The 129616-nt window shown below is 53.2% G+C and overlaps 8 protein-coding genes across 15 annotated transcripts; 2 read left to right on the top strand and 6 right to left on the bottom strand.

Annotated features, from left to right (window-relative positions):
- Window positions 1-11358: 11358 nt before the first annotated feature.
- LOC121442408 (growth factor receptor-bound protein 7-like) lies at window positions 11359-19751 on the bottom strand. 5 transcript variants are annotated; one of them, XM_041643951.1, is made up of 15 exons: window positions 19223-19287; window positions 15576-15732; window positions 15337-15487; window positions 15006-15162; window positions 14773-14894; window positions 14597-14674; window positions 14244-14393; window positions 13548-13658; window positions 13275-13373; window positions 12944-13024; window positions 12732-12848; window positions 12516-12576; window positions 12316-12403; window positions 12121-12214; window positions 11359-12026 (listed from the first exon to the last, which is right to left on the bottom strand). In XM_041643951.1, exons 2-15 carry the CDS (start codon window positions 15725-15727, stop codon window positions 11799-11801), a joined length of 1689 nt encoding a protein of 562 aa, XP_041499885.1. In that variant the 5' UTR covers window positions 15728-15732; window positions 19223-19287; the 3' UTR covers window positions 11359-11798. The 5 variants fall into 5 exon arrangements, with proteins under 5 accessions (XP_041499885.1, XP_041499887.1, XP_041499886.1 ...); XM_041643953.1 differs by lacking the exon at window positions 19223-19287 and adding an exon at window positions 18236-18272; XM_041643952.1 differs by lacking the exon at window positions 19223-19287 and adding an exon at window positions 16076-16152.
- An 8453-nt stretch (window positions 19752-28204) lies between these two features.
- Window positions 28205-29762, top strand: LOC121442380 (migration and invasion enhancer 1). The gene is made up of 4 exons (XM_041643898.1): window positions 28205-28352; window positions 28464-28561; window positions 28884-28960; window positions 29045-29762. The coding sequence occupies exons 1-4, from the start codon at window positions 28264-28266 to the stop codon at window positions 29126-29128; spliced, it is 348 nt and encodes a 115-aa protein (XP_041499832.1). The 5' UTR covers window positions 28205-28263; the 3' UTR covers window positions 29129-29762.
- Window positions 29763-29903: 141 nt separating this feature from the next.
- LOC121442379 (receptor tyrosine-protein kinase erbB-2) lies at window positions 29904-55710 on the bottom strand. Of its 2 annotated transcripts, none has more exons than XM_041643896.1 (27): window positions 55437-55710; window positions 48846-48997; window positions 47913-48126; window positions 46747-46881; window positions 44779-44847; window positions 44493-44608; window positions 44226-44367; window positions 42391-42510; window positions 42009-42135; window positions 40286-40359; window positions 40109-40199; window positions 39726-39925; window positions 39114-39246; window positions 38941-39031; window positions 38238-38398; window positions 35414-35461; window positions 33941-34079; window positions 33739-33861; window positions 33467-33565; window positions 33065-33250; window positions 32771-32926; window positions 32591-32666; window positions 32210-32356; window positions 31735-31832; window positions 31368-31556; window positions 30881-31133; window positions 29904-30754 (listed from the first exon to the last, which is right to left on the bottom strand). In XM_041643896.1, exons 1-27 carry the CDS (start codon window positions 55507-55509, stop codon window positions 30402-30404), a joined length of 3765 nt encoding a protein of 1254 aa, XP_041499830.1. In that variant the 5' UTR covers window positions 55510-55710; the 3' UTR covers window positions 29904-30401. The 2 variants fall into 2 exon arrangements, with proteins under 2 accessions (XP_041499830.1, XP_041499831.1); XM_041643897.1 differs by having other exon boundaries at window positions 39729-39925.
- Window positions 55711-67926: 12216 nt separating this feature from the next.
- Window positions 67927-79175, top strand: LOC121442428 (post-GPI attachment to proteins factor 3). Its single transcript, XM_041643981.1, has 8 exons — window positions 67927-68184; window positions 69459-69556; window positions 70432-70584; window positions 76086-76148; window positions 76679-76740; window positions 77021-77157; window positions 77339-77543; window positions 77707-79175. Exons 1-8 carry the CDS (start codon window positions 68004-68006, stop codon window positions 77768-77770), a joined length of 963 nt encoding a protein of 320 aa, XP_041499915.1. The 5' UTR covers window positions 67927-68003; the 3' UTR covers window positions 77771-79175.
- Window positions 79176-79895: 720 nt separating this feature from the next.
- On the bottom strand, window positions 79896-81441 carry LOC121442328 (phenylethanolamine N-methyltransferase). Its single transcript, XM_041643834.1, has 3 exons — window positions 81231-81441; window positions 80433-80640; window positions 79896-80340 (listed from the first exon to the last, which is right to left on the bottom strand). The coding sequence occupies exons 1-3, from the start codon at window positions 81433-81435 to the stop codon at window positions 79896-79898; spliced, it is 858 nt and encodes a 285-aa protein (XP_041499768.1). The 5' UTR covers window positions 81436-81441.
- A 1663-nt stretch (window positions 81442-83104) lies between these two features.
- On the bottom strand, window positions 83105-84275 carry LOC121442324 (telethonin). Its single transcript, XM_041643830.1, has 2 exons — window positions 84125-84275; window positions 83105-83928 (listed from the first exon to the last, which is right to left on the bottom strand). Exons 1-2 carry the CDS (start codon window positions 84232-84234, stop codon window positions 83535-83537), a joined length of 504 nt encoding a protein of 167 aa, XP_041499764.1. The 5' UTR covers window positions 84235-84275; the 3' UTR covers window positions 83105-83534.
- A 2254-nt stretch (window positions 84276-86529) lies between these two features.
- Window positions 86530-109600, bottom strand: LOC121442322 (stAR-related lipid transfer protein 3). Of its 2 annotated transcripts, none has more exons than XM_041643826.1 (15): window positions 109465-109600; window positions 95286-95558; window positions 92684-92761; window positions 92321-92398; window positions 92146-92199; window positions 91150-91267; window positions 90871-90969; window positions 90587-90642; window positions 90137-90229; window positions 89290-89352; window positions 89085-89180; window positions 88705-88784; window positions 88519-88623; window positions 87558-87651; window positions 86530-87151 (listed from the first exon to the last, which is right to left on the bottom strand). In XM_041643826.1, the coding sequence occupies exons 2-15, from the start codon at window positions 95505-95507 to the stop codon at window positions 87047-87049; spliced, it is 1341 nt and encodes a 446-aa protein (XP_041499760.1). In that variant the 5' UTR covers window positions 95508-95558; window positions 109465-109600; the 3' UTR covers window positions 86530-87046. The 2 variants fall into 2 exon arrangements, with proteins under 2 accessions (XP_041499760.1, XP_041499761.1); XM_041643827.1 differs by lacking the exon at window positions 109465-109600 and adding an exon at window positions 109430-109447.
- Window positions 109601-110173: 573 nt separating this feature from the next.
- Window positions 110174-119958, bottom strand: LOC121442323 (protein phosphatase 1 regulatory subunit 1B). Of its 2 annotated transcripts, none has more exons than XM_041643829.1 (7): window positions 119421-119958; window positions 117897-117957; window positions 117626-117648; window positions 117246-117321; window positions 112732-112920; window positions 111032-111154; window positions 110174-110951 (listed from the first exon to the last, which is right to left on the bottom strand). In XM_041643829.1, the coding sequence occupies exons 1-7, from the start codon at window positions 119499-119501 to the stop codon at window positions 110902-110904; spliced, it is 603 nt and encodes a 200-aa protein (XP_041499763.1). In that variant the 5' UTR covers window positions 119502-119958; the 3' UTR covers window positions 110174-110901. The 2 variants fall into 2 exon arrangements, with proteins under 2 accessions (XP_041499763.1, XP_041499762.1); XM_041643828.1 differs by having other exon boundaries at window positions 112717-112920; window positions 119421-119956.
- Between the last annotated feature and the right edge of the window lie 9658 nt (window positions 119959-129616).

The raw sequence follows: 129616 nt of genomic DNA, 5'->3' as shown, positions 1-129616 counted from the left end.
GTTCACAGCCTGTTGACTTTGAGGGAGGAGGCCGATGGGAGGGAGGCAGGGAGGGAGTTGGAGAGCGGGGACTTAGAAGGAAAAGATGCAGAGATGGGCATTTCCACCAGAGTGCTGTTGAAGTCTGCTGTAGACACACACACACACACGCACGCACACACACACACACACACACGTATGCATTTTGTCATCTCAAGATGGTGAACTACCACTCTACCAGCCCAGAAGCCTCCACAGTTCAGGACAGACTTGCTGGATGGCTTCCATCTCCTGAGGCCACCTTCACAGAGCCTTGACCTTCACAAAACCGTTCTGAGCCTGAGCAGGAGCCCTCAACTCCTGCTGGTTTGAAGAGTGCAGCAGTTGAGCCTGGTGGGGTGCCGTGGTTAGTGGGTGGTTAGCACCGCCGGTGCATGTGTTCCTTGTGCTACCTAAGGGCCCCCCTTGATAGAGGTGGGGCTGAAGTGAGAAGGGGTAGGGATTTGCATCCTCCATGGGTCTGTGAAGTCCTGGGGTAGCTTCAGCTTTCTCACACAGTCCCCCCCCCCCCCATCATGAGCTCTGTGGGTCTTTCCTTCCTTTCCCACCAGCCCTCTTAGACGCAGGCTCCAACCACACGCCCAAGGGGGCTGCAAACTGGGGACCAACCAAACCCACAAGAAGTTCCATTGCAGCCAAAGTGACAGAGTTGGGGTGAGGGTGAGGAGAAGGGTAGAGCTCGCTCTCCAAATGCTCTCGCCATGTTGAAGTGCTGCCCAGAACTCAGCAGAGGTATCCTCCCATCACCCCTCGGCATTACCACCAGAAGAGGGAAAACGCCACCGACCTTCATATGGCTTACATCACTCCCCCCAGAGAAACAGTTCGCCCTGGGCACTGACAAGCCAGCTAGCCTTGTCTCTCCTGCTCATTCTCAGCCCTTCCTGACTTTGCTTCTGTACTCATCCATGACAAAATCCCTCCCCCTTTATGGACTAGCCACTTTGGTTGGCCCATCCATATTCACAGCACCCTCCCTCCCTCCAAGAAAATGGCCCCAGGTGTCTTTTGCAAAGGGATATTTTAAAACACAAAATCTTACTTAATTGAAATATTATGTAACTAACAAATGTCACATCGGCATAGAAGTTTTCCAAGGAGATGTGTATCACTATTCTCCTCAGCTTCTTTGTCCTCCTTACTAAATAAAAGTGAAGACTTAGTAAGGGGACAAACCTTACTGCCAGGCTAGGGTGTAGCTCAGTGCAAGAATACTTCTTGCCTAGTGCAAGCATGCGAGCCCTGGTTTCTAAGCCCAGCTGGAAGAGAAAGAGATCGACAGAGAGACAGAGAGACAGACAGACAGATGGAAAATTATACTTTTGAAACATACCCCAGGGCAGGCAGGAAGACCACAGGGATAAAGGTGGTCCATGATCCTCACTGTAAAGTTCCCTCCACTGAAAATCATGCTGTCCTCTAGTGAGGCCTGGGAAACTGAGACAATTCAGACTTGTAAAAAAAAAAATGCTTGGACATCTTTGAGGTTTGAGCATGCAGGAGCCTTGAATTAAGACTTCTGCACTCAGAAAGGAAAAAGAGTGGAGAGAGGTTTTATTTTTTCTGTTGTTTTTTGTTTTTGTTTTTTCTTTGGCCTAAAAATCATCACCTCAGCAGAAAATGAACCGTATGTACTGTCATGTTTTAAAGGGTAAAGATGCTATTTTATACAGAAGGCTGTCCAGGAAACCTCAACAGTGTTCTGGGCAAAAAGATGGGGAAATCTACATTCTTTATATGAAACCTCAGGCTGAACCCTGGCTACTCTAGGACTTGTTTTCTAAGAAGGACCAGTCATGGGAATAATAAGTGTGTGCAGAGATGGGCCCACTGGTTCTAAAGACAGTGGACTTGGAAGGGCCTGGAAGACGGGTGTGGACTTTGACCTAGGGTGAGCTTAAGACCGCATCTGTCTTCCCCAAGCTGTAACCTCCATCACCCACCAAGCCATCGATAAGCTCAACAGGTCTTTGCCCTTTGAAGAAGCTGGAAGTGTTGTTCCCTCTAAACATTCCAACTGTGGACTGTCTTATCCACGGATACCATATGACCTGTTACCTGAAATTGGAACGTTAATGTTTTGATTAAATATGTAAAGTCATAATGATGTCTACCTTCCAAGGTGTAGTGAGGTTTGCTGTAGTCTTGCCTAGAGAGGAAAGCTGCTTTGGGGGAGGGGTGTTAAGCTGTCCAGTGAGAAATTTTCTGCTAAATCCTGTGTCTGGTAAGAAGGGCATGAATGGATAGGCCAAGATCATTGCGCGGGCCAGTGCCGCTGCAGAGGGAGGCCACTAAGGTCTAAGAGTTTCTTTGTCATTATGCTGCATAAGGTTAGAGAATGTGCTGGCCCCTGGGAGCACACAGAACACTCCATGGTCTTTCACCAGGACAGTTTTGTTCCCTCCCTGTCTAAGATCACAGCCATTGGCCCTCGGAGTCTTAGAATTTCCCATGCAGTCCTTACCCTCCGTCACTCCAGTGAGTGCATTCCTGGGAGCCCAGAGAGGAGCCAAACTGGACTCCCCAACTTGGTTTCTTTGCCTCCCCCAAAAGGCACACGCACGCTAACATGGTAGGGAAACGGAGCAGCCTTTTAAAATGATTGATGTGGCTGCCTGTGACTCATCGGTGAGGACTTTTCCAAGTCAGCAGGCCAGGCTCTTCCTGGTGGCCCTGCCTCTGTGGATTCACGGAAACCAAATTACTGTGGGTTGCAAAGAATTAGCAGGTCATTTTAAAAGCAGACATGCCTTCACCCAGACTGTGGTTTCGTGTGCTCGGGTTCTCAGTCTGTGAGCACCGGGGATGATCATTTTGGCTACTGGAAAAAACCATAGCTTATTTTTAATTTCTGGTTGTCAAAGCCACCACACGTGTGGTCTGTGGATGACCCTTGTCTGCAGAGTGAGAAAGGAGGAACAAAAGGTGCTTTGGGGCTCAGGGAACCCTCAGCCAGAAGTTACCACAAGGCCTGTGCTATGGGCCGTGCCCCCTTGCCTGTGTTTCTCAGAAACATCCCCTGCCAGTGGCGTCTCATTTCCCTCCTCTGGAGTTTCACCTGAATCCCACCATTGGGAATATTCATTGTACAGTAACTCGGCACTCTATAAACTCTGTCCAAAGTTCATTTTGAGTGAACCGCGCTAACCTCGCCAGAACGTAAGGAATGCCTCTCCTGTATGAAACAGCTTGCTGATACTGTCAAGTTTTCTATATTGTGTTTGATTTTTACCCTGATAAATAAATAAATAAAATCCTGGTGTGTTTAAAATTAGTGCCGTAGCGATTCTTATCACTTGTCAGGGCTGCCGTCAGAAAACGGAGGGATTTCATTCTGTCTCAGGGAATATTTCCATAACTTTGTCTCGGCTTTTTCTTAAAGCCAAAGTATCAAAATAAGTCAGGCGGTGATAGCGCACGCCTTTAATCCAAGCACTGGGAGGCAGAGGCAGATGGATCTCTGTGAATTCGAGGCCAGCCTGGTCTACAGAGCGAGTTCCAGGACAGGCACCAAAGCTACAGAGAAACCCTGTCCCGTCTCGAAAAACTAAACCAAAATAATAATAATAATCATCATCATCTGTGGAATTGCCACAGGAGTCAGGTACATTCTCTCCCCGTCACACTGCTGAGCCTACCTATGGCGCCCTGCTGGTCCCTGAGGCCACAGCAGAGTTCTGAGTGCACACATCCTATCCCTGGGGATTCCAGCAGACAGGAATCTGGACACAGCAGGATCCTAACTCTCAGAAGAGCCTCCTTCCTCCACATCACTTGATCATGCCATCCTCCCCTCCCGCAGCGGGTCTGGAGAGATAGGCGGGTAAGTAAGCCTTGGCTTTGTCCAATTGTGGGTCTCTGAAACAGTAAGGAATTCGGCAAAGTTACACACAGCCTGTAGGTACTTGGGGACTCAAGCCTAAGGTGAAGCAGGGCATGGGGGACTCCTAAAAGAGCGACATGTCCTTGCCTTCCTTGCCTGGCATTGCCCTCCAGACAGTTGGAGGAGTCTGAGGAGTCTGGCTTCTGTCACCCTCAAGTAAACTCACTCCAAGCCATGTCGAACCTGGACCCATGGATCACTCACGGACAGGGACAACCATGAATGCAGCCCAGCACACAAATCATGAACTTCAACAGTGAGATTTTGTTTAATTCGCTGTGCAGTTCTCGGCTGTGAATCATGTCATAATGTCAAAAGGCTGGACCACACATGTCTCCCTTGCCTGTCTTGATGAGGCTTCTGCAGTTTGGATCTAACAAGCTCAGTCCTTGTGCAGGTTGGTGGCCGGGTACCCCACCCCCAGCAACTCAATTGCCCTCCCTTTTGCTCTGAGGACTTGGCAGGCCAGTCTGCCCTTGTATTTTAGCATAAATCACTCAAAAGCAGCCTTCCCTCAGTTAATCATTAGGCATGTATGTGGCCTTCCCCAAAACCCACTCCCTCTCAAGTAAGAGTTGGGGGGAAAAGGGGAGACAGGAAGGCCTTGAACCCTTTGCAAGGAGGTGGGTGGGGAGCATTTCCCTCCAGCCTCAGGACACTTTACATTCCTAGCTCCAGTGATCAGCGTTGCTTAAGAGGAGTGGTGGCCCTGCCAGAGAGGCCACCTCACACCTGCAGCCTCCCCACACCCCAGCACTCCACACCCAGGCCACCTGCAAGGCTGGAAGACCCAAACCTCCACCTGCAGGCAACTGCCACCTGAGGGTAGCAAGGCAAAGGACCAAGTTCCCTTCCCTCTGAATCCATCCTTAAGATCCTGGGGCAATAGACACCAGAGTTCCAGACTATCAGGAATGGCCTGAGGGAGATAGTGAAGTGGGATGTCCTACCCAGACCATAAATTCTGCCCCTGGAGCATTCCCAGGCAGACGGTTGTTTGCATAAAAGCCAAAAGCCACTGCACCTGGGCTGGGGAGGCCCTCTAGGGAGGTAGTCCTTGGCTTGGGGGAAAGGAGGAAGGAAGGTGTCATGGAAAGTCCCTGAAGGACACGGGTGTTGAGTTTGCTGCGGTTTTGTTTTTAACTCTGTCTTGACCTGTGAAGTGTGCAGCTGCCTCCTTGTCCCCCAAATAACAGAGCCCCCCCCCCCCACATATATAGTAAGTACATACACAAGGAAAAAGATCAGCAGTGGAAAGAATGGAGGTTAGGGAGTGATGTAACCCGCTGCCCCCACCACCCCCTACCCAGGAGTGAGGGGGAGCAGGAAGCCCCAGAATTTTTCCCCCCATCAACTCCCCCTCCCCTCTGTCCCTTGGCCCAGAAGAGCAGCCTAGTCAAATAAACCACAGCCCAGGCGGAGGCTGGTGGATGGGAACCTGGGAACCAGGGGGGAAGGTACTACCTCCCCCACCCCAAGTTGGTCCCACCACCAACTCAAGTCCCCTCCCACCCCCACTGGAATTACACTCTCAGCCTTTCTGGCGGAGTTCCTGTGTGTGTTGGGGGAAAAGCTGAGCAAAACTCAGGACAACTTGGTGCTTGTACTCATCATGGTCTGGTCTCCGTCTCAGCCTTGCCACTGTCTGGGTGATCTCCAGCGAGTCCTTTCTGGATCTTAGTTTTCCCTGGAGTCTGAGCTCAACTTCAACCCCATTGCCTAGTAGACGCCAGGCCTGTCCTTTAACAGTAGCAAACCCAGGGCTGGGGAATCCCATTCCCTTCCCTCCTCTTCACCTTACGACTCCTAGGGGGGCGGAGGAAGGTGCAGGAGGTTAAGGGGTGTAGCCTGGGATTCTCCCAAAATGTCTGGGCCAAAGAAGTAAGGGACAGAGAGGTACCAGGCTCCTGCCTCTTCCCCTGTAGAACCGTGCAAACTCTGGATGTGGGTGCTAGAGTGCTCTAAAGCCCTTCTCAGGGTGGTCACAGGTTCCCGAGTCCGGGAATCTGGAAGAGACAACGCGGTAACACGGGAAGGAGAGGGGGGGGGGGGGAGGAGGGAGGCGCGAGGTGGGAGCCCAGGGGGTGAGGGAAGGGCCAGCTACATTTCTGAGAAACAGCCCGGCGTCCCAGCAGCCAGCAGCTTAACCCTGGGCCTGCGGCTTCACAGCTCTCCCCTCCTGCCGCCCACGCCGCCCGGCGCCTCTTGGGGGTCTTGCAGCCCCGAAGGGGCGGCGGTCGCTGCGGACACGCAACAGATCTAAGGACAGTGGAGTGGAGCCTAAGGGCGGAGGAGAGCGCAGGAAGGCGTGGGTTGCGTGACACCCCAGGGGTCCCAAGCGCCAGACCCCGCCCGCCGGCAGGTACCGCCCTTGCCGCCCCCACCCAGGTCTTCCACTCCCAACCCCAGCGGAACGGGATCCAGAAGTGAAACCACCGGGGTCACAGCCCAGCGCCGCTAGTGCGCCGCGCCCCGCCCTTCCGGGCACTGCGGAAAGGTAGGAGCACCTCGCGCCCCCGAGCGCAGCTAGGAAACGGGGGAGGGGCAGGGGAAGTGCGCGAGTCAATCGGGGAGCCTCGGAGGCGCCGCCCACAGTTTCCAGAATGGCCACTGGGTGGCACTGCAGTAGCGCCGCTGGAACAGCTCGGGAACTCGCAGAGACCCGCAGAGCGTCAACACCAGGTCGCTGCGCGCACCAGCCGGCCTTAGGGCTGCACAGGGTTGGAGTCGAGACTGTGATGTCACTCCAGATTCTAAGGAGGGTCGGGGACCGACCGGACGTGTTTGGGTCCTCGCCACGCAACGTTCAAAGAGCGTCAGGCTGTCAGCATTATCATCATCGTGAGGCCGTGTTGGCAGCAGGAGGGTAGCCAGGAGCACCGGATCAACTTGAACACACCTGTGTGGATGGGGCACCGCGCTTGCTCTCCAACCTCAACCTGGTCTCACCAGTCGGGGACCTCTTCTTACTCTCTAAACCCACTCCAGGTCCCTTCACCTCTCCTAGTCCCAGAAAAAAATCCCCGTAGATATGTTGGCTTGGGTGACTCCACGGTTTAGGAGTAGGGAAGCCAAAGCTGTGGAACCTGTATGCACTCTGATGGCAGTAGGAGAGCCAGGTAGGTCAGAGTTGGCGAGGGCTGAACGTGCTGGAATCCTGTGAAAAAAAAAGGGGGGGGGCAGGTACCGAGAAGGAATGAGGGGGTTCTACTATGTGCTGGAGAGTGTGACTCACGCCTTAGAGATGGGCAGGTTAAAGAGTGCAGAAGCCCTCCGTTATGACGCGTGCGTGCTGTGCATGCAACGCATCCCACTCCCACTCAGCTTTCCCTGCAGTCACAAGGCCTATTTCCACCACTGATGCCCTAGTGAAATATACATATGCTGGTCCCAAAGGGAGGCTCAAGAGGAAAGCAGGAAGACAGCAAGTTTAGTCTGGACTGTAAGACTGATATTATCTCTCATATATGTATGTGTACACTCACAAATGTATGCATACATATACATATCTCATATATATAAGCATATACACATAATCATTTATATGAGAGGATGGTTTAATTATATTCATTTATTATATTTTTTTTTTTTTTTTTGGTTTTTCGAGACAGGGTTTCTCTGTGGCTTTGGAGCCTACCCTGGAACTAGCTCTGTAGACCAGGCTGGTCTCGAACTCACAGAGATCTGCCTGCCTCTGCCTCCCGAGTGCTGGGATTAAAGGCGTGCGCCACCACCGCCCGGCTATAATTTTTATAAGTATATTAGTGTGCATGTATGTGGGCTGTGTGCTCATGACATTGTGTGTGTGTATGGTGTGTGGTGTGTGTGTGTGTGTGAGAGAGAGAGAGAGAGAGAGAGAGAGACAGAGAGACAGAGAGACAGAGACAGAGAGAGACGGTCAGAGAACAATTTGCCACAGTTTGTTCTTCCACCATGTGGGTCCTGGTGACTGGTCGGGATGTCAGGCTTAGCCACAAATGCCTTTACCTGCTGGGCCACTTTGAAAGCCCTCAGAACAATTTTTTTTTTAACATGTATTTACTTAGAGGGAAGGTCACATGTCATGGTGCTTGTGTAGCAATGGAGGTCAGAGGACAGCTTGCAGGAGTCAGCTCTCTCCTCCCACCAGGTAGTAGCCGCCACCCTCCAGCCCTTGGCCCATCCAGCTCCTCCTCCAGGGCTGGAAAGGATGGTGTCCATCACCTGCAGCCTGGGCTGGTTGTTCCCAACTTTCTCTGTGACCCCAGGTGGGTCACATGCTCTGAGACTCAGTTTTCTGTGTGTAAAATGGAAGGCATATCGGTCTCTGAGATTCCGATTGGCTGGTTGACATAGAAGGGGTATAATCCCCTTTCTAGTACCTCAGGTGCTGAGGAGACGCTGGGTTATCTTGGGGGCGGCCTAACTCCTCAGACTTGCTTAAAAGGTGACTCATCTTGGCCCCTTTCCTGGGATCTTGGCATGAATACCTCAGGAGTGGCACTGGGCATCCATGGGCAGTACACTCCCAGTTCCAAACTTGAGGAGCAGCCAGAAGACAGGCTAGTTCTGGGGACCATGGCAGGTGTCCAGCTGTGGAGGGCACTGATGTTGCCTCAAGACCTGCAGAACAGCAATGAGATCGGCAGTCCTTGTATCGAGGCCACGGTGAGCTCTGTGGGGGAGGTCCCAGCAGGCAACAGTCTGGAGTGTGCAAGGGGTCTCTTTGTCTCTCTTTGTCAGACCTGGCTCCAAGCTCCCTAGCCTGGCATCAGGCAAGCGTGAGTTGTCTTTGACCCAGTTGGCCACCGATGCTGATGAACTTGGCCCAAGTGCTCCTTGAAGTGGCTGGACCTTTGAGGTAACCTCAGGCCAAAGCTGACTGCAGAGACAGGCCCTACAGAGTGCCTTTAGAAAGGCCTGTTCTGAAGCTTAGGATTTCTACCCGAAGGCCAGCTGGTGGGGGGGACAGAATGTGCCCAGACCTGGCACCCAGGGCCAGTTAGACATCCCAGCTGCCCTAGAGCCTGCCCTCCCGGTTCCCGGGAGAGCTACGAGTTGAACAAGGACCGTAGTATAGCTGGCAAAGCAGCTGTTTCCTTACCTAGCGCTCAGCCGGTCTCAGTGCTTTAGAAAGGTTCTCTATTTTTAAAAAGTTGTGAGATTTTTCAAGCATATGCAGAAGTAGTGAGGGCATCAACAAATCCGGATCTTTTGAAAAATGAAGCCAGGCTAGACATGGTGACACATGCTTCTACTCTCAGCACTAGAGTTTGGGGACTGTGGTAGTTTAAATGTAATTTGGCCCCCATAGTCTCATGGGGAGTGGCACTATTAGGAGGTGTGGCTTTGTTGGAGTGGGTGTGGCCTTGTTGGAGGAAGTGTGTCCCTGTGGGGGTGGGCTTTCAGGTTTCCTCTACTCAGGATACCACCCAGTGTCTCAGTCAACTTCCTGTTGCCTGCAAGATGTAGGACTCTTGCATGCCTTTAATCCCAGCCCTTGAGAGGCAGAGGCAGACAGATCTCAGTGAGTTCTAGGCCAGTCTGGTCTACAGAGCTAGTTCCAGGACTGGTTTCAATAGCTACCGAGAAATCTGTCTCAAAAAAACAACAAAAACAAACAAACTATGTAGGACTCTCAGCTACTCCTCCACCATGTCTGCCAGCACATTGCCATGCTCCCCACCATGGTGATAATGGACCAAACCTCTGAAACTGTAAGCCACCACCTCAATTAAATCTTTTCTTTATAAGAGCTGCTATGGTCATGGTGTCTCTTTAAAGCAACAGAAACCCTAACTAAAACAAGGATGGGGGATGGGGGTCTGCCAGAGGCAGGTGAATCTCTGTGAGTTCCAGGCTAGCCAGCCTGGTCTACATAGCAAATTTCAGCCTAGCCAATATACAATGAGAGTACTGGGAAAACCAAGACATCACGTCATCTCACCTGAAATACTTCAAATGAAGACTGGAGAGGTGGCTCAGAGGTTAAGAGCACCTGCTGCTCTTCCAGAGGTTCCAGGTTCAATTCCCAGCAACCACATGGTGGCTCACAACCGTCTGTAATGAGATCTGGTGCCCTCTTCTGGCCTGCACGTATATACGCAGACAGAACATTGTATGCATAATATATATATATTTTTTAAAAATTTTAAAAAAGGATTTACTTCAAATGCATCTCCCTCCCACTGAGATGTTGGTGTATTTGTCTCATCATGTAGCTCAGGCTTGCCTGGAACTTGCCAGAACAGTGCTGGGACTTTGCCGTCTCACCCAGCTAGAATAAGTCTTTTCAAGGGGTGGGGTGGAATGAAGAACTACCATGCCATTACCATACCTTAAATTTTTTTCTAAAAATTAGGTATATTCCTTAATATCATGAGAGTTAAAATGACCCCCAAGTGCTCATGGACGGACTTTTACGGTGAGTTTGGATTTGAACCATTTGGTTACCACATCTAAATTTCTTACAGTCTGGACAGTCCCCATCTTTGCTGTTCTTGTCATCTCTGTTGTTGCTGAAGCAGAAACTGAGCCATCCCTTCTGTACTTTCCCAGTCCATCTGTCAATTCAGGCGTTCCTCTAGCCCTCATATTTCAGGTAAACTAGTTATTAAACCCACAGAATAAGAGTCAAGTTTGACTTTCGGCAAAATATCTTCTTGGGGTTCACATCCTAAAAGATGAGTCTCTGCGACCGGAGCAGGAGGTCCGGGTGTTGTTGTTGGATACATTTATCACAAAGTTCCTATTGGCTGGGTTAGAGGAAGGCATGAAACTCTTGGGGGGAAATGCAGCCTGGCTTCAGGTCTGCACTTTGGAAAGGACACTCTGGGCTGGATAGGGTGGACAGACTGGCAGGGGAGGGAGGCAGGGCGACTGTGTATGCACTCCCTGTCTGGCTTTCTGGGTGAGAGGCACTGTAAGGACAGAAAGCAGATCTGGGCCAGGAAAAGAGGGAGAAGCTGGTGAAATACAGGCCTGTGAGAAGTGAGACCATTTTCTCAGCTGTGATGTCTGTCAGTCTGTCAGGGGTCACTGTCCACCCACTGGTCCAAGACTTGCTGTAGACTCATCTTGTTTTTATTTATGGGGAGAGGGAAGGTGGGGAGATGGGGTCTCATGTAGCCCAGGCTGGCCCTAAAATATTATTCCTACTGCTACTACCCAGGTGCTGAGATTCCAGGCATGTACCACTGTATCTGGCTCGTCTCCAGTTCCCAGGCTCTGAGAGATCTGAGTTCCTTCAGAAAAGTCCAGGCCCTTGGGGCTGAGAGATAGCTCATTAGTTAAAGGCACACACTGCTCTTGCCGAAGACCTGAGTTTGGCTCCCAACATCCGCATCAGACAGCTTTTGGCTGCCAGAAGATACAGTTCCAAGGAATCCAGCGCACCCTTCTGGCTTCCTTGAGTACTTGCACTCACACATGCACATACTCAAATACACACAGACATAACATATAATTTTAAAATATTTTTTTAAAAAAGAATGAAAGAAAAGCAGTCTCTAGTTGCCCACTGTCCACTCATCCATTTAACCAGCACTGAGTGCCTGCCAGGTACTTGCTAGGATATGCAAGCTCCCAGGCAACTAACGCCATTTTTGTGCTCAGGGCGTATTCTGGTTCACCAACACCTTCACTCTGCTGGTCTTCTTGTTGTCAGCTCTTGCCAGACAGAACTCATGGGGTGTATCAAAAAATAATCTTTATTGTCACTAGTATAAAACAGAGCAGATCAACTGGCCTCTTAGTCTGTACAGAGTGTGGGGCATGAGGCCACCTGGGCTGCCCCTACTTCTCTCATAATGCCCCTGACTGGAATAGTGCCTCAGGAGCTCCTGGGGAGAGGACCACAGATGCCTCCCTTAGGGACAGAAGTCAGGGATGGACAGGGTCAGAGGGCCACACGAGCACAGCAGTGGCGCAGCACGCAGGGCAGGATGCCTCGGTTCAGCTGGTGGAACTCCACCAGCTGCAGCAGATCTGTGAACCGGGTCTGGCCGTCGTCCATGCTGAAGTAGAGACAGCCCTCATCTTCGCTCTGTGGTGTGGCCAGAGGGCAGGTCAGAGAGCGGTCCCGGGTGGAGGAGCAGCCCACGGGGCCAGCAATCGGCCCCCGGTTCTTGTACAGGGAAAAAGGAGGAGCATAATAGGGCTTCAAGTCACGGACCCCCTGGCTACAAGAACCCAAAGTAGGAGTGGGGGGCGTTACTCACTGGTAGAATGAGATAATGCTTGACTTTCTGCAGGTGGCACAAGGACAGGACAAAGCCTTGGGGGTTGCGCTGGCTCTCCCGGACCAGAAACACACTTCGGGGAGAGAAAACCAGATTACCAGAGAGTCCTGGTTGTCCCTGCCCTAGGTCTCGCTGGTCCCCAGGTCTATTACTCCACCCAGTCCAGCCCCTTACCCATCCACCAGGCCCTGCTGTCCAATTAGCCGCTGGCTTTCCTCCCGGGAAATGCGTCCATGGAACCAAGGCTGGGTGCGGTGGATGGCTGGGGTCAGGAGAAGAGATGCTGGTCATTCCAGGAAGGCATGCCCGACCCCAGCCAAGATGGCTCAGAACAGCACCGCAGCCCACCCTAGGAACCCTAGACCACCACCCACCTGTGCTGAGACTTGACCCAGAGCATGGGGTGGGCAGGCTGAGGCGGTGGTTTGTCTTCTTCTGCAGTGGGGGGCATGGGATCCCATTGGCATTGGGTGTCATTGGCATTCACCACCTCCCCAACCCTTCTTCTTCCCTCCCACTCCACAAAAGCTCCTTGAGCACTGGTGCAGCAGACACACACACACATGTGCACGCATACAAGATGTCCTTACCCTCCAAGCCTGAGCCTCCTCCATGGCGGCATTCAAAGCTTCTCGGGGGTTCTCAATGACACGCCCAGCATGGCCAGAGAAGTCCATGGCCACTAGGGTATTATCCGAAACGCTTCTCTGGGAAGAGAACAGAAGGAGGAGGAGGGAAGGGGTCAGAAGAGCTGCCCTGAGCCTGTATCCCTACCTTCCCTAATACCCCTGAGTATACTCACCAAAGGCGGAGACCCCAAAAAGGATAGGCGCAGGTGACGAGATTGAGTTTGCTGATAATTCTTATATAACTGCACCCCATACTGGAGGCAAGGGAAGGAAAAGGAGTTCTGAGGTCAAGAGAGCGGAGATGGACTGTGACACCCCTCAGGCCAGATTTCTCCAGAGCACAGGGCTGAACCCTTCCTGACAGGTATTCTCAGAAGGCCCCCCCGCCCCCCACATGGTGACCTTTTACTGGGAAGACTTCCTGAAGGCAGAGCTATGCCACCTCCCTCAGGCAAGGCTAGCTCCCCTGCCCCCCCCCCCCCCACCCCATCGTTCAGGTCTTACCTTGAAGAGACGGAAGGCAGTCAGCCAGCAGGTTCTGCTCTGCTCATCCTCACTGCAGAAGATATGGAGCCCCTTGTGGCCATTTCGAAGCTTGTTGGGCTGGGGGAGAGGAAATGAACTGTCCCCTGTCTGATCCTGTGCCCAGCTGCCACGGGGGCAGCGAAGGACCCAAGGACTGTCCCATCTTGAGGAACCCGGCCTATTCTGCCTGCGCATTTGGACAGTCCTTGGGTCCTTCCCCCAGACCGGACCAGGCCAGGCTAAAGCCCTCACCTTGACACAGAAGCCGAAGTCTGTAGGCATCCCATAGAGCTTGCGGCCCTGGGTCACCACATACGCATTAGACTCGTTCACATCGGCCACGTACTGCAGGTGCCTCGGGTCCTGGGCATCGTGAGAAAGTAGGACTTGGTACACGTAGGTCCTATCTCCGGGTTAGCGTCCCACCAGGTAAGGAGATTTTAGGACCAGGGAGAGGCAGGGAAATACCCATCATGCACAGAGGATGAAGGCAGAGGGCCAAGGAAATAGCTCAGCGGGTAAAGAGATGGCTGTACAAGCAGGAGGGCCTGAGTTTAATCCCAGCTCCCACTTAAAGGGCTCGATGTAATGCGACACCCTAATCCCAGTGTGGGGACAGGAAGTTCTTGGGGCTCTCCTGCCAGTCAGCCTAAACTAATCTGCAAGTCCTAGGTCCTAGTAAGGACCCTGTCTTCAAAAACAAGGTAGACAGCTCCCGAGGAAGTCCACCTGAGACTGACTGACATTCACACACACACAGCAGAGGCAAATTCAAGTTCCCTGTCTTTTCTACCTCCATTCCTACCTAGTGTAGGTGAGCCACACAGGGGTTGGGGTAGATAGATGCCAGGCATGGCCTGAAGACAGCCAGCCCAAGGGTGGAAGGGCCTCGGAGTACCAGTGAGGAAGCAGGACATGACAGGCTAGTGCTGACCCTCCAGAGCTCACCTTGGAGGTGCCCTTGGTGGAGTAATAGAGGCCAGAACGGCGCAGAAAGCAGAAAAATCGTTTCCAAAGCTTTCGGCCTGATCCCCGGCCTGAGCCCCGAAGCTGCAGGAAGCCCTGGATCTCGGGGAAGCTGCCGGCGTTCAGGAAGTTCTGGGGACAGATGTGAACAGGTGGTGAAAGGCTCGCCTCCTCTCAGGCCTCCTCTCAGGCCTCCGGAGGAGGTGCAGCACCAGCACTGACTGCCACCAGTTCACCGGCAAGGTCACCGCGGCGATCAGAACACATGGCAGCAGCGGATAGAAACACCGGATGACTCTAGGGGGGGGATCGTGGATCTATGGTGAAGACCTCACCTGGATGAGGTCTTCATGGGATATGCCTGTTTGTGCATCCAGACAGCTGGAGACCATCTTTTCTGGGAACAGGGTATGCTGGGAAAGAAAGGAGTCAGAAATCAAAGGTCAAGAATTCAGGCTGGGGATGCCGAGGGTGGGTGTAAGTGCGCACACACAGGTTCATTCTCACTCACTGGGGGGCTCTTGAACAGTTCATACTTGGCGAAGTTTTTGCGGAAGACAAAGCGACTATCTCCACCAACAGGCCAGGCCTCCTGCACTTCCACCACGAACTCATGGTCCTCCACACCCCTCTCTGAGACCAAGGGTGACAAGGCAGGGGTTGGTAGAGATTAACCAAGCCTCATAGATGAGCCACCCATCTTGCCCAAGACACTGCCCCACGGCCCCTTGTGCCCCAACTCACCCAGTGCTAAGTAGGGGTGGCACTCCACCAGGCCCCAGCTCTCATCGCTCAGGGCATGCGCTCGCTGGACCAGCATTTCACACACATGGCGAGCTGTGGCTTCTGCTGCCACCTCCACAGACCGGCAGGCCCCGTCTTCACTGTACACCTTCACCACCTACACCCCGGGAACCGCAGGTGACTTGGGGTAATGCCAGGTGGGGGTCTACTCTCTGACTTGTACTATTTTCAGGAACCAAAATACCCCACCGACACCAAAGAGACACCAGCACATCTGGCCAGGGCTGGGGCAACTCTGTCCCTGCTTCTCCCTTTTCCCCAAACGACTCACGTGGAGGCGACCGGAATCTCGAGGAAGCAACCCCCTTGCACCGGAGGAACCCCCAAGAATAGGTTTCTGTGAAGGCGGGCTGCAGAGCTCGGGGAAGGGGTTGGGGATGGAGGGTAAAGAGGTCGCCTGGAGCTCCTCTTCTCGAAGTTTCCTATGGCAGAGTTGAGGGATGGAAGCCCCTATGGGTTAGCCAGTGCTGGCTCAACTCCCTACCAGTGCAGCTCACTGCCCTATCCTACCTGCTGCTTGGGATGGGCAGAGGCTGGGACCGCTTCACATCCCCTGGTGGAGGGTTATCCGGGGGCGGAGGAGTCTCAGGAGGCGTCCCAGGAGCTGGGCACACATCTTCTGGGGAGCTGCTGAGATGAGGTGGGCTCAGGTCCAGTTCCATGGCACCTGTGAAGGCAAGGTAGACCTGCTGACGCCATGTGCTGTCACCGATCCCTTCAAACCGCAGCCTTCTCAGGGCCCTCAGAGCCCAACAGGACATGCCCACTTTAAAAGGGACACTGGGATCCTGGGAAGGAAGCATGCATATGCGCAGAAGAAGTCAGCCTGGTGCTTGGGATTCCGATGCCAGTGTCCCTCCTCCAGCGAAAGCAGCTCAGGAGAAAGATTAGGTAGGCTCCATGCCACATGACCCTAGCTGCAGCCACAGGGTCAGGGCAAAGGTTGCTCATTGCACTGGGCTCTGCCCCAGATTTTTCTAGCACTTTGTTGCTAGAAGCAGTTGCCAAACCTGTTGTGGTAACACCTGGCGGAGTGATGAGTGACACAGAGAGGCGGTGAGGAAGGACAGGAATCAGGAGGGCAGGACCTGTGTGCTCAGGTTGAGGGGGGGACAGAAGGCCTCCCCTGGAGGGCTTTTACCCCAGCAACTCCAAACTCTGTGGGCCTTCCCAGACCCTCTCATCCTGCCCAACTTTTCCCCGAAGCCTCGATGCTAAAGCTACCCCCTCTGTATGAGAAGACCTCTTGGTCTTGCCACACTCAGCCTGGTGCTGGGAACTCTGCCCCATTATTGTGCACCTGTCTTATCCCAGCTCTGGTCTAAAAGCACCTGGCACACACCAGAGTCTCACCTATGCCTTAGCGCCCACGGGTGCAAGGAAGCCAGGACAAGTAGCGACAGGCGAGACCAGGCAAAGACAAGGGGGAAGGGTCCCAGCCCTTCTCTGCAGCAACCAGAAGACCCCATGATGCTGAACCCGGCAGGATCCAAACAAAATACCAATCCTAGCACCCTGCCTGTTCTTCAGACCATGCATCAGAACTGTGAGACTGCCCAGAACAGTCACCGGGATAGGACAAAACACTTGACCCTTCAGCAAGGGCATGAAGGAATCTGGGGGACAGGTGAGTCAGGGCGGGGCGGGACAGCTATGCCCCAGGCTCTCCATTCAACTTTGACTCATCCATAGGACTTCCTGGCTGAGGAGGAACACAAACAACCTGCCTCTGCCCTCAGTCCCTGACTCCCCAACCTACAGGTATTCTGGGAGCAAGGGGTGCGAACTGGAGAAAGACGAAGATGTGGGGAGGAGCAGCCCGAGGCTCCTCTGACATCACCCTCCTCACCCTTGGCCAGTGTCCAGCCCAGGTGGGACTAATTGTCTTCTGCCCACCTTAGTACCAAAACATCACCCTACCTATAACCCAGAGAGGTGGGAGGAAATGCCCGGCCTGGATCCAGGAGCCTATCAGGATTGGAGCCCACCTCCCGGTGGTGTGCAAGTGGCATCCAGGTCTGCCCAGCCTGGGTCTGGAACCTACAACTCTCTTTGCTGTTAAGTACCCTGAGGATGTAGACGATGCATCTGGCCTTGGGGACTTCTATGTATTGCTCTGTGGAAGAAGGTCTCTGGGATGTACTGACTGAGGGGCCAGAGAGGAGTTAAAATACCCAAGAGGGCCAGACGGTGGTGGTGCATCCCTTAATCCCAGCACTCCACTCGGGAGGCAGAGGCAGGCCGATCTTTGTGAGTTCGAAGCCAGCTTGGTCTACAAGAGCTAGTTCCAGGACAGGCTCCAAAGCTACAGAGAAACCCTATCTCAAAAAACAAAACAAAACAAAACCAACCAAACAAACAAACAAACAACACCCAAGAGGACAGGCAGACAGACCAACAGAGCAAAACACTCCCAGAAGAGCCAAGCAGAACAAGCAAGGCACACCTGACACTTAGCATCCTCAAGACACCAAGCAAGGGGCATCAATACCGGGCACCCACTCCCACCCATTTGACCTTCATTTCAGGGAAAGATGGGGGGGGTGTCTCTGCCGGTGTGCCCCTCCCTCAAGGTGAGAAAACAACACTCAGCTGGACAGGTGTTTGAAAGGAGAGGTAGTAGATTCAAGTCAGATTACGGTCTAATGTCAGAAGCCCAGGTGCAGACTGTGCTAGGGTGAGCTTCCAGATCCCTCCACCCGACCCTTCAGCTGGAGAAGGCTAGAAGCAGTCAGGTATCCAAAAGATAAGATGGGGCAGCAGAGCCTGCTGCGGGCCCAGCAGCCCCTGCCCAAGAGAAGCTTTCAAACTAGGGCCTAAGCCAAGCTTCCGTTGGAGGAGTTGGTACCCCAACGAACTAGTCCTCCTAACCAGGCCACTCCAGCCTCGGTTCTCCAGCCCCAGCAGCTCCTGCCCCACCCTCCCTCCTACCCTCCCAGGTGCCTTGTTTACTTCCTGAATCTTGCCCCACCTAGCAAACCCCAAGGCAAGTGGCAAGGCCTAAACGTTTGGAGCCAACAGCAAACAAGGCCACCACCATCCACTCTTCCCAGGTTTAGGGGAGGGCTTGGTGAGCTAGTAGCCCGGGCAGCCTGAGGTCTGTCCGGTTCCGGTCCAGCACAACCAAGCCAACCTCCCTCAGGACTTAGAAAAGGAAGATGGGGCTTAACCTTTAGGGGTGCTGAGACCAGATGAGGAGGTAGGAAACCCTTAGTTGACCCGAAGTTGATGCTCCGCCCACTCCGCTCAAGAAAAAATATCCAATGGAATAAAGGGGGGCGGGACAACTCTTTTAATGTTTAATTTGGGAAGAATGCTCGAGTTCCCTGTAGAGTTAGTTAATCATTATTTTGCCTTTGGGGAGGTATACAACACACACACACACACACACACACACACACACACACACACACACACACGAGGGAGAGCAGAGTCCAAGCTAGCAACCAGGAGGCGTTGCATTCTTGGGGGGCAAAAGCAAAAAAGCTGAAAATACTACCATCTGGCCCTCAGGTGCACTCTGTCCCCTCCTGCCTAGGTCTCTCCCCAGCGTCAGCCTCAAGGCAGGCCCACACGCCACGCCACACACTCCTCCTGCCCCTGCCCTGCAGCCCCTTCGCACAGCACCGGCGCCTCCCGTCTTTGTCCACTAGCATCCGCAGCCAGGGCTCCTCAGCCCGCCGGGCTTCCACATCCGAGGTGGCGAAACGACGACGTGGAGAGGCGGAGTTCCACCCTTTGCGGGAGTCCCTCTCCTTTACTCCCTCCAAATGGGAACCCCAGATTGTAGGAAACTGAGCTCAGCAAGGTGGTGAAGGGCCACCTCCGGATTCCCCCACCCCATCCCCCAACTAGTTGATCCTGAGTAGAAAGAACTAGTTTTAGCCGGAAAGTTCAGCTTTCCGGAGGTGATTGAGACACTACGAATTCCCTGGGTGAAAAGGAGGGAGTGTGAGGGGCACAAAATGAAAACAAGGGAGATCTTGGCGGGTGGGGGGCAAGATGAGGAAGGTGAAGGATTCGAGTTGCTGAGCAACAAACAAACAAAACAGCACAGTGAAGACGCTAGCGAGCATCAGGAGAATGAATCTTTCCTTAGGGACCCAGCCCTAACCTGCAGCCCACCACAAAGATGAAGTTCCTGCTTCGTTTCTTACCCAGACCTTGAAAGTCCGCACACCTGCCTGAGGCCACCGGTTTAGGGAAAAGACTCCAGGCCTTAACCACCACCACCACCACCACCCCCCGCCGCGCTCGCGCGCCTGTAGCCTGACCTCACCAAGCGAGGACATGGGGGGTGGGGTGGGGGGGGCTGGCAGCCTCCGTGCCATCTACCTGGGCAGCGGGCCAGATCAGCCCGAGGCGGGCACAACCTGAGGCCCTGGTGAGGCTGGGGGTAGGAGTAAATTGTCTGAGACAGATCTCGGTCGCCTTACCTGGAGGAACTCCAGTAGAAGGAGCCGGACACCGGGCGCAAAAGTGAGGCTCTGTCTAGGGATCCCAAGCGCTTGGATTTGATTTCAAATCCACTCTCTCTTCTCTACTGGTGGTTGGAGGGTATCACGCCTTTGGATGGTGAGGCGGGAGAATATGGAGAGAACCTTGTGTATCCAGATTCCAGGCTCAGGGAAACTAAAATTATCTTGGGCAGGTGAGGGCGGGGCCTAAGAGGCGCCCTGGAGAAGGAAGCGCTAGAGGAGGGGTGGAGACTCCTCACAAATGCACCGCCTGGGATTGTTCTTGCCCTTCCTACTGGGCAGCAGGTGCCAGGAGAGAGCAGGTGCCTAGGGAGAGACAGGGAAGAGTCAAAAAGAACAGGCTGGAAAGAGAAAAATCTAGTCTGGTGGCTGTTGGTTAGATAAGAAATGGTCCCGCCCACTTCTACTTGTCCCTCGATGAGGGTCAGTTCATTGGTCAAGCTAAGGGGCCGTCTTCTGCTCACCCCCATCCCCCCACCCCCAGCCAGGACAAAGGGCACTCTGCTTAAGAGGGAAGCCTGAAGAGATGCTCTGCCCTTTGACCTCCAGCTATAGTCTAGCCACCCAGGCTGTTGCCCTGGCCCCTCTGAGAGACCCAAAGTACACCCTCCCTTCCGAGCCAAGGCTAGGGTCTCACTTGCCCAGTTTCAAATCTACGAGTGGCTAAGTGGCCTGGTGGGAGGGGCCACGGTGCTCTGGCGACTGTTGTGAGCCAGTGCAAGAGATTCCTGTTCGAACAGTAACTTCAGCTTTCTGGGTCAGCCCCTCAGCAAACATCCGGGGATCAGAAAGAGGGGCTGAGAGACCGGGATCAAAGACAGCGGGTCACATCCCAGCTTCCTGTGGGTGACAGTTAAGAAAAACAAACAAGGGCTGGAGAGATGGCTCAGCGGTTAAGAGCATTGCCTGTTCTTCCAAAGGTCCCTGAGTTCAATTCCCAGCAACCACATGGTGGCTCACAACCATCTGTAATGAGGCCTGGCGCCCTCTTCTGGCCTGCAAGCATACATGCAGACAGAAAGAATATTGTATACATAATAAATATTAAAAAAAAAAAAAAAGAACGAGAAGGCAGTGGCTGGACTGGATAGCACGTCTGGCTGAGCTGGACAACACATCTTAAAAAAAGAAAAAGAAAAACAAACAAGACACGAGTTGATAAGAGGTCTACCCAGAGGAAGTGCAGCCTCAACTTTTCACTTGAAAAGCCGGCAGTGGGGGTGCACGCCTTTAATCCCAGCTGGTGGATCTCTGAGCGTTCTATACCAACCTGATCTACATGGCAAGTCCCTGGACAGGGAGGATTATACAGAGAAACATTGTCTCAAAAAAAAGCAAAAGCAAAAACAAACAAACAAAAACGAAGAAAGAAAAAAGAAAAAGAGCCAGGCGATGGTGGCGCAGGCCTTTAATCCCAGCACTCGGGAGGCAGAGGCAGGAGGATCTCTGTGAGTTCGAGACCAGCCTGGTCTACAGAGCTAGTTCCAGGACGGGCTCCAAAGCCACAGAGAAACCCTGTCTCGAAAAACCAAAAAAAAGAAAAAAAAGAAAAAAGAAAGATTTAGATTTAGTATGAATGGTGAAAAGCAAAGAAATGGGGAAGGGGGCACGGTAGCATGGGCAGGGAAGCAGTTTAAACTACAAAAAAAAAAAAAAAAAAAAAAACGCACAGGAGACATCATATCCAACCATGGAAGCACCTAGCAGATCCTGGCTTGGGGAACAACAAAACCAGACCCGCCCTTAGTCTGCTGCAACCCAGTCAGGGAGACTGACCTTTTAGAGCCACACAAATAGGAAATGACAAGGGACAAGTATGCCAGGGTGAGTGACTCACAGGGCTGTGGAAGTGAGGGAAAGCCGAGGAGCTGCTGCCGGGGGATGGGAACAAGAAGGGTTAACCATCCATGGTGAAGGAACAAACACAGAAGACGCTGCTAGGCGGGAACACGGAACGCAGAGCTAAGGGGTGGGGGTGGACAGGAAAAGAGGCCACGCCGGTGAGCCTGGGCAGGTTGTGCAGGTTGAGAGGGTGGAGAAAAGCCTCGCCGTTCTTAAAAGGCGGGAACCCGGCCTCCATGTCTCACAAGCTGCTATGGAAAACACGGCTCCTTGGGCCCCTCCTCAGCCAGCCGCCGGAGTCTGCATCTCTGAGGCAGAGCCCCAGGAATGTGTGGTATTGACCAGCCCTCGGGTGGCTGTTTTGCAAACCAGTTTTGAGAGCCATCCATCCTGTTTGTCCAGACCCTACAGGCTGTATCTGGTCCCAAGGAGAGACACAGATCGCTGCACTTGGTAAGATCATTGTAGATCCCTCAGGATGTTGAAGGCTGGAAGGAAGCCAGACCGAGTGATGTAGAATTCCATTTCTTTCTTTAATAAAGAGTTTTGTTATTATTTATGTGCGCATGCCTGTGTGTGCGTTACACTGTGTGGGTTCCTGCAGATCTCGCACAGTTGGAGTTATAGGTAGTTTGATTCTCTGAAAGATCATCAAATGCTCTTAGCCCCTGAGCCACCTCTCTCCAGCCCCAGAATTCCATTCAGAGGAAGTAGGACTGTAAGGGAACAGGGCAGATCTGAGGCCTCAGGGAGGAGACAAGAGGTGCTACCAGTGGGGGGGACAGACGCTAGTAGTAGGAGCTTGGGTGACATTCTGTCTGGGACCTTACAAGGTAGACGCATAAGGCTATGTGTTTGTTGGATCCACTGAAAGTTCCTTACACAACTATTGCGTTTTATTTGTGTGGAGAAAATGGGGGCTGTGTGTCACACAGTGTGTGTGTGTGTGTGTGTGTGTGTGTGTGTATGTGTGTGTGTGTAGAGGTTAGTGAGAATTGGTCCTCTTCTTCCAGCAGATGAGTTCCGGGGATCAAAATTCATATCATCAGGCTTAGCATTAGGTACCTTTAACTGCCTAGCCATCTTGCCCATAGAAGATAAACTTATGTATAAGTTAATTTAGGATAAAAATTTACGTATAAGTTAATTTGAATTTAAGATAAAAGTCGCCACAAGGTGAATGTGTAATCCTAATACTCAGGAGGACTGAGAGTTCAAGGCCAGATTGAAGTACACCATAGTAAGAGTATCTCCAACTAGACAAAACTAAAAGACACACAAGAAGGAACCGATTTACTGCTGCCCCTTGTCTTAAGATGTTATCACATCTGGACAAAATCTAGTTTTTGTTGTTGCATTGCTTTGATTTTTTAAGAATTTTTTTTATTTATTTATGTGTATGTGTTTGCCTGCATGTATTTAAGCATACCACATTGTTGATTTGTGCCCAAGGAGGCCCAGAGGAGGGCGTCGGATCCCCTGGGACTGGAGTGAGGTGGTTATGAAGCACAATGTAGGTGCTGGGAACCGAACCCAGGTCCTTGGCTAGAGATGCACTGCTCACCACTTTTCCAGTCCATTTTTGGCTTTCCAAAATGACACCTTGGGGTCTTGCTATATATGTAATCTTTGCCAGCCTCAAACTCCTCCTTAACCGAAGCTAGTCCTAAACTTGTGACCACCCTCCTGCCCCTGCTGGGGTTAGAGACTTACGCCCTCATGAAATACCTTGATTTGAAGAAACCTGGGAGATAGCTCCACAGGTAACAATGCTTGCTGCAAGTCTGATGACCCAAGTTCAATTCTCAGGGACCACATGGTAAAGAGGGGACTCCCAAAAGTGGTCCTCTGACCTCCACGTGGGCACTGTGGTATTGATGTATCCACATCCACACATACATATACACTCGTGATGAATGCTTTCATCATTTTAAAAATATCTGGAGCCGGGTGATGATGGCGCATGCCTTTAATCCCAGCACTCGGGAGGCAGAGGCAGGCGGATCTCTGGGAGTTCGAGACCAGCCTGGTCTACAGAGCTAGTTCCAGGACAGGCTCCAAAACCACAGAGAAACCCTGTCTCGAAAAAAACAAAAAATAAATTAATTAATTAAAAAAAATCTGGATTGGAAAATGTACTTTATATCTAAACTACCAAATATCAAAGTCCAGTTTCTATTGAATCTATATCAAGTAATCAAGTATACAGCACTGTAAAGTTAAAAATTCGAGGAACCATCTGTACTGATCGAGGAAAAGCATTAAGAGTCCAAATATAAAACTTTATGTTTCTACATCAGTGTAGCTGTGGCTTTTTTTTTTTTTAAACAGGGTTTCTCTGTGTAACAACCCTAGCTGTCCTGGAACTTGATTTCTAGACGAGGCTGACCTCGAACTCACAGAGATCTACCTACCTCTGCCTCCTGAGTGCTGGAATTGAAGGTGTGTGCCACCATATCTGGAGACAGTAGCTTTTTTTTTGCATGCTTATTTTTTTATTTAAGATATATGTATTATGTGTATAATGTCCTTTCTGCATGTGTGCCTGCAGGACAGAGGAGGGCACCAGATCTCATTAAAGATGGTTATGAGCCATCATGTGGTTGCTGGGAATTAAACTCAGGTCCTCTGGAAGAGCAGACAGTGCTCTTAACCTCTGAGCCATCTCTCCAGCCAGACAGTAGCTTTTTTGATAAAGCTATTTAATAAACAGATAGGATCTTTTGAGTCAGCGTTTTGCTATATTGCCCAGAATGTTCTTGAATTCAACCAATCCTCTTGTGTCTCCCAAGTAGCTAAGGCTGCAGGCATGTGTCACAGTACCTGATAGAGAAGGGCACTGTGACAGTTTAATACTTGCATACCAAAAGTTTTTTTTAAAAACTTTTTTAAAGATTTATTTATTATGTATACAGTGCTCTGTCTGCATGTATGCCTGCACTCCAGAAGAGGGCACCAGATCTCATTACAGATGGTTGTGAACCATTATGTGGTTGCTGGGAATTGAACTCAGGACCTCTAGAGGAACAGCCAGTGCTCTTAACCTCTAAGCCATCTCTCCAGCTCCCCATACCAAAAGTTTTAATTTAGCTCTTTACTTCCCATGATGCACAAAAATAATTCTTTTTTTTTTTTTTTTTTTTTTTGGTTTTTCGAGACAGGGTTTCTCTGTGGCTTTGGAGCCTGTCCTGGAACTAGCTCTCTAGACCAGGCTGGTTTCGAACTCACAGAGATCCGCCTACCTCTGCCTCCCGAGTGCTGGGATTAAAGGCGTGCGCCACCATCGCCCGGCTCACAAAAATAATTCTAAACTGAGATTCCAAAGGGTGTAGAAATGGCTCAGTGGTTAAGAGCATTTGCTGCTCTTCAGAGAACCTGAGTTCAGTTCCCATCACTTACCGCCCAATGGGGCTCAAACCTGCCTGAAACTGCAGCTCCAGGGCATCTGATGCCCTCTTGTGGCCTCCACAGGCACTCGTATACACATGCACATTACCAGACATATCACACATGTAAGTAAAAACAACTATTAAAAATGAATCATAGCCAGGCATGGTGGCGTATGCCTTTAATCCCAGCACTCGGAAGGCAGAAAGACGCAAGTGGATGTTTCTGAGCTCAAGGTTAGCCTGGTCTACATGATAAGTTCCAGGGCAGTCAGGTTATATAGAAAGACCCTGTTTCAAAACAAAAGCAAGAAAAAAATAGATCATAAACCTAAACAACAGAATTGAACCTATAAAACAGTAAAGTCACAATAAAACATCAAAAACAAAAATTAAATAAATAACAATAAATGAAGGAAAAGTCTGTAGTAATGAGTTATGCAAAGGATTTTTTATGTTTATTTACTTATTTACTCATTTTGGTTTTTCAAGACAGAATTTCTCTGTGTAGCTCTGGCTATCCTAGAACTCACTCTGTAGACCAGGCTGGCCTTGAACTCAGAGATCCACCTGACTCAGCCTCCCAAGTGCTAGGATCAAAGTCATGTGTCACCACTAGGCTTGCAAAGGATTTTTTTTCTTTTTTAGTTTTTTGGGGCAGGGTTTCTCTGCATAACAGTCCTGGCTGTCCTGGAACTCACTTTTTAGAGCAGGTTGGCCTTGAACTCACAGAGATCTGCCTGCCTCTGCCTCCTGAGTGCTGGGATTAAGGGCATGTGCCACCACCACCCAGTACAATGAATTTTTTTAAAGGAAAAAAGTTTTTTTTAAATAATTGTGAATCCCCATGAGATGATGTGGGTTTTTTTGTTTTTTATGATTTATTTAACTTTATTTTATGTGAATTGGTGTGAAGGTGTCAGATCCCCTGGAACTGGATATTCAGACAGTGGTAAACTGCCATGTGGTTGCTGGGAATTGAACCAGGGTTCTCTGGAAGAACAGTCAGAGTTCTTACCCGCTGAGCCATCTCTCCAACCCCAAGAAAATAATTTTAATTGACTGTATTAATTTAGAATGTGTATGTTGCAAAAAACAAAAAAAATACTTGTAAATTATCCATTTCATTTATTTCATTATAGATATTTTATGTAGAATATATAAAAAGAAGCCAGGCGGTGGTGGCGCACGCCTTTAATCCCAGCACTTGGGAGGCAGAGGCAGGCGGATCTCTGTGAGTTCGAGGCCAAGCCTGGTCTACAAGAGCTAGTGCCAGGACAGGCTCCAAAGCTACAGAGAAACCCCGTCTCGAAAAACCAAATATTATATATATATATATTTTTTGTTTTTTCTCTGTGTAACAGACAGGGCTGTCTTGGAACTCACTTTGTAGGCCAGGCTGGCCTCAAATTCACAGAGATCCACCTGCCTCTGCCTCCTGAGTGCTGAGATTAAAGGCCTGTGCCACCATCCCCCAGCTATTAAATACCAATAATAAGGAGATAAGTAGCCCAATTAAAACTAGGCCATAAAACTGAGCATAGTGGTGTATGGTGCATGCCTTTAATCCTAATGCTCAAAAGGCAGAAGGAGTTGTATCTCTGTGAGTTCCAGGCCAGCCTGTCTACATAGGGAGTTCCAGGCCAGTTAGACCTACACAGTGAGACCCATTTCAAAAACAAAACAAAATTGTCCAGGTGGTGGAGACCCAGGCCTTTAATGCAGCATTCGGGAGGCAGAGGTCAGTGGATCTCTTGTGCTCGAGGGCAGCTTGGTCTATAGAGTGAATTCTGGGACAGGCCAGGGCCACACAGAGAAACCTTGTCTTGAAAAACAAAAAACTGAAAAAAAAGAAAGAAAAAGAAAAACCAAATGAATGTTTCTATTTCAAGTAATATGTATGAATGTCTACTGAGCACCTGAAAATACGGCCAATAGCCTTGCCTACCAGAGTAGGTATCATCAAAGAGACAGGAAACCAATCTGTGTGACGGCTATAAGGAAACAAATCCCTGTGTACTGTATTGCTATTGGTAGCACAAAATGAGACAGCTGCTTGGGAAAAACAAACAGGTAGGCAACCCCAAAAAGGGTTAAATACAGATTTCCCAGGTAGCCCAATAATTCTACTCCTAGGAGTCTACCAAAGAGAAACGGTGGCACACATCCACAAAAAGACATTACATTTACAGCAGCGTTATTCAAAACAGACAAAAACCAAAGAAAGCCAAATGAATGTCCATAGGTAGTAACTGTGCTCTATCTGCACAATGGAACGAAACACTGCTCATCAGTAAAAAGGAACTCTGGTCATCACTGGAGTGAAGGTGTTCAAAAAGACACCAGAGCAAAAGCTGCGTGTTGTATGAATCCATTTATGTGAAATATCCGGAAAAAAACACGCAAAGCGGATCGGTGATTGCTCAGAACTGGAGCTGGAAGCGAGATGGATGGCAAGCCAATATGAAGGGCCTTCTTAGACTGATGGAAGCGTTCTGTGTTCTAACTGGATGGGACGACGACAGAACCCAACAAACAAAAATTGAGCAAACAATGAACGGTTTAAAGAGACACCAGACTGGGAGCCTTGTTATGATACTGTGATGCTTCAGGGAAAGAAGAGGCAAGTCCTCAGAATTACACACTGGGTGTGCAAAAAGTGGGTGCCTGGAGGAAGCATTGCCTGAGGAGCATGTACTTCCTCTGTTTTAGTTGCAGGAAAGAGTTAAAGGTTTGGAAAGGGTACCACTTGGCATTTTAGAGTCCAGAGAACTAGAGTGTTGGGCTGACGTGTGGCTGAACCTGTAAAGATATTTGCGACAGAGCCTGACAGTCTGGATTCAATCCCTGGAACCCACAGGATGGAAGGAGACCGACGCCTGAGAACTGTGCTCTGACCTTCACAAGTATGCTGTGTGGCACGGCCCCCTCCTCCAATACACACTCATATGCAAATTAATAAATTAAGTAATAAAAGTTTTAAGAGACGCCATCACATGCACAAATCCACACTCACATATAAACATAGTTAAAAGTTACAAAAAGAACAAAGAACTCAAGCATGTAGTTGACGGCTGGTTTCAGATGTCATCATCATGCTAGCGAGAAACAGCAACAATCACAAAGCATCAGCTACTTCGGCCCCATCCTTAGATGCTTGCCCCATTTTCTCTGTCTTTTGTAAATGGAAAAGAGCTTTGCAATCAGAGGCAGTTCGTTATTTAAGCAAATCCATGACGTCCAGTGAGCAACGGACGCCGAAGAAATGTAGGGCTCTCAAAACCCAGACCAGGGAGGGTTTGGATAGGTTTGCCGAGCTGAGCCCGGGATACTCGCTCTCCTTACGCAGTACAGAAACTAGACGTAGCAATGGCTGGTGACTGCAGGGGGCGCCCAGACGCAAGGAGAGGTCTGTCACGCCCATGACCACGCCCCTCACGTGATTTGGCTGACGTCACACCCGGAAGCAGCCCTGCAGCGGAGCGGGCAGCAATGAGTGGGGAGCCAGGACAGGTGTCCGTAGTGCCCCCTCCCGGGGAGGTGGAAGCAGGCAGTGGAGTCCACATCGTGGTGGAGTACTGGTGAGCCACTGGGGCTGAAAAGGAGCCCTGTGTTCGCCGGCAAGATGGGGGTGGGTCCACGGGAGGCCCCACCCCCGGAGCCCCAGCTCACCCCACGTCTCTTCTCCCCAGTGAACCCTGCGGCTTTGAGGCGACCTACCTGGAGCTGGCGAGCGCCGTGAAGGAGGAGTATCCGGGCATCGAGATTGAGTCGCGACACGGGGGAACAGGTGAGATCCGCAGAGCACCTGCTGAGTCAGTCTGTATTATAAACCCCAGCTCTCCTGCCTTCTAGAGCTGACTGTGTATAAACCCCCTAGCAGGGTCTGGCACATTGAAAATGCCTAGTGTGGGTTTGGAGTGAAAGCCCTTAATGGCGTGATGGAGGGACACGCAGGTGAGTCTTCCCGAATGGCTTAAGGATCTAAAACCCGGGTCACTCATGGTGTCAGCGGAGACCACGAACCGTCATGCTTGTAGTCTCTGGAGTGCCAAGGCCCTCCCTGGATGTCTGCCTGTTTTTAGCTCACTCTTGCGTTTGTTTCATACCAGGGGCCTTTGAGATTGAGATCAATGGACAGCTGGTGTTCTCCAAGCTGGAGAACGGGGGGTTTCCTTATGAGAAAGATGTGAGTATCGGCAGCATTGGAGGCATGGCTGAGGCACACCCTCCTCTCTTATGCTTACCACTTGCCCCCGTCTCTGTCCCCTAGCTCATCGAAGCCATCAGAAGAGCAAGCAATGGAGAACCTTTAGAAAAAATCACCAATAGCCGGCCTCCCTGTGTGATCCTGTGACAACACGTGATTCTTGGAAGCTTGGTTCTGGGGCTCAAACCTGTTTCCTTGGGGCTTCACTAGGAACTTCCTCTGCCTTTTGCCCCTCACTTAGCTCCACTTAGCCCCTTTGGGCACAAGGAGGGGCTAGACATTTCTATGGTCTTGGAGGCAGAAAGGAGATGTTTTCTGTGGACATTTCCACGACCATCTCACACCCCTCTCCTGGGATCCGTGGTGCCCTCTGCAGCTCGGTCCTCTCCCAAGCTTAGCAGATTCTGTAACTTATTTTCCCCGAGTCCTGGGTAGTGTCAGCTATTGGCAATAAAGAGCTATTAGCGCTACAAACACTTGTGCAACTGGTGTGTGTTTATGTCCAGCCTGCAGGAGCACAGAGGTCAGTCCAGACCTGTTAACACCTACTGGGTTGGCCCTCTCTAGACAGAGGCAGCTTTCTTAGGCAAGGAAGATGAGTCACACAGACAGCCCCTTCCCCCAGGGGGAGAGGACCTCATTCCAGTGATGGCCTTGGAATGAGTATGTCCAATGGAGAACGACCCTGTTGCCAAAGGGTCCTCAGAAAGGAATCCTAACTCCCCAGTCCCCTAACCCCAAACCAAACCACCTCAAACTACCCACTCGCTGGGGGGAGAGCTGTGTGTCAGGTGAGCAGGACGGCTTGGCCCAGAGCCACTCCCAGACGTAGGCTGGCGTTCTATTTTACAAATCTCACTGCAAATGGACAAAGAGGCACACCACTCCCTAACTTCCATAAAACAGCCACTCTCCCATGGTGTCCTTATTTCAGCTTTAAAAAACAAAAGTAAAAACAGAACAAAATACACTCTGTACAAGGATGGTCTGGATGCTAGCGCAATCCCTTGCCTTGTGGGATGCACGCACGACTCAGTCCTAGTGGGTTGTCCTGTTGCCAAGATATTCGCTTGGGGCCTCTTCCCTTCTAGGCTGAGTTTCCCTCAGTCCTCAGAACCAAGAGAGCCAGGCCAAGCGAGAAGCCATGACTGTAATATCCACTGGACCCTACGGACTGTCAGGGCAGAGTCTGGACTCATCTGAGGCTGTCCAGTGTGCCGTCTCTTCCAGCCACATGGCCCCTCTCGACCACTCGGGATGATTCAAGCAGCAAGAAGGGCTCCATAGGGTGGGTTCCTGACACAGCAGGCTGCCCTGGATGTTATGTGGCCAGAGGACCTCTCCCTGCTTTGCGGTGAGGGAAAGCACAAGCCAGGTTTCCCTCCTTTGAAGGCAGAACAGGGTCTCTGCAGACGTAACCTCAGACGGGCACATCCAGGCCCAAGTATTCAGGGTTCTCTGCCGTAGGGGTTCCTTCAAAGGTACTTGGTGGAGACCCCTTCTCTGATGGATTCTGGTCCCAGTAATAGAGGTTGTCAAAGGCTGGGCAGAAGGCAGAAGGGTGAGGTTGAGAGGCAGTGCTTCCTCTGGGTGCTAAGTACTCAGGGTTTTCCACAGCACCCCCAAAGGAAAAAACGTCTTTGACAACCCCATTCTTCCCAGGAGAGAGAGTCTTGGGTCTTTCTAGAGTAGCAGCAGCAGGCCGGACAGGAGGCAGAGGACCCTCTGGGGTCAAGGGGGGCTGAGGCCGAACCTCTGGCTGGTTCACATATTCTGTAGGAGAGAAGAGGAGCTGTTAGAGAAAAGAAGATGTCCCTGCCCCAGCGCTGCCCCTCAGTGGGTGTGGCCTGAGGGTTCCCAACTCCCCTCTTCCCAATCTCTCAGGCCTGGATTCCATACCGGGCTGGGGGCTGCAGGCCAGGGGAGCAACGTAGCCATCATTCTCAACAGGTAGGGGTAATGTGGGATCCTCGCTGTACCGCTGTAGAGGGCTGAGGTCATGTGGAGAGATGCTCGGTAGCCCTTTGGTTGCCCCCATTCCCAGGTCACCATCAAACACATCAGAGCCAGCCCCTTCCGAGGGAGCCAGTGGAGACCTGGGGGGCTCTTCTTCTGAGGGCTCCAGGCCCAGTGTCAGCTCACCACCTCCACTCTGGGGTAAGAGAGGGTCATGAGAGAAGTTACTCAAAGGTCTGGGAGGGGGACCTTGGCGGGGAATGATAGGTTCCCGGGAGAAAAACACAGATCACCTTGGAGTCATTATGAAGGGAATGGAGCCCCAAGAGTTGGAAAGCAGTACTGATCATGGAATATTAAGGGAAGGTAAATGTCGGGAAGCACCAAGGGAAGGGACCCCGGTAGCCTCTGCTCTAAGATGGGCACTGACCCTGGTAGACGAGCTGCGGTGCCTACGGTGGGCTGTGCTCCCGGTGCCTGGAGCAGGGTCTGGGCAGAAGAATCCCTGCTGGGGGACCAGATACTCTTCGGCATCTACCAGGTCCCCCATGTCATCATCCTCGAGCAGTGAACGGTAGAAGGTACTGTCCAAGGGGCTGGATGGACCCAAGTCCTCGTTCTAGGGAAAGAGACACCAAGTGACAGCCCAGCGTTAAGCTCCCCAGAAAGGTTCACCAAGCTTGGACTAGAGGTGGGGGCTGGGCTTGGGGAAGTGGTATCCAAGTCCCTTCCCTCTCAGGTCTCTGCAGGAAGGAGGATGCTGTTAGGGCAGGGATGATTGTGGGAAGGCTCAGTACCTGGATGACCACAAAGCGCTGGGGGTCCCTCGCCATGCGGGAGAATTCTGACACCAATTCCCGGAATCTCGGGCGACATTCAGAATCTATCATCCAACCTAGCGCAGGAGAGAGCTCAGCATCCTTATCCCAGGACCAGCTGCCTGGCCCCTTCCTGCTCCCTCTGAGTCTGGCCTAGACGACCCTGGCTAAACCCAAAGTCCTCACATGGCAGAGAAGCACAAGTGGACTCTGGATCTTGAGCCAGAGTTCTGGAGCGTTTCTCCTAGGTGCCCCCTTTAAACTGGCATCTTTCCCCTCAACAGCTGTCCTCTCGAGCAGCTAGGACTTCCATTGTGAGTGGGACAAAGCACCTTTGGAGGCTTCCTTCAGGGATACCTCTCCATTCATATCTCACTCTTCCTCCCCCAGAACCCACACACAGGTCAGACCAGCCCTCCTCTACACTTGAGGCTCAGCCCCGCCCACCACGCACATTTGACCATAATCATGTAGACATCGATAGTGCAGATTGGAGGCTGAGGCAAGCGCTCTCCCTTCTCCAGCAAGTCAGGGATCTCCCGGGCTGGGATCCCATCGTAAGGTTTGGCCCCAAACGTCATCAGCTCCCACACCGTCACACCTAGGACAGACAGGCATCAGGAGAGGGGGGACAGGAAGCTTAGGTGTACAATGAGAGAGGCTAGCCAAAAGGGAGGATCAACCAGTCTCCTCATACCCCAGGTGGGCACAGGCCATCGCAGGGTGGGCATCAGCAGCCCTCCCCCTCTCCTCCATACCCACCCTCATTCTCGTACCCGTATCCCACCCTGCCAAGGCTACTCATCCAACCCTCCCTATCACCACCGCCACACACCATAGCTCCACACATCGCTCTGATGGGTGAACCGCCGTCTAAGAATGGATTCCAAAGCCATCCACTTGATGGGTACCTGGGAACGCAGAGCAAAAAGTCCTGAATGGGTGTGGTAGGGACATGACCCTTCTCAAAGTTCTCCCGACAGCCAGATACCACCCCACCCCTCCCTTCTCCAACCTTGCCCCCATCTGCATGGTACTCTGTCTCATCAATGTCCAGCAGCCGTGCCAACCCAAAGTCTGTAATCTTGACATGGTTGGGACTCTTGACCAGCACGTTCCGGGCAGCCAGGTCCCTGTGCACAAGCCGTACATCCTCCAGGTAGCTCATCCCCTGAAAAATGGGCACCAGTGTAGAACCGGAGTCTGGATCTCACCTTACTGACACCTCCCACCCCATCCTGGCCCCAGATGAAGACAGGGATTTGCACCCAAAGGACCTGCAGGGTCAGAAAGCCCCTTAAGCACATACCTTGGCAATCTGAACACACCAGTTGAGCAGGTCCTGGGAGCCCAGGCGACCTCGGTGTTCTCGGACATGGTCCAGAAGGCAGCCATAGGGCATAAGTTGTGTCACCAGCTGCACTGTGGATGTCAGGCAGATGCCCAGGAGGCGTGACACATACGGAGAACCCACACCAGCCATCACGTACGCTTCCTGCAGGGAAGGGTCCACTGAGATACAGGAACTCACCTACTCCCACCCACCATACTCCCCTCCTAGACCCTCCCATCCCTGCATGGTCTGCAGACCGGGAAGATCAAGAGGCAAGGTTTAGGGGTTCCATCTCAAACCCTAATGAAGAGAAAGCAGCCCAGGTCTGCAGCGAGGGGGCTTCTCACAAGTCCCAAGGGAGAAGGTGAAGGGGCTCACATCCAGGATTTCTTTGTTAGCTTTCGGGGATGTGTTCTCCCTCAACACCTTGATGGCCACGGGGATTTTCACATTCTCCCCATCTGGGATCCAGATGCCCTGAACAGAAAGGACTTGAGTCAGGTCTGTGGTTCAGATCCAGCGGGTCCCCAAGAAGCCACTGAGGAGTAGCCTCTCTTCCCCCCAGCTCGGCCCATTTCTTTCTCTTGTCTATGCCCCTCCAGGCACAGCCCCTCCATATCCACCCATGCCAGAACCCAGCCCCTCCTGACCTTGTAGACGGTGCCGAAAGCTCCGGATCCAAGCACCTTCACCTTCCTTAGCTCAGTCTCTTTGAGGATCCGCATCTGAGCCTGGTTGGGCATGGCTCCGCTGGGCGTCAGTGGCTCCACTAGCTGGATTGAGAGGGTGGCAGGGTGAGAGCCAAGCAAGCGCAGGTGGGGGAGGGGCTAGGAGGCCCTCCCCCCACCTCACCTCAGTTTCCTGCAGCAGCCTTCGCATTGTATACTTCCGGATCTTCTGCCGCCTCCTCTTGATTAGGATCCCAACAACCACCCCTATGACCAGGAACAACAGGATGCCGACCACAGTTGCGATGATTGATGTCGCCGGGCTGAAAGCAGAGACCAAAATCGGAGATTAGAGCTAGTCTAGGGAGAAAATTTGAAGAGACCCCATGAAGGGACGGGAATGTGCTTTGGCTCAAAAACATCATGGGAAGTTGGACACGGTGGCACACGCTCTTAATCCCAGAACTCAGGAGGTAGAGGCAGGTGGATCTCTGTGAGTTCGAGGTCAGCCTGGTCTACAGAGCGAGTTCCATGACAGTCAAGGCTATATAGAGAAACCCTGTCTTGAAAAACAACCAAAAACACAAAAAACAAAAAAAAACAAAAAACAAAAAAAAAACACTTCATGGGAGATAATTCAACAGAGACCTTGCTAATCTGCACTATGCCTACCCCAGGAATCCTGCCACACTTGGAAATGGGATCCAGGAATGTGTACCCCAAGACTCTAAGGTACTAGCCAAAGCTTTCTCCAAGGAGTCATGGTTTCCCATGCTTTGTGGCTGTTACACCGAGGACACCCATTACCAGGACCCCAATTTCTTTTTGATATAATCTTTTTATGACTCAGCTCATCCTGGGGCACACAGGGCCCCTTGATATTCATCAGACCATTTATGTGTTGATTCTCTTATTCTTTTGACTGTATGTCCCAGGCTTACATGCGTGTGCCTCCATCTTCCAAACGCTGGAGTCATAGGCGTGTGCCACCTGCCACCATGCCCAGCCATCCTTGATCCCTTTTACCCCATCTTGCTCTGTACAAGGCCTGCCATATATATAGCAAACATTTCATGAATGTTTGCTTCGTGAGCAAACAGCTCTTTAGAGCAATCCCCAGCTTGCTTTTCTCCTTTCCAAAGCTCGCCTCTGGCAATCCGTGGCACAGTGGTCAAGAACTCTACTCTTCAGATCTGGCCCTCATTGCCTCAACTTTCACCCTTCTGCACTCTGGGGCTCACTGCACACACCCTAGAGATCTCTTCACTACTCTAGACTTGCCTGATCCTCCACCTAAGAGCAAAGGAAGCACAGCGCCCCCTCCTGGAAACCTCCGGCCACCCAGCTCGAACACTGAGGCTCTGCATGGTGCCACAGTTTATCTCCAGTTCTAGGTCCTTGAACTTGGCCAGTGTCCCTAAAGAAGCATCATCACCAGGGAGGCTCTTGGGACACCAACCACATTCCTAGCATCCCTTACCCCACAGCATCCTGAGCAGGTCCTCATCCACTTGTTGAAACACAAGTCAACAGAAAAAGACTGGGCTAAGGAGGGAGGCACGTGTGGCATGTTGGGAAATCCCTCTCTGTATTGCGGACCACCCGGGGTCAATGAAGGAGTCAGGGGCAATGGGGTACCTCTGGGGCTCAGGCCCACCTGGCTCTCTGCTCTGCTGGGCAGCCTCGTTCATCCAGGTCCACACAGCTATAGAAGAGAAAGGCCATCATCAACCCTGGGAACAACCTCCTGGCGCAGGTGTGGCGGATTATTATCCCATTATGTCAGGCAGAAACTGGGCTGCAGGTCATCAATTTGCTCTGTGCCAGCCCACAGGAAGATTCCTTCTTTAGTCTGGAAGCCCACCTCCCCTGTATTCCTGTAACTTCCTGTGCTGGGCAGGAAGGGGGGCACAGCAAGGCTGAAAAATCAGCTATTCCCTCCATGAGAGAGGTCCAGGGCATACGGCACACGAGAGGAGAGTTAAACACCGTGGGGCTGGGCTGCAGCTTAGTGGGAGAGGGTCTACAAGGCCCTCTCTACCAACCAAGCAATAAAATAGCAACAGTTCTGCCTTAACAGCACTAACATGCCAACACCAGGTCACAAGAAGGCATGCACACTGATGCCCCTTTGTATGTGGAGCTGAACGGCAATGAACTGTTTGTAAAAAAGCAAGCAAGAGCAATATCCCTCAAACGGGGCTGCTGCTGAGGGACATGCTACCAACTGAGAAGTCTGTAGAGGGGAGACTGAGGTGTGCTTACAAAAAAGGACACAGGAAGCGGATGAGCAGAGCTCAGACTATGTGGAGAGGAGTTGTATTACGTTAAGAAACGAGGGCAAGGGACTGCAGAGATGGTTCAGCACTTAAGAGAACTGGTTGTTTTTCCAGAGGACCCAGGTTCAGTTCCCACATGACACTCACATGGCCAAACACAACTGTCTGTAACTGCAGTTCTGGGGGATCCAATGCCCTCCACAGACAAAATACCAATGTGTACGAAATAAAAATAAATAAAATGAGGGCAGGCCAGGTGGTGGTGGCACACCTTTAATCAAAGAGTTTGAGAGGCAGAGGCAGGTGGATCTCTGAGTTGGAGGCTAGCCTGCTCTACAGAATTCTAGGACAGCCAGGGCTACACAAACCCTGGCTCAAAACAAACAAACAAACCTGAGAGAGAGAGAGAGAGAGAGAGAGAGAGAGAGAGAGAGAGAGAAGAAGAAGAAGGAGGAGGAGGAGGAGGAGGAGGAGGAGGAGGAGGAGGAGGAGGAGAGGAGGGCAGGAGAGATGACAGGAGGTACAAGCACTGACTGCTCTTCCCAGGTTTGATTCCCAGCACCCATACAATGGCTCCCAACACTCTGTAAGTCTACTTCCAAGGGATCTCACTGCCTTTTCTGGCATCTGCACATGGTGCACATAGCTACATGCAGACAACAATCTATACTAGCCACTTTTATTTCAGCTTGCCATAGGCTATAGTCACTCGAGACGAGGGAACATCCACTGAGAACGTGCTCCCTCAAGACCGGCCTGTGTGCAAACCTGTGCTGCATTTTCTTGATTGATGACTGATGTGGGTGGGTACAGCTCACTATGGGCAGTGTCACTCCTGGGCTGGTGGTCCAGCGTGCTGTAAGTCTGAGCAAGTCAGGAGGAGCAATCCAGGAAGCAGAGTTCCTTCACATCCTCTGTGTCGATTCCTGCCTCCAGATTCCTGTCTAGAGCTCCTGCCCTGACTTCCATGGATGACAGTGGACTGTGATGTGGAAGTGGAAGCTAAATAAACCTTTTCTCCCCGAGTTACTTTTGATCACGGTGTGATCACAGCAATAGACACCCTAACTAAAACACCCATACACCTGAAATAAGACAATGCAGCTTAAAGAAAAAGGAAGAGAGAGAAAAAAGGAAGGAAGGATGGAAGGAAGGACGGAAGGAAGGACGGAAGGAAGGAAGGAAGGAAGGAAGGACGGAAGGAAGGACAGAAGGAAGGAGGGAAGGGAGAAGGAAGGAAGGAACAAAGAGAGAAAGAAAGAAAGAAAGAAAGGAAAGAAAGAAAGAAAGAAAGAAAGAAAGAAAGAAGGAAGTGGTCATATGTCAGTAGTTGGTAAGATGGCTCAGCAGGTAAGGGCATTTACAGCCAAGCCTGAAGATTACATCATTCGATCCCTGGGATCCACACGAGAGGAGAGAATCAACTCCCAGGGGTTGCCCTCTGACTTCCACCTGCCTGCCTTGCACATGAATGCCTGCCCAGCATGCATACACATACACAAATAAATGTAATTACAGTAACACACTAAAAATCTTAAGTTACCAGGCGAGATAGAAAAGAATGCTGCTGGCAATTCAACTGTGAATAATTTGGACAGTTTCCCCTGGTGATTTAACGGAAATCATCAGGCTTTTGAGCAAGTGCCTCTGCCCACCGAACCATTGTGCCAACCCCTAACGAGTTATTTTTAGTTTTCTATATCTGTAAGTGTCTAAGTATATGTGTGTACCTGCAGGGGCCAGAAAAAAATCCTTGGAGTTCTGGAGGCTAGAGTTAATAGAAACCATGAGTCTTCCGAGGGACCAAACACCAATCCTCTGAAAGCGCAGACAGTGCCCTTAACCACACAACCACCTCTCCAGCCCCTTATGTGTTATTTAGTGATTAGAAAAGAAATACAAAAATGACATCTCAGCCGGGTGGTGGCGGCGCACACTTTTAATCCCAGCACTTGGGAGGCAGAGGACAGTGGATCCCTGAGTTCAAGGCCACTCTCGTCTACAGAGAGAGTTCCAGGACAGCCAAAGCTGTTATACAGAGAAACCCGTCTCAAAAATTACAAAAAAAAAAAAAAAAAAAAATCTAAAAAAATTTCCATCTCAATATGAATGAAGGGTTTATCCTCCTTTCAGAACAAGAGCTCCAGGGGGTTCCTATCATGAAAGCCCTCCTTTCTACAGAAAACAACTCCCTCTACTCACGAGTGGGTGCAGTTGATGGGGCACGGCTGGCATATGCCCTCCTCATCCGGGTACTTCCAGATGGGCATGTAGGAGAGGTCTGGTTTCACGCCACTGGGGCAGCGCGCCACACAGAAGGGTGAGTCCTTGTAGTGGGCGCAGGCCTTACACTCATCAGCCTCCTGGATAGAGAGGAAGAGTTGAGTGGGGGGAGGGGGAGGACCACCATCCCTACACAGAAGGACCAAGCCCCGCGTCCCTGACTAACTAGCCACACTGCCTCCTCGTCACTGAGGTAAACATCCCTGTTCGTTACAAGGAAATGGAGGCACCCAGAGCGGGACGTGCCTTCTCCAAGGTGTGACAAGTGACAGCTATTATGTACAAAGTTTTCTCCGTGCTTGGGCGCTGTGCCAAATCCCTATTTCATTTCATTCTACCACACCCCAACTGGGCAAGAACTATTACAACATCCTCCCTATAGAAGTGAAAACCGAGGTGGGAAACAGGACCTGGATTTGGTCCTCAGCACAGCCACATCCAAGGACACAGGCCTTCTTGGGAACTGAAGCCTCACCAGCATGAAGGAGAGTAGCTGAGGGTCCACAGCCCAATGTGGGCAGCCTCTCCCCTCCCCACCCTCTGCTGTCCAGGTCTAGGCTGAGCCTTCTCTGGGAATATTTTACCCTGGAGCAACCTGCCAGTCCCTCCCCCAGCACCTTACCGATCCAGTGCAGGTCTCTGTGTTGTTTTGGGGCTGACACTCGGAGTGACATGGCAGACAATGCTTGCCACTCACGTACTCCCTAGGGAGCCTGCAAGAGAGGTGGGTGTAGTAAGGGGTCTGGGAGGAGCCCTGTGTTCCCCTCAAGCCACCCACTCCTCTGCCGCTCATACCCCTTCTGAACTCGGCACTCCTCCACACACTCCTGGCCCCGAAGGAACTGGCTGCAGTTGACACACTGGGTGGGCCCTGGTCCCCAGCAGTGCCCATTGGCACACAGTGGGTGGCAGGCTAAGCCCTCGAGACCTGTAGTGAGGAGAGAAGCAGCAGAGGTGTTCAGAGAGGCTCGGGTCTAAGCCAACAGGCTGTATTGTAAGCATGGCTCTGGGCTGAAGGGATAGAGATCGATGCTGGGACACAGGGAAAGGAAGAATCCTGTGGTTCAAGAAAGAGGGAAGGGAAGGGTGTTTGGGCAGCACGGAAGGACACAGCTGGAAACCATTACACAAGGCCAAGCCATCACAGGCAAGAGAAGAACAAGGCTCTAGCAGGCATAATGGCTCACGCCTTTAATCCCAGCACTCAGAAGGTAGAGGCAGGCGGATCTCTGTGAGCCTGAGGCCAGCCTGGCCAACAGAGTGAGTTCCAGGACAGCCAGGGCTACATAGTGAGATCTTATCTCAAAACAAAAACAAAAAAGGACTCTAAAAACAGGAGGCTTGCACAGGCCAGAGGCTACTGATACTCCTGTGCACTGGCCCACAGTGCTGAGCTTCCTGTCTTACCACATTCTTCCTCTGGCCGGTTCCCAGTGTGGAGCAGGGCCTGGTGGGGGTTTCGGAAGAGCTGGTCCCAAGGTACAGTGTGTACGAAGCAGAGCCGGGTGTTGCGGTGAATGAGCGCCAGTCCGCTGCCCAGCTCCCGCAGTGAGCGCAGCCCCAGCCAGCGGATTCCCAGGCCTTGCAGCGCCAATGAGTAGGCACCACTGTGGAAAGGAGGCTTCCAATTGCAAGAAGGTACCTACGCTAGGCTCATTTTCTGCCACCAAAAGGGCCACTGTCACCCTCCTCCTGCCTCAGAACGCTCTGCAGACTCATGTCAAAGCTCTGGTGGTGTCACTGGGGAGCAGGGTACTCATGCCTCCTCAGCCCCCTCTGCTCACACTTACTCATGGAGAATTCGTCCCCGGATGACTCGAAGGTTCTGGAAGACACTGAGGTCATGGAGGCTGTCTGGCCATGCTGAAATGTATAGGTAACCTGCAGGCAGAGTAGGGGGCTGGGTTACGCAGAAAGGTCCAGAACTCCTGGCCCCCCCTGGAGCAGGACACAGAAAGACAGCCCACCTGTGATCTCCTCCAGGGTTTCAAACACTTGGAGTTGCTCAGGTTTCAGGGGGGCAATGCCGGAGGCAGGGTTCCTGGAAGGATCAGGAGGATGGAGGTCAGGAGCCCTAGTTGGCCTGAGACACCACTCCCCACCCTCACCGACACCTTCACTTAAAGCCCAATCAAGTGTGGCTGTTCCCATCCTGAGACTCAAAGCCTAGGGTCCAAATCTGGCAGTGCAACATCTGTGCCCCTTGAACTAGAAAGTCTCCCTTCCAGAAGTATGGCCAACAGAGATGCCAGCCTCAGCTGCTAGAGGCATCAACAAGCTGAGCGGTTTGTATGAGAGACATCTGAAAATGGCCCAAGCAGCCATGAGTGAGCGGGGTTCATAAAACCCTGATCTCTGCAGGCTCTGAAACACAGACAGAGCGCGCTCAGGGTCCGTCGAGCCCTGTTCTAAGAGCGTCCCAAACATTAACTCTTTCAGACTTTAGAACCACCTCGCGGGTAGAGCTGTGACGGTCCTCATCCTACACACGAGGGCTGAGACATAGAAAGGAGAAGGCAATGAAGCTAAAGAGTAGGCCTCTGCCATACAAGTGTGAGGACCTGAGTTCAATACCCAGAGCCCACATAAAAAAGGCCTTGTGTGACGGCGAGCTTGCAACCCAACCCCAACATGGAAGTGGTAAAGACAATTCCTGGGATGCCCTGGCCAGTCAGCCTAGCCTGTTCTGGTGAGCTCCAGGCCAGTGAGGGGCCCTATTTTGAAAACCAAGGTAGATGGCTCCTAAGGAGTCACACCTGCGGCTGCCCTTCAGCCACACAGACGCACAGAGAAAAAGACAGATACACACTGATATACAGATACAGACACACACACGGGGCGGGGGGGGGTAAGTTTCAAACCCAAGTCTGGACTTTGCTGCCTGTCTCTGCTGCCTCCTGTTCTATAACTATTATAAGAATGAGGCAGTCTGGGCGCTGAAGAGATGGCTCAGCGTTTAAAAGCACTAGCCGCTCTTCCAGAAGACCTGAGTTCAATTCCCAGCACCCACATGGCAGCTCACAACTGTCTGTAACTCCAGTTCCAGAGCTTCTGACCCCTCACACAGACACACATGCAAGCAAAACAGCAATGCACATAAAAGTAGCTTAAAAATAAAAAAAAAAATTAGGCAGGCTCAACAAAACTGTCGTGAACAACTTCCCAAAGCAAGGGTACACGGCAGCTTCAATAAGCCAGCCTCGCCAGCCGACACTGTCTCTCTGTGTCCACCAATCTCCAGAAGTCCTACAGGAACACACTGAACTTTAACATTGTCTCCCTCTGGGATGGGAGCACTGGACTTCATCCGGATGGTTTGATCACCACGTATGACCATGTCTATGGATAACAAGTTGTTTATAAAAGTAACCTTCAGGGGCTGAAGAGATGGCTCAGAGGTTAAGAGCACTAGCTGCTCTTCCTGAGGTCCTGAGTTCAATTCCCAGCAACCACATGGTGGCTCAGTCATATGTAATGAGATCTGGTGCCTTCCTCTGGCATGCAGATGTACATGCAAGCAGAACACTGTATACATAATAAAACTTTTTTTAAAAAAGTAACCTTCAACGCCACGTCCCCGGCTCCCTGTGGTCCCCCACTTAGGGATTCCTCAAGATGCTGCTGCTACACCTGGGTCTTCAGGACCCCGCGTCTTCCCTGACGCCACCTCAGGCCACTGTGTACCCTTACCCATCAAAGCTCTCTGGCAAAAATGCCAGGCTCCCAAAGATCTTCTTGCAGCCCACGAACTCCTGGATATTGGCACTGGTGATGGCTCTTGCCCCTCGCAGGTGCTCCATGCCCAGACCATAGCACACTGAAGGAAAGGGTGGTGCGAAAGGGGCCATCTCAGCACCACATGGCATACTAGGGACCTGTCCGCTATCCCCTCCTGAAGTAACAAGTCTCTTCCCTACGCTGGCAAGAGACACTCAGGAGATGGATTTGGCGAGGGGCAGGGTAGGCAGGGCAGCGGGAGAAAAGCACTGGGCATCCCCCCCGGAGGGGGGGCGGTCTAAGCAACAGTGGGGTGGGCCAGGCTGGGATGGCAGTCAGGGGCTGCAGCTGGTACCTCGAGCACAGGGCTTGCTGCATTTTTCACACCGCTGTGTTCCATCCTCGGCCGTCACCTCTTGGTTATTCAGGGGACAGACCAGAGTGCAGGATCCCACTTCCGTAGAAAGGTAGTTGTCTGCACAGATTGGGAACGCAAATCCACGTCGCCCAGCCTCCCAGCCCACCATGAGCAAGGCCTCCGTGCCCAGGTCTAAGAGGAATACTACCAACCAATCCCTGAAGGCCCTCTCTGCACCTGACTTGGGACCACCATTTCCTCCCATTCCAAAAGTACTGTTATCTGCATTTTGCAAAAAGGGAAATCAAAGCCTGGAGTTATGCAAATCACCCCCATCTTTAGGCCACTAAGTAACAACAGAGCCAGGAAATCTTTTTTTTTTTTTAAGCTGTGGTTACATGTAACCCAAACTGGCTTCAAACTCACTATGTAGCTGAGGATGACCTCTGACCCCACCATCTCTACCTCCCAAGTGTTAGGATGACAGGTTTGGGCTACCATGTCCACCTAGGAACCAGGACTTGAACCCAACAACCTGGCTCCCCACCTTGTCCTCTCACCCTGTCCACAGGGAAATGCAGCCAGCACCGAAAGGCCCACTCTGCCTCCCACGAGAGGAAGGAAAGGGGGTACCCAGGACCAAGCACAGTCCCTAAGTATCCATCAGTGCAGGGTAACTATCACCAAAGCCCTACTCTATACAGACGGTAGAACAAGACATACATTTAAAGAGTATCTAGTACAGACTGAGCATTGCTCTAAAAGAGCCACAAATATTAACTCATTAGGACATTACATAATTATTAGGATGGGACTATTACTGCCCCTATTATACAGGCGAGGAAACTGAGGCACAGTAAGGGGAAAGTGGTTAAGACTATTAAATGATAGCGGACAGATTGCAAATCCTGCACTCTAGCTCCTAAGGCTGGGCTCTTTTGCTGCCACCTGCTATATAGCTGTTAAATAGAAGGAGGCAAAAACCCAGGAGTGGCGGTACACACTTGTAATCCTAGCACTTGGCAGGGGCAAGGCAGGAGTATCGGAAGTTTAATGTCATTGGCTATGTGGTGAACTCAAGGCAAGGCCAGCCTGAGATACACAGGATCCTGATTTTAAAAGAGGCAGGGTTAGGGCTGGAGAGATGGCTCAGAGATTAAGAGCATTGCCTGCTCTTCCAAAGGTCCTGAGTTCAATTCCCAGCAACCACATGGTGGCTCACAACCATCTGAAATGAGGTCTGATGCCCTCTTCTGGCTGCAGGCAGACACAGACAGAATATTGTATACATAATAAATAAATAAATATTTAAAAAAAAGAGGCAGGGTTAGGAGCCAGGCGTGGTGGCATGCACCTTTAATCCCAGCACTTGGGAGGCAGAGGCGGCGGGATGCACGCTATGAGTTCAAGGCCAGCCTGGTCTACACAGCAAGTTCTAGGACAGCCAGGACTACAAAGATAGATTCTGACTAGAACAAAACAAAACAAAAAGAGAAAAAGGGCTAGAGAGATGGCTCAGCAGCTCAGAGCACTGGCTGCTCTTACAAAGGACCCAGGTTCAGTTCTTAGCACCCACGTGGCAGCTCACAGCCACCAGGTCCAAAGGATTTGACTCCTTCCTCAGACTTCCATATGCACATGATGCACAGACACTCACGCACATCAAACAAAAATAAATATAATAATTTTTAAGGAAAACAATGAGGCGGCTGGACTGGAGAGTCATGACCAGCCCTCCAACGGGCACCTGACACTCACAACATGCTCCCATTTATACCAGCCATCTTCCCTAGCCAAGGCATTAAAATGATGTTCTTCTACCAAGCACTCACAGGGACAGGTGGTCACACAGCTGGCACCAAAGGTGTAGCGACCCTCAGGGTTGGGCATGGACTCGAAGGTGTCTGTGTTGTAGGTGACCAGGGCTGGGCAGTGCAGTTCACAGATGCCACTATGGTTGAAGTGGAGGCAAGCCTGGCAGAGACAGGCCGCTGGTGGTCACTGGGATGTTGCAGCCTGGTGCGCCAATGGCAGTAGGGCAGTGCCAGGAAAGATGCCCACCCCTTGCATCCTGGAGGATAGGCCCAAGGGGCACATACCAGGCAGTCAGAATGCTTGGGGCCCGTGCAGCCTGCAGCACACTGCTCATGGCAGCAGTCAGTGGGCAGCCGGCCCTTGCATCGGGCACAGCCACTGGTGCAGATGGTACCAGTCACTGTTGATGAGAAGACAGGATGGGTGCTGGGTGGGGCCTGGGCAGCAGACCCTCAACAGCATAGCATTGCCTTCTAGGAGAGAGCTTATCCCGAATAAGTCACCCCACCACTTCCAGCTGTCCACCTGCCCCAGCCCCACCTCCAGATGCCAAGTCTCCCTCAGACTCACAAATCTGACAGTCCTCAGGGCTCTCACCCCAGCAGTGATTGTCATTACAGGCTGGGGCGCAGGGTGGGCCTAAGGAAGGAATGGAAGGGACACAGTAAGGGAGGGAGGTAGTGAGGGGGAGGAGACAGTGAGGGGGAGGAGGCAGTGAGGGGGAGGAGGCAGTGAGGGGGAGGAGGCAGTGAGGGGGAGGAGGCAGTGAGGGGGAGGAGGCAGTGAGGGGAGGAGGCAGTGAGGGGGAGACAGTGAGGGGGAGGAGGCAGTGAGGGGGAGGAGGCAGTGAGGGGAAGAGGCAGTGAGGGGGAGGAGGCAGTGAGGGGGAGGAGGCAGTGAGGGAGAGGCAGTGAGGGGGAGGAGGCAGTGAGGGGGAGGAGGCAGTGAGGGGAGGAGGCAGTGAGGGGGAGACAGTGAGGGGGAGGAGGCAGTGAGGGGGAGGAGGCAGTGAGGGGGAGGAGGCAGCGAGGGGGAGGAGGCAGTGAGGGAGAGGCAGTGAGGGGGAGGAGGCAGTGAGGGGAGGAGGCAGTGAGGGGAGGAGGCAGTGAGGGGAGGAGGCAGTGAGGGGAGGAGGCAGTGAAGGGGAGGCAGTGAAGGGGAGGAGGCAATGAAGGGGAGGAGGCAGTGAGGGGGAGGAGGCAGTGAGGAGGAGGAGGCAGTGAGGGGAGGAGGCAGTGAGGGGAGGAGGCAGTGAGGGGGAGACAGTGAGGGGGAGGAGGCAGTGAGGGGGAGGAGGCAGTGAGGGGGAGGAGGCAGTGAGGGGAGGAGGCAGTGAGGGGGAGGAGGCAGCGAGGGGGAGGAGGCAGTGGGGGGAGGAGGCAGTGAGGGGAGGAGGCAGCGAGGGGGAAGAGGCAGCGAGGGGGAGGAGGCAGCGAGGGGGAGGAGGCAGTGAGGGGGAGGAGGCAGCGAGGGGGAGGAGGCAGTGAGGGAGAGGCAGTGAGGGAGAGGCAGTGAGGGGGAGGAGGCAGTGAGGGAGAGGCAATGAGGGAGAGGCAGTGAGGGGGAGGAGGCAGTGAGGGGGAGGCAGTGAGGGAGAGGCAGTGAGGGGGAGGAGGCAGTGAGGGAGAGGCAGTGAGGGGGAGGAGGCAGTGAGGGAGAGGCAGTGAGGGGGAGGAGGCAGTGAGGGGGAGGAGGCAGTGAGGGGGAGGAGGCAGTGAGGGGGAGGAGGCAGTGAGGGGGAGGAGGCAGTGAGGGGGAGGAGGCAGTGAGGGAGAGGCAGTGAGGGGGAGGAGGCAGTGAGGGGGAGGAGGCAGTGAGGGGGAGGAGGCAGTGACGGAGAGGCAGTGAGGGGGAGGAGGCAGTGAGGGGAAGGAGGCAGTGAGGGAGAGGCAGTGAGGGGGAGGAGGCAGTGAGGGAGAGGCAGTGAGGGGGAGGAGGCAGTGAGGGGGAGGAGGCAGTGAGGGGGAGGAGGCAGCGAGGGGGAGGAGGCAGTGAGGGAGAGGCAGTGAGGGGGAGGAGGCAGTGAGGGGGAGGAAGCAGTGAGGGGGAGGAGGCAGCGAGGGGGAGGAGGCAGTGAGGGAGAGGCAGTGAGGGGGAGGAGGCAGTGAGGGGAGGAGGCAGTGAGGGGAGGAGGCAGTGAGGGGAGGAGGCAGTGAGGGGAGGAGGCAGTGAAGGGGAGGCAGTGAAGGGGAGGAGGCAGTGAAGGGGAGGAGGCAGTGAGGGGGAGGAGGCAGTGAGGAGGAGGAGGCAGTGAGGGGGAGGAGGCAGTGAGGGGAGGAGGCAGTGAGGGGAGGAGGCAGTGAGGGGGAGGAGGCAGTGAGGGGGAGGCAGCAAGGAACAGATTGGTAGGAGGAATACGTCAGCATCAGGGGAGCCCAGGGGCAGATGCATAGTAATGGGGGTGGCAAAAGGGAAAGAGGTCTCAGCAGGTGGAGATGGCAATAAGGACAGGAAAGGGGCATGGGTAGGGTAGTGGCTGAGATGGGGCTGTAGGTTAGGGATCTGGGTCAGGCGGGCTATCACAGCAGCAGGGCTTACAGGTCCGGGAGCGGTTGGTGTCTATATCTACAGGAGCCAGCTGGTTATTCTTGCGGAAGACATCCTTCCACAAAACAGAGTCCTGGTAGCAGAGCTGAGGGTTCCCTCGAATCAAAACTCCTCCCTTCAGGATCTCTGTGGGGAAGGTGGGGAAGTGGTCAGCTCCCTCCCGGCCTCCCTGGGGCCTCCTGCCTTCCCCAGTGAGCAGCCACACACAGGAACAACCCAGGATGAGGAAGAAGGGATCGGGTTGGCAGAGTGGTATGTTCACGTGGATGGGGGTCCCCGGCTGCCTTTTGCCTCACCCTGTGCACACTGTGTGGGGGTAAACAGAGGCTCCGAGGCAGGGGGATAGCTCAGTGGCAGAGCAAGCACTCAGCATGCACCAGAACAACAACAAAAAGTCCCTAAAGTCTGAAACCCCACTTTACCACCGACTGGCTGTGTAACCTTGAACAAGTCATTGCTCCTCTGCATGCCTCGATTTCTCATCTGTAGAGTGAGAAGAACGCTGGAGAAGGCGGGTGGTGGCATGCCTGTGATCCCAGCACTAGGGAGCTGAGGCAGGAGGACTGCTTGGGGCTATATAGTGAGATCGTGTCTCAAAACAACAAGACCAGAAAAACAAAATAAACATAACAGAAACAAACACACTCGGTGGGTTAGTAGCAGGACTTGCAGGATTGCAGCAGACCTGAACAGGGAGTCAGCATGCAAAACACCTGGGGTCCTGGGTGGGACAGGGTCAGGTCAGGGCTGCCACGTGCAGTTCCACGGATGGACTGTCTGTCCACTGCACACTTTGACATGGCCAAGACGGGTAAAAAAAAAAAACAACAAAAAACAAACAAACAAAAAACCAACAGCCTGTTCTCTAAGAAATAAATCACAGATCTCCTGCAAGCTGCAACTTCCTGAAAAGGAGGGAATCAAACCTGGGGCCTTGCACATGCTAACCAAGCACTCTGCCACTGAGCCACCACACGGCCTTCTTTTTCTAATCCTTTTTCTAATCATCATAGGGGTGCAAAGAGAGGGAGGCTCGGCTGGCCTGCACACAGCTGGAGGTATCATATACAACCCCCACCCAGCCCCTCCTGAGCCAGAATGGCCCTAGTTAGCAAACAAGGCCCAAGAGAAGAAGCTTGTGACGGCGGCAAAGGCACCTGTGAGACTTCGAAGCTGCAGCTCCCGCAGCCCTTCTGGGGCTCTGCTTGGGGCGGTGGTGACACTGTCCAGAGGGTCTCGGTTGTCTAGCACAGCCAGAGCATACTTGTCCTCAAAGAGCTGGGTCCCTCTCACGATGCGCAGTCTCTGCAGTGGGACGTGCGTCACCTGGTTATGAGCGATGAGCATGTATCCCTGAACTTCCTGGATGTCCTGGCGGGAAAGGCAGAGGATGGGGAAGGTAAGCGTGTCTGGGCTTGAGAAGTGCCTGCACCTCACAAGGCCTGAGGGTATCCCAGGGTCTGGGCTATGTCCTGCAAGGCCCCCTGGCCATGGAGTCTTGCCCCCTCAGGCCCTAGGATGATGGAGTCCTAGGCTGCTCCCCACCTGGTCTCACCAGATCCGAGGCCTGAGGGACCAGGGCTGATAAGAGTACAGGAACACTCTGGCAGCTGGAGCCAGCGTCCCACTCTGCATATCTTTAGTTTCATCTTTGACAGGTAGGGCCCATGTAAGATGGCGTCTGTGATTTAACAGGCCATGTCTGTCCCTTGCAGTTGTCTCCAGGGCCTGTGGATACGATCTAAACTCCTCTCCCTCCTGCTATAACCTTCCCCCAGACATTTCTCTCGCATTCTTCACAAAGGTGGGCCCAGGATATCTGCTAGTCTAATACATAGATAGAGAAACTGAGGCCTGAGGCCTGGAGAGGTTAAAGGTCTAGTCCACATTCACAGAACTGGACCTGGAACTATTCCTACATGAACAGTGATGGGGAGAGCTGAAGCAGCCACTGCAGAGGGAGTCAACTGGGTTTACACAGGTATCAAAGGCATTCCTATTTGAGGAACCACAAGAGAGGACACAGAGGGAAAGGGTACGCCCTTCCTCACACACCTCGAATCAGGGGGCTCAGCAGGACCCGGTCTCACCTGCAGGAATGAGAGACTGGCATTGGCGGGCAAGTAGGTAAGCTCCAGGTTACCCTGGACCACCTGGCAGCCCTGGTAGAGGTGGCGGAGCATGTCCAGGTGGGTCTCCGGACTGGCAGGGAGCCGCAGCTTCATGTCCGTGCCGGTGCACACTGGTGGAGGGGAGGATGTGGGTCAGGACACAGCTCAGGACCTTCTCCAATCTAGTCGCCTCCTCCACACTCACTCCCTGGAGTCATGTCACCTCAGACAGGGAGAAAGCATGGCTGATGGCCTTTCCGGACGCCCATGCCCCCGTATCCACAAAGTCTACAGCAGAAGAATGCTCTCGTGTTTGGGAAGAAGTTGGCAAACGGGGGAAAGGCCCCCTTCTTAGCTGGGCCACCTTGTGCATTCAGTGGGGCCCCAATGTGTCAGCCCTTTAGGGCTTACCAACCATACAGGGTTTCAGCAGGCAAAGAAAGCCTCCCTTTGTCCCAGAACTGAGGGTGAAAAATCCCCGAAGAGAGGCGATGATGAATCAGACCCCTCTGGATACCCCCATCGGCCTCCCAGGCAAATAAACTCAGGGCACCCTCCTTCTGCCATTCCAACACACCCACATGTCAACTCCCTGCTCAGGACAACTGCCCCCACAGGACTACCCAAAACATGGGCCAGGAAGATTGGCTGGAGTCACTGCTGGGACATGAGGGGAGTCAGGGGCCTGGCCATCATTGCAGGGCTCCCTGGAACACACCCACATGGAGAAGAAACGCCTAGAACACCAGCTAGGGGCTGCAGCTGCCGATCCTGACCAGGGAGAGGCACAGTCTGCAGGTTTCTATACCGGCTCCCTCACCCTCCTGGGGCAAGACTCCAGAAGCAGCTGGCAGAAGCTATGCCACGAAACTCCTGCCACAAGGGCACTACGTCAGCTCTGTGTACCTGCCCGATGCCAACTATCAACTTGGGGTCCCAAGATGCACTGCCACCCCCTTGCCTGCCTGACCCTCAGGCTGGTTTACTAGAGACCAGATATTCCCACTAAAGTCCCCAAATAGGAGAAGCTGCCCCCCCAGCTAGGGGGCTCCAGGTAGCAGCTGGCACTGAGCCTACCAGCAGGGAAGAGATTAAAGTGCCCAGTTGAACTTGTTTTTCTGCTCGGGTGAGAAGATGAATCACCGGGAGCATCTTGCCCAGGAGGTTGGGGGGAAGGCGGGTGGAGGTGTTGCCTTCACATACACAGGCCCACAGGTGCCCGAGCTGCTGAGAATCCCTATGGGTTACCGCTCTGCCTTCCAGCGACTGTGTGCAGATTCAAGAGACAGTACAATGACCAGCTTTGGGATCAGACTTCAGGAGCCCTGCTGTACCAGCTACATGGAAACTAAAGCCAAATCCTAGTTATCCTCTCTCCTCCAGATCTGGGGAGGGCTTGGAGGCAAGTTCCTGGGCTCCCAGGCTGCCTTCAATGGCCTCAAACTGAAGGCCTTCTAGTAACATTGACAGAGGCAGACGAAGGGAGCAAGGAGGGTGGAGGGGAAGGAACAGAAATAGAAATCAAAGGCTCATCTCCTGGATAGAGGGGAGACAGCCAGGCCTGCCCACCCAAACCGCACCCACTAGCACCCTATCCTCTCTCTTCTCGCTCATCCCCCCCCCCAGAGTCTCCCAAAAGAAACAGGAGCAAGGGGTGGCAGCCGGGCCCAAAATAACGCCCTGCTGCCAGGACCTCCCCCAGCATCGCAGCTTCAGCTGCTTCCAGGCACAGCTGTCTCTAGGCCCAGATCCCAGGTCCAGCCTCGCTGGGGACAGGATGGCAGAGCTGGAGTAGGGGCCCAGCCCCTGAGGCAGTTTACCCCCTGCGGCCCTCTGCGGCCTCACCTCCTCGGGGAAGGGACACCAGCTGTGGCAGCCATGCAAAAGGAGAACAACAATAGTAGTCGCCATGGTAACCGAACTGAGTGCCTACTGTATACATCAGATACTGAGGCTTACAAAGAAAGAAACTGATCCTCCCAGGATCCTAAAACAGGCTCAGCAGTAAATCACTTGCAGAGCGTGTACAAGGCCCCAGTCCCAATGCCAGCACCGCAACGCCCAAAAAACAAACCAACCAACCAAACCAAAACAACAGCAAAACCAGCAACCAAGCAAGGCAGGTGAGATCTGAATCCAAGTCTGCTTCAGATCCCCTGTTCCCTCCATGAAACCTCAGCGCGCACACAAATAACAATGCCACACCCCCCACAAGCATAAAAACACACTAATTCTCCAATAAACACACAGGCTCAGGTAGGGCAGGGTGGCTGGGCCGGGCAGAAGGTCAGAAAGACTGGCAGCCACACCCCACTAGCCAGTTTGTTTATCTGATTTGTGGTCGGTTTGGGTAGGAGTCTTAAAGTGTTCGCAGACAGGTGGGAAAATTGGTACCCTGAGACCTCCTCCAGGGGAGCTGAGAGCTGCCAGCTGACCCCACACCCAAGCACCCCGCTGACAGCCAGCCAGGAAAGCCTCTGGATCCTTCCCAAGTCTCTGCCTCCCTCCCACTCCCCACTCCGTACCAGACTCACCCCATTGGCTCTGACCACAGTCCCCATAACCATCCTGGCCCATGAATTTCAGGGTGGGGCAAAAGGCTCTAATTCTACACAAGGGATGCTCTCTGCCTCCAAGACAGAAGCCCCATCTTCCCACTCTTGGAGACGAAAGTATTATAAAGCAAGACCATCCCAGAGCAAAGCCGGGGCTCACAGTGAGAGCTGGACAAGTATCTACTGAATGAATGAGAGTGTGTGTGTGTGTGTGTGTGTGTGTGAATGAATGAATGAGTGAGCGTGTGAATGACATCTAGTCAAGAGCCTCCAAACTGAAAAGAAGTAACCATTCCTCTGCTCAGAGCTGGCCATGGTCCTTCAGGTCCCTCCTGCTGAACACTGGTAATCAAGGTTTAGCCCCCAATGGGCTCCTCAGGTGGGCTCCTGTCTCCCAGCTGGTCCTCAACTCCATTGTGTTCTGTCTTCCTTCTTCATTTGCAATGTGGAGGACAGAGCCCAGGACCTCCTGCATGGGGGCGCCCCCAGCTGCTATCTCGCTCACACTATGAAAGCCAATACTTCCCTTGGTCTTCATAAACACTGCCAGGAAACTACCTACATCCCCAAAGCTCCCCAACCAGGCCAGAGGCCAGAGCTCTCTCAAATGATGCCAGGACTCGCTTGCCACACACACCTGCTCTATGACGCGGGTGGCAGAGCAAAGCCTGGACTCGGGTTCTTTTGTCCAGAACCCTAGCTCAGCTCCTCTTGGGCCACAGGGTGCATACGCTTAGTCCTCCAGGGCAGCAGCTAAATAAGACTTGGATCTCTAAAGCCAACAGTGACTGCGACATAGTTGGCCCCTCCGTGAATATTTACTGACCTCAACAAGTGGCAACAACTCTTCCTCCCTTCAGAGGGCCCTGAGAGTTAAGGGGGAGGAAGGGAGAAGCACTCTGTAAACACAAGCAAGCTCTGTAAACAGTCCGCAGCAACCCAAACACAGGTTTTAAGGATTCACCCACCACCACTGCAGACAATACAGGCCCCCTTCACATCCTCTGCCTGATTGGTGGCCTAGCAAATAACAGAACTGTCACTCCAAGAGACCAGGAGAGCTGTCCACCAGTTGGGGACAGGAAAGGGGTTCTCCTCCCTTGATCGTTCATTCGTCCACCTTCCCAGGGCCTTCCTCTGCCTTCCAGCCCAACCTCCATCAGCTCCTCATGTTTCCCCTTGATCTGCCTACATTCCCATGGGCCTGTGGATCCCAGTGGTCTGGACACCTTCCTGCCCTCCGTCCCTGACACTGCTGAGGGCCCAAGAGAAAGGCTAGCATGGGCTGGCCAGGAAGGGAGCTAACTCAGGCCCCCATCTCAGGGCACCTTTTCCAGCCTGGGTTAGCGGCTGGGAAAGCCACAGAGTAACAGATTAGCCCTTCTTCCCTGTGTGACTGCCTGGCAGCCCCAAGGTCCATTTCACCCATTCCTGGTGGATGACAAACCGCTGACCACCTCTTAAAAGCCCCTGATAAGCCTCTTCCTTTCTCTGAGGTTCGTTTTTTTTTCATCTGTCCACCCACTTCCCAGGACAGTGCAGAGAGGGGACAAAGCCATCTACGGAAAAGGACCTGCCATGTAGGAGCGAACACACAGAGGTTTTTACAAGGTGAGAGGCAGGCATAGGCCAGTAGCTGGAAATCAGGAGAACAGAGAATGCCCTTCCATTTCACTTTGAAATGCAAGACATTTTTTTTCTTTTTCTTGTTGGGGTTTGTTTTCTGTGATGTGTATGAGCGCTTTGCCTGCCCGCATGTGTACACTACACACATGCCTGGTACCTGTGGGGGTCAAAATTGGGCATCAGGTCTACAAAACTGGCGTGAGGAGGCTGTGAGCCACCATGGGTGCTGGGAACGGAGCCCATGTCCTCTGCAAGAAGAATCTACTTCGTCTCCTAGAGCAAAAGGAGGGAAGGGTTTGGAGAGAACCACACTAGAACTGAAATATGAAGGAGCCCTGCAAGGTTAAAGACGTGTGTTCACTGCACGCCACGAAGCCTAGAGCCCGAAGGATCCCAACAACATCTTGACCCTCGGGCTCTCCCCAGAACTCCTTTCCCTACATACCTGCCCTCCACCAGTTCTGAGATATAATCTGGAGCTAGAGGCAGCTGGATGGCGTTCTGCCTTTTTAACCATTCCTGGCAAGACAAACTGTCTTGTCCCTCTTCACCCAGCAGCCCCCCCCCCACCCCATCCGGAGAACTGACCCCTTAGGTTCCCGCTCTACAGTGCAAGGCCTCTCACTCCTGGCCAACTCCTCTCTCAGACTCAGGGGAAGGGCCTGGTCTCACTTTTCTCAACAGAAAGTCCAAGGTAAGGATGCCCTCCTGAGAAACTGAAAGGAACCCTCATCCTTGGTCCTCAGCCAGGCAAGGGGCATCTCCCACTGTTTACAGCAGATATAGCCTACTACCTTGAGGGAGGAGTTCCTGGAGAGGGCAGAGTTCATCTCGTGTTCCCAAGTCAGCAGAGAGGTTGCTGTTTGGCAACACAAAGCCAGACACACAAACATAGGACCATCATAAACACCTCAGACATACAGAGGTACCCCACAGAAAGCACAGCAGTGGGGACTCTGGGGGACACACAGATGACACCCCAGCAATCTCCAGGCTCTCAGGCCTCTGGAGAACATCCATTGCTCCCAGAACCTGCTTTCTGTGTCTTCCTACAGCCTACTGAATCAGGTAGCTTGGTGCTCCCACTGTTCTAGGTAGATTCATATTATGGTTTCAGATATGTGACTGACTGGGAGTCACACTGCCTGGGGTCCACCCCTTATTCGGTGATACTTCAGCTCTCCAGCCCCAGTTCTCACCCTGGCACAATGAGAAGCCTGCTAGTATTTCTACTGTGGAGTTGTTCTTAGGACTGAAGAAGGAATGCACGCAAACCACTCACCAAACCACCCACTCACCGGGCCTGGCAGAGCAGACACACAGGGAGTGTATATCAGCTTTTACGCTTATGGTAGAAATGGACATACGGGCTAGTATATACCCTGCTGGGTCACCCTCCCAGCCCCCAGCACGAAGACAGAGGCAAGAGAGCAACCCAGTTCTCGGTCTCTAGCTGACCTTACTTTTTTCCATGCCTTCCCCTCAAATGCCCAGGAACCCTTCCCACTTTACTAAATGAAAACCAGGGAACACACAACCACCCTTCAAGATCCGAGCTTTCCCAGAGTCCTAAAGCACACAGTTCTTCAAAAGGCTCTAAGGAAATTTGTTCAAAACAGAACTGTGGGGCGTGCAGCCCAGTGGTAGAGCTCTTACACGCGGAGACTGGGGGATGACAGTGCGGTAGGGGGTGTTCCATCCCCAGCACAGAAAAAAACGAAAAAAGAAAAAAAAAACACTTGTTCAAAACAAATGCCTCACCCCGCTCCCGTCCCTCTCAAACCCAGACACCATCGAGAAACAACTCAACTGGGGACCCGCCACTGGGTCCTCCCTGCTCAACTGGACAGGCTACTTTCCCCACCGCGCCCCCCTCCTCCACCGCGACCCCGCAGGAAGCTGGAGTAACTTACTAAACCCAAAGAGCCGGAGGGGGTGGGGAGGGGGAGGGGCAGGGCAGAGGGGACCCCCGAAGGCATCTTGCCCAGTCCGGTCCGGAGACGGAGGCTGCCAACTGGAAGAGCTTTGAGAAAGCGTGAGGGGGCTCGGAAGGGGGGAAACGCGCACGCACGCACAGCGCTCCGCACACCCTTCGGAGGAAAACTTTCAGACCAGTTTCAGAGAACTTTCTCCGAGAAGTTCTCGGAGCCTCTCTGAGCCCGGGAAGCTCCGGTGTGGTCAGCGGAGGCCGGTCCTGATCTCCAGTGTGGTCCTCCGAGTGACTGCCCCATCTCCAGCTGCTCTGATCCCCCTCCGGGCCGCGGCGCCGGCAGCCGGGATTGCCCCATCGCCCCGGACCGCCCGGCTGTAGGCGCTCACGGGGCCCCGAGGTCCCGGCCTCCCGTGGGCACAGCCGCAGCGGCCCGCGCCCTCCCCATGCCAGACCCACCTTGGGTGCCCGCGGCTCCGGGGGGCAGGAGGGCAAGGAGGAGCCCCCAGCGACACCAGGCCGCCAGCTCCATGGTGTTCACTGCGGCTCCAGCCCCATGGCTCAGGCTGGACCAGGCTGCGAGCGCGGGGCGCGGCGAGGGCAGGCACAGGCGAGGCGCCGGAAGGGGCCGCCGGGGAAGGGGCGCTCCTGGGCTCTGGGTTCCCAGCGGCGGGCAATCTCAGTTCCACAACTTCACGCCGCACTTCCTCGAGCAGCCCTCCTCCTCCTCCACCTCCTCCGCCGCCCGTGATTGGGAGCCGCGCGCTCCCGGCTCGCCCCCCCACCCCTCCAACTGCATTCCAGCAAGGCTGGGAGTGGCTGCTCTCAGCTTCACTTTCTCCCTCCCGGCGCAGGCCTGGGTGCGTCGCGCCCTGCGCCCCGACGCCTGGCTAGCTCGCTGCAGTTCTCACCCATTTCTTAAAAGCAAAACATCCCTTTACCCCTCTTTGCTGTCTCGGGTTTTATCATGAACGTTCCTGGGACGTTTGCATCTGACCCCATCACATTCTTAATATCAAATAGTGGGTCTGCCGCCACATCCTCGGGTAAAATTGACAGTCTGGGAAGAAGATGTGTTATGTCTAACTGGCGACTTCCAGGACGCTCTGGGATGTCAATTCCATCCTTTTAGGTATCTCCAGCCTGATCTTAGAGGGACCCACTGAACTAGGAGGAGGCAGCCACATCGAGGGACCTCTGTTCATCCTTGGAAGAACAGCTTCCCCTATGTCCTTCTTAACTTTTTATTTTTTAAGATTTATTTTTTATTTCAAGTTATGCATGTTTACGTCTGTTTGTGAGGTCTAGGGAGGAATCCTATAAGTGTAGCTGTCCACAGAGGTCAGAAGGGGGCGTGGGAATCCCCTGAAGCTGGAGTTACAGGCCGTGGTGTGCAGCCCACCTAGGCGCTGGGAACTAAACTTGGGTCCTCTCCAAGAGCTGCACACGCTCTTAACTGCTTAGCCATCTCTCCAGACCCCATCCCTGTTTCCTTATAAGTTCACCCAGGACGTAGTTCGTTCAGTGTCTCCTCTGTCCCTGTTCCTTTCACCTCCCAGTTTACCCCTGAAGTACTTAGCCACCACCCGCCTGGTGACAGTTGGGAAGGGGAAAGAAAGGCATGCCTTTTGTTATAAATTCCAAGAACACCCTGCAGGAGGCATGTTTACCCTAACAAATTACCCCCGTTGTTTATCTGAAATTCAAATTGAATTCACATACCTAACTTTTTATTTGCTAAATCTGGGGATGTTAGTTGGAGTGAATGGTCCAGTCGAGAACACACCTGTGTTGGTCAAGAGGCAGTCGGAAGCCTTTGTTGGGTATGAGAAACCAAAGACACTGGCCTCTCGTAACACTGTCCAACGCAGGTACTTCCACCCTAGGGGCCAGGGGACGTGGGACTCTGGGGTTGAGATAACAGGAGGTCAGCTATTCACTCGGGTCACAGACTAGCTGTGTGACCTTGGGCAAGTGACCACCGTCTCTAGGTCTTGATCTAGCATACTGAGCTAAGGGCTAAAGGAGAAAACATCCTAGGAGCCCTCAGCAGTGCAGTGTGTAACGCACAATGATAACTGCTCAAGACACAGCCCCAGATCATCAGTTCTGGAGCTGACGCAATGCTTGTTGGGATCCATCTGAAGTACGAAGTTATTAGATCAAAGCGAGGCCTGAAACTAACCCTCCTTACCGAAGTAGACCGGCATGCCAGAGACAAAGGTGTGGTTTGGTTTGGTTTTGCTTGAGAAAGATCTCATTCTGTAGACTAGCCTGGAACTCAGTGTGTAGAGGAGGCCGGCCTTGAACCTGTAGTATCTCCTGAGTGCCCGTTGAGAGATGCACACTATCACATAAGTAGAAACAGGAAGGTGAGACCTGTGGTTTGGTGATACTGCATGTGCCTAGCATGAACGAGGGGTGGTGTGGGCATGAGGAGAAAAGGAGAAAGGAAACTGAAGACAGAGAGAAGAAGCCTGCGCATCACATGTAGCAAGAATCCCGTGGTTTCGTCTATAAATGAGGGGACGGCGTCAGATGATTTACTCTTAGAATCATTATCAGGAATGTCCAAGAAATACTGACTTGGAATGTGACCCAGCAGCCCCTAAAATAGCTGTCCCTATATTCAACTCGGTAGGGTGGCTCCCGACTTGGCAAACTGAGGCAGGAGGATTGGGGGATTTGAGGCCCAAAGTTTTAATCACAAAATGAAGTACACAGGCACTCTTCTCTATTTGAGGATTATGGAAACCAAGGATCAAAACAGATTAAGAAGTTTGTCTAGGACATTTTAGGGCAATGGGGATAGTCACGCCACAGCAAAACCAAGTCCTTACCCTGGCCCCATCCTCCAGCCCAGGACCTAATCTGTGTGTTCCTCAGCTCTTCTGGGAGATGATACACTGGCCTGATTCTGAGGGCCATTGGGGGCTGTGCACTGGCATGCTAAAACCATTAAAGTCAGACTAAAGGTCCCTTCTCCTCCAGCCCTGCCCCTCCTGTCCTCTTGGGTTAGAGCAGCTGAGAGAGCTGCTGCTGAAGCCTCCGCTGTTGGACCTCAACTCCCAATCACTCTGCAGCTACAGTCCTCCTCTCAGGAGTCCCTGAGGGCCCAGGGACTGTATCACTATTCTTCGTTTTGCAGACAAGGCACCTTGAGATTTGAAGAGGTAAAAGCAGCTTCCTAAGGTCACACAGCTGGTCCGGGAACTGAGCCACAGAAGCACAGGCTTTGGCATTATCTTCCAGCCAGGGACCCAGAAGCCGTCTCTCTCCCTAGATTGCTGTAGGGAAGCAGAAGTGGCGCCTCCATCTGCCACCAGGGTTCCTCCAACTGCAAAAAATACCTCCTCCCCTCTTCCTCCTTCCTGCAACCTAGTCCACACTCTGGGCATCCCAGACCCCAGGCACTTACAGACAATGCTCAGTCCTAGTGGGCAGCAGGGAGGGCGGGGCCTGGGGGGAGGAGCTGGGGTCAGAACTCACGCCCTGGGGAGGAGGCTCCAGAGGGCTGAGCCTCCCCAAGAGAAAGAGTGCTTTGAGAGACTGGAAGGAAAGGAAAAACCTTCTCGGGGTGTTTGACAAGAGGAGAGGAAGGGGGGCAGGGTGGGCGATGCCGATTTGATTCTCTGCTCAACTGTGGCTTTAGCAAGGCCTGGCAGGGAAGCCAAGGAAAGAGGATGTCTGGGGACAAAGACTGAAGGGGGAGGCTGGGGAGAAGGGGGTGGGAGTTTGTGAGACAAGCCCAGTGAGGGAACTTCCAAGACAGACAGGGAAGAAGAGCTGCCCTAGGACAGAGGGCCCTGTGCTCCCGCCCAGAAGTAAGGTGTCTGAGATTTACCTGAGAACATCCTGGCAACAGAAAAGAGGCTAGGGGAGTGGGGGGTAGAGGGGGATCGCCAACATCGAAGGGGCAGGGAGGGGCTCTGAGTGCTGGAGGTGACCTCTAAGGATCACCAAGCCATGGTCTGAAACCAGTGGCCTGTGAAGTGCTGGTCAATCATTGACCAGCCTGGGGGGCACAAAAGGGGTGTGTGTGTGTGTGTGTGTGTGTGTGTGTGTGTGTGTGAACGCAAGCTCCTCCCTTCTGCTTACCTCACCAGCCAGCCCTCAGGTCAGAGCCTTGAAAACAAACAGAGAAAGGGAGGAGACAGTCTGGTCCACAGTCCGAGGTCCATGCCGCTATCTAGGGCCTACTATAGAGCCTTGAGACTGGGGTGCAGCTTTCAAGGAAAGTGTCTGTGTGGATTAGTTAGTTGGAAGGAGTCCCCCAGGTAGGCACAAGGCCTGTCTAGTGCAAAGGAGAATAATTCAGAAGCTTCTAATAGGAAAAATATTTCTTCCTAAAGATGGCCTTTTGTAGCTGGGAGTTGAAGGCACCAGGCAAAGACATGTGGATCTCTGTGAGTTGTCCTGGAACTCTGTAGACCAGGCTGGCCTTGAACTCAGAGCCACCCACCAGCCTCTGCCTCCTAGGTACTGAGATTAAAGGTGTGTGTGATATTACAACCAGCAAGATGGCCTTTTCTGAATAGGGCAGTCTAACCACTGGGACGGAACCTTAACCCAGACTTGGCCCCAGTCTCAAGGACAGTGCCTGATTTCTAGCTGGACTGACCCTGGGCCTGCTGGGACCTCCTTAGCCCCCCCCCCCCCCCACACACACACCTACATTCAGGAATGCGGGCCCACGGTCCAGGAATTTCTCTTATCTCTCAAAGCTGCTTTAGAACAAAAATGAAGCCCTGACTGTAAGACGGTGCCTAAAAAAAAAATCAAGCCAGGATTTTATGCACGTATTAGGTGGCATGTAGAACAGCCATCCTGGCCCGTGTATGCAAGGTTGTGTGGGTGCTCGTCTCCCCTCGGGGCAGTTTGCGTGATTTCACCTGCTTCTTTAGCCCATCTAGAGCCCTCCTCAGTCATCTAGCGTGTGGTCTTGAAGGAGGCTTTATTCACAGCTGGAATATGAGGATCTTGCACAGAATCTTCCAGATCCTTCCTCTGTTTCTGTATCTGTGGACTTGGATATGTCATCCAATCTGGTCTTGAGCTCCTGGACTTGCCGGCAACTGTGGCCACATTCGGCTTCTCATTGGTGTTTCAGGATTTGGCATGAAGATGGTGACACCCTTAAACTCCCATGCTTGTCTCCTAAGAGCCCCACGGAGGCATTCCCCTCTCAGGTTCAGGATTCCTTGTTTCATGATCTGTGGGTAGTGTCCCCTACTCCACCCTGCCTTTTAGTTCTTTGAGGACCCAAATTTAGTTCTTTGAGGACCAGAGTGCAGAACACTGGGGTATGAATGGGGCTTTGGAAAGAGAAGGCTAGGAAGTTTCCAGAGCATATGGCAATCCTGAAGTCCTCCTTTGGTGTTCTAGTTTCAGACTGCTGTCTGAACCCCTTGCTGTGGCTTCTCTTTGTTTTTTGTTTGTTTTTTTGTTGTTGTTTTATTATTTTTTATTTTATGTGCATGGATGTTCCACCTGCACCTGCGTCTATGCACCATGCTTGTGCCTGGTATCTATGAACAGGCCAGAGAGGTCCTCAGATATCCTGGGGCTGGAGTTAGAAGTGGTTATAAGCTGCCGTGTGGGTGCTGGGAGTCGAACCCAGGTCCTCTAGAAGAGTAGCCAGTACTCTTAACCTCTGAGATACCTTTCCAGTTCCTGTGGCTTCTCTTTCTTTGCCCTTTAGGTCCATTCATTTCCCCTTCCTTCAGTTCTGAGGATTGAACCCAGGGCCTCTCACATGGCAGTCAGACACCACCACGGAGCAGTAGCCTCTCTCTATTTTTATCCTGAGAGAGAATCTCATAAAATTACCTAGGGTAGCCTTGCACTCACTCTGGGGCCTGGGCAGACCTTGAATATGTGATTCCCCTGCCTCAGGCTCCGGAGTTGCTGGGATCTGTCTTAAGTTAAAACTGGGGCACAATTTCCTGTATGGGTGAATGTTGGGTGGGAAATGATTAGATGCTGTAATAGCAACCTAGCTGGGAGAGCAGGGGAGGGCAGGGATGGGCAGATATAGATGCCTACTTTGGGATGGCATAGAGAACACCTTTTGAGGGGGTGGGGTGGAAACCTGTCTGACCAAAAAGAAGCAACCTGCGCAACTCCTAGGGGACAGATAGTTGTAGACTGTGGAACAGGAGTGCAAAGGCCTAAGGGCAAGAGTATATTTAGCCTCAGAAAGGTCATGAGGCTGCCTAGGAGACAGGAACGTAGCGTAGATTGAGACGATGACAACCAGAGTCGGGCTTTGAGGTCTCCTGGGTCTGGTGAGGGCTTCAGGCAGTGGGAAGCCCTGGAGCAACCCCACGATCTGATTTCTGCTTCAGAACAACTATTTGGCTAAAGATTGTAGGAGCCAGGAGGCTGGTAATAGGGCCCAGAGGAGCAAAGACAAGGGCTTAGATCTACTGGTGATGGAGGGAAAGTTGCCAGGGTAAAAAGGAATTGAAATCTTGTTTTGTTTGGAGACAAAGTTTCTTTGTGTAGCCCTGGCTGTCCTGGAACTTTCTCTGTAGACCAGGCTGGCCCGGAACTCCCAGAGATCCGCCTTCCTCTGCCTCCTGAGTGCTGGGATTAAAGGCATGTACCACCACTGCCCGACTCAATTTTGTTTTTTAAGATAGGTTCCCTATGTAGCTGTGGCTGGCCTAGAACTCATTATGTAAACTAGATTTGCTTTGAACACACTTTTGCCCTCCTTGAACCCCCACGCCTGGCCAGATAGTCTTGTTAAAGTAACGAACATAATAGCTGCTGTTCTTTCTCGTCCACTTGAGCAATGTACACGCATAGGTGTGCGCATGTGCATTTTGTAGTTTTTACTTAGTGAACTCATTGTGAAGACGGTCTTGCACGTCGGTCCATGCCGCCTATAGCCCATTGCTACAAATCTGTAGTTCACATTCCATTCTCCAGATCACCTCAGTTGATGAAATTCATTGTCTGTTGACAGATATTCAGTCCTCTCTCCCCTCCCCTCCCCTTCTGAGACAGGATCTCACTATGTAGCTCTGGCTGACTGGTCTGGAACCTGCTGTGTAGACTAGGCTGGTCTTGAATTCACAGAGATCTGCCTGCCTCCACCTCCCTCCAGGAGTACCACCACGCCTAGCCTTCCACCTTCCACTTGGGTGGGTATTCGTAGTAGGAGCGGAAACGCTTGGTCAGACAGGGTGTGCATTCCAATCAAATTATTCTACAGAGCAGTCGCACAGCATGCTATTAGCGGAGCAGCACGGTTACCTTAGTGTTTTGTTTGACGCGCCTTCATTCATCTCTCTTCTCTGAGCACCATGCTTTGCTCGACACTGTTTCCACAGCCTTGGGCACTATAAATACGGGTCCTTACTGTGGGTTGTTTCCCAGGGTTTGCTCTAAGAATACAGCCAGCTTGCCTTGAGCCCTCGTCACACTCTACAGTTTTCCTGACTTTCTCCTCCCTAGACTCAGAGCAGAGTCTTTTTGAGGGCAGAGGGCGTGCTGAGGATTGAACACGGGAACCACTGTGTCCTACAGGGATTGGTCCTGGAAACCTGACTGGGGTATGAGGGACCGAGGAAAGGACAGGCACTCAGACACACTACGGAAAAGCTGGGATCAGATGGGCTGTGCTTGCTCTGGTGGTGGTTGTGCACTACAACCACAGGAAGCTCCGTGTGTCTGTTCTGCAGTGCAGGAGAGGCCTCGGTAGGGAGCAGTCCCAGGCTGCAGGCTTCTGCAGTTGCTAGTTTTTGCACACACTGCTCAGTCATTTGTAAACGCTAGTATTTCGACTGGAGAAAGGCTTAGCCATCCTTCTGAGGCTTGTGGAGAGGAAGGGTCTGCCACTTCCCACGGGTCTGAGGCTTTGTTGTGCCGTGTCAACCCTACAGGTTTCCTCAGAACTCCGCCCCCTACACATTCACTGGGCCTCGGGGCTTACTCTGCTGCCATACTGTAGGGCTCAATAAACCCAAACTGAATGAGTTTCAGTCTGTGGCTCACACAGAAAACCAAGGATGAGTTTGAAAGCAGGTTACACTAACAGAAGGCGATATGAAAGGGACTCGAGGCTGAAAACCCGAGAAAGGGGACACCAGGTTACCAAGAAAAATGTCCCAGGGGACAAAACGCTGCCAACAGACAAAAATCCCAAGGAAAGATGACTCAGAGGGTAAAGCTGCCAAGACTGACCAGCTGAGTCAACTGACCTGGGACCTACCTGGTTGAAGAAGGGAAATCCTACACGTTACCCTCTGACCTCAGCATACCATGGGATGTGCACTCATTCCCCCGCCCCCATGCAAATAAAGAAGTATTTTAAAAAATTAAAGAGAAAATAACAACAAAGTAACTCATAGATCTAACTTGCTTTCTTTCATGATTCATAAATAGACTGTCTCCATTCCATAAACAGAGCACAGGCTCACGCTGGTAGTCTTGTAAAAAGGAAACAGGGAAACAGAACAAAAGGGAAAACACCTACTGTAAAGTGGGTACCAGGAAACAGAACAAGAGAAAATGAGCATCAGATCGCTTTTCCTTAGTCCTAGGGTTGAACCCAGGGCCTTGGGCACACTAAGCAAGCGGCTGTGATTCCTTCGTAAGGATCAAAGCAGAGAGTTTTTTACTACGATGACTCAAGCAGACCAGGACCCTCCGTTTTAGTGGCAGCTGGTCTACTTTGGAGTCTATCTGCTTCTCTAAATACTCAGCTTGATGTTGCAGCATTTAGCATGAGTGACTCCATGTTGCCTTGCTCTGGTTTCTCGGAGCCTTATACAGGTGCTCAGTCCAAACAACGACCTTCCACCTGTATAAAGAACACAAGTCTCCACTGGAATTATTTTTTTCTGCCAGCCACATAGGCATAGGTGTTTAGGGTCCTGCAAAAATCTGGGGAACCAAACAAATGTTCACTGAGCTCTGAAATATAAACAGAAATTTTATTTGTTTTGGTTTTTTCCACTCTTGAAATTTTTTTACATCTATTTATTTATTCCGTTGGTATTGGGGCCCCACCTCCCAGCTCCCAAATAAATACATGGAGACTTATTCTTACTCATGAATGCCCAGCCTTAGCTTGGCTTGTTTCTAGACAGCTTTCCTAATTTAAATTATCCATTTCTGTTTAACTACACTTTGCCTCTGGGTTTTTTAACCTTTCTTTTTCTACATATCTTTCTTTCCTTCTTACTGGGAGGCTGGCCCCTTGGTGTCCTCCTCTCTTTCTCCTTTTCCCGCTCCTCTCTTCCCTAGATCTCTCCTCTTATTTATTCTCTCTGCCTGCCAGCCCCCCCTATTCTTTCTCTGCCTAGCTATTGGCCATTCAGCTCTTTATTAGATCAATCAGGTGGTTTAGGTAGGCAAAGTAACACAGCTTCACAGAGCTAAACAAATGCCACATGTCTTTGCATCGTCAAACAAATATTCCACAGCATAAACAAATGCAGCACATCTTAAACTAATATCCCCAGGATTCTGTGTGTGTGGTGAGGGTACCAGTACACCATAGCATGTGCCTTGAGGTCAGAAGGCAATTCGTGGGAGCCGAGTCTCTCCTTCCACCAAGTAGATTCCAAGAATGAAAGTCAAGCATCAGGCTTGGTGGCAAGAGTCCTCACCCACTGAACTATCTTGGTGGCCCTGTCTTTGCTTTTTAAATCTCTGTTTCTAACTTTCATGTGGGCAACCAGTCCTTGTAACCTCTGAGCTAGCTCTCCAGACCCATCTTTGTTTTTTGAGACAGAGTCTTGTTTAGTCCAGGGTTGCCTAGAACTCATGATCCTCCTGCCTCCACCTCCCAAGTGCTGAAATTATAGGCATTGGTCACTGCATGGACTAAACAATAATATTTTATTAAATATATATAAATATAACAATATTTCAATTATTAAGAGCAATTCAACTATGTTATTAAATTATAATTAAATGTGGAATTTGCCACATTTTGATGTCTTATATAGAATAAGAACCCAGGAGGCAAGAAATGTAGTTCAGTACTAGAGTGACTGCCTAATAGACTCTAAATAGACTCATTTTTTTTTTTAAAAAAAAAAGGTCTCATTTAGCCCAGGCTAGCCCTGACCTCTCTATGTATTTGAGGCAGACCTTGAACTTCTAATCCTCCTATCCCTATCCCCCGATTTGGGAATTGTAGGTGTGTGCTACCATACCTAGCCACAAAAAAATAAAGGGAAACTAAGCGTTTTGTTTTTCCTGGCTGTCCTGGAACTCACTCTGCAGACCAGGCATGAGCCACCACTACTGGCTGGAAGCTAAAAGTTTAGTTTACTCAACAGAAGCTTTTCTCTTGTCAGGATTTCATCTTCTTTCATCCTAATGCCCCGTCTTCACCTGGGAACGTCGTAAAAAATACATCCCCAGAATAATAAAGACCACATAAAAAATATATTGTTTAAGGTCTGGCTGTCAGATCCAAAGTCATATTAGAATTTGATTGTGTTCTCCATCAGCTACTGGGGACTACAATGCCTGCTTTTTCATTTTGTTTTTGCTTGTTGGATTTTTTTTTTATTTTGTTGCGTTTTAGAGGGTGTGTGCATGCGTGTTTGTCTTTGTGGTTTTTTATTTGTTTTCTCTCTAAGTAAACCTGGATAGCCTGGAACTCATAGAGATCCACCTGCCTCTGCCCTTTGAATGCTGGGATTTAAGGCGTGTGTGACTACATCTGGCTTGTTTTCTCATTTCAATTTCCCGGAGTGAACTGAGGTGGCACATGCCTATACTCCCAGCATTTAGGAGTCAGAGGCAGGAGGATTCCAATTTGGAAGCCACCCTGGGCTATGCATTGAGACTTTATGTCCCACAAAAAGTAGTAATCTCCCCATCCCTATCAACTGGATGGTCAACTTCAAGGACATTATTTATGTGATATTTAAATGGAAGAAGTGTCATTCACAGAACATACAGGATGAATGACGCATTCCCGAGCTGTTTGCTGGGTGAATGAAAGTATTCCCATGATACTTCTTGTGAATTCCACGCCTCATCTTCATCAACTCTAAATCCTACCCTCCAACCTCAGTTCCCTTTCCAGGGTATAAGGGAAAGACCATAAAGGAAAAGAATGGGAGGCGGCGGCAGCAGCATTTGGTTACATAACTTCAAAACTTCAGTGAGATTTGGGTGCTGTTGGTTGGGCAGTGATGGGGGTCATGGAAACAAGCATCCAATTCCCAAGTGTTTGTATCAGAGTATGTGCACACAAGTGCAGTGCCCTCACGGGCCAGAAAAGTCATCAGATCCCCTGGAGCTGGAGTTACAAATGGTGTGAGCTGGCACCTGTGGATGCTGGGACCTGAGCTCCCGTCCTCTGCGAGAGCGGTCCTCATTGTTAACTTCTAAGCCATCATTTATTGTTGTTGTTGTGCATATGTGTGTGCATAATGTATGTGCGCTCAGGCGTGCGCACTACAGCACACATGTGGACGTCAGAGGACAACTTTGTGGAGCTGGCTCTCTGCTCCCACTGTTAGGCGAGTTCTGAGGATCCCACCCAGGTTACCAAGATTGTGACTCAAATACTTTCACTCACTGAGCCAGCCACTTGACTGGCTCATCCAGACACTTTTAAGTTGTTCATTCACTAAAAAAAATAGGAAAAGGTTCTCCAGGTGTCTCACATGAAGACAAAGTCCTACTTTAGTGCCAAAGGTGAACAGGGCAGGAAAGGGATCCATGCCTTACTTACAGGAAAGGGATCCATGACTTACAGGAAAGACATGCCCTGTCCATATTAATGATCACTCTCAGCAAATGGCCTTCAATTGATAACAGGAAAACAAGCAGAAGCAAAAGGATCAATGACATGATATAAACCAGAAAAGGGCAGGAGGCACCAGAGATGTGGACGTTTGAAGTGGAGCTGGAGCAATGGAGTGGAGACCAGCAGGCCAGGTCATGCAGGGGTTGAGGAGTTAGCAAAGAGTTTTAAGAAAGAAAGTGATGGGTCAATTTTGAATTTTAGAAAATGGAGCTGTGATTAGTTTGTGGTTTTTTTTGTTTTTTTTTTTGTTTTGAGGGTTTTGTTTTGTTTCTGTCAGCTTGACATAAGTTAGGGTCATCTGGGAAAAGGGAACCTCAGTTGAGAAAATAAATGCCTCCATCAGATTTTGGCCTGCAGGTAAGCCCATGAGGGACACTCTCTTGATCATTAGCTGATATGGGAGGGGCCATGCCACTGTGGGCGGTGCCAACTTTGGTCAAGTGGTAACTGGGTGCTATAAGCAAACCAGAAAGCAGCACTCCTCCGTGGCCTCTACTTCAGTTCTTACCTCCAGGTTCCCACCCTGGCGTCCCTTAATGAAGGGCTGTGACGGGGTTCTGAAGGGCCCTTTCCTTCCCAAGTTGCTTTTAGTCATGGTCTTTATCACAGTAATAGGAATGCCTACTGAAGGGGTCCAAAGTAGGGTCAGGGACGCCTATTAAAGAAGTTCTGCAGCTACTTTAACGGTAGTTTCTTTTTCTTTTTTTTCTTTTTTTGACTTTTCGAGACAGGGTTTCTCTGTGGTTTTGGAGCCTGTCTTGGAACTAGCTCTCGTAGACCAGGCTGGTCTCGAACTCACAGAGATCCACCTGCCTCTGCCTCCCGAGTGCTGGGATTAAAGGCGTGCGCCACCACCGCCCAGCAACGGTAGTTTCTTTAATTAAGATGATGGCACAAGAAATGGAGGTGGAGACCCCAGAACATTTGAAAACTGGAATCTAAGAGGGCTGGTAACAGAAGGGACCCGCTTGAAACAAAGAGACCGTGGAGACAGAAGTGAGAAAAATAACTAATTTGCTCCCAAATACACACCACCCCTTCCCCCTCGAATGCTGCGTTAAGAGTAGACCGCAGGTTAGAGGCGGGGATCTCCGCCCACTGAAATCCGGGAATTTTCATTTAAAGTGGGCGGTCGTCAACGAAGGGTGCAACGGTGAAGAAGGTACTTCCGGTTGTTACGGAAGTGGGGCTTCGCACACTCCCAAGCTCCTCCCTCGGTGGCCCGGCAGAGTGACAGGATGGCCGAGCAAACGGCGCGGCTGCTGCTGCTAAGTGCGGCAGTGGGGCTTGCATGGGGCTCCCAGGGCGATCGCGAGCCGGTATACCGCGACTGCGTGCTCCAGTGCGAGGAACGGAACTGTTCGGGGGACGCACTGAAGCACTTCCGCTCCCTCCAGCCAATCTACATGAGCCTAGCTGGTAAGCCCCACCCTCCACGGGTAAGCCCCGCCCATTGACTGTAGCCCCGCCTATTGTGCCCTACTCTGAAATCTCAGAATCAGTTTCCCCATGGGTTCTCTCACGAATATTAAGGTGTGGAACCTCCTGAGAGAGAGAGAGAGAGAGAGAGAGAGTGAGTGAGTGAGTGAGTGAGTGAGTGAGTGAGTGAGTGAGTGAGTGAATGAGTGTGTGTGTGTGTGTGTAGGGGGGAGTCTCATCACCCTGTCCGAGCTTCCCAGAGGCTTCTTTATATTTATTCAAACCACTACTTGTTAAACATGGCATGCAAGACCTGAAATAACACAGGCTGCAGACCAGGAGCCTGTTCTTCCGGGTTTATAGCCTCTCCTTCCCCGAAGGCGGTGAATAGGATCCTCCACAAAGACACAGTGGTTTGAACCCTAATAGACCCGTACATTAGGCACTATATGCAATTGGAACAGGAAGGAATGGAGTCCGCTTCAAGGGGTGGAGGCAGGGATCACCGTGAAACAATTTAAAGAGGAGAGAATGGATGTGAACCAACATATTGGGCACCCACACTTGACAGGCGTCCCGGCAGGTCAGTTGACTTTCGCCAGAACCCATTCAGATAGTGCCCCAATCTATTTTACAGGTGGGAACACTCAGACAGATTAAGTCCCTTGCCCAGGGTCACACCGTCTATAAAGTGGTAAAGCAGAATTTCCAGTTCTGACCTGTTTGACCAACAGCTCATCTTCACTGCTACCCTTTCCATTCCAGAAAGAGGGAACAGAGAGCTTGGAGGCTCTGAGCAGATCTGGGTACACGAGGCAGCTTGCTTTACGCAGAGAACAGGGAGCCCGGTGTACAGAGTAGTGGCAATAGGGGAGTTAAGGCAGCTTGGAACCCAAGGAGTCCAGGGTGAAGGGTCTGAGCTGTATTTTCACAGGAGGTGGGAAGGCACCAAGGGCTCCTCCCTGGATTCAGAATGAAGAAGTATAAACCTAGCTCCCCATAGAAGGGTCTGTCCAATTCCAAGAGCTCCATCTTGGGTAAAGGGGGAAGAAACTATTTGCTTTGCTACCACTGCTAAAATTCTCCACCCCCTCCTTCTCCTTGTGTCTACACTGCCCTTTCTTCTCTGTCCAAATGGGAAGTAAGATTTTGGGGATTTCCTCTGGCTCTCTCCAGCCTTCAGGTCCTCTTGGCCTCCATCCATGTGTGGGCTGCACCAGGCTGCCTATGCCTCCCTAAGCTACGACAGCGCTAGCTCTTTCTGTCTGTTTCAGGCTGGACGTGTCAAGATGACTGCAAGTATGAGTGTATGTGGTTCACTGTTGGCCTCTACCTTCAGGAGGGTCACAGAGTGCCCCAGTTCCATGGCAAGGTGAGTTAGAGAGGCAGGAAAGGTATGTAGCGATGGCCTTCAGCCCCCAAGTGGCCCCTGCTGTCTCAGAAGTCTGAGGTGGGGAATCGCAGGGAGGGAGCGATAGACAGGTACTCGTGCCCAGAAGGCTCTTGCTTTTCCCAGTGGTGCCTGCCAGTGTGCTCTGCTCCTGAATTTGGAGTCATAATGCCAGTGTCTCAAGTCAAGTGTGATGGCTCACACCTTTAATACCAGAACTTGGTAGGCAGAGGCAGATGGATCTCTAGAGTTTGAGGCCCGCCTGGTCTATGTAGACTGCCAAGGCTACATATAGGGTCATAGTTAGATCCTCTCTTCAAAACAACAAACACAAACTAGAAGATCTCTGTCCCCTCACAGTAGTGCTGAGCTTCTCGTGGCTGACTGGGATAGCCCTTGACCCCGACTAAGGTGTTTTTCCCATAGCGTCTCCAGTAGGAGTCGAGATCATCAGAAACACCCCTTAGATTGGCCAGCTTCTCGGTGCCTTTTGACCCAGTGTTATCTCATTTTGGCCCGTGGGCCGGAATTACTCATCACAGTTTAGCACAAAGCAATCAGGCACTTGGGGGACAATGCAAAGTAGCCGAGGAGGGATGGGACCTAGATCTGTATGGTTTCTCCTGGCCTGTCTGCTGTCCCCAGAATCAGGCTCCCAGTGCAGTGCCTGCTGGCCAGGATAAGAGTCCAGTCTTAGCCAGGGACTTCTGGAGAGATTCTCCTTGACTGGAGAGAATGTAAGGCTTTGGAACCAGCTGGAGAGCTAGCTGGTGATGAGCTGTCAGGGAAAGGCTGGCCGGGCCAGCGAGACGCTGCCTCCCCTCCCCTCAGGCCTCCTCCCTATGCTCCTTTTGCAGTGGCCCTTCTCCCGGTTCCTGTTCATCCAAGAGCCAGCTTCCGCTGTGGCCTCGCTGCTCAATGGCCTAGCCAGCCTGGTGATGCTGTGCCGCTACCGCGCCTCTGTGCCAGCCTCCTCCCCCATGTACCATACCTGCATGGCCTTCGCTTGGGTAGGTAGCCTGGCAGGACTCTGCACACCCTGTTCTGAGCCGAGGATCCCTTCCATCCCCACTGATGGGCTTCTAGAGACGAGCATCTCTCTTTTACAGGGCTAATGTGTGTGGTAGTCAGGCACAGCGGATATGGAAGGTGCTATACCTTCATTGTTACCAGGCCGGTCTTCTTGGGAAGGAGGGAAGTCGCACATTGTTGCCCTAAGTGAGGAAACTACAAAAAGATCCAATTGGGCGGTTTGCTAACACAGATGGGAAGTGAATCATAGGGATCATGCTAGAACTTTTGGTCTTTTCAAGACCGCTCTGGAAGATTGATGTGTCTTTTGTTCTGGCCCAGACGTCTTATCAGTGCTCAGCCTGACCCTGGGTTCTGGTGGGTCCACCTGAATAGGAAAAAGTTCTCAGCCTCATCAGTGTGGCTGGTCTGAGGAACTAGAATCCAGGGCCTGGAATCACTGGAGAAATGTGGACATGGGTACAGAGGATCACTGGGTGACAGTAAGAAGCCGCAATGGGTATCTTGGGGGCAGAGCTTCTCTGACGGACCTGAGGGGAAAGAAATCCTCACCCACCCACCTTCCTGCCGTAGGAGCCTCCATTTGTGCCCACTGGACACCTGTTGCATGCTAAGCACTTACTGGGTGCTGGAGGCCCCAAACATGTAAACACACACAGGTCCTTGCCCTCTTGTACTGGTCTCACATCACACAATCGATGTCAAAGTACAGCCTCGAAGAAACACAGAAGAGGGGAGGAGCTTTAGGGTGTGTGGTGGGGCTGGGCCCCCACAGGGCAACAAGGGAAGGCTTCCCAGGATATGAGACAGATGCGAGGATTGGAGGTGTCTGCATAAACATGAGGAGAGCAGGGGAGTCTTCTAGACAGAGGACAGAGGGAGTAAAGACAGCAAAGGGTCAGGGGCAGCTGCAGGCTAGAAAAGCCAGGAGTCCCAGGGCAGGACAAGGAGAGAAGGTAGCTCCTGGATCTGGTGGCTGGAAGACTCTGGCCACAGCTGATGGCACAGGTGTGCTGAGATGCACAGGCTGAGTTGGACACGGGAGGGGATGGACAAGGAAGGAGGCAGTAGATCCACGGTAATTATAACTACTAAGGGCTATGGGACAACAGTGAAAGAAAGGGAGAGAAGGGACGGAACAAAGAGTTTGGGACAGTTGGGCAGAGTGACCGTGCCTGTAATCCCAGAAGCAGAAGGACTTTGAGTTCAATGTCACCATAGGCTGCATATTTGAGACCCTATCTTATTTTTGTTTTCTTGAAAGACATAGTGGTCTTTATTCCTAGCACTCAGGAGGCAGAGGCAGGTGAATCTCTGAGTTCGAGGTCAGCCTGGTCTACAGCGTGAGTTCCAGGACAGCCAGGGCTACATAGAGAAACCCTGTCTTGAAAAATCAAAAACAAAACAAAGCAGCTTTTTTAAAATTTGGAAACTGAAGTTACAGCTGGATGCAGCATGAGTCCAAGGCTAGCCTGGGCTACATAGTCAGCTCTGGGACAGCGAGCGCTATGGAGGAAAGCCATGTGCTTGTGGTGCTGGGCTTGACCAGCGTTTCCTTGTGGGATCCTTGTCATATACCTGTGCTTGAGTAAGACTCAGGCACACAGGGCTTGGCCTCAGATAACAGCTAAGAAGTCAGCAAGTAGAGAAGACAGGGCTAGCTTCTGGCACTGCACTGCTGGGCGGCAGGGTCCTCTGGAATAAACACACATCCTCCGGTAGGGGACAGATGCCAAGGTTGTGGGGACCCCTTCTTGCCTTTATGGGGTCTCCAGGGACACAGGGTCTGCTCTGGTGAGATGGTTTAGATTTTGCTTTGCTGAGACATGGTCTCACTGTGTAACCCAGGATGGCTGTCAGTGTTCGCCCTCCCTGTGAGCGGCTGGGTGTTGCTGTGGTAGGCAGGCACCGCTGCACTTATTCTGGTCTGGATTTCACACTTGCCACTGCGCCTTGTGTTTCTCCCCAGAGGGCGTGGCGACGGACTTTGTCCTGGGCCGGGGCTTCTGGAACAAGTGTGGCCCTCATTTGTGCTGGGGTGTGGATGGCAGGGCCCTTTGCCAGCTCCAGTCCTGTCATGGGCCAGGGGTGTCTATTCTCCGATAACCCTGGCCCTCAGTGGAGTCCCTGAAACTTCAGCACGGGAAAGCATCCCCTGCCTTGCTATTTTGACCCAGGTGCAGCCTGGGCAGGTACCTGGAAGGGCTGGGGAACCCGCCTGAGTTGTGTATGCTGTAGCCCTTTGACTTCCTGGAGTATGGGGCCTGGCGCTCTGCCAAAGCTAGGAGACCGAACCAATTTCCCACACCTTTGTCCAGCAGAAAGATCCTCACATGCAGAGGGAGATGAAACGGCAGGGACTGATTTTGACATCTCTGTTGAGAAAGCGACAGGAGATGGGCTGGAGCTGTACAGGAGGGTGGCCAGAGCTCAGGAAGGACTTCCCAGCTGTGACAAAGGCCTTGAAGCAGACAACGTTCAGAAATGAAAAAAAAAACTTAAATATTTATTTGTTTGTTTGTGTGCATGCAATGCACGTGCTACGGCTTGATGTGGAGGTCAGACAGTAACTCAGGAGAACTGATACCCTCCTACTGTATAGGTCCTGGGATTTGAACTCGGGTCATCAAGCTTGGCACAGGTGCCTTCATCTAAACCATCTCGCCAGCCCAGGAATCCTTCTTTGATGATGGGAAAGAGCCCCGCCTCCCCTCAGAGTGAACCCGAGGCAGTCTTGTCCTTCTGGACTGTGGCCCCAGGGAGGGGACAGGGTGGCAGCAGACATCATATTTAACATTCTGCTTCCCCCACTTCTGAGACACCAAGCTATTTAAAGATCCACTTGTCCCCACCGTGATGGTGTCAATGACAGCTCCGAGCACTGGGGCTTAACACTGGGGTCAAATTCCTGACAGATCTGGCTCTCTGGCATCCAACCAGTGTCATGGCTGATATTTTTGTCTGTTTTTTTTATTTGCCAGCAGACTTGAAACAGCCTCCTGTCCCCCTCCCGCAGCCTTCCTGTCCCTTCATTCCTGCCACTACTGCCACCCTGGCCCTCCCATCCTCAGTGTTTACAGGAAATTCTCACCTACCCTGCTGGTCCCGCCCACCACACTGCAACCAAGGAGTGCAGAGCAGTTGTGCATGGGGCCTGCCCATCCCCTCCCTGCCCATCTGTCCTCTACTCCTGTCTGAAGAGAAACAGCACCTGCTGGGACCGCACTCATGGGACAGTGGGACTGCACTCATGGGATGGTGGCTTGGGAACACGAAGAGGGACTTTTCCCATAGCTCCATTTGACCTTGAACTTGATGGCTCTTGAGAAAAGAGAAGTTGGAGGTCAAATGAAAGGAAGTGGTGGGGTGAGCTTGGGGGACCTGATGAGGGAAATCAAGGTTCATAGAACACCTGTGTACCAAGCAGTGGCCGTAAAAACTATGTGTAGTGGGAAACAGAGACAGTTTGCACAGGGACACACAGGAAATGCTGCCTGAGACCAGAGCTTAAAGCCTCTCTGTTTGCCTCCTGCGTTCTTAATGACACTGCCTTGAGTCTTGAGTCTAAGGAAAGGATCCGAAAGACCCCACCCTTCATGGGACACTCCTTAAGAGAGGGACGTCCCCAGGGTGCAGAGTCCAGGCTTCAAATAGGACTCAGTAAGTTGTTGACCCCTGGGAGGCAAGGGATGAAGAACCTAGCCGCCCCCACCTGTGTGTGGGGCTAAGGCCTAGCCCAGTGCACCTCCACCCTCTTCTTCCAGTGTTCCAACTGCCACTTAGATCAACCCTCTTGTCACCTCCCCTTTCCTGCTGTGGGTGACAAAGAAGGCCTGGCTGGCTGCCAGCGCCTGTTGCCTTCCCCTCCTCCCTAAGATGTCCCTGCACCTGGCATGCTAGGCCTTGGGCCTGGGTCCTGTCTCCAGGCCGGGGTCCCTCCTCTCCCCACACTGACCCAGCTCACCACAGGCCTTGTGATGGAGGACATGAGGGCCATTCAGACCATTCCCCACTTGAGGAGGGGGCCTTTATATATGCTCTGAACTTTGAGGGTCACAGCCTGTGTCCCAAGTCAGGTTTGGCCACTCATCCTTCATAAGCCAACCTCAAAAGCCAGATGAGTAGTGGAAAACAGAAAAAGGAGATCTTTTCAGTGTGACCACGTTGGTAAGTCCATTTATTAAGGATGAGTGACCTAACCTGGTTTGGGACATGGGCTGTGACCTCCCCTCTCGGGTTCCATAGCAGGCTGAGGCACAGCCAGGCGCCCACGGTAAAGCCGCCTCTCAAATCTGAGGAAAGGGCTAGCAGAGGAGGCCTACCCACCATGAGGCACACCTCAGAGCCTTGTCAAGGCTGCAGAGGACATTCCTCAGGTAGCCCTTTGTAAGTAGAAGGCATTGTGTGGGACTGGCTGGAGAGAGAGCCAGGCTTCGCAGTGGGCTGGGGGCAGAGGGCTCCCAGGCCAGAGCCCAGCATCAGGAGTACCTTGCCTGCCTGACTCCACCCTGCCCTCAACTCCTAGTAGCATGTGCCCCTCCTTGCAGGACCCTACAGGCTGGCTTCCTGACTTGCTCCTGTGGCCCCTGACTGACCATTTGTTATGGTCCCCAAGTGGGCAGCTCCTCCAGGCCTGTCCGGCAGGCATCTCTGTCCACCTTCCCGAGTATGGCAGCCCAGGTCCTGCTTTTCACTTTGTGACTAGGGGCCACAGATTTCTGTCTCCTCCATAGCCCGCCCTTCTCTCAGTAACCTGGGCCTCTGCTATGGACTTAGGCCTCGAAGAAAGTGCCAGCCGCAACTCCCACAGGATGGTGTGTGTGCAAGTCCCAGGCTCTGCTGTTCCAGGAAGAGGGCCCCCAGCATTCCCCTGGGCCATTCCACTGCAGCCTCCTCAGCCCTGCCCCTTCTCTTCCCAACCCTCCGGAGCAGGGACTGGCCCAGCGGGTTAGGCTGGCCCAGCCAGGAGGAAGCTGGGCTAAGTTGGCCACAGTCTCCCTCAGAGGCTGGCTCCAGTGGGATCTGCTTCCTCTCCCTCCCAGGATTGCTGCTGCTCCAGACACACCCCAAGCTAGCTCAAGCCCCCCACCTACCCACCCACCCACCCACCTCATTCCCGCCCCCAGAAGCTGAGGTCACAGTCTCCCCTGGGCTGGGGTGGGGTTGTCATCACCTGGCTGTGGGGGAGGAGGCAGGGCCCTGGGGGCTGTTGTCTTAGAGATTGGGTAATTTGGGAACTTGACTCTGCCAGGACTGGTTGCTGAGCCAGGCTAGAACCTGTGGACTGTAGCTCCTTTGGCCTGGGGGGTTTGGGTGGCAGTTTACAGTTTCTGGGAAATCCTGTGGGGACCGGCTGGGCGGGAGTGAGGCCTGGGTTTGTTCAGAGGGCTTGAGGCACAGGATGTACTCTTTCCCCCAGCAGAGCTCCACAGGTCTCCTTCACCTTGGGCAGCATGCTGACTGACCTCTCCTTCCTCAGGTGTCCCTCAATGCTTGGTTCTGGTCCACAGTCTTCCATACCAGGGACACTGACCTCACAGAGGTGAGCTCCTCCCAGCCCCTGCATGGTACAGTCCCAGGGGAGCCCAGGAGAGGGCAGAGCAGGCTCCTTAGTGAAGACAGCTCCATCTGCAGAGCCTGCTAGCCCAGGGCAGCCTGTGGAGTCTTACTTACCTGGATCATGCCAGGAGAGTTTTGTCATTGATTTCCTGATCTCTAAGGCCACTGAGCCTGGGAGAGATGAAGTCGTTTTCCCTGGGTCACCCAGCTAATGTGATCAGGACTGGAGTTCATGTCTATCACACCCCAAATGGCATTTTGAATTCCATAGTGTGCCTTCATAGTGAGGCCCTTCTCAAAGCCATGAATGTCTCACTGCTGGGCCATGTAGAACGTTTTATAATGTGGACACAGAGAAGCAGCCATAGGCAGAGGGGATGCAAGACGGGGCTCCTGCAGATTGCAAGCCTAGACCCTGTCCCTCACTGCCTCATCCCTGGGGCTCTTCTGTGGGCCTGCCCTGTGCTGTGTTCCGCTCCCTCACCTGGCCCTCCTGGCTCTCCCTACCCGCAGAAGATGGACTACTTCTGCGCCTCGGCTGTCATCCTGTACTCTGTTTACCTGTGCTGTGTCAGGTGAGCCCTGGAGGCTGTGGGCAGAGAGGGAACTGTCCAGAGCTTCTTCCTTAGCCTTCTCACGTTTCTGCAGGGATGTCTTGGGTGGGGGTGCCAGGGACAGAAGGGATCTGGCTTCTTGTGGCCCTTGGTTTCTGGGAAACCGTTGGTTCGGTGGGGGCAGGGAAGGACAGTGGCTTCAGCAAGCCCTCACCCCTTTGGGAGAGGGGGTAGTTGAAGGAACACGGCTCTGGGGATAGCCAGCCAGCCACTGTCTGAGTTGCTCTGGGTGGTGGGACAGGACCGTGGGACTACAGCACCCGTCAGTGGCTAGTGCCTTCGGCGCCCTGCTGCTGCTGCTCCTGTCAGCGCACATCTCTTACCTGAGCCTCGTCCGCTTCGACTACGGCTACAACATGATGGCCAATGTGGCCATAGGTGAGGCCCCTTGCAGAGCTGTGGGTGGGCAAGAGGTGGCTCCTTGGGGGATGTTCTGGAGAGACTCTTGAGGGCAGGGAGGAGTTGAGATGGGAGGCTGGTGGTGGGTGGAGTCGGGGCGAGGCAGCTAGAGTCAAAGAGGTCGGCCAGTGAGTGGACCTCTTGTGTCCCTGGCCCCCAGGCCTGGTGAACCTGACCTGGTGGCTGGCCTGGTGTCTACGGAACCGCCGGCGCCTGCCGCACACACGCAGGTGTGTGGTGGTGGTGCTGCTGCTGCAGGCGCTGTCCCTGCTGGAGCTGCTCGACTTCCCGCCCCTCTTCTGGGTCCTGGACGCCCACGCCATCTGGCACATCAGCACGATCCCTCTCCACATCCTCTTTTTCAGGTGAGTGCCACCCCCTGCCTCGGGGTTTCCTCCTCTGCACCCTAGGGCAGACTGGGGCTCCCTGTGCCCACTCGGCCTTCCCACTTGCCTGCTGTCACTCCACTGTCTGGGGGGTTCTTAGAGCTGGGTGACTACCTCAGTGGGGTCATCTCCACACCCACAGGTTTCTGCAAGATGACAGCCTGTACCTGCTGAAGGAATATGAAGCCAAGTTCAAGCTAGACTAAAGATGCTCGAAAGGGACACACCTGCCTCGCTCCTGCTTCTCTTCCCTTCTCCCCCTTGAGATGACTGTTTTCTCCTTTTAGATTCTTGAACTTGAACATGTGGGGTATGGGCTTGGAATCATAGAGCCACCCGCCCCTTGCTAGCTTTCACAGCCAGGGCCTCCTCGCATCTGGGACAGGAAGTAGGCAGCCCAGCTGTGCCTGGGGCTGAACTGGGAACAGGTGTTGAGGTCTCCAGAGAGAAGTGCTGCTTCTGTCTCTTCAGCCCACTCCCTTCTCCACATCGCACACCCTGATAGTACCACCCGACGTAGGGCCACTTACCCCTAAGTGCCACACCTACAGGCTTTTGGGGTACATTGGGGTCTCTTTTTGTCAGGGAGCCACTAGGTGGCACTGGAGGCCTGCTCTTCGGCTGCCCAGGTTTCTTCCTGAGTCTGAGGAACTGAGCTGGGGGGGGGGGGGGGGCTGGTACCAAGGAGGGGCTTTCACCCTGTCTCTTGAACCAGCCACGCTTTCCTTCAGAGCCAAGACCCCCGGGGACTCAGGATTAGAACCCTGGCTTCCGTTCTGGTTGGGAGTGGGCACATTCACACATAGAGGGATGTGGACCAAGCTAGGCGCAGAGATAGTCAAGGAGCTGAGTTTGGCAGCACTGGGGCATCGTGGGCCTGTGTAGAGCGTGGCTGTGTGCTCAGGAGGCAGGTGGGCGAGGGTGGCTTGGGAAGGTATGTCTGAGGTGAACATGAATGTGCTACACTCGTAGAAGGCGGGAGTGGAATGGGGGAACCAAGCCATCACCAGCAGCCATTTGAGTCCAAGTCTCCCTAAGACCCCAAGTCCTGCCAGCTGCTAGTATGTGCACATGACCTGTTGGGTGCAGTGCGTGTGGATGCCACCCAGGACCCCTTTGCCCTCCACTTCCACTCCAAATCACAGCTCCCACCCCCCACTGCATTTCTTGAGAGCACCCTGCAGAACTAGCCCCTGAAGGGCAGAGCGAGGAAGGGACAAAGTGTCCCCCATTGGCTCCTCTCCCTTGGCATGGTGTGCCTCCCACTCCATGCTGGAGCCCCTGGTCACAGCCTGGACTTTGGGGGCATCAGGCAAAGGGGAAAGAGGGTGTGGAGCTTGTGTCTGTATGGGGTCTCTGCCCTCCATAGGGGAGCTTGCTCTCCCAGGTTAAGCCCAGGGCAAGCAGGGCCCATACAGCCTGCATCCTGAACCAGTCCATCAGGAAGACAGTCTGTGACTGGGCCCTGCCTCTATCCCCTGCCCTCTCATTGTGGGGAGGGTCGCTGAGCCAGGGCTCCAGCTCAGGTACTCGAACAGTCTTATCAGGATTTTTTGATACTAAGAACAATTTTAAGGCCAGAGACAATAAAGGACGTGTGTAATAAACCAATTTCTGGCCTCACCCTGGTTCTGCTCCTCTGTGTATAAAGTGGGCGGGAGAGAAGGAGACATTGGTGGCCAGTGAATATCTCTACCTGGGTATATGGGAGTGAGGGTGGCATGGGGCCCAGCAGTGCCCTGGGCCACTGTGTGTTTGTGTGTGTGTGTGTACGTGTGTGTGTGCGTGCTGGTGGTGGTGGTGGGGAGCTAGCACCTCTAGCTCTTGACTTCTTGTTTCTCGACCTGTATTTGTGTCTGGACTTTACTGCCCCCCTGCTAACCACGTCATCCGGATCTCCTGACTCCCCGGCTGTGGCTCTTCTTACTCAGGCTCTGTAGCTTCACTCTAGGGACAAGCTGGCAGGACCGGCTACTGATGAGGCAGAGTGACTGGCCACTAGAAACACACAAGTGCCTGGCATGCAGCAGGGGCCGCTTGTGTCCTGAACTTGGCCTTCCTGGGGTGGGGAGAATGGGTGGTACAGAAAGAAGCCTTCAGGGAGGCTTCCAGGGAAAAAAGAAAAGCTAGGATTGGATCCTCCTAAGTCTCAGAGGTCTCTGCCTACTCTTAGCTTCTAGGAGCTCCACAAACAGCACTGGCAAGCAGGGGACCATTGCTTTATTAGGTACCAGTTCAGGTAATACATAATTTGGGGACCATTGTTTTTTTAGGTACCACTTCAGGTAATACAGAATTTGGGAGGCACAAGACACCCGGCATGTAGGGCCCTCACTCCTGCACCCCCGTCTTCTGAGCCCAGGCAAAGAAGACACCCTTGACGTCATCCACACCTGTGCGGAGATGGGCAGGCATGATGTAGGTACGAAGGTCTCGTACCTCATAACCACCAAGGACCAGGGCCTCCCTCACCTCCTCCTCTGACACTGGCACTACAGACAGCCTGGCCTCCCCAGCAAGGTACCACGACTCCTCTAGGGCTCCGATGAGGAGGAGATGACCCCCCGGCCTCAGCAGTGTGGTGATGTGCTGCAGAGCCCGCTGGAAGCTGGCAAGATCTGGGCTCACAGCCTCTAGGCAGAAGGCGGAGACCAGGGCATCCGCAGGCAGGGGTGCCAGGCTTGAAGGACCCAGGGGCTGGGGCTGGTGTACATCAATGGGCAGGACTCGCTTCACCCTCGCTCGGAGCTGGCGTTCCTTCTCCTGCCAGGACTCGCTGTACAGGGTAAACAAGGCAGGGCTCAGCCCCTCTGTTGCCCTCCACCCCCAACCCACCACACCACAGGAAGCTTCTAGCCCAGCTCTCACCCCTTGCCCTCGATGAGGCAAGCATGCTGGCTGTACACACTCCAGTCGAAGGCTCCGGGTTCGTCCCGAAGCCAGAGTCCCAGCTCCTGCCGATTGACCTCCAAGAAGTCTGTCATGGTGATGTCCTCAAAGTAGGCACAGGCACTGAGTAGCTGGTATATGGTGGGGCCTGACCCAATGTCGATGAGGGCCTGTCCAAACACCTCACCTGGGTGAAGCAGAGAGAAGGGGGTTCCAGGTGCCTCAGCCATATTTCCCCTCCCATGCTCTCCTAGCCCTTCTGGGTAGTGTGAGTGCCGGGAACAAGTATGGACGGACACAGAAATCAGGTTCTCCTGGGGCCAGCGTGGCTCCTCTATCTCCGGAACCACCACTCAAAAGCTAGGTTTAGTGAGGATCAAGTCGGAAGATTCTGAGACACTCAACCTTTCTCTCCATAGTCTCCAACCTCTGCCTCAGACTCCATCTCAGTGTCTCTCCTGCACCCTACCTTGCCTGCCTCTCAATCCTAAGCGCCTTCCCCTTGAAAGAAAAGGAGTCTAAATTGTCTAGTCAAGCCATCCGATTCCGTGGCTCAAGCGGTCCTCCAGCCTCAGCTTTCCTGGTAGCTGCGACTGTAGGCAGTCACCACCATGGAGCCTGGCTGACTTGCTTGCTCGCTTTTGATTGCACAAACCTTGTAAGTTTGCTTCTTGGTCCCCATCTAGTGTGCATTCGTGCATTCTTGTTTCCCTCTCTCTCCCCCCTTTTCTTCCCTCATGACTTCTGCTTTCTCATGCCTCAGTTTCCGGTGCTCACCCGTGGCAAAGGTTTGCGCCATGCAGCGCAGCTTCCAAGGCCCGACACCGTCAGGGCTACTCAGGTCTCCACGAGGAGGAGCGTAGTTGTTGCGGAGGTAGGCGCGGGGCTCGAAGCGCTGGTAAGCCCAGGCAACAGCTGCCCGGCCAGGGTCCGAATCAGAGGCCATCTCTGCAGCGTGGTTCGGATCTGTGCCACCGCTCATGCTTCTGTTAGGGCCGCCTATCCCCTGCTTGCCTCGCCATCCCTTTATCTACCACGGCCCCCCACCCCTCTGTTGCAGAGGCGGCGGAAGAGGGATGAGGCGCTCGGGGCCACTACGTCTCTGTCACCCCATCCATCTCTGTTAGTGTCCAGAGAAACAGACACGCGGGGGTGTAGGGACACCTTCTGGAACATAGATAGCTCGCTCTCCGCTCCACCCTCGCCCTGCACCTAACACTCATCAGCTCTCCACCCATACCTTCTTCCCCTGCTCACCCCTTCCAGTGCTGCTCTGCACCCCAACCTCAATTCCGGAACCCCTGCCAGGCATCCCAGCTCCTCTCCAGCCTCCCATAGACACTTTTGCTCAGAATTCCATCCCTTTTCTTTCCCAAGGTTTGGATAGCCCATGTTCCCAGTCCCAGTGTCCTCCTCCAAACCCCCCCTCTCTTGGGGCACCCCTTACAAATCCCCCTTCTTAATAATGCCATCCCTTTCTCCAGGCCAACTCTATCCTCCAGAAAGGACACTCTGTTCTGGCCTCTGTCTTGGTGGCCCGGGGGGGGGGGGGGGGGGGGGGGGGGGGGAGCCCCTGAACAGGTCTCTCTGCCTTGAGGATCCGATGGCAGCGGAGATAAGAGGTGAGCGGGCTAATGCTCTTAGCAGGCAGAACAGCGGGGCATCCCCTGCGGGCCTCTGGGGCTGTCCGTTGCTTATCTGGGGCCCAAGCACAGCCGGTTCAGGATGTTCCTGCCACACCAGGGACACCAGACTCAGGTAAGAACAAAGAGTACTGAGCGCATTCTTGGTACTGCCACGGCCACTAGAGGGGTGCATGGCGCACTTTTGGCATTCCAAGGATACTAGTCCCTGACACTTCTCCCCAGTCAGCACTCCTGTCCCTACCGAGGAGCTGGCAGGGTCTGGCTCGCAGGTTTTGCTTGGTGCTCCAGGGACCTGGCACACAAGCCTCCACTCTTCCTACTCGTCTGCTCAGAAGGGCACACCACCCTGCCAACAGCATCTTCCGTCTCCCCAAAGAGGAACCCTCTGGATGAGCCCTGCACCCTTCCAGGGTGGGTAGGATACCGGTCTCTGCTAAGATAGCCCTGGTCTTTCTATCCAGTCCTCTTCTGCGCTCCTTCCTTATTCCAAGGGGACGGTCTCCTTGCTGGCTTGACACCCAGGATGGGACACACATCAGCATAACAGCTGCAGGGGTCATAGACAGGAACTTGATCCTGTCCTCCCACCCAGGCCGGGGAGGGTGGGGCACCCGGTGCCAGCCAAGGACTGAATCCATCTGGATCTACAACTGACAGGCCTGTGGGTCACTGACCCCATCCACACCCCAAGGCACAGCCAAGGGCAGCCTCTGTGCCAGCCCCTTCCATATCCTCCACAGATATCATTTAAACAAACCCTGATGCCAGCTGGCCTGCTAGGTACTCTCCAGTGCCAGGGAGTGGACACGAAAGCCAGGACCGGGCAGTGACACAGGAAGGGGGGCCAGTTACCCTGTTTATAGCTCTTCCCCTGCACCCCACCCCTAAGCATGGAGTATATCCTCTGGCTGTGCCGTATTTAGCTCAGATGCATGGCTGTTCCCAGAAGTGCCTGGGAGACGCCAATGCTCATCCCCAACCACAAAGAAAGAGAGAAGCCTGGAACATGGTTGAGCATTTATTGCAGTGCTAACAGAGGGTGCTGGGGGCCTGCCCTGCTCCTGCCCTCTTCACATCCCCCTCCCTCTAGTCTTCAAGATTCCTTCCCAGAACATTCCAGATCCCTTTTTTGTCCTACTCCGTTTCTGTAACTGAACAGGTCTGTTTCCAGGGGCCTCTCGCCCTCGTCGGTATCTCTTGTCCCTTCTTCTGGGGCTGAGGGTACTCAGCTCTCCACATCTAGGGTCCACCATCTTTGCTCCCCTTCCTTTGGGAACTCAGGACACCTAGGCATCCTGGCCTCTGGCTCTCTCCTCCCATAGCCCCCACCTCTGGGCAAACTACAAAGCGGCCATGGCCAGCAAGCAGCTCTCCTCCATGGTCCTAGCCAGGAAGGGCCCAGCCCCAGGCAGACACGGTGGAGCTGGAGTCCGTCTCAGCCTCTCTGAGCTTCCTGAGACATGGATCTAGACAGGGTACGCCGCAGGGCCCCGGGTTTGCTGACAGGTACCACGGGGGGAAGCTGTTTAGTGATCTCAGCCACGTCCTGGCGCTCCACGCACTGGCCGCCCAGGGCTGTCTCCAGTGCCAGCAGCTCCCGCAGCTGGATGGGGGTCTCCTCGCGCTCCTCCTTGGCAGCTCCCACCTTGGTGGGGGTGAAGATGGGCAGCGGCAGCACCCGCTGGTACGGCAGCTGGTATTCCTGCAGCCCACGGCCTAGGATGCCCAGGCGCATCACCAGCCAGGGTGAGCGTTGCACCACGGCCTGACACTGTCCCTGTCTGTGGTAGGTTTCATGTCTCTGAGTATCTTCCTCATGCAGGGAGCATCTGAAAGTAGAGAGAAGGGTAGTGAACTCCTGAGGACGGCTGTTCGGGTCTCAGGCTAAGTGGAGTCTCCCTGGATGGCCAGGTTTCTGGGGTTTCAGGGGAGGGCCATCAGAAACTGAAGGGCTTGAGACTCTGGTGTGGACAGGGGACTCTAGGGAAGCAAAGGCAGACTTTCCAGGTGATCTGTCACACTCACCCCTCTTCCGGCCTGGTTGACAGAGTCAGATCTTTCCACTCAGCCCAGAAGGCTTCCCGGCGTTCCTGGTTCTTCTCAGACACTTGGCAGCTCAGCTCTGAAGTGGCCATGATCCCTTCTTGCTCCCTCTGCTACGCCTGGCTCCTCCGGAGCCCTTTAAATAGCCCCCTTCTCCCACTGCTCCCCCTCTTCCAGGGACTATTTTCAGCCCCTCTGGCGTCAGATGCTATAAGCAGAGCCAAGACTCACTAGTGGAGGGGGGGGCTCTGAGTCCAGGGCGGGGGTTGGGGTACCTAGATGCTGGCTGCTCCCGGGTCAGAGGTCAGCTTCTAAAGAAAGGGAGATGCTCCGGTGGGGTCTGGGGTCCTCAGAGTGGCACCTCCAGGTATGTCTCATTCTGTAAATACCATCTCAGCCCAGGCACATGCCCAGCCTTGTGCCACCTTGGCACGGTCCTCTGCCCTGCCTGCTCCCCCTTGCCCAGGAAGGACAGCAGCTTGTCTGTAAACAGAACAGGAGAAGTAGGAATTGATGCCCCCCTCACTCTGTCCCATGGCTGCCGTCTCCCCTTCCTGGGCTCAAGGGCACGCGTACCTTAGTGAGGCCCCTTCACTAGAAAGATCATGTAACCATGTCCTCAGGCATCTACACAAAACCTGGTTCCTAACCAGCAACATACCAGCAGGGGAGGGGGCACAATTGCCACACCTGAGATCCCTGGGTAAGAATCTCTGTGTCAGTTCATTCCCTAGGATCAGCGGTTAGAGAAGTTGTCTCCTAAGGGTCATAGGTCAGGGTGTAGGAGGCAGGTGTGGGAGGTGCCACTCACTCCCAGCGGCCTATGTGGGGAAAATGGGGTGAGCTAGAAACGGTGTGTGTGTGTGTGTGTGTGTGTGTGTGTTCAGCAGTCAGGAGACCCAGCACCAGCCTCTAGCTGGATGTTTTATGTAACCAGGGGACAGTCCCTACCCTCTTCCGGTCTCACTTTCTATGTTTTCCTGGCCACAGCGGAGTGACCCGGAGAACTCTGGGACCTGGCAGCTCCGTGGTTTTACCTGGGGACTAGCTACTAGCTCTCTCACATAAAGCAGAGGACAAAGGTGTCATGAGAACACCCAAGCACCCAGGGAGCAATTCATGGTACAAGCTGGTGAACAAGAAGGTGGGCTTGGGGGTGAGGAGCGGGGGAGAGGAAAGAGGGCATTGCTGAGGGAGTAAGCAAAGGCCACCAGAAGAAGTGACAGAGGTGGAGGACTCCTGGGGATGCAGAACTGGACATGACTGATGGCTGAGGCCTCTGCCACGCCATAAATCATCTACCTCACAGCCCTACGGCACTGGTCCCTTCCCTTGGACAAAGTAGAAAATGGAGGCTCAGGGGGGCTGGAGAGATGGCTCAGTGGTTAAGAGCATTGCCTGCTCTTCCAAAGGTCCTGAGTTCAATTCCCAGCAACCACATGGTGGCTCACAACCATCTGTAATGGGGTCTGGTGCCCTCTTCTGGCCTGCAGGCATACACACAGATAGAATACTGTATACATAATAAATAAATAAATATAAAAAAAAAAAGAAAAGAAAATGGAGGCTCAGGAAAGGTTTGCCCTGTTTTACCTTGTACCCAGCCAGGACCAAGACAAATACACCTGGCTCCAAGCTAATACTCCTGTAAAATCCATAAGGGGTGGGGGGAGTGGAGGGGGAGAGAGCTGGACCTAGAAGCCAGACTCCAAGCTGTCCCTGGAGTGAGAGCAATGGGGACACGTGGACAAGTTGAGCCTTGCAGACCCAGGGTCTGTGTCTGGGGTACCACAGGTACCTCAGGAACCCTGAAGCCAGGTACTACCTCTAGGTCTGCTGTGGCTCTTTGGGCATCTCCCCAACCTCCAGCACTGACTGGGGACCCTCTCGGGAGAACCTCTGAGGGAAGGGAACCTAGAAACTGCTCAGCCTGGGTGCTGGTGAGAGAGGGGCTAGGTGGTGTTTCTCTCAAGGGCTTCCAGGCTCAGCTCTGCAGTGAGGCCCAGGTTCCATAGCAAGTAAAACTTTTATTTTATTTTATTTATTTATTATGTATACAACATTCTGCCTCCATGGATGCCTGCAGGCCAGAGGGCACCAGATCTCATTACAGATGGTTGTGAGCCACCATGTGGTTGCTGGGAATTGAACTCAGGTCCTCTGGACGAACAGTCAATGCTCTTAACCGCTGAGCCATCTCTCCAGCCCCAGGTAAAACTTTTTTAAAAAAAAAAAATAATTTATTTTTGTGGGGAAAAGGTCTATCTGTGTAGCCCTAGCTATCCTGGAATTTACTATATAGACCAAACTGGTCTCTAATTTAGGAGATACCTGCCTTTGCCTCGTAAGTGCTGGGATTAAAAGCATGCACCACCACAACCGGCATTTTATTTTTTTATTTCATGTTTTTAAATGGCTCAAATTATTACAAAGGTCCCCAAGGAGGCCTTGGGAGAGGGGAAGGACATGGAGAGGCAGAGATGCGGGACCATCCCATCGCCCCACGTGCCCTGACATCCCGCAGTGTGTACGCAAAAGGGTCACAGACCCTTTCGCTAACAGTACAAACCATCCTAGCAGTCGGAATGGAGAGAGTCTTCACCTTCGCATCAGCAACGGGCAAGCCCTGTCCCTGTGACCAAGCTGAGATCCCTAGGGAAGCATGGCGGGAGTCTCCTCCTCCAGAAGGCAGGAGGGACTGCCCTGGTTCCTCCAGCCTGGGGTACCCCAGAGTCCACATTCCCGGGCAGTACCCGTCAGTGGGAGGGTATGGCCCAGGGAATGAGGTGCTACCCGCTGCTCGGTACGGTCCTTCGTGAACAGCAGGAAGCCCAGAGTCTGTCTTTCCAACTCTGAAGGCTATGGCAGCAGTACCCTGGCCTGCAGGGTGGCGAGGGAACACTGTCAAGCTCGGGCCCCCAGCTCTCCAATGCGCTGCCGCAGGTGAAAGGCGAATTCAAACATGGTGGCCGCAAGGCTCTGGTGGATAAGGTACCGAGGCAGGCGACCCTACAGGGCAGGAAGAAGTCACAGCACAGCTAGCCTTCAACAGGGTCTCCCATCAGCAGCTCGCACTAGCAGGGGCATCCTGGGCCAGAGGGCCGATGTAGCTCTGGAATTTGCTTGGGCCCCCTGTCCTTTTACTCACAGAGGGAGGAACATGCTGTGACCACACAAACACAGCCAGGTTGGGGTGGGCTGGCAGCCCGCCATCCTTGCTGGGGACCCAGGGATCGGGAATAAGAAGGGCATCACATATGTCCCACAACTCAGGGCTAGAAGGCCACCTGGACCTTGCCACCAACCCAGTAAAGGAGACTGAAAGTGGGAGGTCCCTGAGTAGGGCAGAGAGGGGTTAAGGTCACATAGCAACCAAGACTCCATTCCACAGGGCCTGCCGCTGCCATGACCTCACCTTGAGATCCGTGTTAAGAATCCAGATGAAGGTGCAGACCCGGGGGTTGCTGGCTGACTTGAGCACAATGAAGCCTCCAGGACCATTCTCTCCCCTGAGGAGGGAAGCACCACAGGGGGCGGCTGCTGCACACCTCAGGTCCCCCAAACCACCCTCACCCCAGTCTCGGTCCAGCTGGACTGTGGTGGAAAGAGGGGCATGGATGACAATCCCTGCTTCAGTGCGGCTCAGAGCCAGTGCCAGGGGCGGCAGGACCTGCCCTCCACCCACACCCATCCCACAGTGGCAGGGAGCCCACCACCGTCCCAGTCCTTATCCGCTGTGTACAGACTCATGAAGTAAGGTAACTGTGACAGTGGCCTAGGGTGGCATGGCCTCCAGAAGAGGGAGCCTTCCCAGGAGGCAGCTGGCCCGCAGGCTGCTCTTCACCTCCCATGGCCTTTTTGCTGAGCACACTTAAGCTACTGCCACAGATAAGGAGGTGACGCAGAGGACACAAGCCTGCCCATCTCCTAGCAAGGCCACGGCAGCACCACAGAGCCCTAATCTGAAGCTCGTGAAGACAGCTCTGCTGGAGCCACCTCTTGGGGTCACCCCAGGAGTCTGATCAGCCGTGGAGGGGGTAGGGCAGCCCTCCCCGCTCTGGCAGCACCCGGACAGTCAGTGAGGACAGTTAGTCAAGGCAGAAAGGTATAACCCAGAACCCAGCACCCCCGCCCAGCTCCTCGGCCCATTCCTGGGACTATCTCAGCCAGGTGCCCACCACACATACACCCCCTCCGCCTTGGTGACGGCGGCATGGTTCCAGGCAGCAGGATTAGCAGGATTACGGCTGAGATGGGCAAGGCTGGTAGGCCGGGAACAGAACAGGGCTTTGGCCTCAGACATGGAGGGGAAGGGTTGTTCCAGGTGTACACACTGTATCCTGAGTGGGTCACAGCTCGAGGGAGGCCAGACTCACCTGACATATTTGTGCGTGGGGGGCTTGGCACAGTGTGTGGTAGCAATGCCAGATGACAGGTACCGGTCTCTGCGCCGCTCAATGCGCCGGACATTCACAAAGTCCCTGGAGGTGGGAGGTAGAGGCAGGTTAGAACAGAGGTCCCGAGCGTGGGAGGCTTGGCTAAGAGAGGACCTAGGTGCTCACCTGGGGGACACGACGCCACCTGCAGCCCCAGATGACACATCATAGGAGATGAGGGTGCTGTCCTCCACCCGCTGCAGGATCTAAGGGCCAACCAGGGAGATCTGAGGTACAGGGGAAGCCCCGACATTGCCCGGGCACCTCAGCATTCCAAACCAGCCTCTCCCTGTCAGGGACGCTATGCTATGAGGCGCTGTCACCTATGGGCCCAGGGCTGGGTATAAGGTAAGCACACTGAGCCTCTTGCCTCATGGCCTTCTCCAAAGGAAGCAGAGCAGCACCCACTATATACAGAGAAGCTAGGTCCCCTGGAGGGAACGGTTAGGTGTGACTGTGACCGATCCATGTCATAAGAGGTGGCAAGCAGGACCCGGGTGGCTCACCTGGCAGGCAGTCACTGTCTTATTCCACAGCACCATCCTCTCGGGCTGCAGGATCACTTCCTGGTACACCAGCTCAGCGGGACAGGGCAGGAAGGTCTGCAGGAGGGGGTCATGGCTGGGTGGTGCCAGAGAAGCGACCCCCCTCTAGCGGGGAGATTTGGCGGCAGGACCCCAGCAGAGCACAGGAACCCCCTTCTCTACTCACCTTCAAGATGAAGGTCTTGCCATGGAAGGGAACCTCAATGGTGTACACCGTGTCCCCATACTCCTGCGGCAAGGACAGAAGGTGACAGGGAGGAGGGTGGAGGGCACTGCTGGGGACGGGAACTTGTGGCATGGGAACAGGTGACAGGCCAGGTAGGTTTCCAACAGCCTAAGGTGAAAACCCCAGGACTCTGGGGACATCTGGGCAGCCTTCAGAACACGGTGACGGCTCTAGTGAGCAGGACCACGTGCAGAGGTCAGCTCTGTGCTCACATTGAAAGTCAGCTCAGCTGTGACTGGAACCGTGACAAACCAGAACCACAGCTCCAGGTTGCCAAGGGCTGCCAGGGGAACTGGCCAGCAAAGACCCGGGCATGCTTCCCTGTTTCCCCAGCTCGCTGCAATCTTTTTAGATAATGCTCTTTTGATCATGAAACAAAACACCACACATGAGACGCAGGTTGGCTTCCCCTCAAAGCCTGAATCCCAGGAAACCAAACATCAGGGAGACGAGGCCTGGGTGGTGGAAGATGGGGAGATAGAATCCAGCCCAGCGTGGCCTCCGACTGAATGGCTGGACCCCAGGCTGCAGCTAGCTCCAACTCTGTATCCACCACCTCCCTGGGGCGGGTTTTCGTTTACTCAACCCTCAGGTTCACTTCTTAGGGCTCAGAAAAAAGGGTGAAGACTCCTGCCACACACAGGGAGTCAGGTGGGCAGGGGCTCCTGTGGGCAGGGGCTCCCGCCACCAGCAGGGGTCAGGTGGGCAGGGGCTCTTGTAGGCAGGGGCTCCCGCCACCAGCAGGGGGGTCAGGTGGGCAGGGGTCAGGTGGGCAGGGGGTCCTTACATTGCTCCTCTCGAACTTCCAGTTCTCCTCCTGGGCCAGGATCTGATCCACCACTGCCGTGGCTTCCCTCCCCTGGCGGATGTACTCCCGCTCCTAATGGAATAGAGAGGGGTCAGCGGGGGGTCTGTGCCCTCCCGGCTCAAGTCTGTTCTTTCTCCACACACACATTCCACAACCCTTCCTTCCAGAAACCTGTCCAGCTGGATGTGGGGTTCAGGCTGGTGCCCCTGACCCTACATGCTTTCTGTGGTCTGCAGGACTGGCTGTTCCTGTGTCCTCGGGCACAGGACGGGCCAAGGGGCCTGACCAGCCCGTGGTCGGGCAGATACTCCAATAGACAGGCACTAACTGGCACTCAGAGGTCTTTCCTCTGCAGGGAAATCTGTCCAGCCTGGCAGAGCACAGCACTGACCCGTTCCCAGGCAGGGGTGGAGGTGGGCAGGAAGATACCTGGGCAGAGAAACTTTTCTTCCCAGGGACTTCCTCATCAGATTCGTTGTCAGACCCTGCAGGGAAACAAGAGCAGATGACAAAGGCAGGGGGTGGGGAGCGAGAGGAGGAGGTGGAGGGGTTCAGAGATGAGTGCAAGAGTGTGGGGGCTAAAAGTGTGTAGGAGAGGGTTGCTGGCTTTCCCCAGGGAGCCAGAGAGAAGGAACAGAAAGAACAGACCCAGCCTACCTGGCTCCCCACACAAGCCCCTCCCTAGAGGCAGCTCCCCACCCAGCAGCTCTCACCTGCAAAGGATTCTGGGGGAGAGTAGAACTGGCCCTCAGACAGAGCACCGGAAAACAGAAGAGGTCCACGGGCAACAGCAGCCTGGGCAGCAAGATACCCTGCAGAAGGAGACATGGGCAGCCATTATCCCCGGGCAAGCTTCAGACTCATCCTCGCGCTTAGAGAGGCTGATAAGGTGGCAAAGGGGCTCAGACCGACTAAGGCATGCTACTCTCCCACTCAGAGCCGAGAAGACCTTCTCAAACCCAGTCCGGCCAAGCCTAACCCCCAGCACTCACATCTCTCCTCTTCAGCCTCCTGGGGTAGGACTTTGAAATCAAGGAACCAGGTCTCCAACCAGGCCAGGACAAAAGAGACAATGGGAAGTAGGTAGCCGAATGCCCCTTTGCTGAGCAGCTGAGACAGGAAAAGAACAAGGCAGGAGGTTACCCCAAACCTAGAGCCCCCTTCTGAGGCCACCAGCTTAGAATAGTCGGACTAGTATATACCCTACGTTTGGTAGCAGCTATTTAGGGACTGGCTATGGCATATGTCTCTAAGATGAATTATATGTGTGGCAGGAAAAACTGATTCTGGCTAGGTGTGTCTCAGGTAGTAGAACGCTTGCCTAATGTGTACAGGCCTCTGGGTTCCAGCCCCAGAACTTTAGAGATCAGCGAGGTGGCACCCGCTTGTAATCCCAGGTTAGGGCAGTAGAGGCAGGAGGATAAGTTCATGGTTACCGCCATGTGAAATCCTGCTTTAATGAAAAAATGTCAGGGGTGGTGGTGCACTAGGGAGGCAGAGGCAGGAAGAGTTCTGAGTTGGAAGCCAGTCTGGTCTTCATAGTAAGTTCTAAGCCAGCCAGGGCTACATATAACAAGTCCCTGTCTCAAAAACAAGCAATTAAACAGGACTGGTAGTGGTGGCATGCGCCTTTAATCCTAGTACTCAGGAAGCAGAAGCAAGAGCACCTCTGTGAGTTTGACGCCAGTCTGGTGTACACAGCAAGTCCCAGGACAGGCTCCAAAGCTACAGAGAGCAACCCTGTCTCGAAAACCAAACAAACAAGGTTGTGTGCGTGCGTGTAGAGAAAAGATTACTAAACCTCAGGGTGGCAGTAGTGTAAGTCGGGGAAGCCAATAAGGACGACTCCTTGCAAATAATGAGGAAGAAGATCTCCTCCTCTCCGCCATAGCAGAAACAGACACCCCAACCCCTGCAGAAGAGAAGTCCACCCTCGGGGTAGATGCCCATCAGACCAGCTAGCGCCTGAGCCAGCCTGAGCCACTGACCTCCGAGAGGATGACCTTGACGATGAGGAACGCACTGGACACCAGGGTGGTGACCTGCTGGGCAGACAGCAGGGCAAGGGGGAAGGCGGAGGCTGGGGAGTGAGTCCTTCCCATGCAGCCCTCACACCAGTCCCTACCAGGGGAGGCCTCAGAGTTGCCACAGCGGGCATCTTACCGCAATCACCCACCAGTGCCGGAGCCGCAGCACAGCATAGCCCAGCAGCAGCCCAGAGAAGCGGAAGAAAGCCAGAACCTGGTGGAGAGGGGCGGCGGTGTAACATCAGGTGCCGGCTGGCCTCCACAGCTCTGCTGCAGTGCACCCCCACCTCAGGTGAGGACAGTGGCATGTAAACTTCCTACTCAGAAGTCCTCTCTCTGCCCCAACCTTGGGCTCTCAGAAGGTGGGGCCCTGCTTAGGAGCTTTGTGAGGTCTGAGGACCACCAGGAGATAGAGCTGCCCCTCCCCTTCTGGCTGTGTGTGGCATGCAGAAGGAGAACCCAGCCAAACTGCACCGTCTTGGAACCCGGGGTCACTCACAAAGATGTCAAAGAAAGAGCTCTGGAAGCTGTAGTGGATGATCTCCTGCTCCAGGTTTCTCCGGATGCCGGTGTTGGTCTAGGGAGGAAGACAGAGGGGTTCTGAGGTCCTGCCCCACCTCAAAGGATGGTGAGGAGCCCAAGCCAAGGGGATCCAGAGGAAAGTTAGAAATGATAAGCCACCATCCAGGTGGGTGAGGCTACAAGAGAGTTGAGCCACCAGCCCAAGACCTCAGGCAGGCCACACAGGCCAAGCTGGGTTCAAGTGTACTGCCTATAAAGGAGGCCTGGAGGCCGGTGGGCTGTGCAGGGGAGGTGGTAGACCCACACAAAGCTAGCAGACGTGTCCTGGAGACGCCTCTTCTGTAATCTCATTTCCTTCCTAGCACCGTGGTTCTCCATCTTGCCAGCCACCATCCACGAGGGGGGCTGGGCTGGGCAGTGGTGTTAGACAGAGCCCCAGGTAGCAAATCAATGAATTAGGTTTGTGTTTAATGGGTGAGATCCATCACAATGCTACTGCTGTGCCTTGAGAAGCCAGCAAGGAAAGTCAGCCCCTCGGCTTGCTCCTGTCCCTGCCCAGTCCACCATGGATCTTCACCCAGAGCCTTAACACCATGGCACAGATGCCAATGTCCAGGGATCTGGGAGACTAGGGACTCTGGACAGATTCCAAGAGCCAGACTGTATCCCAACTCCTCAGAGGGGATAGACATGCACCCCTGAGAAGGGAGGATTTTGGTAACGGAGCCCCAGAGGACCCTTAACAATCTGCTAGACTGGAGGTCCCCCATTCTGGCAGGTCATCTACACATTGGAGTGCTTTCCTGGGGGAGTTTGTTTGATCCAGGCTGGCTTCCAGCTCACCACGTAGATAAGGATGTCTTTAAAATCCTTGCCTCTGTTTCCCAAGTGCTACGATTACACGTGTGTGTTACAACCAGTTTGGGGACACCTGTTAAAAGATCAGGCCACTGAGCCTGGATCTTGGGGTGAGCCAACATTAGGGACCTTTAGAAATCTCCTAAGTGAGGCCAATAAGACAGATCGGTTAGTAAAGGTGCTTGCTACCTGGTAATGAGGACCTGAGTGTCTAGGTCTGACCCCAGTGCACGGGAAGATGGGAGAAGATAACAGATTCCACAGGCATGCGCCCCCCAACTCACTCTCCCTCTCCCCTAACATAAAACAAAACTAACAAACTGAACACCAATAACATCTTCAGGCAGGCACAGGGGACACACCTGTAACATCCGTGCTCAAGAGGCTGAGGTGAGTGCATGACTGAGTTCAAAGCCAGCCTGGGTTACGCATGCACCCCATCTCAAAAAGACACCTTTTCTCCCCTTTGTCTGCCCAGCAAAATGTCACACTGACTGCACTAAGAGTTCAATCCGGTATCCTGAATCTTTTCGTTACATCTGTGTTACAGCAGTGTGTTTGCGGGATAGGCTCTCTCGCATCGCATCGCGGGAACGCTCAAGGCTGCCTGATGACTGCTGAGCAATCACAGCTGTCAGCGGAAGAATTTCAAAAGCAAAATTATCAACATTCTCCCAGATCTTCTCGGGTTATAAAATATGCATTGAATTAGGGGTGTGGGTGAGCTGTAGGGCTGCTTGGATGCTATCTGGGACCTTCAAAAGGAAGACGCCCGGGACCCTAGAAGCTCAGCCCTGTATCAGTAACATAACCCAGTGCCCTCTTCAGTGGTTCCTGCATCACCCCCAGGGTACCAATTCATCTGACCCACCCTCAGGGCTCTGCCTTACCCTTCCAGTTCAATGTGATTAGAGGCAAATGGACTTCTTGCCATCTTGCTGCTAACTAACCCCTTCCCAAACTCTCCACTTATACCAAGAAAGGCAAGTCTGAGACCTGGAAAAAGGATGTTTGCCAACTCTAACTCTGACTATGAACCCACGCTAACACGGGGCCCTGGGGACTGAGACCACACATTAACAGAGAAAAAACTGAGCGGGGCCAGGCCGGGAACACCCAGTTTCAGGGCTTCTGACTTTGTGTATGCTGAGGTTCAGTCAGAAGCATTATTGGGGTGTGGACATTGCACTCTGAGACAGTTTCATCTCCAGGCCACCAGGCAGATCCCCCCAAACCAGGGCCACTAACCAGGAACTGGGAGTTTTCACCCCACTGTATTCTCTGCCTTTAGCACAGCACCTGGGGCACCGCAGGGCCTCCGAGCACGTTTGATTAATAGATGGATGAACTTGAGCCAGAGAGCAAAGTAAGGCAGAAAGAAAGAAAAAAAATATCCTCTGCTCGGCTGGCTGGAGGCATTTCTCCTCCTGTTCGCAGAGTCACCACTAGGGGGCAGTATGATGCAGAAGCCGAGCACACAGCTCTGGAGCTAGAGATCTGTTGGCATTCTTGCTGGGGAGCCTAGGACAACCCCTCTGATCCCCTCGCCCCCCAGGTACCGTTCCCTCTCTTTACGTGGAAAATAACTACAGCTATTCTTATTTTCCGTTCTCCACTTAACTCAGATCAACTCCATGAGTGAGGCCCAACGACCCTCACATGCTGCAAGCAGGTGGACTAGGAAGCAGGTGAAGGCCTCCCCCACGTGACCCCCAACTCACATTTAGCTCGATGATCCATAGGAGGGAGATGAAGAGCAGGTCGAAGGTGACAAAGAGACAGAAGGTGCGGCGGACGTCGGAGATGGCCCTGCGTCTCTCCGGGGGTGGTGGGATGAGGTGTGATGTCAGGCTCTGGCTGCGGGACAGGGAACTGCCCAGGGAGGCCAGGGCTGGCAGACTGCGCTCCAAGTCACAGGCCAGCTCACTAGGCAGCTTGCTCATCCTGGTGGGCCCCCACGTTGAAGTGGGGACAAGGAGGCCTCAGCCGCAGGGCTAGGGGAAGAGGGAAGTGGCTGTCAGGGCCCTGGAGGTCCAGGAATACCACCTCCCAGGTACCCTACTCCCCTGTCCTACACCAAGGCCCATAGCTCTGCTCAAATCCTCTTATGAATAAGGCATTATGAGGCAGCAAGATTTGAGCATCCCCCTTGCTCAGTCCTGCTGCCTGAAGGTTCTGGGATGCCCTAGCGGGGCACTTACTCTGGATCTTGGGGCTATAGTCTGTTCCTGCACTCGCTGAAGCTCAGCCCCAAGTCCTGTCAACAGCATCTGGCCAGCCCCCACGCCCAGGAGAAGAGGGCCCCAGGCTCTGTTCTTTGTTCTCACAGGACAAAGCCACATTCCCTCCCAGCGGCAGGCCGGCCCCTCCACCCCTAATCCGTGGCAACTGGGAGGGATTCTGGAGCCTTGTCTCAGTGGGTCTGGACCTAGCACACCTTGGTCCCTGCTCGGTAGCTCAAACACCCATGCCAGGCCCGACTGCTGCTAGCTCTTCACCTTCGACAACCCTTCCTCACAAGGCAGCTGGAGGAGTTGTTCAGAAGCAGAAACCTCCCTCCCTCCACCTCCCACCCTCCCTCAGCTCCCCAAATCCTGGCAGGAGGGTGGGTGAGGTAGGGTGGGCACTGTGCCCAGCTCTGCGAACTGGGCAACACCCTGACCCCTGACTTATCACAGCCACTTGGGCCTTTGGTTGCGTCCCTCCATGTGGTAGCCTGGTCTGTCTCCAGCCCTAGAGTCTGGCCTTCCTGTTGTCTGGAATGTTCTTCCCCAGCCCTAAGGCTCTGCCCACACAGTGGCCCTTCCCAGCCTCCACTCACAGTCAGGCACCGCCCACCGTTTCCCTTCCTTCAGTGAGCTCACTGCTATCTGAAATCTCATCTTCATGCTTTAGCCTTTCTCCCACTGGACAGTGACGTCCAAGGGCAGGCACAGGGCTTCGGTTGACTTGGTCACTGCTGTCTCTCAGGAGCTGGCACCATGTGTGCCAGACAACAGGTCCTTCCTAACTGACTGTTGGATACATGAACACTGCAGAAGTCTCCTGGCCCTCAGCTCCATGATGCACAGCAAATCTAATCCAGGGTTGTTGCCCACAGTCCGCATGGCCATGGCCACCTTTGTGCCCAAGCAGGACAGGATAGATCTTCATATCGGTGAGACAGTCAAGGCTCTGGAACAAGTGGACGTATCTAGGCCTGAGCCTCCTATGCAACCGCAGAAACTCTGATGAACTCAAAGACAAAGTGAGTCTCAGTCCTCTGGTGCCACAGAGACCCCATGACGAAGTTCCAGGAGGCACTGATCTGCTGAGCTCCCTGGGTAGGGGCAGAGAGCAGCTAACTCCAGCACGAATCAGAGCAGCAGCTGGGGGGGGGGGGGGGGGCTAGTGGAGGGGGAGTCCTGGACATCTGTCCACATTCACAAAGGTGGATGGAGCCACCACCCTCTGCTGGTGTTGTCGATTTTAAACTTCTTTTCCCTCTGACACTTTCCGGGTCCTTAACCTACCAAGTCCTAAAGGGGACTCAGTTTGTGGCCAACAGAGGGTTCACCCTCTGCCTGAGCAAACCCCACAAACAGAGGCAGACAGACTGCTCTCAGCAGAGACCCCAAAGTCACCTGAAAGAACCTAGGACACCCCAGTACGTGGTCACCTAGAGAGTGCTGGGGGAGTTCAGCTCAGCTCCAGAAGAAGCCGTCAGTAGAGGGGATGTGACAGGCCAGGGCCAATGGGACTCGCCAGCATCCATCATGGGCTCGATGCCAGACTGGAGACTCGGCACATCCCTCCCTGTGACACAGCTCCAGGGCTAGTGACATTTTCTCGTGTGCTCTCCCACTCCCCCTGCCTCTCTGGCTTCATCTCCTCCTGTCTTTCACAAAGTCACCTTCTACCAGCAAATCCGCCATGCTGACAGGAACTCTGCAGTTCAGAGCAGCTTAGAACCCACTTTTGTTTTTTTTTTTTGTTTTGTTTTGTTTTGTTTTTTGTTTTTTGCTTTTTTCGAGACAGGGTTTCTCTGTGGTTTTGGAGCCTGTCCTGGAACTAGCTCTTGTAGACCAGGCTGGTCTCGAACTCACAGAGATCCGCCTGCCTCTTGCCTCCTGAGTGCTGGGATTAAAGGCGTGCGCCACCACCGCCCGGCTCCCACTTTTGTTTCTTCCAGACAGGGTTTCTCTGTGTAGCCCTGGCTGTCCTGGAACTCGCTCTGTAGACCAGGCTGGCCTCGAACTCAGAGATCCGCCTGCCTCTGCCTCCCGAGTGCTGAGATTAAAGACATGCACCATCACAGCCCAGCTGTTTTCTCTCTTTCTTTTCATCTTTCTCCCAGAGATTTGAAGGACAGGGTCTCCTGTAGCCCAGGCCTGTGGAGCCAAGGACAGCCTTGAGCCTCTGATTCTTCTGCTGCCACCTCCTGAGTGCTAGGAATAAGGCATGCACCACTACGCTGGTTCATGCTGGAGAGTGAACCTGGGTGCTAGTGCATGGTGCCCAGACACCCTGCCAGCTGAGCTACACTCTCAGCCCAGTTTGCATAAAAGAGAAATGTGGGCTGTGCGGAGTGATGCGGGCCTATAAGCCAACTGAGAAAAGAAGACAGATTCAAGACCGGCCTGGGATACAGAGTGAGATTCAAACTCCCCCTCACCTGACGCACAAAAACCCAAACTCAAAGCAAACTCTCCATCCACAGGAATTTGGGGTGGTGACATAGCCCAGAAATAGAACCCCTGACTGGCATGTGCAAGAAACCCACAGTTCAACCCCCAGCATAACAAAGAAGTAAAAAAAAAAAGGAAGAAAACAAAAAAACAAAATTTAAAACATAGAAGTATCATGCCCTCCCCAGCTTCCGGAATCCAGAAGTCTACATTCAGAGTTGTCTGAAGTGTTCGGCTCCCCTGCTTCTGGCAGTGTGGTGCCAGGCAATCTGGTACTCCCCGGCTTGAGGGCTCTACTCCACAGTCCTGCCCAGCACTCTCCCATGTCTCACCAGTCACACAGAACCACTTCCTGGGTTAGGGGCCACTCGCTCCAGGGTGACTGCATCTCATCTGTGACAGCCCCATTTCCAGATAAGGTCACATCATGTAGTACAGGGGTATAGGACACATGCCTTTCCAGAGACACAATACAATCCATAACTATACCCTATTTTTAAAATTATTATTCCAGGCCGGGGTGGTGGTGGGCATACCTTTAATCCTAGCACTCAGGAGGCAGAGTCAGGCGGATTGCTGCATTTGAGGCCGGCCTGGTCTACAGAGCGAGTTCCAGGATAAGCTCCAAAGCTACACAGAGAAACCTTGTCTCAAAAAAATCAAGAAACAAAACAAAAACGAAAAGGTGCTTGCTGCCAAGCCTGGTGACCTGAGTTCAATTCCTGGGCCCTCACTTGGTATGGTAGAAGGGGAGCACCGACTTCCACTAGATACCCTCTGACCTCTACATGCTGTGGCTATGTGCCCCTCCCCCCATGCATGCATGCACATCCAAAATAACAGGGCTGGAGAGGTGGCTCAGAGGTTAAAAACATTGTTTCCTTTTTAGAGGACCTGGGTCGTCCATAATGGTGCTTGCCTTTAAAGGGTCTCTGTGAGTTCAAGGCCAGCTTGATCAACACAATGAATTCCAGGACAGCTAGAGCTACACAGTGAGATACTATCTCAAAAACAAACATGAATAAATGAATAGATAAGTAGGTAAGTAGATAGATAGGTAGGTAGGTAGGTAGGTAGGTAGGTAGATAGATAGATAGATATATAGAGAGGACCAGGGTTCAATTCCCAGAACCCATGTGGCAGCTCAGAACCTTAGTTCTAGGGGATTTCACATCTTCTTCTGACCTTCATGGTCACCAGACATACATGTGATACACAGACATACATACAGGCAGAACACCCTTACACATTGGCACTGCCTCCCGAGTGCTGGGATGAAAGGCGTGCGCCACCACCGCCCGGGGCCTTATTTTGTTGTTTTGAGATTGGGGTTCATGCATCCAAGGTTTGCCTCAAACGCTACAAGTAGCCAGGGATGCCTTTGAATTTCTGACCCTCTTGCCTTCCCCTGCAAGATTAGCCAACACTCTAACAGCTGAGTTACTGCCCAACAGAGCAACCTTCTTCATTTGCTTATAAAACTGACTGTTACTTTTTTAAGACTAGTTCTCCCTACCTAGGCCAGGCTGACCTCAAACTCAAAATCCACTCTTGCCTCCTGAGAGCTGGAATTCACAGTCAAACCACCACGCGAGCCTTAGTACTCTATAAATACCCTTTCCCCACCCTGTACTGGGGATCGAAGAAGGCTGTGTGCGGTGCGTGCCTGGCAAGCACTGTGCCGCTGGACTGTATCCCCAGCCCTCGCAACTGCAGCTGACAGATGAAATACATCTTACCGAATCCATGGCCTATGGACAAACATTTATATTTGTAATGAGCAGAAACACTACATTGTGTTACGTGGTATGTGTACATTTTCACGCTGTCGGGAGTCTATCTTCCAGATAAGAATTCCCTAGAAGCAGTATTGCTGGGTCATCCTGCATGTGTGGTTTTGTTAGGCACTGCCAAATTCCCTTGGCAGTTGGCATTCCTGGCGTAATGTATGAGAACGCCTGTTTGCCCACAGCCCACGGGAAATACTGTCACCCATGTCTGTCTGGGCCTTCATCTCCATTTCTCCCCCACTCGGGAGCCTCTCTCTGCACCCCAGCATCCCTGTGCCTCTCCCTTCCTCTCTCATCTTTTATTCTCCGCCCTCCCCCACTTTGCCTAGCTCACTTCTCAGTGCTGTGGCTTCTCACATGGTCCTCTCCTCTTACTGGCATCCCGTCCCTCCCTGGGCACAGGACTTCGGTGGCAGCAGCTTGGGTGTGAGACACACTTGGAGCACAACCGCCCTGAAACTCACACCCAGACATCCTTGTGGAGGCGAGAGACTCAGAGCCGAGCTGAGAGCAGAGGTGCTGGGGGCCTGGGGGAGCCGAAGATGCCAGCATGTGGGAGCCACGCACGGGGGCTTACAGAATGGCTGACAAGAGGCTGGCCAAGAGCCACCCTCCTCACAAAACCACCTCCAAATCCCCAGAGAGCTGAAGTGCCGGTCCCCAGAGGAGACCACAGGCAACTCTGAGCCACTATGGCAAGGCCTTATTTATAAACTTCTGCTTCTAAACAAGAGAAACTAATAAATAAATAAATAAATGAAACTTTATCTGAATCTTTGGACAAAAACCAAAGATTCCTGGTACCCAGGTGTGGCTAAGGCAAACTTAGCATGCACAGGGTCCTATCCTTAACTTACAAGAACCAAAATCCAGTCTATTGTGGGTAGTGGCTGTGAGAGACCCACACATCAGCTTTTCTCTGGTCCCAGCGTCACCCTGGAGACCTCCTGGGACTCAGCATGAAGCCTGGTTCATCCAACCTGCCCTTAGGAGTCCCCTACGCACTTGTTCAGCCCAGAGGACAGACGCTGGCAGCCATCAGAAGAACAGCCGGCTGGAGACAGAAATGAAGCCCCGAGAGCGGCACCCCGCCCCCAAGCCCCCTGCCTGCTGTCTCCGGCCCCTCCCAGGCGCCTCCAGAGGTGTTGGGAGAGGAGCGCACGCGTGGCATGAAGCAGCAGCCCGCCTGGGATGGCTGCAGACTTGACACCTGTGTGCCTGTGGAAGCTGAGCTGTGAAGGCTTGGGAGAGCAGGGTAGGAGGGGCCAGAAGTTCTGTCACCCACCCTAGGGTGGAAGAGGAAGGGGGGGGAGGGATGGTCAAAGCAGGTGTGTAAGCCCAGGGCGGTCAAGCTCTGGGCTTCCACTTCCTTCAGAGGCAAGGAGGGAGGGGTCACCGCAACCTCACTCGCTACCCCAGCCTTCTTTCTCTGACTCCCAGGTTACGTGGTAGAAGCCCAACTTGCAGCGGGCTGTTGAGCTGGGCGGCAGACTGCGGAGGAAACAAATACAAGGAACGGATGCAGGATGCGGCATTGTGGTCAAGCCCAGCTGCCCAGCACGCACAGCCCCAGCACTGCAGCCAAAACAAATAAATAAGTAGAATGGATAGAGTTCAAAGTCTGGCTTGTCCCCTCCCGGGCCCTGCAACCCAGGGCAAAGCAGAACCTTGCTGAGACTCAGTCTCCCCATTTTCACTGTTGTCGGCACGGCAGGTGGAGCCCCGAGTCTTACACGGAGAATCGGGAATGATAGCCACAGCTTCCGAGTGTATGTTTAGTTTCTTTTCTGAGACGCGGTCTCGTGTATCTCAGGCTGTGCGGATGACAATGAACTCTGATCCTCCTGCTTTAACTCCCGAGTGCGGGGATGACAGGTAAGAGCTGCCGGCCTCTGCAGCGAGCACTCTACAACTCCTGAGCTGAGCTGCATCCCCAGCCCCAAGCTGTTCTGTTTTGTTCTTAATTTGATGTATTTTTTATTTATCATGTATACAATATTTTGTCTGTGTGTATGCCTGCTGGCCAGAAAAGGGCACCAGATCTCATTACAGATGGTTGTGAGTCACCATGTGGTTGCTGGGAATTGAACTCAGGACCTTTGGTAGAGCAGGCAATGCTCTTAACCTCTGAGCCATCTCTCCAGCCCCAATTTGATGTATTTTATGTGTGTGAGTGTTTTGCCTGCATGCATGTCTGTGCACCACGTGTGTCTGGTGCTCTCAGAGGCGAGAACAGGGCACTGGATCCCCTGGAACTGGAGTTACTGAGGGTCGTAATCTTCCATGCAGGTGCTGGGACTTGAACTTGGGTCTTCTGGAAGGGCAGTCCATGCTTTTAACCGATCTCCAACACCTCCTAAGTTGCATTTTTTAAAAAGCATTTACTTTATTATTTATTTTATGTGTATGTGTTTGTGGATGTATGCACTTGCACGTGGGTATTCTTCAAGGCCAGAAGAGGGTGTTGTATTCCCAGAGCTGCAGTTACAGGCAGCTTTTAGCTGGGAACTGAATGAACTCCAGGCCTCTGAAAGAGCAAGAGTTCTTCACCGCTGAGCCATCTCTCTACAGCTCACAAGCTATAAATAGACAATATACTTAGCACACCTGGACTACACACTTAAAAGTGTTAACACCGGCAAACTCTGTTACCTGTTTTATCACGCATACCGATTCCTTGCTCTCCTGCCCATTGGTTCCTCACCACCCCCAAGTTTTACAAGCCTACCTTCTACAAACACTGGAGGCACTAAAATTCTAACCTCACAGGGATGCTATTTGTATAAGTGTCAGAGGGGAGGGAGGGCTTGGTTAGTGGCTGAGGTGCATAGGTAGCCAATAAAAGGGCAACAGAGAGCTTTGTTGTGGTGTGTTGAGACTATGCTCACCACAGGACAGATTAAGAGACACTCCAAAAGGCTTGGGTTCCAAGCTGTACTCTACAATCAACCTGCTGGGTGCCACAGAACTAGCTCCCCAGCTCCTCATTCTGGGGGATACAGAAGGCCAAATCCAACTCCAGGCAAAGGTAGATTCCCAGGCTAGGGTGGGGGCAGAGGCTGGGATCTGCCCTGGCTCCCTGTAAAGGGTCTTAGGAAGTATGCCAGGATGCACTGACCCTTCCTGTTACCTTTCCATGCAGATGAGGGAAGCAGTAGGAAGACCCCCAACTGTCAAAATTGGGCCCTTCGGTGGCAGGATCACAGACAAGGTTCTTATAGCTCTCTTCCCCAGGCCGGCCAGAGGCCGCAGCCACCTGCCTGCAGCTCCCAATTCGGTGGACTACAGCACCCAGTGGGCACTTCCTGCCCAAGGCAAGTGTGTGCCATGTGACTTATTTGTTAAAGCCTCGGTTTCTGTACCTGCTGTACCCGCTCACTGGCAGCATAGTGTTGGCCTGGACTGTCTGGCAGTACAAGGAGACAGAAGTGCCTGGAAAAGTGGATTCTACAGGAATTCCAAATACTTCCTGAGGACAGACAGGCAGTCCATTCCAGGAGGCACCACGCTCCCCAAGAAATGTAAGCCTCTGGTTTGATGTGGGGGACTCTAACTTACTACAGGAGAGTCAGAGGAGTCAGGTGAGAAAGGGGCTCCAGGCTGGGAGGAGGAGCACTCACTGGGAGGAGGAGCACTTCTCTCTCCCTCTTCTGTAGACTGGGACAAACATCAGTACCTCCTGGGCACCACAGGGCTGGCAGAAAGAGGGAGGGACCCATTTGCTCCGATGGCTTACAACATTCCTGACACATCTGCCTCTGTCTGCCTCTTCCGCAGGGAAAGAATCCATGAGTCTTTGGGTCAGGATGCCCATGTTAAAAGTGAGTAAGCAGCCAGGCTAGAGACAGGCTTTGGGTCGGAAAGACAGGCTGGCCTGGGGCCGCCTGCAAGCACAGAGGTGAGCCCAGCTGGTAGGGGCTCGTGCCTCCCTATGCACACTGCCTCCTTCATCACACACACACACACACACACACATACACACACACACACACACACACACACACCCTAGGAAGGAGGAGGTTGAGTTCCCAAACCTGCCCACTGCTACCTTATAGACGGGCCCAGCTGACCCACTCCAGGGGTCTCTCCACTGAGCTGAGACCTAATACAGGGGAGGCTCTGTAAGCCCTCAAGATCAGCAGCCATTCAGCCTTCACCTGGGGAGCCAGGGCCTCCTCACCACATCCGACAAAATCAGGCTCGACTATCAGTTCCTTCCATGTCAGCCGGCCTGAGGCATCTCTCACAGATCCATCTCCTTCCTTCCACCTTGCACTTGACCAGAGTCTATTCCTAACGCTAGGTCAGACATCTCCCAAAGGCCCTATCCTCAGTGGCTTCCGGCTCAAGTAGAACAAAGGCCAAGGCTCCCACTCCACGTCACAGCACACCCCTTGGTCTCTTCCCCTCTGAACTCTCCACGCCAGCCACATTGCTCCCTCGCTGTCCCTGGACATATCAACCTTCTTCCAACTCCAGGTTGGGGACTCTTGCACAGCTGTCCCCTTACTCCATCCTGGTTTCTATGGAAACCTCGCTGTAGAAAGAACTTTCCTCAGCCCCAGATTTAAGCTCCCTTCTCTTCTGTTTTCCTCTTGGTCACAGCACTGTCTGTTCTTACACTGTTGCTTTCTATGTTTTCTGCCATCTTCTCACAGCGGAAGTTAAACTCCACGACAGCACTGGGGAGTCCCTCATCGGGCCCACTGCAGCAGGCCCGGGGAAGCACACCAGGGAAGCGTGCGGTGGCTCCTTCCTGACGGGCTCCTCTCTCTGACAGGGGCAGGGATGTGCAGGGTCACTCATGTCCGGCCCTCAAAGCAATCTTCCTGAAATTGAATCCTGCCTGTCTGGCATCCTGCCCTGCTCAGAGCTCTGGCTCCTCCAAAACCAACAAGGGAACTCATTTCCCAGGCACCAGTCGGCAGAGTGGCCGCACCAGGGCAGGGCGGCTGCCCTATGGCAATGCAGAGAAGGCCCTGACTGAGTTAAATCTCTTGGATAAGGAACATTAAGAGGAAGGAACCTCACACTTTTCTCTAGACATGGGGTTTAATATCCTATCCCACTCTACTGAGGGTGACTCCCAAACACAGCACAGCAGGCTCCCCACTTCCTCATTCCAGAACAACCTCCTCCACTACCAGAGAACTCCTGCCCTTCAGAGTTCAAATGTCACTGTCTAAGCAAAGATTTCCTCTACCATGGAGGTTCCTCTGACCTCAGGACTCCAGGTCAGCACCACCCCTATCTCATAGCTAGACCTGAGCTTTGGCTGTCCAGGTCACAGCGGCTAGTCTCAGGCTATTCTATGGGATTGCAGAGAGGGAGCAGGTCTGAGGTCAGCGCCGGACCTAAATAAAAGCCCAAGATTATTTCTTGTTGGGCTGTGTCCTTGACCAAGTCACCAAGTCTCATCCACAGGTCCCTTCCCTGTAAAATGGACATCAAATAGTACCTACCTTTCCCCCCCCTTCTTGACAGGGTTTTTCTGTGTAGCCCTGGCTGTCCTGGAACTCTCTCTGTAGACCAGTCTGGCCTGGAACTCACACAGATCTACCTGTCTCTGCCTCCTGAGGGCTGGGATTAAAGATGTGTGCCACCACCGCCTGGCTCAGAGAGTATCTACTTAATAGGACTTGAAGGACTGAGAAATTCCACCTACATGGTGTCCCTGCCACGCAACGCAAGGCCCTGGGCCAGGCACATACAGCAGGGCACTGTACCCACTTGGCTACTGGACAGGAGGACTCTGTCTCAGGAAGCTTATCAGGAAGTTTATCAAGGATGGTTCTTCTGTCTGGTGACTCCTGCCCTCAGCCTAGGAACAAGTGACCTATTGCTCCCTAACCATACACCCACAGAGGGCTAGGGACATTCCCTGGCCCTGGGGAAGTGGAAGTTTAAGGAGACCAGGGCATACAGCAGCAGAGAGATGCATGGCTGCAAACCCACAGTGATTCCATTTCCCCTTTCCTCCGGCGGAAATGGGGAGAAGAGTCAGGCTAGCACGGGGAGAGCCACTCCTTCCTAGCCGTGGTTTCAGGAAAGCACAGCCACGTGTCAGGTTTGCCCAACACTCCCCACCCCATCCTGCCCCGCCAGAATGCCCCTAGTTCAGTGACTCTGCGGCTTCTGACCTGCTAGGGTTGGCGGCTCAGACTCTACTCCATTCTTTAGTGATACTGGGTAAAAACTGAGGAAGTCCAGTTCCCAGAGTCAGTCTGGAAAGGCCAGTGTCTCACAGGGAGCTGTCGACTGCACAGGCTCCTCCCAGGCCCAGCTCTGACCAGATGAAAGCCCACATTTGCCTCACTCCAGCCAGGAAACTTTCAGAGGGGCACACAACTGACAAAAGGGCATGCTCTCCGCTGTCCTCTGTCCCATTGATATGCTAGCTGCTCTCGTGGACACCACTGAGACAGAAGCAGAGCCTGGGTCATGGCTATGCATTTGAAATTAAGGTAAAGGCTTTAAATCTCTACCAAGTGACTTTGAACCAACCTCCCTCAAAGGCTCAGCTTCCTCATCTGTAGAATGGAGGCAACAAGCATTCCCCCACACCTCCCAGAGAAGGAAGCCTCTGCCCTGGGCAGCAGTGAGAAGAGATCACAGGGAGGAGGAGCTACCTGAGGCCTAGAAGAATCCACCTCATGGGGAAATTGGGTTTGGGGGAGATGCACAACCCTGGAGGCAAAGGAGCAACAGAGGGTGGAAGAATGCTCACTGGTGTGATTCTTAGCACACACACCCGTCCATTAACTCAATACTCTCTTCTGACCGCCAAGGGCATGTGGCATACACAGTGTACAGACGTACATGCAAATAAAACACTCATGTACATAAAAAATTTCATTTTTTTTGAGACAGGGTTTCTCTATATAGCTTTGTAGCCTGTCCTGGCACTCTCTCTATAGACCAGGTTGGCCTTGAACTCACAAAGATCCTCCTGCCTCTGCCTTCAGAGTACTGAGATTAAAGGTGTGTGCCACCGTGGCCTGGCAAATTTCAAAATCTTTTAAAAGGGAGAAAAAAAGCTGGGCATGGCTGTACACGCCTTTCATTCCAGCACTTGGGAGGCAGGTGGATCTCTGAGTTCAAGGCCTGCATGGTCTACAGAGCAAGTTCCAGGACAGCTAAAGCTACACAGAAAAACTTTTTCAAAAGAAACAAACCAAACCAAACCAAAAAATTCTTTAAAAAAAAAAAAAGGCAGCAACAAAGGCCTAGACATCCAAAATGACCCCAAACACCAACATTTTAGGGCATCCCCACGGTATCATCCCTTTCTACTCCAAAGTTTAGGGGTATTTCCTCATAGCAATCATGGAAAGAAGTCACTCCACAGAGAAGGACCAGCTCTCCTTTCTCTGAGTCCACCATGGTCTCTACGCCTGGGTTCTTTTCAACCCTGAATCTTTAGTCAGTAAGTACAGCTCCTGTTCCCGGTACCTTCCAGTGCAAGGTTTCATTTAGGACCCAAGGACAGAATGAGAAGTAAGCCACATCCATCATGAAAAGTCATAAAGAAGAACTAGCATGTTCTTCTGTAAGTCATGTTAACTAATGTGCGCCTATTGGGCACTCAGAGGCCTGAGAGTTTTTTTGTTTGCTTGCTTCTTTTTTCGAGACAGGGTCTCTCTGTATAGCTCTGTCTGTCCTGGAACTCACTCTGTAGACCGGGCTGGCATGGAACTCACAGAGATGTACCTACCTCTGCCTCTTAATTGCTGGGATTAAAGGCGTGCAACACCACTAGCTTGATGACCTGATAATTTTGCCTTTTATGCATGAGCTTTTTCATTTGTCCTCACAACTCTACAAGTAAACACATTACTATCTCCATTTTTCCAGATGAGGAAGTGAGGTACTGACTTGATCATCCAGGTCTCGAGACACTATCAGAATCCAAGTGGTCTGGTGCAGAGGTTTGTATTCTCAGCCATGCTGCTAAGGGTGTTAACAAAAAGAGGCATCCAACCTTTGGGGGTAGAGGGAGGTGGTGTGGAGATTGTGCCGTCTAAGCAGGACACTAGAGACAAGTTAGATGGAAGCCCAACTGACCAGAGAGGAAAGAGGAGCTGATATGTACAAAGACACAAGGAAACTAGAATCTTCTGTGAGCAAGGCACGTCCTTGAGATTTACAGCGAAGAACACAGCCAAAGTGCACTCCCCTAAATCTTGTTAGGGGTTCAGCCTTTCTCCACAGGCAATGGGAAGCAAGCAAAGAACCATAAGGAAGGAAATGACACCATCAGACTTGTGATCTCAAAGTCTGCAACAGCTGGAGTCTGGAGACTAGGCCTCAAGCAGTTAGGACCTCAAGCTGGGTCTGGTGAGAAGCTGGTAACAAGGGTGGTAACAGAGAAGGTTCAGGAGTTAGCTCTCCTGACACCTCTGGGCACACTGAGGGTCAAGGGTGTAAGGCGACTCTGGAGTTCCTCTTTGGGATAAGACAAAAGTGGAGGGATGAATTTACAGATAAAAGATCAGCTAGGAGCTGGGCGGTGGTGGTGCACACCTTTAATCCCAGCACTCAGGAGGCAGAGGCAGGCGGATCTCTGAGTTCGAGGCCAGCCTGGTCTACAAGAGCTAGTTCCAGGACAGGCTCCAAAAGCTACAAAGAAACCCTGTCTCGAAAAACCAAAAAATAAAAAAAAAAAAAGATCAGCTCAGTTTTGAAACACGCACACTCCATCTGAAGTGAAGGAGGAGGCAGAGACAGCTTGACAATTTAAGAGACCCTGAAAAGGGATGTGTGTCGTCAATCTGGATATAGTCAGTAGACCTGAAGCTACAACAGTGGATGAGGCCATCCAAGATCAGTGCACAGAGAGGAGAGCTGGGTCAGAGAGAATGTGAAGCGGTACTTCTAACCTCCTGTCAGAGGCAGGGATAAAAAAAAATCAGGAAATATAAGAGAATCAAAGGGTGGGAGCATGTCAGGAATGAGAACCAATGGTAATAGGCACTTCTGAGGAATAAAGAAAAGTTTAAAGGACCTTTCTGATATCATTAGGAAGTTACTCGTGGATGTTTCCAACCGAAGTTAGAGAAAACAGTGGCGGGCAGAGATGCAGACTATTGATAAGTATGTTTTTCTCCTTCTGATTCTGACCCCTTCCCACACCCAACCGTTGCCCCACAAATACTCAGATACCGACCCCTCGTCTTTCCTTTCGTTATCAAGAAGAATGCTTAGGAAAGCGACCACAGACGCCTCCCAGGCCCTCTGGCTGGGTAAAGACCAAAACACCCGCTCCCCAGCCCCGCGCGCAAAGCAGCAGCCGGCAGAGAGGAAGGGGGCGGAACCCGGAGCGCGAGGGGCGTGGGAAGGGTCGGACCGAACCAAAGACGGACACCGGACAGGGAAGCGGATTCCGTCGGCTAGGGGCAGCTCTCGTACCATCACCCGGTCCCAGCGACCGCTGCAGGACCCACCTGCTTCATGTCACCACGGCCCCAACTCTTCCTGCCTCAGCTGCGGTCCTGCTCCACGGCCCAAGGAACTCCTCAGAGCGGAAGAAGAGCTCCCAGCGGCGGAAGTTGCGCCGCTGAGCCCGCCCCCCAAAGCAACCCGGGATCCGTGTGGCTCTGCAGCTCCGCCCCAGTCCCGCCTCTCTCCACCCGGCGCCTCCGGGACAGAGCCGGAAGCAAAGTTAGGCTGTTAGAGGGTGCAAGAAAGGCAAAGAACTCTAGGGTGTCGTGGTTATTGGACCATACAGGCTTGGCACTGTGGTGTAAAGGGGAAGGAACGAGGGGCGGTCTGTGAGCACAGATCCCTTGGGAGAAATACATTTTTGATTTTTTGAGACAGAATTTCAGATTGGCCTCAAATTCAGAAAGCCTCCCAAGTGCTGGGATTACAGACGCGACACCACATCCATCACACTTTTAAAGGACTTCTGTTTTCCCTCGGCTTTTAGCCATTTCCCTCAGAAGCTAGTAAGTCTCTCATGCTTAAAGCCTGTGCATTTAAAAAGGCATTACGCATGAGAAACATGCTTAATGCATTTAAGGAAAGGCTCGTGGGCAGGACTGGACACCAGAGTCAAGATCCTGACCCTTGAATAACCACCATTTTCCCTGTCAGGGCATACCATTACTTCCCGGTCTCTCCTCCCTCCCCTGAAAGAGGAGTCTCAGGACAATTATTTACAAAGATTTATTACAGCATAGGAGGAGCTCAACCCTGGAGTCAGGGAAGAAGGGGAGAGGGCCAGGTAGGTGGAGGACAAGGAAAACCAAGCTCCCCACTCTGCATGGCCTCTCTAAGGACATATACTAAGTGGCATTCCTGGTACCAAAGCACAAACAAAACGCAATGAGCAGCCTCTGCCAGTCCGACTTGCAGGCACCCAGTAGAAACAGGACAATAGGGAACGACATCCAAAATGTTGAGGCTGTGGAAAGAATGCCTAAAACCTGGACCCTGGTAGAAGTCTGTGAGAGGGGTGGAGACTCAAAGCCCACCCCCATAGGAAGAGGGGACAGGGATGGAGGAGGAGGAGATTTCAGGGCACTTGCAGGTTCTTGGTACCTCCTTTCCCCAGATCTTAGGGTCCTGCCCTGTGTGTCTCCTGTGCCCAGGGGAGTGGATCTGGAGAGAATTGTGAAGGGTGAATATTTGTTTCTGGCTTTCTGAGTTTTCCAGTGTGGGCTCTCTCCCCTCCCCCCTCCCACCTGGTAAATAGAAGAATGACTGGCAGGGAGAGGCATCGGGGACTCTGGGCTTCAGCCAAAGCAAACACAGATCAGCCTTAGTCTTCTATAAGTCAGAAGCCGCAGCCCTAGCAGGTGAAAGAAAGGTACAAAGTAGGGTGGGGACAGAGTGGGTTTCTGGGGAGCACTTCCTCCTGGAGATGCAGGCCTCTGAGCTTATGTGCCAGGCTCAGGGTGGGTAGGGTGCTGAGGCTCCTCCCCGGGCTCTAAAAGACAAGTAGAGAGGACTCAAGGACTGGCTCCATGGTTTCCATCCACCTCCCCACCTCACAGTCCAAACGCTCACCACTTAGTGCTGCTCTGTCTTCCACTTGGTCCTCAGAGTTTCCATCTCTCTGGGGCTCATCCAGAGGAGGCGGGCGCTCCCAGGGCCCCTCCAGACCCTGGCCACAAGTTAGCTTCTGCCCCACTGGAAAAGAGGGCATACAAACACAGGCTAAGTGCCCATCTGGCACCCTGCAGCACAAGTGATGTCTGGTGGCTTGTGGCCAAGCTTCTGAGACAACATCGCGTAATGGGCTGAACACTGGACTGGACAACACTCTCTCTGACTGGCCATGTGACTTAGCTCATGGGCACTTTTTCGGAGGAAATATATAAGAAGAGAGGTGTAGATTACCTTAGATAAGATTATACCTACTGGGAAACTCAGTGTGGAGGCTAATGCCAGTAATGCCGGCAGTCAGGGGGCTAATGCAGGAGGATTGCTTTGAGTTCAAGGTCAGCCTGAGTTACATAGTTAAGATTCAGGCCAACCTGGATTGCAGAGTGAGACCCTACCTCAAACAAACAAAAAGGAAAAAAAAAAAAAAAAGAGCCTCTCAAGAGGCCCAGAACTGGTACCCCGAATCACTCAGGAGTGCTGAAAATAGATGTTGCTCCTTGGTGGTCCAGTAATGTAACCCAGGGACTTCTTCCCCTTCCTAAGAGAGCATCTCTCATCAATTTTCCACCTGTGGGGAGGGTCTCCAAGGGAGCTTGCTCTCAGCCCTTGAGCCCTCTCACACCCACACAGCCAAAGATGCAGAGAGGAGACTCAAGTTGTCTTGTCTGGCCCCAAGGAGTGAACACTAAGTGGGAGACTGCTCATCATTCCCGTAAACAATGGATCCAAGCTGGGCGGTGGTAGCATACACCTTTAATCCCAGCACTGGGGAGGCAGAGGCAGGAGATCTCTGTGAGTTCAAGGCTAGCCTGGTCTACAGAGTGAGTTCCAAGACAGCCAGAGCTGTTGCACAGAGAAACCTAGTCTGAAAAAAATGAAGAAGGAGGAGGAGGAGGAGGAGGAGGAGGAGGAAGAGGAGGAAGAGGAGGAGGAGGAAAGAAAAAGAAGAAGAAAAGAAAGGTCCAAAAAAACACAGTGCAAAAACTTTAATGTTTGCACCAGGTGAGACAGACATAGAATAGCAGGTATGGAAGCTGTAACCATGTGTGTGTGTGTGGGGGGGGGGGTGTGAGGTCTTTGCCCAAATGTCTGGGTGTCGGTAGCTTCTGTGGGTTTTCAGGCTGCAGCCTTCTGTTGGGCATTAAGTGCCTTATCTCCAGTCTGCTGAGGTTAAAGGGTGCAGACCAGACTGGTTCTTAAATCCTTGATTCTACATCTGGACACTAGAGGGCACTCCCCCACCCCATCCTAGGAAGGACAAAGTCTCAAGGGTCCTGGAGAGGGCAGGTCAGCCAGCCTCCTGACACAGCAGGATTCAGAAATGAGGGGAAGGGAATGCGGGCTCTCCCTGTATCCCTGAACCTCCTCACAATTTGTTTCCATGGGGTCTAGCTTCAATTGACCCGTGCCTTGCCTTAATTTTTAGTGATGAACAGTGGGAGACGCCTAATCAGGTGAAGGACTAGCCAAGGCTTTGGTGCCCAGTCTCTGAAGCTGGCCATAGAAGGACGTCACAGCATAGGTGTGGACGAACTGTGTCTGACCCACGATAGCGAAAGCCACAGACCCCGGCCTCTTCCGCTTACCGGTTCCCCTGCTACCTTTCAGGACTTCTGCCTGGCTGTCTTCCTCTTCATCCTCCTCTTCATCCTCGTCCTCATCCTCTTCTTCATCCTCTCTTGGGAACCCCAGCTCTCGAAGTTCCCCTAACTCATCCTCCTCCTCCGAGGCCTGGTTCTCACTCAAGTTGCTGATGGTCTGCAGGTGGGACTCAGCAATGCGCTGCACAGCTGGTAGAGGGGACACCCCCCCCCCCCAGGTCAAGGTCAGCCAGACTGCTGGAGCAGCCCAGGCTTGCAACTGGGGCCCCAATTCACTCCACTGGGAGGTCAAACCAAGGTGGGAGCAACAGGAAGTACATTTGATCTGATTGGTTCTTAAGCTGTTCCAAAGATGCTGTCCCCCTCCCCCAAGACTGGCACAAGAAAACTCCCCTACACCACAGGGTACCTGGCTGGGCACGACCAGGCTGGCACAGCAACAGCTTAACATTCTCTGGCCAGGGAGCTTACAGTCAGGTGCTCAGGCCTGGACAGTGTCTACCAATGCTAACGCCAGGCAGAAGGTATCAGGCCCATGGGCCACGGCCATTTTCCCTGACATGGCTCACAGGGATCCACCTTGCTGTGCCTCCCTGCCCAGTACTGCCCAGCATCAGATACCACACTGCACCTTTCCCCCAGGCTCCCTAAACAGGAACTGTCCTGAGCCTGAGGTCACAGCACTCTGCAGCCAGTAAAATCCTTGCTGGGCAAATGGACCATTCAGATGCAGCCCTCAGTCTTGACCCATATCCCTAATCTCCCAGCTCCCTCTGCGGTGACCCAGAAAGTAGCAACACCCCACCATCACACGAAGACCTGCTCAGATGCAACCTAGGAAAGGAACAGTGTGGGCGGTTTCCCAAAGATGGAAAGTGGGGGAAGAGGGAGGAAGGGATGGGCTGGGGGTTCTGGGGAATGTCAAGGTTTGAAGAAACATTGTCAGGTTAAGGCTAAAATGGAGGGACTGGGATGTAGATCACTTGGTAGACTACCTACCTACCTACCTAGCATCTACAGAGCCCTGGGTTTTGTTCCTAGTAGAGGCCTATAATTGCAGCACCCATAAGGTAGAGGCTGAAGGATAGTGAGTTCAAATGCAGACTTAGCTACATAGTGAGGTCTAATCTAGTCTGGGGTACATAAACAACCCCCTCAAACAAAACAACACAAAAGACTAAAGCAGAGTCAGCAAGAGACCGGGGGCTATCTGGATTCTAGAGCAGGTGAGGCATTAGGTCCAGTCATAGCCCCCAGCCTAGATTCTTCAGTGGTCAATGCTTCCTGGCTACTTAATCCAACAGTGGCCCCTCCCCTTAGCAGCCCGGGGGGGTAGGCTGGAAACCTCCGGTGAAGCTAGCAGGGCCCTGCATGCCTGCCAACTCAGGGACAGGCACAGAGGGTGCATTGTGTGTGCCCAATGCCCCACCCTGCCCCAGCTCCAAACTTACCTCTTCCCTCTGGCTGTGGGCAAGCTACCCAGGCAATAAAATCGCAATAAATTGCCCTACCCTGGCCTTGGGGACCCGGCAAAGTTTCACCTTGAGCCAACTGAGAGTGTCCTGACCTAGGAGCACCCTTTACACCCCCCACCCCTGCTCCCCTGAGGGTTAATGCTGTTCACCCTTACTGGAGGGCTCTTGAATTCTGCCCTACAAAACGCAAACCCTGCCAGACACTTGCCCTTGCCCAGAAAGGGCTTAGCTTGCCAAACAGAACCATCTTGGTACAGAAAGGCCTCTGGACTGGGGGAGAGGAGGTGGCAGGCAGGCAGTTGGGGGGAAGAGGCGGGGGAGGAGAGTTGGTTCGTGATCCACCGTGATGATAGATGTGTGCAGGGTGCCCCGTGAGATCCTGTATGCCTTATTCAGTCTCTCATGCCTTGCTGGGCCGTCTAGAGGTGCCCCGTGAGATCCTGTATGCCTTATTCAGTCTCTCATGCCTTGCTGGGCCGTCTAGAATCTCCTCTTTCCTTACCACACCATCTCTCCTCTTACCTCTCCATGTCTGGGATACTACCCTGTCTTCCTTTCCAAGAATCAAGAACCCCACCCAGTACAGCCCTCTCCTGACTCCACATCCTGCCTCTCCCTACCTGGACCCTTTAGAATTAGCCCCTTCCAGAAGCTGGGTAGGTACATCTTTGGTCATCTTTTAGTACCCAAGAAACTTCCTGACCATAAACTCCTACCTCAGCACACTCCCGAAGTGCAGAACCAAAGCCAGGGAGGACTGAACTGAGGGTACAGCTCAGCACTGTGTGTGCTTAGTGTGTCAGACCCTGGCTTGCATCTGCAGCACACTTCCCCAGAAGACACCGGGGCAGGGGCTGCCCTCCTCCTCACATTCACCCAGCCTAGAGTGGAGACCAGGCAGATAATCTTCAGACAGTCTTTTCGGGTGTCCCAAGTTAGCCTCCAACTCACTGAGCATGACCTTGAACTTCTGACCCTCAGCACTCAGGGCTTACAGGTGTGTGTGTCCCCACCCTTGGCTTCTGAGGGATGGACTATCAAACCCACGGTCTTTTTTTTTTTTTTTTTGTTTTGTTTTGTTTTGTTTTTTTGTTTTTCGAGACAGGGTTTCTCTGTGGTTTTGGAGCCTGTCCTGGAACTAGCTCTTGTAGACCAGGCTGGTCTCGAACTCACACAGATCCGCCTGCCTCTGCCTCCCGAGTGCTGGGATTAAAGGCGTGCGCCACCACCGCCCGGCAAACCCACGGTCTTGAACCCAGGGCCTTGTGTGCTCTTTGCAAGCACCCTGCTCCCCAGTCTCAAGGCCAAGTTCCCATCCTCTGTCTTGGAAGGGAGCCACTTGTCTTTGTGCCTGCTTTAAATGCTTCTAGAATTTCCTACAGGAAGCCACTTGCTGCCTCTTCTTCCCTTCATTTTCCTGTCCCAGGAGAAGCCAAGCACCTACACCTTCCTCTAGCGTCTCTCCTCTGTCCCAAGTACTGGCAGGAGGGCTGCCAGGTGTTGCCCTTGACAGCTTCTGGCAAACCATATTAAACCCACCCACCCAGGGGGGTCTCGGCACACCATCCCCCCACCCCCTCTGAGGAGAAGAGACCACCAGGCCAGAAGGCCTCCGGAGCGGGTGGCAGGCAGGGCACCTAGTTAGGAAGAGGCCCTTGGCATGCTCCTTTGCACCTGCCAGCTCGTAAGGTGCATCTCCCACAGCTCCCTGGCCAGAAACCAAGTCTCCAGCTGTCCCTGAAAGCCTGGTTCACTCTTCCCAGGCCTTTGCACATCTCCTTCCTCTGCCTGCGTCTTCTGGCCGTTGGTTCCAGGAACCTTAGCCTTGTCCCTTCGATAGACTCTCCCTGATCCTTAGAGACAAGGGTCCAGAAAGCAAATCACTCATTTTTCATTTCCTTATGAGACACAGTCTCGCTGTGTTGTCCTAGCTGGCCTGGCATTTTCAGTGCGGCCCAGGCTGACCTTGCGTCCATAGCAATTTTCCTGCCTCTGCTTCCCAAGTGCAAGAATTACAGGTATGAGCCACCAAGTAGCTTTGTTTTTGTTTCTGAGTGTTTTTTTACGTTCAGGGTCTCTGGCTGGTCTGACGCTGTCTCTATAGACCGGGTTTGCCTTGAACTCACAGAAACTTGCTTGCCTCTCTGTCTCCAAAATGCTGAGGTTACAGACCTCTGTGCCACCAGACTGACTTGTTCAAAACAAAACAAAAAAAAAAACAGTATTATGGCTGTATCCTAATGTTGTCCTTTTGTTTTTTGTGACAGGGTTTCTATCCTGGAACTCACTAGCTCTTGTAGACCAGGCTGGCCTCGAACTCACAGAGATCAGCCTGCCTCTGCCTCCTGTCCTGAGTGCTGGGATTAAAGATGTGCACCACCACCGCCCGGCTAAATAATTTATTTGTATTTTCTGTACATTGGTGTTTTGCCTGCATGTATGTCTGTGTGAGAGCATTGGATCCCCCGGAACAGAAATTGCAGACAGTTGTGAACTGCCATGTGGATGCTGGGAATAGAATCTCGGTCCTCTGGAAGGACAGTCAGTGCTCTTAACCCCTGAGCCATCTTGCCAGCGACCTAATACTGCCCTCTGCATGTCAATCAAGTGCTCTACCACTGAGCTGCACTATGAGCCTCCAATCTTCCTCATCTCACTTTTCCCAGTGCCACCAATGAGACCTGGCACGACACTTTTTAATCTGCACAGCAAAGCAGTCAAGGGAGAGTCCAGGATGCAGACCTGTACAGAAGAGGGAGTAGAGCCAGAGGGAAAAGCAGGGGGTGAGCACGGGCCCCTTTGGAGAGGCACCTCTGGAGGCTCTCACTTGTCGTCCTGTGGGGCTAGCCTGCTCTCCCTTCCACACCCTCAACCTACAGTAAGACAACCGCTGCCCTTTCCCTGCCTCTGGGACCCTAAGAAAGTCTCCCGCATTGGCAGAGATTTGGTGACACTAGCTTACAGGTCCTCTTCCTCCTCTACATCAGCCCAGCTGCAGGGCTCCAGACCACAAGAAAGACGGAGGGGTGGGATTAGTACCTTTCAGCGAGGGGGGCGTGTAAGCACAGGGGTTGGGTCTCTTCGACTTTGGGTGGTGCCCTTCTCCCGAGGTCCTCTGCGGGGAAGAGGCAATTGAAACAGGCTACCCCTTCCCTTTGCCCTCCCTCCAGTGGCACAACCCCCACAGCTGGCTGAGCAAGGGACACCTGGGCCAAGCCCTGTCCCCTTGAGCAGAGGCCAGACACAAAGCAAGACCCTGGACACCCCACCCCACCCCGCTCAGAGAAAAGGTGACGCTCAGAGCAAGGACTTTCCAGGGAATTGCAATTGATATGCTAATGGCCTGGCTCTGCGGGCATCAGTCTGCCCCACCCCGAGGGCCTGGCTAAGTGTCCTTCCTGGAGCCCCAGGAAACTCACCTGGTGTGGGGAGGCCTCCTCCTCTGAGCGAGGTCACCAGGTGTACACCAACCATGACGGAGGGGGAAGAGAAAAAGAATCGTGTTACTTTTCCGAAAGCCTGTCTTTGGGACAGCAGAAGTGTGCCCTTCCTCCTGGTGCCAACAGGTGCCAATACAGTAAACCGACCCAGCAGAGTGGGCCTTCCAGGTCTTCAGTCTCCAGTGTGTCCTCCTGGGGGAACCCCAGAAAGGCACCAGAGTTGGGGTAGAGGGCAGGGGATGGACCCTACCTGGAGAAGAGTGCTCTGAGACCCGGAACAGCATGGCAGGGGTCGGTCTCCGGCGCCGGATCTAGGGGGATGGAGGAAGCAAGGACAGGAGAACACTATATTGGGCCCCTTACCATCACCCAGCACCAGCTGGAAGCAAGGCTTTGGAGTCCTCAGGGAGCCTGAGAATCAAAGGCAGCTAGAGCTCACTCAACTCACTCGGTCCCTTTATTTTACAGGGATGAAAAGTCCCAGGCGTGAAGAGGTTGGGCAGCGTGTTCAAGGTCACACAGCACACCGGGTCCCAAAAGACTAGAAAAACCATCCCTTGCCTCCCAGCCCAGACGGCCCCACTCCACAGCTACTCCAGAACCTTCTCTAGAAGCCAAAGCTGGTTATAGCTCCAACCAGCAGCTTGAGCACAGTAGGAGGTACCTATGACCCTACCCACCAAAGGTCAGCTTAAGGGCTCCAAAGCAGCTGGACTGACTGTGAGGTCTGAGCCCAAAACTGCAGTCCCCTCCATCCTCACCTGAGCCCCAGACACCCAGGGGTCTGCTGGAGTCTCTGGAGGGTGGAGTCTGGGCCCCTAGCAGTCTTTCTCAAGCTGTGGGATCCTTCACCCGGCTCTCATGAAAAAAATGTAAAACTGTTCTCCTTGCCCACCCCTGGCTTGGCAATCAGAGCAACTGTCTCTTAATTAGGTCCCCTCTGAGCTCCAGGGAAATGCGCAGAGGACTAGGTAATTGAAGCCAAAGCACTTGCTGTCAAAAGCTACTTAGGCCCAGGTTTCTGCCCACCCCATCCAAATACCCCAAGAAGGGTTTTGCCCAATGCTCACTACCCTCTTCCGAGCCCATGGCATCTCAGCAACAAGTGTCCTTGCTAGGTCTGCCTCTACCACCTCCCCCTGGCTTTGTAGGTCTCCCAAACTCCCTGGGGTTGCGGCCCTAGGTCCTGATAGCAGAAAGTAGTCAAAACAAGGTTCTGGGGAGCCCAGACTAGGCCTAGAGGGTGACACTGTGGTCATCTAACCGTGAAGTTGATTTTTTCTTTTCGAGACAGGGTTTCTCTGTGGTTTTGGAGCCTGTCCTGGAACTAGCTCTTGTAGACCAGGCTGGTCTCGAACTCACAGAGATCCGCCTGCCTCTGCCTCCCAAGTGCTGGGATTAAAGGCGTGCGCCACCACCGCCAGGCTTAGACCGTGAAGTTGAAATGACAGCCTCGGACGCCTGAGCTCTGTGCGTCTGTGGGGGTGCCACCTCAGTGACTTGGTCGCCGTGGGAAAAGGACGAGCCTAGCGGGGCTATGTAAGGACCAAAAGGGCAGTCCCACGAGCGGACTGTCTCCGGATGCCCACTGCCTGAATTCCCCCGCCCAAGACCGGCTCAGAGGTCCAGGGAAAAGTTGCTAGGAGTCTCCAGCGAACTTCCCGCCCTGTGGGGCGCCGGCCGGCAACCCAGGCGGGGTCCAGCAAGAGAACAGCTGGGTTGCGCGGGGGATGTGTGCTGAGCGCGCTACGCGGATGGGGCGCGGCCCCCTTACCATCTCCACCTGGCGGGGGTCGAGCTGACTGGGGGGCGCTGGCACCGAGAATTGGATCTTCTTGCGATCCTTGGGGTCCATGGCCGGCTGTGCGCACCTGGGGTGTTGGGCTGATCCCTGCTCCGCTGTCCGGAGCTGCCGGTGGCGCGTGCTGCGCGGAGAAGGAGGAGCGCTGTCCCCGCACCCAGGAAAATCCCGCGACCCGCGAGGGGAGCGCACTACGATCGGGAGTGCTGGACCGCGGGGCTCGCCTGCAGCGCCCGGCTCGGCGTTGGCGTCCCCTACCCGGGGGATCGCGGTGTCCGCGCCTCCGCTGCCCGCTACACGGCTGGGGCACCGGACTCCTGCTCCTGGCCTGCGCTCTCCGCGGGTCTCGGTGAGCTGCCCTCAGCCTCGCTCCACCAGCTTCTGTCTACCCTCCTTCTACCTTCTTCCTCTCCGCACCTCTGCCTCTGCTGACTGCACCCCACAGGTCCCAACCCTGGGGTCCCAGCCCGTCCCCTCCGCCGGGGACTGGCGCCCAGGCGCTCGGAGGGAGGGCTTAGGGGAAAGCGGCCAATGAGCATCGAGAAGCGTGTTCTCCCGGGGATGGGAGGAGGGTGTGGAGTGTGAGCCAGGGCCCGGGGAGCGGCCAGGGGGCCCCCTACCGTCTCCCCAGAACCCGGCCTTGCATTATTAATGGAGTCCAGCCGCGAGGCTAAGGGGAGGAGCACGGGCAGCTGGAGCCAGGACTCTGGCTTTAACCACTTCGGGGCCCCGAAGTGGAGTTTCAAGGGAGGTCTGTGAGGTCGAGAAGAGAGTGCCAGCATGTCACGCTGTGAATGGGGGTGTCCTAGAAAGCGAGTGTGAGAGAGGTGTGCGGGGGAGGACACCTGTCAGTCATCGTGGTAGGGAGTATGTGCAAGGGAGTGTCAGAGGCCTGGATTGCTATAGCTGGGGAGGGTGGGGGTCGGCGTGGTGTGAGTGTGTGAGTCTATGTAAGTGTGTCAGAGTGTCAAAGATGCGGGTGTGAGTGGCAGCGTGTGGGAGGACTGCGTGTGTGCGGGGGAGGGTGTGGGTGTGGAGGAGGATGTCAGAGGCTGTCAAGGTGATGGGCAGGCGGGTGCCAGCTTGCGGGGGGGGGGGGGGGGGCTTGCAGAAGAGGGGCTTGAGGCTGCTGAGAGTGTGAGAGCAAATTCCCCAGGGGAGGGGGGGAGATGAGTCCCTGCCACAATGCACCCAGCCTTCACGTGTCTCCTGCCTTTTCTCCCCATCTCCTGGGGGAAGGGACAGAACCAACCAGGGGGCAGGGTTGGGGGCTGCCTTAGCAGTACACGTGCTATCACATGTGTGGGCTTGGTGCGCTGAGGAACAGAGCTGGGCGAGAGAGGTGTGTGTGATCATTCTGAGGTGTCTGCCTCTTCTACAGAAGTGTGTGTGTGTGTTATGGAGGAGAGGGGCTGCTTTGTGGGTTAAATGCCCCTGTTTATCTGACCAAACCCTTGAGTCTCTGCAGGAGCTGGCTCTGCCCTCTGAGGGGCTGGCTAGAAAGACTGAATGCCTCTCTGTAGAGCCCAGAAGGGACGTGTGTGGACCTGTGCCTGTGTGTGCCCTCCTGGGGTTCTGTTTATGTTGGCTGTCCTCTCTCCTGGTCTCTCTCAGGCCAGGAACAGCAGGGCCCCTCCTCACCACAGCCCTAACTCCACCAGCGACCTTCCCGCTCCCAGTCCCAGCCCTGTGGCGGAGTGAAGGAGTGACAGGCCGGTGGAGCCATATGGAAATGAGGTCGGGGCAAGCTGTTCTGCCCCAGGCTCAGTGCCCTCTGGGGGATGAGAAAGAGAGACAAGGTGCCAGGGACCAAGCTTTTCTCTTGGGAATAGGATGTCCTGGTGGCCAGGCCCCACATCCTCAAGCCCACGCCTGGCTACAGCTTGTTGATATATTTTTTGGGAAAGAGCCCATGCCAGGCTGCTGGCCTGGGACATGGGTATCTCTGCCAGTCCCTAGCTTGGCCCAAGACCCCTCTTCCAGATGAGGTGTGGTGGGGAATGACAAAGGCCAGTTGTTGTTGGTATGTTGGGGGGATAAAGAGGTACATGGCCAGACAGCAACCTGGGCAGCCTTTAGGCCAAAGTTGGACACCCTGCTAGAGTACTTGAAGAAGGGTATGTGGGGGATAAAGGGGATCCAGGACAGAGATGAGGCTGTGCCCCCCCCCCATATACCTCAGCGCCTGTTGGAAACTTCTGAAAACACACTGGTTTGACCTAAACAGTTAGGAAGGATCCCTCCCTGTTACGGTGCCTGGGTATGGAGATAAGGACACAATTTCTTTCCAGAAGATGGGCCCTTGGGGACAGCAGGTGGTCGTCACCTCTTTGCCCATCTTTGGATGTAATTCCCTGGAGTCATGAAAGGTATGGAGATATATGTCCAGAGGACAAGCGGAAGGGGAGGGACGCAGAACTAGGAGGGGCGGGGAAGGGTTGTGGAAAGAGTGGAAAGAGAGGACCATGTGAGAAGAAGAGACCATGAAGAGACAAAGAGAAGTGGAGAGGAGAAAGCCTCACGACAGAAAGGCAGGAGACAGCGATGGAGAGAGAGAGTAAAAATAGCTTCACATTAAGATAATTGCAGCCCGCAGCTCTGCCCTCCGTTAGGAATTAAATGAGGTTTTATTACTTTGATTTTTCTCTCCTGGATCCTACGCGACTTCTCAGGAACTTGGGGAAAAGTTTTTCCGGTGGGCGGCCAGGTGGCGGAGGAGCTGCGTGGGTGACAGAGAGGAAGGGAACAGGGAACTGGGGAGGAAGGGACGGGAGGGGGCAAGGAGTGGGTAAAGAACGGTGGGGGTGGCAGAGCCCCCCAAGAGTTAGAGGAGGGGACTGGACAAACAGGTGGAAGGGCTGAGAAACCAGCCTGGTTTCCATTCACTTCGGCTTGGAATTAACCATATGCAAATGAGATGTAAAAATAATATGTCACTTCTGGGTTATTATTCTTGAGTTGGAAGCACAGGCAGTTAGGTCCAAAGAACAATTTCAAGTCCTCGTTTGACTTAATTCCTGCTTGCTCGGACTGACAAGGTTGTTAGTGGTGTTGGTATTGTTTGTTCCCTCATCTCGGGTCTGAGCACACTGTTTGGAGGCAGTGTTCTCTCTGATATCTGCTTTCTCTTCTTGACCCAGTCGCTGCCAGGCAAGAGCCCTTGCACCCTCCTTTTCTGGAAGACGACTTTGGGAAGGTGCTGTGAGGCCTTTGCTCTCCTTTGAGGACGTGAAAAAGGACAATCACCTCCCTCCCATCTCCCTCCCCCTCCTCAATTCAAGCACATAAATTCACATGATCCAAAAAAAAAAAAAAAGAGTTGTGTAGCCCTGGAATCTCAGGTCCGAAGGCTGTTGTGTGAACGCTGACAAGTTTCTTTCTGTCTCCCTGCCTCTGTAAGTTTCAAAGCCCACCTTGCACAGTGGCTGTGGCGATTCAGCTGGATACAAGTTTTAGCCTCAGCGCAGTCTTCCAAGGTTTGGTCGGCTTCCACGCTGTTTTCGAGATGAAGTTCTGTCAATGACCAGCAGGTGGCGGAATCGGCCAGGGTTCGGGCCGCTGCACCGCTGGCAACGGGGGTCTGTAGTTAGGCATCCAGCAGGTGACCTTGGCACCAAGGAGCAGAGCTGGAACTGGAAAGAGTGGCATGTGGCAGCTGAAAGGGAGGAGGCCCCAGGAAGTCCTGGGCCGCAGCTTTAGAGAGGCCAGGGGAAGCTAGCTGGGTGCACAGGGCCTTCTTTCCCTGCGCTAAGAGAAAGGAAAGATTGGGGAAGGGAGAAGAGAGAACAATTCAAAGCCAAAAAGAGGAGAGGAGTATTTTTAGCCAAGAAGATGGTGGATAGTCAGCTACATTCAGTCACCTATTTGTCCAGAATCTATCTTTTCACCATTTAATATATTCGTATCCGTACTTACATGCTTTTAAAAAACTTTACAGGCTGGGCAGGGTGGCGCACACCTTTAATCCCAGCACTCACTTGGGAGGCAGAGGCAGGCAGGTCGCTGAGTTCTAAGCCAGTCTGGTCTACAGAGCTGACGCCAGGACAGCCAGAGCTGTTATACAGAGAAACCCTGTCCCAAAAAAATCACACAACCAAAAAAAATTTTTTTTTTTACAAACAACAGACTGTAACAGTTGTGAGCATTCATTGCAATGGAGTTTTTGAATTCTATTTAAGGAGCGTTTGTTTTTATTTATGTGTGCTTCCCTTGCTTGTGCACCACAGAATCACAAGAGGGAGGCTGAACCCCTGGAGTTACAGCTGTAAACTGGCATCTGGGTGCTGAGAACCAGATCCTAGTCTCTGTGAGAACAGCACATGGGCCAGGCATGGTGGGGCTTGCCTTTAATCCCAGCACTCGGGAGGCAGAGGCAAGCGGACCTCTGTGAGTTCCAGGCCAGCCTGGTCTACAAGAGCTAGTTCCAGAATAGGCTTCAAAGCCCTGGAAGTCCTAGAACTCACTCTGTAGACCAGGCTGGTCTCAAACTCAGAGATCTACCTGCCTCTGCCTTCTGAGTGCTGGGATTAAAGGTGAGCACCACCATGCCCAGCCCTTGAATGGGAAATGTTTTTAACTTCTGAGCCATTTCTTTGTCCTTATTTTGAGACAGAGTCTCACTATATACCCCTGGTTGGCCTGGAACTCACTATGTAGACCAGACTAGCCTTGAACTCACAGAGATGCTCTTGCCCACTGCCTCCTGAGTGCTGGGTTTTGTCATGAGCTACAGTGTTGAGCCGAAAATTCTATATAGCATGTGACTACAACCATAACACAGATATACATCCCACCCCCCCCCCCATAAAGTTCTCCCGCCCCACCTGGCTCAATTGCCTGTCCTGTCCTGGTTCTATGTGAATCAAAACGTGTGTGTGTGTGTTGTGTAAGTGTCATTTATTGTTTATTTTATGTGCATTGGTGTTTTGCCCTCATGTATATCTGTGTGAGGATATTAGATCCTCTGGAACTGAAGTCACAGACAGCTGTGAGCTGTCATATGGGTGCTGGGAATTGAACCTAGGACCTCTGGAAGAGCAGAGTCATCTTTCCAGCCTTTTCCCCCCTTAGGCTTATTATTTTTATTTTATGTGTGTTTTGCCTGCTTGTACACCACCTGCATGCAGTGCTCGAAGAGGGCAAGGGAACCCTTGGCATTACTGACAGTTGTAAGCTGAAATTTGAGCGTTGGGAACCAAACCCTGGTCCTTTGCAACTGTGGACATTCTTAACCATGTGAAAGTCTATATACATCATGTGCATGCAGTTCCAGCATAGGCCAGAAGGCGCTGAATCCCCTTGAACTCAAGTTACAGACAGTTGTGAGCCACCATGTGGGTTCTGGGAATTGAACTTTGGACCTCTAAGGGAGCAGCCTTAATCCCTGAACTCATAAATCAAAGTTTTAACACAAAATTTTAAGATGTGTCCTCTGCATCAAGGTACTGTAGGGAAGACAGATTAAGGAATAAATGAGTTGTAGACACTAACAAGAGTGTTTGTGTTTTTCTTGCTGTCTCTGTTTTGCTCCTATTTGGAGCCTTCACTGTCCTGGACGCTGAGCTAAGCCCTGTATATGTAGTATCTCATTTTTTTTTCGTTTTTCGAGACAGGGTTTCTCTGTAGCTTTGGAGCCTGTCCTGGAACTCCCTTTGTAGACCAGGCTGGCTCTGAACTCACAGAGATCCGCCTGCCTCTGCCTCCCGAGTGCTGGGATTAAAGGCGTGCGCCACTACCGCCCGGCTGTAGTATTTCATTTTAGCCTCTAGGCCAGCCCCATTTTATAGATAGGACAACTGAGTCTGAGGGGGCTTCAGCAGCTTTTGCCCAGAGCCTAGTTCAAATGAAAGACAGTCTTAGCCTCAGGATTCAGGAGGTTGAAGCAGGAGGATTACAAGTTGTAGAATAATCTGGTTTGTAAAGAAGCAAAAACACCCACAGACAGTCACAAAGCACCCCCTTTTTTGCCATGAGGGTGTGGTCTTAGAGAGCTCCATCCCAGGGTCTTGTCCATGATAGATTGGTACTGAGCTGCATCCCCAGCTCTGGAGTCCTTTGGACACAGGTTCTCATAATACAACCTTGTCAGGACCAGGCTGACTTCGAACTCAGTGCTGGATTTAAAGATGTCCGGTTTTACCTCTGTCTTTAACACGTTCAGAAACGATGAGTAGAAGATACCTAGCATGCACTGGAGTGAACTTCCTTCTGGTTCGATTTTGGACCTGGTTTCTCTCCTGCCCAGCTTGGTGTCTTCTCTGGAGAAGCAGAAATCGGTGTGCCGAGGCTGCCCTCTGGTGGCGGAAACGAGTCCAGTAGCATCTATGCCCTCTGGCGCCCCCAAGTGGAAGCTGAGATGTCGGCGAGAAGAAAGCAAGCTGCAACCCAAGCGGGGGAGGGGGGCAGCCTCAGCCGCCGGCACCTGGAGACCCCCTGCTCTGGCCACTGCCTGGTGCCCCCCGAGGTGCCAGCTGAGGCTGCCCCCGAAGAATGCCAGCTGCCGGAGCTCGCCGCCTCCCACTCCCTCCACCAGCCTCACACACACTCCAATCCCGGTCCAGTCGGCTGCTTCCATTCCCTGAAGAAGAGGCCCTAAAGTTAAAACAGCTGTTAATTTATAAACCAATTTTTCCGTGACTGCTTAATAAATCGCCAGCAGCTGCTCTGCCCCCTCCTCCTGCCCAGGCACCCGGCCCCGGGGGCTGCATGGAGAAGCTTAGGGCCTGCCAGCCTACCTCTCCTGCCTCCTTTGCCCACCAGCTCCCAATTTGCCCCCAGCCTCCCCCCCAACAAAAAAAAAAAAAAGGAAAATCCGGGCGAGCCCAGTTTCCCTGGTCTTGAGCAGGAGGCTAAGATGAGAATGGGGTTTCTTTCCCAATACCCTAAAGCCCCTCCCTAAACTCCCAGGCCCAGAAGGTGGCAGCGAAGTTTCCCTGGCTCTGCAGGTCTGCGGGATAAAAATGAATAACTTCCCTGCTGATGTCCCCTTGGGCCATTGGGAGACCAGGGACCCTGGTCTGGCCCAGGGCTCATGCCTGAGAGTGCTGGAATCTCAGTTTTCCTGTCAGGCTAATCCCCTGACAGATGCTAAGGGAAGCCCTAGCCCTGCTTTTCTCTCTTCTCAAGGGTGGGCTGAGGGGAAGCAGGAGGTGCAGGGCTAGCACCCCTCCAGGAAGATATCCCCATCTCAGGAGCAGAGGTAAGACCTGGGCCTCCTGAAAGGCTTCTCTGCCCAGTTTTTTCCAGCGTGGAGAAAGTAGCTCATATCCTCTACAGAGGAGGGGCACAGAAGAAATAGGCTCTCTCATTGTGTCTCCAAGGTCCTAACGTCCCAGGGAGGAGGTTTGTTGCTGCTGGAATCCGAGACACTGCTTGGGACGGGGACATCAGCAATCTAGTCATAACACAAACCTTGTGTCCTGGAGCAGACAGGCTCAACTCGGCAGCCAGTTCAGATTCTGCTTCTACCACTTACTAGCCATGGGCTAAGGCAAGTCCACCCCTTTTCTTTCTTCTCTGCCCCGTGGATAAAATAAAATTGTTGTGAAAAGTCAACAAATTCATACACATAAGCACACAGTAAAGGAAAGGCTCCTTGGGAATTTGGAACCACCTTCCCCTTCCTCCTCAGGACACAGCAGGTGGCAGCTCCTGGGGGCGGGGCCTAAGCAGCAATCAAGCCTTGGGTGTGAAAGTTCCTAGGGCGTGGTCGTCAAGTACACCGAAGCACACCTTTAATCCCAGCACCTGCGAGGCGAGGCAGGCAGGTCTGAGTCTGAGGCCAGCCAAGGCTACAGAGTAAAACTTTTGTCTCAAAAACAAAACAAAACAAAAAAACCAAAACCAAACATAAACAAACAAAAGCCCACAAAAGATAGCCCAGAGGTGGTGGCTCACGCCTTTAATCCCAGTACTCCGGAGGCAGAGGCCAGTGGATCTCTGTGAGTTCGAGGCCAACCTAGACTACAGCGTGAGTTCCAGAACAGTCAGGGCTACACATAAAAACCCTGTCTCGAACAAAACAAACAAATAATACAAATACAAACCCAAAAAGTTGTAGGGAAAATGAAGGTCAGATAACACTGCCAACAAAACTAGGGGGGGAAACCCAGGCAGGGTCCCTGGGCTATAGTGTGAGTTTTCTCCCTCACGTCTTCAGTTCTTTCCCCAGCCCCTTGCGCCAGCGGCCTTCCCAGCCTGAGGCTAGAGCAGGGATGAAAAGGCTCCTCCCCGTGCAAGCTCCTGCAGCCTCTGCTTCTGCCGGAAAGTTCTCCCACAGTCTAACTGAAAGCCTTTCGGGTTGCTCTGATCATCACCGGTTGCCATGGCTCGGCCCCCTTTCCACCCTTCCCCGGAAGACTTCGAGTGAGCTTGGACTTGTCTGCCTTAGACTGGGGGTGTTCCCAGAGCCTGTCTCCTGGGTGGATGTGGATGGAATGGGTGCTGCCCATGAAGCCCTTCCCAGGACCTGGTGCAGAAGCTGTGGGTATGCTGGAAGAAAGGGCAGAGTGTGTGTGTGGGGGGGGGGGGGGACGCAGATGCCAAAGCCCCATGACACTAATTTCAGGTAAGCCACCTTGGGGCAGCCGCTTAACCTTCCTATGCCCTTATCTTCCATCCATAAAATGGGGACGGTATGGAGTCTCTGTCACAGAGACGTCAGGGCTCTTGGACTGTTCCCCGGCAGCATGAATGTTTGCTGAGGTGTAACCTTGAGGCTTTGCCCCCATGTAACTGCTGGGCATGCGGAGGCAGGAGCTTAGAAAGTCACTACAAATGAACTAGAGGCCCTGGCATGGAGGAGGGGCGTTGTGGTTCAGGACAAGACCCTGGTTCCCACCTGCCCATTTTGCCCACTTCCGGCCTCCCCCTAGAGCTTGACTTCGGACCACTCTGACCCCTCAGCCTCCCCTAGTCAGCAGCCAGCCCCCTCCCTGTGCCTGGGGTCCAGACTATGTCCTGGAAATAAAGCAGGGTCCCTGGGGCCCACTCAAGCCGAAGACTGCTCTGCCAGGGTGCCAGCTGGTGCCCACGAGGGCGGGGCTGAGGTTTGATCATGTGGAAAGGGAAAGCTAGAAGCACCCCTAACCTTTATGGTCACCACCAGAGACAAGAAAGGACTGGAGGGCACTGGGGACATGACATCTTCTAGGAACGGAAGGTGAGATTTAAAAATCACCTTGTCCTGTGCCTCAGTTTACCCAGACACCCAAGAACGGAGTCTTCATTCCCGTATCCCAGTTTCTCTGGGGCTCCAAAAGCCTTGGCATTGGCCCTCACAGCTCCGTGCCCTCTTTTCTTTCTTAAGGAAACGAGGCTCAGCCTCCTACCCGCCCAGATTCTCTCCTTAGAAGCCACTCTGGGGACCCGTGACCAGAGGTGGAGACCGGTAGCTCTAGACAGCCCCCGCAGGGAATGGTGAAGCATCTCAAGCCCGCCTAGGTTGCCAGTCCCTGCCGAGATGACCCGGAGCTCCCCGCCCCTGCCCCTTCCCGCCTCCTCTGGCCCTTTAAGAGCCTCTCCGCGCGTTGCCGTCCCGGATCAGCCAGAGAGACCATTAAAATTTTATGCAGAATGAAAATGGGCCAGGTCTCCAGCTTCCTCGCTCCCATCCAATGATTTATTACTCGCAAATACCACAGAACTAATTAGTATAGTAATTAATTAATACGCATTTGCATATTTGCATGTGCAATTAGTGCAGTGGAGTGATTACTGGGAGAATGAGGGCCCCGGATTGTCAGATGTGAGGGGGAAGTGGCCTGGAAAAGAGTTAGTGGGAATGAACTTTGCAGGGAGCGAGGGGCGGGAGCGCGGCCGGGGCGGGGCGCTGCACAGGCTGCGGGGTGCGGAGCTTGGGCGTGGGGAGTGCGGGGCCCCCCGCGGCCTCCGACTCGGGGCAGGGGTCGCGACCCCGGCACCCCGCCCGCCCGGCCGCGCCCGCCCCGCCCCCGCCGCGTGGCACAGCTCCAAGCGCGCGCCTGATTGTTATGCATTGTGTTTCTCGTCGCGAGCGGAGCCGGGCGGAATGGGGCTGGCACAAGCTGTCTCCCTGCCACGCGGCGGTGGCACCTTAAAGGCGCAGCGTCCTCTCCCTGCCGCGGTCGCCGCCGCCCCCACCTCGAAGCCCGGACCACAGATGTCCCCAGGTGACCTCTAGAGGTCAGGGT

This window comes from Microtus oregoni, unplaced genomic scaffold (assembly GCF_018167655.1).
Source record: "Microtus oregoni isolate MIOR12 unplaced genomic scaffold, Mior012 000091F_ref0000469, whole genome shotgun sequence".
Lineage (NCBI taxonomy): Eukaryota > Metazoa > Chordata > Mammalia > Rodentia > Cricetidae > Microtus > Microtus oregoni.
Note: the sequence above shows the minus strand (reverse complement) of the source record. Positions and strands in the feature narration are given on the sequence as shown.

What these genes read in the sequence shown, in the direction of transcription:
- LOC121442408 (XM_041643949.1), bottom strand. Translation starts at nt 15,727, where the DNA reads ATGGAACTGGACCTGAGCCCACCTCATCTCAGCAGCTCCCCAGAAGAT. An exon ending in AACTGTTCAAGAGCCCCCCA is followed by an intron (nt 14,675 to 14,772) that starts GTGAGTGAGAAT and finishes TTTCTTTCCCAG; the next exon opens with CATACCCTGTTCCCAGAAAA. An exon ending in AGGAGGCTCAGGCTTGGAGG is followed by an intron (nt 12,577 to 12,731) that starts GTAAGGACATCT and finishes CCCCCACTGCAG; the next exon opens with AAGAAGACAAACCACCGCCT.
- LOC121442380 (XM_041643898.1), top strand. Translation starts at nt 28,264, where the DNA reads ATGAGTGGGGAGCCAGGACAGGTGTCCGTAGTGCCCCCTCCCGGGGAG. An exon ending in GTCGCGACACGGGGGAACAG is followed by an intron (nt 28,562 to 28,883) that starts GTGAGATCCGCA and finishes GTTTCATACCAG; the next exon opens with GGGCCTTTGAGATTGAGATC. An exon ending in GGTTTCCTTATGAGAAAGAT is followed by an intron (nt 28,961 to 29,044) that starts GTGAGTATCGGC and finishes TCTGTCCCCTAG; the next exon opens with CTCATCGAAGCCATCAGAAG.
- LOC121442379 (XM_041643896.1), bottom strand. Translation starts at nt 55,509, where the DNA reads ATGGAGCTGGCGGCCTGGTGTCGCTGGGGGCTCCTCCTTGCCCTCCTG. An exon ending in CCGGCCAGAGGAAGAATGTG is followed by an intron (nt 39,247 to 39,725) that starts GTAAGACAGGAA and finishes TCCTCACTACAG; the next exon opens with GTCTCGAGGGCTTAGCCTGC. An exon ending in ACCGCAGCTCGTCTACCAGG is followed by an intron (nt 31,134 to 31,367) that starts GTCAGTGCCCAT and finishes CTCTTACCCCAG; the next exon opens with AGTGGAGGTGGTGAGCTGAC.
- LOC121442428 (XM_041643981.1), top strand. Translation starts at nt 68,004, where the DNA reads ATGGCCGAGCAAACGGCGCGGCTGCTGCTGCTAAGTGCGGCAGTGGGG. An exon ending in GTTTACCTGTGCTGTGTCAG is followed by an intron (nt 76,741 to 77,020) that starts GTGAGCCCTGGA and finishes GTGGTGGGACAG; the next exon opens with GACCGTGGGACTACAGCACC. An exon ending in CTCCACATCCTCTTTTTCAG is followed by an intron (nt 77,544 to 77,706) that starts GTGAGTGCCACC and finishes CCACACCCACAG; the next exon opens with GTTTCTGCAAGATGACAGCC.
- LOC121442328 (XM_041643834.1), bottom strand. Translation starts at nt 81,435, where the DNA reads ATGAGCGGTGGCACAGATCCGAACCACGCTGCAGAGATGGCCTCTGAT. An exon ending in GGCGCAAACCTTTGCCACGG is followed by an intron (nt 80,641 to 81,230) that starts GTGAGCACCGGA and finishes TGCTTCACCCAG; the next exon opens with GTGAGGTGTTTGGACAGGCC. An exon ending in TGCCTCATCGAGGGCAAGGG is followed by an intron (nt 80,341 to 80,432) that starts GTGAGAGCTGGG and finishes TACCCTGTACAG; the next exon opens with CGAGTCCTGGCAGGAGAAGG.
- LOC121442324 (XM_041643830.1), bottom strand. Translation starts at nt 84,234, where the DNA reads ATGGCCACTTCAGAGCTGAGCTGCCAAGTGTCTGAGAAGAACCAGGAA. An exon ending in TCAACCAGGCCGGAAGAGGG is followed by an intron (nt 83,929 to 84,124) that starts GTGAGTGTGACA and finishes CTCTACTTTCAG; the next exon opens with ATGCTCCCTGCATGAGGAAG.
- LOC121442322 (XM_041643826.1), bottom strand. Translation starts at nt 95,507, where the DNA reads ATGAGCAAGCTGCCTAGTGAGCTGGCCTGTGACTTGGAGCGCAGTCTG. An exon ending in GCTCTTTCTTTGACATCTTT is followed by an intron (nt 92,399 to 92,683) that starts GTGAGTGACCCC and finishes CCTCTCCACCAG; the next exon opens with GTTCTGGCTTTCTTCCGCTT. An exon ending in TTCTTAACACGGATCTCAAG is followed by an intron (nt 87,152 to 87,557) that starts GTGAGGTCATGG and finishes CCTGCCCTGTAG; the next exon opens with GGTCGCCTGCCTCGGTACCT.
- LOC121442323 (XM_041643828.1), bottom strand. Translation starts at nt 119,501, where the DNA reads ATGGACCCCAAGGATCGCAAGAAGATCCAATTCTCGGTGCCAGCGCCC. An exon ending in CACGCCCCCCTCGCTGAAAG is followed by an intron (nt 112,921 to 117,245) that starts GTACTAATCCCA and finishes CCCCTCTACCAG; the next exon opens with CTGTGCAGCGCATTGCTGAG. An exon ending in AGACAGAGCAGCACTAAGTG is followed by an intron (nt 110,952 to 111,031) that starts GTGAGCGTTTGG and finishes CTTGTCTTTTAG; the next exon opens with AGCCCGGGGAGGAGCCTCAG.